Consider the following 144,179-nt stretch of genomic DNA (forward strand, 5'->3'; position numbering starts at 1 on the left):
GCAATATACCTTTCTGATCAACCATCCAGCCTGTCTCAGGCTGTAAATTTGTTTCACTCTGTCTTTTTGTGGTTTCTGCTCTTTTTGAATTTGCTTAGACCCATTTTTTACAGGTATTTGAAGCAATTTGGGGGAGAGCTCAAGCAAGTCACTGCTATTACTCCACCATCTTGGCTCCACCCCCAGTCTATTTTTCAAGGTGTTATTTTCTTCAGCATTTTTGGGGGGAGGTTTCCTTTAGCAAGTTGTTGACTTGCTTTTCGTGATTTTCTTGCATCACTTTCATTTTTCTTCCTAATTTTTCCTCTACTTCTCTTGTTTCTCAAACTCCTTTTTGAGCTCTTCCATGGCCTGGGACTGATTCATATTTTTCTTGGAGGCTTTGGATGTAGGAGCTTTGACTTTGTTGTCTTCTTCTGCTTGTATGTTTTTATCTTCTTTCTCACCAAATAAGATTCTATGGTCTGAGTTTGTTTCTTTTTTTGACACTGTTTGCTCATGTTTCTAGTCAATTACTTGACTATTAAACTTTTTGTTAAGGTAGGGGTCTGCTTCCAGTGTGGAGAATGTACGGTTCTAAACTTCAGGGGTTTTGTGTAGCTGTGTTCAGAGAAACTTTTAGGGACCTATAAATTTTCAGTTCTTTCAAGATCTTATGATCAAAGATGAGGTGTTTACTCCTTTTCTGGCCTGTGTTCAGGTCTGTGAGTGACCATGAGCACTTTTTTCTGCCTTGGAACTGTGAGGAGGATTCCCACTCCACTGCCACCACAAGTTCCTCCAGGCCCAGCACTCCTCCTCTCCCCAGGACTGCCACCTAGGACTGGGACACAGATCTGAGCATGGGCAATGCAAGAGAATCCTGCCTCAGCACCAGCAAAGAGATCCTTGAAATACCTCTCTGATCAGCCACTTAAGCCCCCCCTCCTTTTATGAGCCAAGAGCTCTGGAAGCAGCTGCTGTCCCAGCTCTGTACTGTGACTGTGGATGGATCATGATCCTTTCTCACCCAGGTCCACTGGACCTTTCCTACTGAACTTCTAAGTTGTCTTTGGCATTTTGGGGTTGAGAAATCTGTAAACTGCTACAGCTCCCCTTGATTCAGTCACGTGAGGCCTGCTCCAGGTTTGCTGAGGCCTAGTCTTTGCCTGCAGGGCCCATGCTGAACTGTACTCCTCTTCAAGTCCAGTGTAACAGACCTTTCCAATCAACTATCCAGGTTGCCTTGGTTTGGAAATTTGTTTCTCTCTTGGTTCTGCTGCTCAAGAATTTGTTTAGAGCCATTTTTTTTTACAGGTATTTGGAAGGGTTTGGGGGAGAGGTCAAGTAAGTCAGTGCTTTTCTCCACTATCTTGGCTTCATCCCCAATGAATATTTTTTTTCGTTAATTAGCTTTTGTACTTCCTTTCCATTTGGCCAATTCTACTTTTTGAGGAGTTGATTTCTTCAATGTGCTTTTTTTTTTAATTTGGCCAACTATATTTTTAAGGACTAGTTTTCTACCATAAATTTTTGTCCTTCCTTTTCCAAGCTGTTTACTCTTTCTTGCATACCTCTTATTTCTTTTCCCAATTTTCCTTCTACCTCTCTTATTTGACTTTTAAAATCCTTCTTGAGTTCTCCAAAAAGACTTTTTTGGCTTGACACCAGTTTGCATTCCTCTTTGAGGAATGGACCTTTGAGGTCCTATGAACTTGTGCTTTGATCTTTCCTTTCCTCATAATAAGAATTTATGGTCATTGTCTGTTTCTGCTTTCTGCTTATGGTGTTTATCTATTTCCTGGCTTTTATCGTTGAGCTCTTCTGCTGGAGTGCAGGTGGGTCACTGACCAAAGCTTCTTGTGCTGGGAGCCCAGGATCTGGTCACTGACTTTGTGTGCTGGGTCCTCAGGTTCTGGCACCTGGTGGTAGTAAGGTTCTGGCAGCTTACTGGTTGCTGAACTGGAATCCTAGTGTTGTTGTCTGGCATATGTTGACTTCAAGTGGGGTTTTTCTGCATTTCCCCAGGGCTACACTGAAGCTGTAATGGTCAGGGTGTTGGGGGTCTGGCTGCTGGAGTATGCCAGTTCGCATGGGCTGCTCTGAAGCACAGGGAGGTTTGGCTGCTGGAGGCTGCCTACCTGCTGGTTCACGTAGTGATTTTCCAACCTGGAGTCTACTGGTTCCCCTGGCTGTGCCAAGGCATGCAAGGGTCTGCCTGCTCTACCACCCTGGGGTTCAGGATCTCCTAGTAGGTTTGCTGAGGTGGTTTGCTGCTGGCTTGCTTGGAAATCTCCCATCCTGTACTGCTTCCCTTCCACTAGTGTGAGAGAGACCTTTCACAGTTAACCCCCAAGCCTCCTGAGCTAAAAAACTACTGTGCCTTGTCTTTCTGCTTGCTCTGCTGTTTCAGAATTTTCCCTGGGGTGATATTTTCTGGGTTTTTAGAGTTCAATAACACAGAGAGATAGCAACTTACTGCTTACTCCACCATCTTGTCTCCTAGGAGTGTCATGTGTTGGCACCTATTTTTTATTCATTCACATTCTCTTTACTCATTTACTCACCCCTTTAGAAAGTTTGTCTAAATTATTTCCACATCTTCAGGAAATCTCCTCCATTTTTAGAGAATTGTTGTGATGTATTAGAAAGAGTATTGCTTTTGAATTAAGGATAGATTTTTGTTTTACTCTCATCCCTCAGACTTCCTAGCTGTGCAAGCTACCTTATCTCCACACCCATCCATGTACTGATAAATGTTTAACTAGCTCTTCATGGGGAAAAAAAAGTGACACATACTTGTAAATTTAATCTGCATTGATAATATGTTACATATCACTTTTTAAAGTCTAGGTTATTAACAAAACAATAATTCAAACTCCATTTTGTAGCATTTGCTGATTTCTGGAAATGCTCACTATAAAAATTTAATTCAAAGTCCTTTTGAGTTTAGGCTGGATTCAATAGACCCTTAACTGTGCCTTGGTTTCCTTAAGTGTAATATAGGAATAATAATACGTCTAGTACTGATCTCAAATGAGAAAATGTATATATACAATATAATATATATATATATAATATACATATATATGCACACATTTATATGTATGTATATACATATATACATATATAGTATGTAGAAAAATTTAAGTGCTATCTACATTTCATCTTTTATTATTATTTCATCTTAATTGGTTTAATGATAAGGCATTCCTTGTCAGAATCGTTTTGATAATGAAGATGTGAGAAGAATGCTGGATTTGGAATCAGCAAATAAAATTTGAACTTCCACTCTACTACTTCCTGCCTTTGTGACATTGATCAAATAACTTCTTCCCCTCTGGACTTTAGTTTTCTCATCTTTAAATTAACTTGCACTCAACAACCTCTAAAGTCCTTTTTGCCTCTATAGCAATGGTCCTATGAACTACAATTATGTAAAACAATATTTGCGTCCTTTTTCTCCTTTCATATTTCTGAATGGCATGAAATATTGCAAAGGAATATTATAAGGTGAGGTAAACCAAAAGGGGCACTTTTATCTTATGCACATAGATTATCAAGTATTGAAAAATAGTTCTCCTTCGGAATTCTGTCTTGGAGTATGTCCCAGATTTAATTTCTTGGGAAATTTCTGATGAAAGCAAATTGAATTTGTTGGGAGTAAAGCAAATATGCCAGATGGCCAGGGTTATGATTTAGTTAAAGCATTAGAATATATTGTTGAATAAAGTTAGTGAAGCAATTAGTGTCATGAAAACCTGCCCTTGGGAAATTCTTATTTCCATGATATGAAGTGCAGTAAGGTTTAAAGACAAATAGCTAGTTGGAATTATTTTGTAAAAACCTTATTCCTTTGTATCTTTCAATACACTATACACTATATACATTGATTGCATCTTTGGAAATCTCAGGAAACATTAGTTCATTGCTATTTTCATATTGTCACATTGATAAAATTTTCCCTGGATATTTCTCATTCAAAGCTAATTTCTGCTAAATTTCTTCTATTATTATTAGTAGTAGTTGTTGTCGTTGTCATTGTCATAGAAGACGAAGAAGCAGAAGCAGAAGAAGAAGAAGAAGAAGAAGAAGAAGAAGAAGAAGAAGAAGAAGGAAAAAAGATAAAGTTCAACAGAATACACACACTTTGTGTTTGCATTATTATACTGTGTCTATCAAAGGAAAAATTTCATTAAAAGGTAATTTTTAAACAATTTTATTTCTTCCATCAAATATTCTAAATTATCTGTAAAAATATTATAACAATCTTTATTTTTTATACTTCTCTTCCTCCCTCCAGGTCCTCCTCACTTCTTGAGAAGGCAAGCAATTTGATATCTATTATACATATGAACTCATGCAAAACTTATTTCCATATTAGCCATGGTGCAAAAGAAAGCATAAACATAATAAAATAATAAAAATAAACTTTTTAAAAAGTATGTTTTAATCTGCATTCAGGGTTAATCAGTTCTCTCTTTGGAAGTGGATAACATTTTAATTTTTGGTCATGAGTCCTTTGGAATTGACTTGTATCACTGTTTTGATTAGAGTACTGAAGTCTATCACAGTTGATCATCTTTACAATATCACTTTTGCTGTTTAAATTGTTCTGGTTCTTCTCATTTCACTTTGCATGCATGCATATAAGTCTTTTTTAGGTTACTGAAATCATCCTGCTTCACATTTCTTATAGCATCATAAAATACCATCACAATCATAATCCACAACTTCAGCTATTCACCAATTGATGGGCACCTTCTCAATTTCCAATTCTTTGCCAACAGAAAAGAGCTGCTATAAATATTTTTGTACATATAGATCTCTTTTTTACCTTTTATTTGATCTCTTTCCTCTACAGGCTTAGTACTGGTATTGCTGAGTTAAAGGGTATAACAATGTTATAACTCTTTGGGCATAGTTTCAAATTGTTCTCCAAATTGGTAAGACTAGTTTACAACACTACCAACAGTACATTACTGTCCCAATTTTTCCACATTCCCTGTAGCATTTGTCATTTTCCTTTTGCATCATGTTAGCCAATCTATTAAGTATGACATGGTAATTCAGAGTTATTTTAATTTCTATTTCTCTAATGAGCAGTGATTCAGAGAAGTTTTTCTTGTTACTCTTGTTAGCTTTGATTTCTTCTGAAAACTGCCTGTTGATATTAGTTGACATTTATCAATTGGAGAATAGCTTGCATTTTTATAAATTTGGCTCAGTTTCATATATATTTGAGAACTGAGTCCTTTTCCAGAGAAACTTTGTGTACATTTTTTCCAGTTTCATGTTTTCTTTTTAATTTTTCTGCATTAGTTTTATTTGTTCAAAAGCTTTTTAATTTGATTCTGTTAAAAATTATTTATCTTACATCCCATGATCCTCTCTTTCTCTTGTGTGGTCATAAACTCTTCCCTTATCCATAGATCTGACAGGTGTATTTTCCATAATCCCCTAATTTACTCAGGATATCAACTTTTATTTCCAAATAATTTACTCATTTTGACCTTATTTTCATACATGGTTTGAGACGTTAGTCTCTGCCTACTTTCTGCCAAACTACTTTCCATTTTTTTTGTTTATTTTTCCATCAATTTTTGTCAAATGTTGAGTTCTTACCTTCAAAGTTTAGATGTTTGGGTTTATCAAAGACAAGATTACTGTGATCATTAATTACTGTTTAATGAGTAAGTAATATTTTCCACTGATTCAACACTCTATTTCTTAGCCATTATCAGATTATTTTGATGATTACTGCTTTGTAATATAGTCTGCAATCTGGAACTACCTTCCTTTAGGATGCTTTCCTTTAGGGTGCCTTCCTTTACATTTTTTTCACTGATTCTTTTGATATTCTTGACCTTTTGCTCTTCAAGATGATTTCTGTTATTATTTTTCCTAGTTCTACTTCTTTTGAAGTTTGATTGGTATGGAACAGAATAAGTAAATTAACTAAAGTAGGATTGTCATTTTTATCTATATTGGTTCAGCCTACCCAGGTACAAATAATATTTCTCCAACTGTCTAGATCTGTCTTTATTTTTGTGAAAAGCATTTTGTAAATTTGTTCATATGATCCCTGGGTTTTTCTTGGCAGTATAACTCCCAAGTATTTTATATTGTTTATCATTATTTTAAATGGAGTTTCTTTTTCTCTTGCTCTTCAGTTTATGATGACATTATACAGGAATACTGATGATTTGTGTGGGTTTTTTATATCTTTTTTATTTTATGTCCTTTATTTTGTATATTGCTCTCACCTCTACCATTTTTCCCTCCACTGTAAATTTTGCTGAAGTTGTTAATTGTTTTGAATGAGTTTCTTAGTTGATTCTCTAGGGTTCTCTAATTATACACTCAAATCCACAAAGAGTGATAGTTTTGTTTCCTCATTTTTAATTTTTATTCCTTCAATTTCTTTTTATTATATTATTATTATAGATAGCATTTCTATTATGATAGTTCTACCATCTAAAATGAAGAGCAAACATTAGCTGTAATGGGGAAAAATTTGAAGCTTTTCCTGTTAAGTGTAGTAAAATAACTCCTAATAATTGTCTTAATTACATCTTCATTGATGTTAAATTCACTTTTTTCATTTTCTGATACAGTTAATTTTATTTTCTTCTTTTGGTAAGTCAGATTAGCCAATTGTTTATGTATTTTATAGTTTTTTCATAAAACCAGCTTCTAATTTTTATTATATTGCTTTAATTTTTTTTCTTTCAATTGTATTAATGTCTCATTTGATTTTCAGGATTCCCATTTTGGTGTTTAATTAGGGATTTTTAATTTTCTCTTTATCTAGTTGTTTTTAGTTGCATCCCAATTCATTGATCTTCTCTCTCTCTCCTTTATTGAAGTACAAATTTAGAGATAACATCAGGGTCTTTTCCAATGAGTCTTATTTTCTCATTTTTGCTCAGTTTCCAATTAACTTTTAATCTGTGCTTCCACAGCCCATTATCAGATGTAATTTTTATTGAATTGTGGTCTGAAAAGGATGCATTTAATATTTCTGCTTTTCTGAATTTGGTTATGAGGTTTTTAGAGCCCTAATACATGATAAGTTCTGGTGAAGGTACCAAGTACAGCTTAGAAAAACGTATATTCTTTCTGTTCAGTTTTCTCCAGAGGTCTAGCATACCTAACTTTTCTAAGGTTTTATTCATCTCTTTGACTTCTTTCTTATTTATTTTATAGTTAGATTTTTTTAATCTTTATTTTAGACTTGAATAGTAAAACTTAGATACATAGTAAGAAAAGAAAAAATAAATATTATAAACTAAATATAAAATAAGAAAAAATGTCATGTGCACAGCAGAATGTGAGAGGATTAAAAATATATGGCAATAAATTTCCATTTCGAGAAAGCCTATTTATTAAATACTGCACTTTGTGTTAAAAGCTCTTTTGTCTTTTCTTTGCTTCCTTGTAGGTTTTCTTTCATTGGCTACTGTACACTTTTTACTTCTATCTTTTTCCCCTTCCACCCTCTTCCTCACCCCCTCAGGCTACAATTAAATGTGTATATATTTATATACTGATATAGATATAAATATACACACACATACATCCATATAAAATATATATTTTCTCTTACAGATTCTACTCCTAATCTTTGATTTTATATTTGTGCATATCTCTTATTTCCTATCCTTCTTGATTCCTCTACTTTACTTCTACTGCTACTTCACCCTTTTTTTACTTAACCTACCCCACTCCAAAGATCCCTCTCTTATCCTCCCATTCCTAATTAATCTAAACACCATTTTTTATTCCCCTTTAACCTATTCCCTCACCCTCCCCTCTGAAGAACTCTCTCTTATCTTCTCCCCCTTACTGCCCTTTTAGTGCTTCATTTCTTTTTAAATTTAGAAGACTTTTATACATGCATACATGTATATGTATATGCATGTATATGTATATGCATATATATATGTGTATGTATATACATATATACATATGTACACACACAAAATGTTCTTTCCCCTTGAACCCATTCCCTGTGAAAGTGGGTTCCCAGAACTACCAACCCTTGTCCTCCATGTAATTCCTCTGTGTCAGTTCTTCTTCTCACATCTCACTTGCCTAAGATAATTACTCTTTTTAGCTGTTCCTGAACAGTTTTACTTCTTGAAGTCATATCATGCTTAGGTCATCCTCAATTTTTCTTGTGAACTACCAGTTGCTAATAACAATCTTAGATATACTTTTTTACATTTTACATACATAGAAAGTAAACAGTTTGTCCTTATTGAGTCCCTTATAATTAGTCTTTATATTTCTCTTGGCTCTAGTATGTCAAATCTTCTATTAAGTTCAGTTTTTTTTTTTAACAAAGTCCTGAAAGTCTAACAATTAACTAAATGTCCATTTTTTTATCATTCAGGATTATGGTTAGCTTCACTGAGTATGAGATTTTTGGCCCAGAACCCTATTTCTTTTGCTCTTTGATATATATAGTGTTCTAAGATGTGCAGTCTTTTAGTGTTGCCACTGCTAAGTCTTATGTTATTCTCTCAATGTAAATAAGAAGTTATATATATACATATATATATTTGTTTATTTATACATATGAACTATATATATATATATATATATATATATATATATATATGAATTTTATACAGCAACTTTGGGCAGAAATACTTTTCCTATAAAAAGAAAATAGCAATTGTATCACCAAAGAATTTTAAAACGTTTTGCTGAACACTATGTTCTTATCAACCAACAAGTCCTGTACAAGAGGTTTCCAGACCACTTTCATTTAAAAAGAAAAGAAAAAAATCTTTTGTGAAGTATCTATTATTTGCAAAGTAGGATAGCCCCTGAGGAAGATGCCACAATAAATAATAAATGATACTTACCCTCAAGGAGTTTAAAACCTAGTAGTTCATGTTTTGTTTTCTTTTGTTTTTTAGCATTTCATATTTTTCTAAAAAATAGATGAGATTAAAAACTAAATGTCTAGTGTACCAATAAAATAATTTTAAGATACTGAATATTGCATATTCTTTGACCAAAAATATGACCTAGATAAAGCAACACATACACTATTTGCATATGTGAATCTGATACATGGAATGGTTAAGCATTATAAGCATTTAGAAAACTAACTTGAGAATTGAATTAATGGAACCTTTCTCTTCACCAACAAAACACAATAAAAGAAATGGAGTCCCAATAACTTTTGATATTAAAAATATTCATGACTACTGGGTCTGATTCTAGTTGGTTTTTTTTTGTGGCACCTAGTAGGTCCTTAATAAATATTTGTGATTGATTAATTCCCTTTTCTCTTGTTATTGGGAAAGGAAGATGGGAAACTATTTTAAAATGCCTCACCCAGTGCAACTAGGTGGCACAGTGGATAGAGCACCGGCCCTGGAGTCAGAAGGACGTGAGTTCAAATGTGATCTCAAACACTTGACGCTTACTAGCTGTGTGACCCTGGTGAAGTCACTTAACCCTGATTGCTTCACCAAAAAGCAAAAAATAAAATGCCTCATCCAACATCTGTTATTGATGTTAGTCCAATAAAGTCAACATGCATTTATTTAAGTATTCATTTTGTGCCAGGAACTATGCTAAGCACTAGTAACATAAAACAAGGCAAAAATAGTCCTTGTCTACAAGGATCTCATATTCCAATATGGGAGACAGCATGCAAGTAACTATGCACAAACAATATATACAGGCTAAATTAGAGGTAATCTCAGAGGGCAGGTTCTAGTTTGAAGAAGGATCTGGGAAGGCTTCTTGCAGAAGGTATAATTTTATATAATATTTGAAAGAAGCAAGGGAAGAGAGGAGATAGAGACAAGCTGTTGAAAACATAGTAGAAAAGGAAAAGGAGACAAGAATTACTTTCTCTTCTATTAATAGTTTTCTTTGGTTCACCAAAAAATAAATACAAAGATTTTGTTACATTCTACACCCCAGATAATATACTTAGTAAATATCATTGTGAATACTGGGACAAAATCCAAACTTTTGTCACCTATTAACTAGTTTTACAAGGAAACAAAAATTCAAGGAAGCTAAGGATTAAGGACATCCATAACTAAGGTCATACTCATCTCAAAAGCAGAGAAAAGAAGTTAGTACTTTTAACATGTTTTATTCTCTTTGTCATCTGATTAAGGTCTCGTGGGTTCCGTTTCATTTTTAATATATGAGATTTTGATCTTAGTGAAGTTGAAGAGAGAGGTAAGATAAGGACTCATGTGAAGAAATTACCTCAGATGGTTTTCCTTTGTGAAGCAATAGGATATTCACACTGAGACTGACAGCCTGTCTTTTTTTTTTTTAAGAGGAAAGTGACTAACCTTAAAGTCCCCCTATTGGTCCTCCTGATCCTCCCTTACCCCCTATCATGAGCTCTGTCTGATGGTAGAGGGTGGCACAGGGCAAGACAGGGACAGGGACAGACCAGTTGACTTTTTAAAAGGGGAATCATGGACTCAAACCTTGAAAAGGCTAGTTTCACCATGTTTATCTATATTTGTGTAAGGAGATGAAATACCAAGGATAGGCAGAGGAATGAGAGACAAAAGAACAAAAAAGAAGGAAACATTGGAGGAAGGAAGGAAAAATTATCAAACTCTGGCTATATTTACATTTTCTTTGAAGGACAGGGCTCTATTTACTCCTATAAAATGTTTTTAAAGGTATTTTATAATTTTCTTCTTTATCTTATTTGTTATTTCAAAACAAAGATAACTAATAAATGTACATTTAATTTAAACACACATTTAATTAATTGCACTAGCAGTAATGTATTGGATTTTGAATAAGAAGATGGGTTTGAATCCTGGCTTTGCCATTTAATACCTGTGTGACCTTTGGTGGGCCTCATTCCTGTAGTTCATTACTTCTTCACTTTGCAGTCTGGATCCCAATCACCCCATTCTACAGAAATGGCTTTGTTTAGCATTACCAATGAACTTTATTCCCCTATCATTTCCAATTACAAGAGAGTCTGTATTTGGAATAGGCTGAATTTAGATAGGAAAAAATGCTTCTTTATTTTCACTAACTAGTAACTGAAATTTAACATTTTTTCTTTAATATACATATATACATACATTTACATATATATATATATATTTCTGAGAAACAACTCGTAGACTTAACCAGATTATCAGAAGGGTCCATGAAACCATCAAAAACATGAAGGATCTCTGATATAGTCCAAATCCGTCATTTTACAGATGATGAAACTGAATCATAGTGTGGTTGTGACTTGCCCATAAGAGCTGAGATTAAAATCTAGTTCCTCTGACTGCAGATTAATTGCTCTCATATACTTCACAGAAGATAGAATTACCTCTCTCCTGGATCTGGGGTATAGTCTTTGCTCTACCTCTAATATCTTTACATGAACTAGGACAAACTACTTGACTAATTTGTGAATGAAAATTTAGATGAGTTGACAGTCAACTTTGATGATACAAAGCTGGAAAAATAGCTAATACAATGGATGGCAGAATCAAGATTCAAAATGCCCTTGAAAGGCTAGAATTTATTTTAATACTAAAAAGTTAAAATTTAACATAAATGATTGTCAAGTCCTACATATAGGCTCAATGGTATTAGGCCCTGATAGCAATTCGTGTGACAAAGACCCCCTGAAATTTATCTATGACCCAGGAGTCCATGTACCCTAGGTTGAGACCTGAAGGCTTTAGTTGGCAATGAATTCAATGTATCCAATAGTGTTACATATCTGAAAAGAAAGCTAGTAGAATCTCAGACTACATCTAAAAAGGTGAATCAATAATCTCACCTTTTGCCATGGTGACATCAACTGTAGCATTTGGTTAATCACTGACTTATAACTGCCCAACCATATTTTTTTTTTATATTTTACATTTAGTGGTCACTCCAAAACAGTGATCCTCAGTAAAAGTTTGCTTACCTCCTTTCCTTTCAGTTGCTAAAGGTTACTAAATATCCTTTCTCCCATAGTCCTTGTTCGCCTCAAACCATTGCTACCTAACACATGTGATCTGTTCCTAATCTTACTCCAGAGGCAGTACGAGGTAGAGTCTCAATTTAACCAATATTTTAAAATATTTACTATGTGCAAGATACTGTACTAAATACAAAGATTTCAGATCATATTGTTTTTGTCCTCATGTCCTTGCATTCTTTGGACTAGAGGCAGTCTAGTTTTATCCTTTGGATTTACAGCTAAAGTAACTGGGTCAAGTGGGAAGGCCTTAAACAATTTTCCCAAGGACACACAGATAGTGAATATTAGAGGCAGAATTTAAACCAAATTCCAAGGTTTTTTGATTCTAGGGACTGTGACTTGGCCATTGAATCAAGCTGCTCACTACAGGAATTAATAACATGGATACAGGCGACTGAAAGTATATGGTAATGTAGAGCATTACTGCCCAATGTCTGAGGCAGGATTTGAACCAAGGTCCATATGCACTGTAAGTCTGGTACAGTATCCACAAGGCTTCTTAAACTTTTTACACTTACAGTTCAACCCACAGTTTAAGAAGCTTGGCTACTATATCACTTTACTTCCTAATAAATCATTATAAATAAATCATAATGGAGGACTGTATATTATACCATACTTGAAGAGACAATAAATGACAGAACCAATGGAAAATTGTCCAGAGTTAGGAAGTCTTTAACATCTATCCCTGTCACATAATGGTTTGGTGGCCTTAGCCAAGTTACTTAACCTCTTAGCGCTATAGGTAACTAAACAACTATCAAGAGCAGAACAACGGCTTATCTGCATTGGTAGAAGTTTCCTCACTGGAAGACTGCAACATCACTGAAAACACAGGTCTAGCTAAGAGAAATTATATAGAGAAAACATACCACACAGAGGAAACAACTTGGAATCAAAAGGTTTACGAGGCAATTCTCCAAAATATTAGTTGTGTGAATTTGAGTAAATGATCTGTACTTTCTCGGCATCAAATTTCTCATTTGTAAAGAGTTAGCACAGTGTCAGGACAGCTAGGTAGCAGAGTGGATAAAGTGCAGATCCTGGAGGCAGGAAGACTCATCGTTCTGAATTTAGGTCTGGCCTCAGACACTTAATAACTGTGTGACCCTGGGCAAGTCCCTTAATCCTGTTTCTCAGTTTCCTCATCTATAAAATGAGCTGGAGAAGGAAATGACAAAATGCTACAGTATCTTTGCCACAAAAACCCCAAATGAGGTCACAAGAAGTTGGAAATGACAGAAAATGATTGAACAACAGCACAATGTCTGGATCATAATAAACATTTAGTAAAAATGCTAGTTGATCAACTTATTGAAAAGATTGGACTAACTGACTTTTGAAGTTCATTCATATTCTATCATTCTGAGATTCTATAGGTATATAGATTATGAAGACTTTGTGGCAAGTATCATATGACCATTTCTATATATATTTATCACTACTCTCTGAAACTTTAGCAAGCCTATTTCTATCTGCCATTGCCTTTGACTATCCCCTTAAGGCATATCTCAATGTATGCCAAATGACTACTTGGATTAGTTAACCTTAAAGCGAAAAAAAAAAAAAAAAGGAATAGGTAACGCATCATTTTGGCTCACTCAGAGTTTCTTACCTGAACGCAGCGCATCTTTTTGAATGCTTCCATAGTCATGCCAATCTTTTCTTTTCAAACCATCTGTCCATGTATAGAGCTGTCCATCTCCTAGGCCCAGTGGAAATGTCTGTGGAAAAGTATAACTATTTAGGATATAACAATGAAGAATTTATGATAAATTGTCCATTTGTTGTATTTTTAAAATGCTCAATATTCCATGTTTATTACAATGAAATATTACTATCATTGAAAAGAATAATAATTTATTTTTAATGAATTTGAGTTTTCAAATAGCAACGTTTCCCAACGTCTACCTGATTGTATCTTTGAATTCAATTGTTTCCTACAACCTTTCTAAAGTACAATTTATGTCGTCTGTTAAGGAAAAAAAAAATAAGATTTTACTTTTGAGTTTGTACATTCTTTTGTCGTTGTTGTTGTTCTGTTATTTCAGTCATGTCCAAAACTTCATGACTCCATTTGAGGTTTTCTTGGCAAAGATGCATTCTATTATACATTTTACTGAGGGAATCAAGTGATATAATATGTACACATATAAATAAATACTAAATATGTAGAAAGTAATGGAAAGCATTTTCAAGAAGGTGAGGGCATTATAAATAACTTGGAAATAAGAAAAAGCCTCAGTTAGGAGGTGGCAACTGAGCTATACTTTGAAGGGAGCTTTGAGGAAGAGGTAAGGAGGGAATGCATTGCCAACATCGGGAAACCACTTATGCAAAGGCAAAGAGGTGGAAGATGCACTACTGCATGTGGAGAAGAGCTAGGCCTATTTGACTTCAATGGTGAATGTAAAAAGGAAAATAGTATAAAATAAAACTGGAAGAGAGCTAGATTTTCTTAACCATAAAAATTATTTAAATCTTTTGGGCTTTAGAATGGAAGATTTATTAGTCACTCTCCATATGTCAAGGACTATACTAAGTACTGATTAAACAAATACAAAACAACCACCACCACCACCACAACAACAACAAAAGAAAAAAACAGAAAAAGCAGACTATGTTTGCAAGGCCTTACATTCCAATAGGAGGTGAGAATACATAGAGGGGAATGATAGTGAAGGATGAGGTGAAAGGTATGCTGAATGGAACCATAGAACAATATAATGATGTGTCCTTCCCAATAGCCATGGTTGCATTAAAATACTAATATGATTAGTTCCCAGAGTGAGAGGGGGAAAGCAGGGAGTATGGGAAAAAAAGTGATCAAAATTAAAAAAAAAGAAATTGATTTTCTATATATACTTGTAATGTCTATTCTGTGTACAAGACAATGTTTTCATTGATGATAAGAAAATTAAACATTTTCTTATCCTGGGGGAAACTATAATCACACATTTTAAAGAATAATCAAGGTAAATAAAAATAGAAACACAAATCAAATATTCCCCAAAATCTTCTCCATTCTCCCAATATATTCATTCTGTGGGAACTATCACAGTTTTAATCTTAATGCCTTCCTTTTGAGACTTACCCCCAATTTAGGGTGTATATATCTCATTTGTTTATGAGTGTTTACATGTTGTCTCTCCCATTAAACTGTGGCTTCCTCAAGACTGTTTTTTTTTTTATCTTTCTTTGTATTCCCATCTATTATCACAATGCCTGGCACACACTTAAGAAGGGCTAGTTCATTGACCACTGCTTCATTACAATGTAGAGATGACAATGAATTCTCAAAGTCTATGAAAAGAAATATTTGCTTTCATTTATTCTCACCAGATTTTGAGCTAAGACATGGAGGTAGAATGAGCATCTGTCATCTGAGGTTCAGCCTTTGGAGACACTGAATCCAAGGTTGGCCTGAGTGTGATGAATATTTTGGCCAAAGCCATTCTCTACAACTTCCTGTGAAGTTTTAAAGGTGTTATGATCTGTGACAGTGGTTGTAGGACTAATATAAACTTAGTTTGTTGATTTATTGAAAACATCAAAAAAGGAAGACATACTATTTATTTTTAAATGAAGCAAACATCAAAATAAGAAGTAATTTAGACACTAATAATTTTAAAAGCAGCCCTCTGGTTGGTTTCCTAACTCACTTCACTCCATGTTCTAGTCCATCCTACATTAAGTTGTTGAAGTGATCTTCCTAAAGTATAGGCCTGACCTGACTCTTTATTCAATAAACTCAATTGTATCCCTATTACTTCTGGGATTAAAAATAAAATCATCCCTACCTTTCCAGTCTTCTTATTTCACCTCTATATTCCTCAGTTCAATCAACTATAAAATGGGAACAATAAGAACATCTACCTCCTAAGGGTAGTTGTGAGGATTGAATGAGCTAATATTTGTAAAGCACTTAGCAGAGTTCCCAGCACATGTCAGGTGCTTAATAAATGTTTGTTCCTTTAACTTTAGCATGCAACTTTGTGAGCTTTGAAAAGTTTTGATAGTGGGCCAACAAGGTCCAGTGCTGGAAGTTCTTGCTAGAGACTGTAAAAAGCCAAGCTTTTTAAGGAGTAAAGCCCCAAGTGCTCTTCTTTATTCCACATAGTAGTGGATTGAAGGCAGCCAAGAGTAAATGAATTGTTCATTGGCTATGACATATTCTGAAGTACATTTGATGGCATAGCACAGAATGTATCCTTGAGTATTGGAAAGTAATGTTTGTACTTCACTACCAACTACATCTTTTCAGTAAATTAGATTTGAAGAAGCCAAATGATATTCATTGGTTAAATGAAACTGGAGTGCTAAGTGCTGGTTAGATCATATTGAGTAGGTATTATCTGGCACTGTCTATTGACATAGGAGAGAAAACAGTGGAATGCGGGCTAGATTGTATAATTTTAGAAAGAAAACATTTGCCCTCTGGGAATACCTCTAGAACTTTGAAGGGAAGATGGAACTGGTCTTTCTTTGAGGAAATTCAATTGTTCATTTAAAATGATAGTTAAGATAGAAGCCTAGAGATTATAATAGCTGCATAGAAAAAAAAAACCTAAATCATATACTAATTTATTGGTAGTTAAAAAAAACCAAAGCAATCATCCCTATAAACTACTTATTCTTTAGCATCACAGGGGAAAAATCAAATCTTCCTCAGGGATTAAATGTTGTTTTGCTGCTGAATCCAGACATTTTTGTTTAGCAAAGCTACCACTTAACCTTTACCATAAAATTTCTGGGCTAGGTTGTTTGCAACAGGAAGTCACTATCATACTCCTTACCTGCCATCCTTGTAAAATGTCTATATTTGTAATACACAGAAAACATAAAATCTGTTCATTTGACTAACATTTTTTTCCTCCTCTATGACATTAAAAATTGTATACAGAGTATAGACTTCTAGGAGCCAAGATGGAAGAGTAATCATTAAATTGCTGTAACTCTTCTATATTTACTTCCAAATAGCCATAAAATATCTCCCCAGAATAAATCCTGGAACAGTGGAGCCAGTAGGAAGGTGGAATTCAGTGGTCTTTTAGCCTGGGAGACTTGGAGAATCAGCAATAAAGGTGTGTCTCACTCAGGTAAAAAGGGGAGTGCACTCCAGGACAGGAAGCATCCAACAAGCCCCACCTTGGCAAACCAGTGGGTGATCTTGAGTCTCAGTGTGGTGGAGCAGGCAAATGCCACCAGGATGCCCCATGTGCCTCAGTATAGCCAGGGGAACCAGTAGACTCCAACTTAGAGAACCACCACATACTTAAGCATAGCCAGAGGCAAACAGGTGGTCCAGCAGCATGACCTCCACATACTTCAGCACAGCCCAGGGGAAAACAGGCACCAACCAGTGGCCAGGCAGACCTCCGTGGTCTTCAGTGTAGCACCGTGGAAACCCAGAAAAACACGAGTGGGCCTCAGAACCTGTCAGAAACTAGCACTAGGACCCTAGCTCAGCACCAGGTAAACTGCCAGACACCTCCAGCAGCACCAGCCACCTCCTCAACACAGCCCCAGATATGAGAGTACCCTATGAGCCTCAGGGCAACATCAGTGTAGCACCAGATAAATAGCCAGGGCTTACGGCCACTGACAAAAGAAGCCTAAGACAGAGCCCATTCTATGCTGGGAGCAGAGATCAAATTTACAAGAAAGGAAGAAGGCCCCACAAAAAGATGAGCACAAAGCAACAAAAAAAAATATCTGACCATAGAAAGTTATTATGGTGACAGGAAGACCAAGACACAAACTCAGAAGAGAACAACAATGTCAAAACACCTATGGGTAAAACTGCAAAGGAAAATAAGAAGCTATTTCAAGCCCACAAAGAACTTATGGAACACCTCAAAAAGGAGCTTAAAATCACATAAGAGAGGTAGAATAAAGTTGAGGAATGAAATGAGAGTGATACAAGAGAATTATGAAGAGTCAACAGCTTGAGAAAAGAAAACAACTGCTTAAAAAGTAAAATTGGTCAAATGGAAAAAGAGATACAAAAATCCACTGAAGAAAACAACTCCTTAAAAAGTACAATTAGCCAAATGGAAAAGAAAGTATTAAAAACTAATTGAGGAAAACAACACCTTAAAAGTTAGAATTGGGCAAGTGGAAGCTAATGACTCTATGAGATGATAAGAATCAGTCAAACAAAATCAAAAGAATTGAAAAAAATAGAAAAAAAATGTAAAAAACCTCATGGAAAAAACAACTGACCTGGAAAATAAATCCAGGAGGGACAATATCAGAATCACTGGACTACCTGAAAGCCATCATCAAAAAAAGGACCTGTACGGCATCTTTCAAAAAATTATCAAAGAAAACTGCCCTGATGTCCTGAAACCAAAGGGCAAAATAGGCTTTAAAGAATCCCACCAATCACTTCAGGAAAGAGATCCCAAAATAAAGACTCCAAGGCACATTATAGACAAATTTCAGAAATATTAGGTCAATAAAACAAAACAAAACAAAACACTACAAGTGGCCAGAAAGAAACAATTCAAATATTGAGAATTCACAATCAGGATTACACAGGACTTGGTAGCTGCAACATTAAAGGATCAGAGTTGAGGGAACATCACATTCTGGAAGGCAAAGGAGTTAGAACTATAACCAAGAGTCACTTACACAGCAAAATTAAGCATAACACTTCAAGAGGGAAAATAGTCATTCGATGAAATAGAGGGAATTCAAACTTTCATAAGGAAAAGACCAGATACAAGCCAAAAATTTGACCTCCATAGAGGTCATAGAAAGGTAAAAGGGGAAAAAGAAAACATAAGGGATTCAATGGAGCTAGACTATGACGGTATTTGTAATTCTTTAAAATTGTATCACTAGGGGCAGCTAGGTGGCACAGTGGATAGAGGTTTTGAAGTCAGGCCTTGAAGTCAGGAGGACCTGAGTTCAAATCCAGTCTCAGACACACAACACACAACACTTACTAGCTGTGTGACACTGCACAAGTCACTTAACCCTGACTGCCCAGCAAAAAGCAAAAAAAAAAAATTGTATCATTAATAGTACAGATGGAAGGAATATACATAGACAGAGGGTACAGGTGTAAAGTGAATTGTAGGGAATGACATTAAAAAAAGCAAGGGATGAGAAACAGGAGTGCAATGGGTGCAGAGGGAAGGGAGAGGAGGAATGGGGTCAATTATTGCATATGAAGAGGCTTTAAGGACCTATTACAATGGAGGGGAAAATGGAAGGGTGGGTGATGAGCATCTCTTGAACCTTACTCTCACTTGTATTCTCTCAAAGAGGTAATAATATGTACAATAAGTTGAATATAGAAATATATCTTACCCAACAGGAAAACAGGAAGGAAGGAGATCAAGTAAGAGGGGGCTGACAGAAGGGAGAGTAGATCAGGAGATGTGGTAGACAAGCAAAACACTGGTGAGGAGGGAAAGGATGAAAGGAGAGAGAGGACAAATAGGAGGAAGAAAAAGATGGAGGGAAATATGCAATAATCATAACTGTGAATGTGAAAGTGATGAATTTTCCCATAAAGTAGAAGCATATAGCAGAGTGGATCAAAAATCAGAATCCTACAATACATGATTTACAAGAAACACACTTGAAGACAAGAGACACACACACAGTAAAAGCTAGAGCAGAATCTGTTATGCTTCAGTTGAAGTAAAAAAAAATCAGTGGTAGCAATCCTGATCTCAGACAAAGTAAAAGCAAATACAGATCCAATTGAAAGAGATAATGAAGGAAACTACATCATGCTTAAAGGTATCATAGACAATGAAGCAATATCAATATCAAATATATATGCACCAAGTGGTATACATCCAAATTCTTAGAGGGGAATTTAAATGAGTTACAGGAAGAAACAGACAGCAAAACAATACTTAGTAGGGGACCTCAACTGTCCCCTCTCTAAACTCAATAAATCTATCCAAAACATGAAAAAGAAAGTAAGGAGGTAAATAGAATATTAAAAAAAACTTAGATATGACCGATATTTGGAGAAAACTGAACAGAAGAGAAATAAATATACCTTTTTCTCAGCAGCACATAGCACTTACACAAAAATTGAGCATGTAATAGGGCATTAAAATTTCAAAATCAAATGTAAAAAGGAAGTAATAGTAAATGTTTTCTTTTCAAGTTATAATGCAATAAAAATTACATTCAACAAAGGGCAATGGAAATCTAAATTAAAAATTATTTAGAAACTAAATAATCTAATCCTAAAGAATAAGTGGGTCAAAGAACAAATTATAGAAACAATCAACAATTCCATTATAGAGAATGACAAAAATGAAAAAACATACCAAAATTTACAGGATGCAGCCAAAGCAGTACATAGGGGAAAATTTTATTTTTCTAAATTCTTACATCAACAAAATGGGGGGGGGGGGGGGGAGAACAGATCAATGCATTGGGCATGCAACTAAAAAAAAAGGACTAGAAAAAGAACAAATTAAAAATTACCAATTGGGCACCTAATTGGAAATCCTGAAAAATAAAGGTGAGAGTAATAAGATTGGAAATTTAAAAAAATTAGCTAATAAATAAATCTAGGAACTGATTTTATGGTAAAAAAATGAATGATAAGATAGATAAGCCATTGGTTAATTTAATTTAAAAAAAGAAAGGAGAAAACCAAATATACAATATCAAAAATGAAAAGTGAAATGACTATCAATGAAGAAGAAATTAAAGCAATCATTCAGAAATATTTTGCCCGATTATATGCCAATAAATCTGACAATCTGAGTCAAATGGATGAATATTCACAAAAATATAAATTATCTAGATGAACAGATCAGGAACTAGAATGCTAAACAACCCCATCTTTGAAAAAGAAATTGAACAAGGCTTTAATGAACTCTCTAGTTAAAAAATAATGCAGGGCTAGATGGATTTATGAGTGAATTCTGCCACAACAATTAATTCCAATACTATATAAACTATTTGGACAAATAGGTGAAGGAGTCCTACCAAACTCCTTTTATGATACAAATATAGTGCTGATACCTAAACCAGGAAGAGCTAGAACAGAGAAAGAAAATTGGGTAGCAATTTCCCTAATGAATAGTGATCAAAAAATTTGAACAAAATACTAGCAAGACAATTACAGTAATATATCACAAGGATTATACATTATGACCAGGTGAGATTTATACCAGGAATGCATACTTGGTTCAATATTAGGAAAACTATTAACATAATTAACCATATCAATAACAAAACCAATAGAAATCATAAAATTATCTCAATAGATCCTCAAAAAGCTTTTGAGGTTCTGCTTCCGGGAGCAAAGATGGTGCAATAAAAAAGTAGTCACTCTCACCCTCCTCTATCAACCTCTGAAAACCCAGAAAATATCACCCTAGAAAAAACCCTGGAACAGCTGAACTAGAAGAAAGACGGGGAGCAGCAGTGCAGTAGCCCAGGTAGCTAGAGGGATTAACGGGGAAGGCCCCTCTTACCCTGGGGGAAGGAGAGCAGTATGAAACTGGGAGTTGCCCTGTCAGCTAATGGAAAGACCCACTTTAGCACACCAAGAGGAGATTGTGGTGCCTTGGCATTCTATAGCAAATGGGTCTCCCAGTGAGTCAGCAAAAATAAGGGAAGCAGCACTACAAAGGGCCCCAGGTGGATAAGCACCCTGCAGCATTTGTCTGAAAGGAGCTGAAGAAAGCAACCTAGAGTTGCCTGAAATTTCCAGCCTTGTTGATTCCAGCCCAACACCAGATAAGCTGTCAGAACCCTACAACCTCCAACTGCCAACCAGGAGGAGATCCCAAAGCCTAGGTGGTCGAGCACCGGAACACCAAAAGCTGGACCTCTGAGTGCCTCAGTGAGGGCAGGGAAACTGGTGGAAAGCAGCTCAGAAAACCACCAGGTGACTCGCCATTTTACAGCAAAGAGGTCTCCCAGTGCCTCAACAGAAATAAGGGAGGCAGCACTGCAATGTTCCCCAGGCAGATAAACACCTGGCAGCACCCATCTAAAAGGAGCTGAACAAAGCTAAAGGAAAGGAAAAGCAGGCAACCTAGATTTGCCTGAAAGTCCCAGCCTTGCTGACTCCAGCCCAACACCAGATAAGCTGCCAGAACCCTACAGCCTCTAATTGCCAACATAAGAGGCCCCAGCACACAAAGCCAGTGACCAAGACCTAGACTCCCCACACAAGAAGCTTGGGTCAGTGCCCTCTGCTCCCCAGAAGGAGAGCATAATCTCTTTAAAGGCTAGGGAATAAAGAAACACCATGACTAAAAAGAAATGTATGATAGATTCATATTATGAGAAGAGTGAAGATCAAGACAGAAATTCTGAAGAGGACAACATTGTCATCAAACCCACATCTGGAACCTCAAAAGGGAATATGAACTGGTCTGAAGCCCAAAAAGCCTTCTTAGAAGAGCTCAAGAAGGATTTTAAAAGTCAAATGAGAGAGATAGAGGAGTCCTTAAAAAGTACAATTGGAAAAAAAGTACATTGAAGAAAACAAGTTTCTAAAAAACACAATTGGTCAACTGGAAAAAAAAGTACACTGAAGAAAACAAATCCCTTAAAAATACAATCGACCAACTGGAGAAGAAAGTACAAAATCTAACAGAAGAAAACAATATGTTAAAAATTAGAATTGAACAAATGGAAACTAATGACTCTATGAGAGAACAAGAATCAATCAAATAGAAACAAAAAATATGAAAAAATAGATGAAAATATAAAATACCTCATGGGTAAAACAACTGACCTGGAAAATTGATCCAGCAGAGACAATTTAAAAATTATACTCCTACCTGAAAAGCATAATGAAAAAAAGAGCCTGGACAATATCCTTCAGGAAATTATAAAAGAAAACTACCCTGAAGTCCTAGAATCAGAAGACAAAATAACTATAGAAAGAATCCACCGTTCCCCACCTGAAAGAGATCCCAAATTGAAAACACTGAGGAATATAATAGCTAAATTCCAAAATTAGTAGATTAAAGAGAAATTACTGCAAGCAGCCAGAAAGAAAAAAATTTAAATATCATGGAACCATGGTCAGGATTACACAGTACCATTCCGCCAGTACATTAAAAGATTGTAGGGCGTGGAACATGATATTCCATAAGGCAAATGAGCTTGGAATGCAGCCAAGGATTAACTACCCAGCAAAAATGAGTGTGATTTTTCAGGGAAGGAGATGGATATTCAATGAAATAGGGGACTTCCAAACCTTCCTGATAAAAAAAACCAGAGTTCAACAAAAAATCTGATCTTCAAGTACAAGATTCAAGAGAGACATAAAAAGGTAAATGGGACAGAAAGATACAATATGTTGTTAATAAGGGCAAAATGTTTACATCCCTACAAGGGAAGATGACACTTGCAACTCTTGAGAATTGTATTGTTATTATACCATGTTAAAGGAGTAAAGGGGTGGGATATAAATTGACTTAGATGTAATGATAAAAAAAAATTAATCAAGTGGGTTAAATGGATCCAAGTAAGTGAATTAGTCTGAGATAAGAAAATGTACTGAGAAAGGAGGAGGCAGACAAGGGTAAATTACATTACAGGAAAAGACACAAAAACCTATTAGAGCAGAGGTAAAGAAGGGATGGGGATGAACATTGTTTGAACCTTACTCTCATCAGATTTGGCTCAAGAAGGGAATAACATAATCAGTTAGGAATAGAAATCTAACTTGCACTATAGGCAAGTAGGAGGGAAAGGGGGAAAGAAAAGGGAGGGGGAGTAGAAAGGAGGGAAGAAGTAGTAAGGGTAAAGGGGAAGAAAAGGTAAAGGGATAATAGAAGGGAGGTGGGACTGAAGGAAGCAGTGGTCAAAAGCAAAACACTAGTGGGGGAGGAGAAAGGAGAAAGAAAAGCATAAACAGGGGAGAAAAAAAGGATGGAGAAAAAGACACAGATAGTAATCATAACTGTGAATGTGAATGGGATGAACTCTCCCATAAAACGGAAGCAGATAGCACAATGGATTAAAAACCATAATCCTACAATACGTTGTTTACAAGAAACACATTTGAAAAACTGTGACACGTGCAGGGTAAAGGTAAAAGGCTGGAGCAAAATATATTGTGCTTCAGCTGAAGTAAAAAAAAGCAGGGGTAGCAATCCTGATCTCAGACAAAGCAAAAGCAAAAATAGATCTTATCAAAAGAGATAAGGAAGGAAACTACATCCTGCTAAAAGGCACCATAGACAATGAAGTAATATCACTACTAAACATATATGCACCAAATAGTATAGCATCCAAATTTTTAGATGAGAAGTTCAGAGAGTTACAGGAAGAAATAGACAGCAAAATTATACTAGTGGGGGACCTCAACCTCCCCCTCTCTGAACTAGATAAATCTAACCACAAAATAAACAAGAAAGAAGTTAAGGAGGTGAATAGAATGTTAGAAAAGTTAGGTATGATAGACCTGTGGAGAAAACTGAATGGGGATAGAAAGGAATATATTTTTCTCTGCGGTGCATGGCACATACACAAAAATTGACCATGTACTAGGGCATAAAAACCTCACAATCCAGTGCAGAAAGGCAGAAATATTAAATGCATCCTTTTTAGGTCATGATGCAATACAAATTATATGTAATAAAGGGCCCTGGAAAGATAGACTAAAGAATTGTTGGAAACTAAATAATATAATCCTAAAAAATGATTGGGTCAAACAACGAATCATAGAAACAATCAATAATTTCATTCAAGAGAATGACAATAACGAGACAACATACCAAAACTTATGAGATGCAGCAAAAGCAGTTCTTAGGGAAAGTTTTATATCTCTAAGTGCTTACACAAATAAAATAGAAAAAGAGGAGATCAATGAATTGGGCATACAACTTAAAAAACTAGAAAAAGAACAAATTAAAAATCCTCAATTAAACACCAAATTAGAAATATTGCAAATCAAAGGAAAAATTAATAAAATTAAAATTAAGAAAACTATTGAACTAATAAATAAAACTAAGAGCTGGTTTTATGAAAAACCAGTAAAATAGATAAACCTTTGGTTAATCAAATTTAAAAAAAGAAAGAAGAAAACCAAATTACTAGTATCAAGAATGAAAAGGTGAAACTACCACCAAGGAAGAGGAAATTAAAACAATTAGGAAGTATTTTGCCCCACTATATACCAACAAATTTGACAATCTTAGTGAAATGGATACATATTTACAAAAATATAAATTGCCCAGATTCACAGAAGAGGAAGTAAAATACTTAAATAACCCCATCTCAGAAAAAGAAATTGAATGAGTCATTGATGAACTCCCTAGGAAAAAATCTCCAGGGCCAGATGGATTTACATGCGAATTCTATCAAACATTTAAAGAACAATTAATTCCAATACTATATAGACTATTTGGTAAAATAGGTGAAGAAGGAATCTTACCAAATTCTTTTTATGATACAAATATGGTGATGATACCTAAACCAGGAAGAGTCAAAACAGAGAAAGAAAATTATAGACCAATTTCTCTAATGAATATGGATGCAAAAATTTTAAACAAAATATTAGCATATAGATTACAGCAACTTATCAAAAGAAAGGATACTATGACCAGGTAGGATTTATACCAGGAATGCAGGGCTGGTTCAGTACAAGGAAAACTATCAGCATAATTCATCATATCTACACCAAAACTAACAGAAACCACATGATCATCCCAATAGATGCAGAAAAAGCTTTTGACAAAATACAACACCCATTCCTATTAAAAACACTGGAGAGCATAGGTATGAATGGAGTCTTCCTTAAAATAAAAAATAGCATCTATCTAAAACCTTCAGCAAGCATAATATATAATGGAGACAAGCTAGAAGCATTTCCAATAAGATCGAGGGTGAAATAAAGATTTCCATTATCACCACTGTTATTCAACATTGTACTGGAAACATTAGCTTTAGCAATAAGAGAAGAAAAAGACATTGAAGGCATTAGAATAGGCAAAGAAGAAACAAAGCTATCACTCTTTACAGATGACATGATGTTGTACTTAGAGAATCCCAGAGAATCAAGTAAAAAACTACTTGAAATAATAAACAAGTTTAGGAAAGTTGCAGGCTATAAAAGAAACCCACATAAATCATCAGCATCTCTATATATTACTAACAAAGCCCAACAGCAAGAGATAGAAAGAGAAATTCCATTTAAACTTGCTGTAGACATTATAAAATATTTAGCAGTCTACCTTCTGAAACAAGCCCAGGAACTCTATGAACACAACTACAAAACACTTTTCATACAAATGAAGTCAGATCTAAATAATTGGAAAAACATCAGTTGCTCATGGGTAGGCTGAGCTAATATAATAAAAATGACAATTCTACCTAAGCTAATTTACTTATTAAGTGCCACACCAATCAAACTACCAAAAATTATTTTATAAAGTTAGAAAAAACAACAACAAGATTCATTTGGAATAACAAAAGGTCCAGAATATCAAGAGAACTAATGAAAAGAAATGCAGGGGAAGGTGGTCTAACCATTCCAGATCTTAAATTGTATTATAAAGCAGCAATCATCAAAACTGCTTGGTACTGGCTAAGAAATAGAGTGGTGGATCAGTGGAATAGGTTAAATATGCAAGACACAGTAATCAATGACAATAGTAATATATTATTTGATAAACCCAAAGACCCCAGCTTCTGGGATAAAAACTAACTCTTTGAAAAAAACTGCTGGCAAAACTGGAAAAGAATATGGCAGAAACTAGGCTTAGACCAAAATCTCACACCATATACCAAAATAAACTCTAAATGTGCTCATGATTTAGATATAAAAGCTGATACTATAAGCAAACTGGGAGAGCAAGGAATAGTTTACCTGTCAGATCTATGGAGAACAGAAGAATTCATGACCAAACAGGAGATAGAGAACATTATGAAAAGCAAAATAGATGATTATGATTACATTAAATTGAAAAGTTTTTGCACAAACAAAGCCAATGCAACTAAGATTAGAAGGAAAGTAGAAAGTTGGGGAAGAATTTTTACAACCAGTCTCTCTGATAAGGGTCTCATTTCTAAAATATATAGAGAATTAAGTCAAGTTTATAAGAATACAAGCCATTCCCCATTTGATAAATGGTTAACATCACTAAGGTGAAAATATGTTTAATATGAATATAAATGTATTTGACATCTGATAAATGCCTTTATCAGATTGTGTGCCATCTTGGGGAGGGTGGTGGGGAGGAAGGGGTAGAAAAATTTTCAACTCAAAAGCATATGGAAATGATTATTGATAAATCAAACTAAATTAATAAAAAAATCCAAAGTATGTTCCTATACTCTAGTGTTGTTTTAATAGGAATGGATGCAGATGGTGTGAAGGTATAATTAAAGAACTCTAGAGCATCAACTAAAAAATTTAATTGAAATAATTGACATTAGCAAAGTTGTAGGTTATAAGATAAGCCCATATAAAGCATCAACATTTCTTTATAAGACCAACAGAGCCCAGTAACAAGAGATAGAAAGAGAAATTCCAGTTAAAATAACAGTAAACAATATAGAATTCTTAGGAATTTACCTACCAAGAGAAACCCTGGAACTATATGAACATAATTACAAGACACTTTTGACACAAATAAAGTCAGATCTAAACAATTGGAAAAATATCAATTGCTCAGGGAAGCCGAGGTAATAAAATAAAAATGTCAATTCTGCCTAAACTAATTTATCTATTCAGTGCCATACCAATCAAACTACCAAAAATATTTTATAAAGCTAGAAAAAGCAAAAACAAAATTCATCAGGAAGAAAAAAGGTCAAGAATATCAAGGGAATTCATAGGAAAAAAATACAAAAAGAAGGTGGTCCAACAATGCCAAATATCAAACAATTTAATTGAAGTAATCATCAAAACTACTTAGTACTGGCTAAGAAAGAGAGTGGTGGATCAGGGAAATAGATTACATACACAAGATACAGTAGTCAATGACCATAGTAATCTAGTGTTTGACAAACTTGAAGACCGCAGCTCTTGGGATAAGAACTCACTGTTTGACAAAAACTGCTGGGAAAACTGGAAAACAATAGGACAAAAGCTAGGTATAGACCAACATCTCAAAAAGTATACCAAGATGAGGTCAAAATGGGTACAAGAGTTAAACAGAAAGGGTGACACCATAAGCAAATTAGAAGAGCAAGGAATAGATTTCTGTCAGATCTATGAGGAGGAGAAGAATTAATGAGCAATCAAGAGCTAGAGAGCATTATAAAATGTAAAATAGATAATTTTGATGATATTAAATTAAAAAAAATAGCTTTGTACAAACAAAACCAATGCAACCAAGATTAGAAGGAAAGCTGGGAAATAATTTTTAAAGCAAGTGTCTCTAATAAAGGCCTCATTTATCAAATATATAGAAAACTGAGTCAAATTTATAAGAAAGAAGCCATTTCCCAATTGAAAAATGGTCAAAGGATATGAACAGGCAGTTTTCACATGAAAAAATCAGAGCTATCTATAAGCATATGAAGTGCTCTAAATCACTTTTGATTAGAGAAATGAGAATTAAAACAACTCTGAGGTACCACCTCACATCTATCAGATTGGCAAAAAAAGGATAATGTTAAATATTGAAAAAGATATGGGAAAATTGGAACACTAATGCACTATTGGTGGAGTTGTGAATTGACCCAACCATTCTGGAGAGCAATTTGAAACTATGCCCCAAGGGCAACCTAACAGTGCATACCCTTTTCCCCAGCAATACCACTACTAGGTGTGTATCTCAAAGAAATCATAAAAAAGGGAAAAGGACTCACATGTACAAAAATATTTATAGTGGTTGAGGGAATGCCCAGCAATTGGGGAATGGCTGAACAAACTGTGGTATGTGAATGTAATGGAATGCTACTAAGCAATAAGAAATGATGAACAGGCAGATTTCAGAAAATCCTGGAAAGACCTGTATGAATTCATGCAAAGTGAAATGAACAGAACCAGGAAAACATTGTACACAGTATAAGCAACATTTTGTGATGATCAACTATGAGTGACTCAGCTCTTCTCAGCAACACAATGACCCAAGACAAATACAAAAGACTCAGAAAGGAGAATGCTATATCCATATCCAAATAAAGAACTGATGACTCTGAATGCAGATCAAAGCATATTTTTTCACTTTATTCTTTCTCATGTTTTTTTAATTTATTTTTTTCCACAACTGTGACAAATATGTAAATATTTTTACATGATAGTTTATGTATAAACTATGTCAAACTGCCTACCATTTTCAGAAGAGGAGAAGGAGAGAAAGGGGAGGGAAGGTAGGAAAGAAGGTAGAAAATTTGGAACTCAAAATCTTTTAAAAAATGAATGCTAAAATTTTCTTGACATACAACTGGGGAAAGATAAAATAATATAAAAATAAAAAAAGTATACATACAAACAAAAGTTATTGGTTCTAGCTCTATCTATGAGATTGAGATTATCTGACCTAGTAAACACTACTAATATAAGTTGTTTTAGGCAGAATAAAGGCCATCTCTGTTTTCTGCTTTAATAGAATGCTAATTCAATGTCTCAAAGTGGAATGTAGGTGACTCTGTTTATAGGGTCCTATATCTGAGGATATGTAAGAGAAAGAGAAATCAATCCTTAATCCTAATTAACACCTTCACTTTATACTGTTCATTAACTATTTATTCAGAGTTAAGTATTAATAAATGAAGCTATAGTCCACAACCAGACAGGAATACACAAGTAGCTTTTGTTCTCTCCATCCCTCCAATCACAGCTTTGTACTCAAATAACAATGACAAAAAGAGCTTGGTAAAAATGCTTTCCCAAATATGATATAGTGTTAGTTATGCAATTAGAATGGTAACATAATAACATACTATCTTTCCATGTAGGATACGATATGGTACTATTATTTTCAAAATAATATTCTCCTTTTTAACATCATCATACAGAACTATTAAATTTGGGGTGAATGTAAAGTAAGGAAAGGAACCTCCAATAGCCCTCATTAGTTTTCAGCCTTTGGGAAAAATGTCAGATGATCAAAATCTTACCCCAAAAGTCAAATTTTCTATAGACATATATACCTTTTTTTCTTTTTTAAATTCTCAGGACTCTTTGTGATTCCTAGAGGAAAGATTAAAGAGAACTGAAACATTTATGAAAATGTTTAAATAATGAAAGTTCACTTAGGAAATAAAAAAGAATGCTCATGTTGACCTTCAATTTTTCCTCTGCTCTGGATGTTAGTGGTCCCATAAACTGACAGTTCTCTGAGGCTGTGAGGTCCACCAAAATGACTTATCCTGCCTAACTTTTCTCCTAACCTCCAGTTTTTAATCTACAACTATCTATTGGATATCTCAAAATAGAAGTCCCATAGACACCTTAAACTCAACGTGTTCAAAATAGAATTTATTATTTCCCCCTCCCCAAATTATTTCTCTCTCCATAAGACCCTGATTTTTTCCCCCTCTACTGGAGGGATTTCACACTGTGATTCTAGGATTTCACTATATCAAGCTATCAAAACAAAACAAAACATCCTCTATTACTCTCCAAGCTTGAACTGCATTTCATTAATCCAGAATCAATGAACTTCTTCCAAAGGGGAGAAATATGGGAAAATATAACAATTCTGTAGTGGACAAGAGGAAACTATCTTCTGCTATACTTACCTGGCCTCCCTCCATGGAGAAAAACACAAAAGCAAACCCAATTACATTTTATTGTGCTTATGGTACTTCTAGGTGTCCTTAATGATCCAACAACACAACTGAACAAATTGCTTGGCTTACATCCTGAACTGCAGGTTTGGAACTATGTGAATTCATTGATTCTCAGACACTATCCATATGTGGGAAATGATTGGACCACATTCTGGCTTAGCCATAATTTACAGCCATCTTAAGGTCAATGGAGATTCCTACATGATAGCTTTGACTGAAGTGATCATGAATAACAATCATATTAATAGCTAGTATTTTCTTAAAAACATCTTAAATCCTCAAAGTGATGATGGTAGTACACTTTGCTATGTCAGTATCAGAAAGCCCAGCTATAATCTTCCTTTGTATGATTTATCTTTTTGAATTAAAAAAAGTTTTATAGTGACATCACCAACATTCCAGTGGCACAAGGAATAGTCAGGCAAGTATGTGGCCTTATTGATATTCAAAATTGGATTCACTATCCCACTTACCCCAATGTCTTTTGCAAACCTTTTCATTCTTTCCAAAGTTTCCCATGGCTTCCCCTCCCATGCATTCTCAGCAGACAATATTGCCTAACATTTCACTAAAAAAAAAAACAAAAACAAAAACAAAACCTGAAACCATTTTCAGAGAGATCCTCTTCTATCTTCCTCCTTGGCTCACATCATTCAAGTGTCTTCCTTCACTATCTCCTCTTTTACCTGTCTCACACAAAGAATAAGCTCTTCTCCTTACCAAGGTAAACTCCTCTACATGCACAAGTGATCCCATTCCTTCCCATCCTTTCCAGCAGTTTGCCCCTTCTATAATCCCTACTTTTACTAATCAATTGCTCACTGTATAATGGTTGTTTCCCTACAACCTATCATCCAATCTCTCTCTTCCCTTTTTTGTGGCTAAACTCCTTGAGTAGGTACCTCTACTTCTTTTCTTCTCTCCCTAATTCTCTACAGTCTGGCTTCTAATCTCATCATTCAACCAAAACTATTCTCTTCAAACTTAATAATAATCTCTTACTAGCTAAATCTAATGAACTTTCCTCAATTTTCATCCTTATTCAATTCTCTGTGTCCTTTCAAACTACCAATCATCCTCTTCTTCTTATTCACTTCTATCTAGATTTTATGACACTATTCTCTGTTCATTCTCCTCTTCCTTATCATACTGCTTCTTATCATTCTTTTTGGCTAGATCTTTGTCCAGGTCATGAAGCACTAACTGAGCATGTCCAAAAAAGCTCTTTCCTAGGCATCTTCTCCTTCTATATTATTTATCTTTATGTTCTCATCAGCATCCATGGACTTGGTTATGATTTGTATACAGATAATGCCCAGATCTACTTATCCTGCCTAACTTTTCTCCTAACCTCCAGTTTTTAATCTCCAACTATTTACTGAATATCTCAAAATAGAAGTCCCATAGACACCTTAAACTCAACGTGTTCAAAATAGAATTTATTATTTCCCCCTCCCCAAATTATTTCCCTCTCCATAATTTTTCTTTTATTATTAAGAGCACTACTGTCCTTCCTGTAACCCTGATCCTCAACCAAGGTATCATCTTCAACTCCTCATTCTCTCTCAGTCTCCTCATATGTTCTCCCCTGTTAAACTTCCTTCTCCCCTCTGACAGTATCATCATCCCAGTGCAGATTCATTACTTCAAGCCTGGACTATTGCCATGGTCTTTTCCTTGCCTTAAGTCTCTCCATCCTTAACTCAGCTGTCAAATTATTTTCCCTAAAGCACACATAAAGCATACAAGTCTGATCAACTCAACTAACCCCTGCTTAATTCAATAAACTCTGGGGACTCTCTATCACCTCTATATTCATATATGAATCCTTCTGTTTAACATTCAAGGTCATTCATAAACTGAATCTCTCCTACCTTTCTATATTTCTTATATCTTACTCTCCTCCCCCACTCTTAGGTACTCTGGTTTTCTTGCTGTTCTTCCCACAAGACACTCCATTTCCTGACATTGAACATTTTTTAGCTGTTGTCCCCTGTGCCTGAAATGCATAAAATCTGGTTTTGTATTTAAAACCCTTAAGAACAAGGCCCCATCCTACATTTCTAGTCTTTTTTTTTTTGCCTTTTGTTATTGTTTTTGTTCAGTTGTGTCTTATTTTTTGTGATCCCATTTAGAGTTTTCTTGGGCAAAGATACTGGAGTGGTTAACCATTTCCTTCTCCAGTTCATTTTATAGATGAGAAAACTGAGACAAAAAGGATTAAGTGACTTGCCCAGGGCCACATAGTTAGTAAGTGTCTGTGGCCATATTTGAACTTAGTAAGATGAGTCTTCCTGACTCTATTCACTGGACTGCTCAGTGCCTGAAATGTGTAAAATCTTGTTTAGTATTCAAAGCCCTTAAGAACAAGATCCCATCCCATATTTCTGGTCTTCTTTCATCTTACTCCTTTCTATGTATTCTGTAATCCAGTGACATCAGGCTTCTAATTGTTCCTTCCACAAAACAACACCATCTCCCAACTCCAGGAATGTTCACAGGTTTTCTCCCTTGCCTGAAATGATCTTCTCCCTTATCTCAGTCTCTTAGCCTGGCTACTTTCAAGTCCCAGCTACAATCTCACCTTCTACAAGAAGTCTTTCCCAGCCCTCCTTCTTTAATTTAACTACCTTAACCCCTTTCTATTAATTATCTGTTTTTTTTTCTGCATATATGTTGTCTGTAAAAGTTTGTATGTTGTCTTATCCTTGAGATTATGCGCTCCTTGATAGTAGGAACACTAGTACATTTTGTCCCAGTTGAACATCAAGTCTTGCACCAAAGGAAAAGAGGGGAAAAAGTACTCTGCACATTGTGCAAAGAAGAATGGGGACTTTCTCTGAGTCACTGCTTTACTGAGAAGTGCAAAGGTTCTGAAACCAAAAGGCAAGTGTGAGTCATTATTATTAATCAATAAATATTTGTTAGGTATCTCCTATATGCCAGTCATTGTGAGATGACTATGACAAGGAAACAACCAAAAAAAAAAAGTAGCAGAAATACCCCCTACCCTAGGAGACATACCTTTTGCATAGGAGAGCATGGAGTCTAAATAGGGAGATAAAACACATGTAGAGAGTGAGAGATTCGTTTTAGTAATATGTTGTGACAAATACTGTTATACAAATTGTATACAATTAATCTTTCATAAGTAGGAGGCATAACAGAGGTTGTTTTGCAATGTGGATAGAGTTGGTCCAGAGAAGAAGAGATGGGATCAAGTTCCTTCTCTGACAATATTAGCTGTATGACCAGTAAAGTCACTTAATATCTCAGTCCTCTAGGCAACTCTCTATAAGTTGTGGAGAGGTGCTGAATTATACCAGTAGAGGGAATTTCCTCACCTAGAAGTTCCTTATCTAATAAATTCACAGGTTCAGTACTTATGCCAAAGTATAAATATTTTTTCACATTAGAAAACAACAGATAGTAGAATAAATCACAAATGTTTCCAATGTGGGGTATCAGTGGAAATATGCTGTTTTTACCTCCTGTTTTTCTATTCAGTTATTCCAATTTATGCATAATTTTAACCATACCTTTTATCTGCACCGGGATGATGATACTGTCAGAGGGGAGAAGGAAGGAAGTTTAACAGGGGAGAATGTATGAGGAGACTGAGAGAGAGTGAGGAGTTGAAGATGATACCTTGGTTGAGGATCAGGGTTACAGGAAGGACAGTAGTGCTCTTAACAATAAAAGAAAAATTATGGAGAGGGAAATAATTTGGGGAGGGGGAAGTAATAAATTCTATTTTGAACATGTTGAGTTTAAGGTGTCTATGGGACTTCTATTTTGAGATATTCAATAAATAGTTGGAGATTAAAAACTGGAGGTTAGGAGAAAAGTTAGGCAGGATAAGTAGATCTGGGCATTATTTGCATACAAATCATAACCAAGTCCATGGATGCTGATGAGAACATAAAGATAAATGGTATGTACACAAAATGTACACTTTTGAGTAATTGTGTTATACAATAGCAGTTCTTGATTCTATATGGATAACAGAAATATAAAATCAAAATAATGAAAAACAAATGCAATTCCAAATGATATTTTTTCTAAGTTCTATTTCCTTATAAATATAGAGATCTATAAGTACTTTAGTACATTTAGGTTCTTTTCCTTTTTCTTTGATTTCCTTCAGGTATAGGCCTAGTACTGATACTGCTGAGATAAAGGGGATGAACAGATTTTTAGTTTAGTTTTTTATTAGATCAAATTTATATAGTGGTTTAAGGTTTGCAAAGAGCCTTGAATATACTATTTCATTTGATTCACATTTGATCCTAAAATAAAGAATTTTGTCTAGATGATAAACTCCAAGTTCTCTTCCAGCATTCAACTGCCTTGCTCCTGGAACGACACTCTTAACTAATGATTTCCTTTCTTTATTGTATCTGGCCATCAATTCCCCTAACCTTGCCTCCACCATTTCCTCCCCTTATCATATCTATTAATTCCCCCTCAGTTGTGGGGATATAAAAGCCAGTAGTTTTTAGTTAGTAGCAATAACCATTCCTGGCATTATTACTCAAGAGAGTACAATTCTCAATGCCATTTATTTGTGTTGTTGCTTAATTCAAGAGTTCTTTGCTAGTCAAATCTATGTCTCTAAAAGTAATAGAATGATGTGACATTTCAATGTACTACTGATATTGCTTCTATCTTGAGCACAGAAATGACAATTATTGAGCAGATTGCAAATATTAACAACAAAAAAAGAAAAAGAAAATAAACAGACTGAGACAAGGAAGCATAAAACAACCAGAAGCTTTCAGTAAAGAATGTTCCTGCCACAGGTGCTTTATAGCATCAATATAGAGGTTCTTATGTAGCTGAGAAAACATTGTTTAAAGGGAAAGGCCCATTCACTTTGCTGCTTTTAAACACAAGAAATTCTTCATCAGAAGTGTTATTTGCTTACAGAGTTCCAGAGGGGGGAAAAAAGAAAAACAAAAGTTTCTCTTTCTTAAATAGCCAAAGATAAATTATCAGGGCTTTAACAATCTGAAGATAGAGTACATAAAATTATATATCTAAAATCAGTCTCGGAGTGAGACTCTTGTAGCTAATAAGTTCAAATGCTAGCAGAGACCCTCTCCTCCTCAAGTCCTACCATACTGGCTCCCAGACTTAGCATGGAGTAGGGCTTTAGTCTTACCAGAGCTCAGAGTGGCTGAACTCAAGGCATTAGCCAGCCTTGGCCTTTCCCAATAACTGAGATAACAGGTGTGGGTTACTATACCTGCAAGTGACTACAATATTAAGGCAACCTGAGTAAGCAAGTTATTGTTTTCAAAACCTTATTGTTTCAATTTCATCTACTCACTTTCTAGGACAGTCCAGTACTGGAAAGTCCTCTGAAAAACTACTCTAGAAAAGACCATTAGCATTTTGAATGAGCTAGAAACACAATTGAGCATTCTGAAAATAGCCGGATTTTTTTTAACATGATTTTGTTCTATTTATTGTTCTATCTATTGTTGAATCTTTTCCTGGTGTCTGTTTAGCTCATGGTTTCTGAGTACCATTGTCTAAGCTTCTTTAGTACAATAAATAATAATGTAAATTACAATGCAACAACAAATAACCAGGAAAGATGGCATTAGATACCTGTGTTTAGTTCTAGTTTGCATTTAAATGATGATAGACTTTTCACTTTAATTATTTTTATTTACTTGTCTTGATAGCATTTACAATTCTAATATACCAGAGGGCTTTCTTACAAACCTAACTGGGAAACAGAAATCTGTTTCCTAAAATGAATCTGGTAGAAAAACTTATAATGCAATAAAAATACAACAAAAATTTTTAAGCATAAAGTTGTGACCATTATTTATTATCTCTACATGACACCCTAACCATTAAACTTAATTCTGATTCTTGGATTTTTTGTTTGACAGTTTGGGGGGGGATGCTTCTTATACATGGCCCATTTCAGTTATCAGTTGAATGAGATAAGACTGGTCTCTATGACTGATGTTTCCTTTTTCGTATACTCACTTTTCTCCTTTAAAACCAGGACATGTTAAAAAGAAAAAAAAATCCATGTTTTCAGTTGCTTCTGTCTCTGTTATGTTTCTATTCTTAGAGGAAATTAAACACAATGACCTTGGAAGTCACTTTGGAAGAGGGGCATTCAGAATGCATAATTCCACTAATGAGTCCTGTTAGGTGGCTGAACACTAGTCCCCTTTAGGAGGGGATTAAAGATAATGACAGTTAGTATGTATGCCCACAGCACAGTGCCATTTCTATGCTGGCAGCCAGAAGCAAAGTGCTTCCAGAATGCTTTATATTTCACAGAGAAGCTTAGTAAAGAGGAATAGAGAATTTTTGAGGAATTGGTGTTTATGAGATTAGGAGGCCAACTTTTACATCTCAGATATTATATTCTCCTTTCCTGATTATTCATCCTCATAGATATGATTTTTTGTATACTTTCTTAATATTTTCAAGGTCATAAATTCTTCCTTCTTCATTGGATGTTAGGTTGTAAGATCTTTTTTCCCCTCCTTAATGGGTTTAATCTTATGTGAACACCAGAAAATTCTGAGACTTTGAAGCTGAACAGCACAGTGAGAAAGAGTAGAGATTTGGAGTTGATCATGGATTCAACTCTGTTCTTCCACTTACTGCTTCTGTGACTTTGGACAAGTCACTTAACTTTCCTGTCCTCATCCATAAAATGAGAGCTCAAATTAAACAGTGTGAAAAATCACCTCCAGGTAAAAGGGGGGTGGAGCCAAGATGGCAAAGTAAAAACAGTGACTTGCTTGAGCTCTCCCCCAAACCCCTCTAAATACCCATATAAAATGGCTCTAAACAAATTCCAAAGCAGCAGAACCCACAAAAAGACAGAGTGAAACAAATGCCCAAGACAACCTGGATGGTTGATGAGGAAGGTATATTGCGCCAGGCTGGGAGAGGAGCCCAGTTTGGTGTGGGAGCGCAGGCAAAGCAGGCCTCAGTGAACCTGGAGAAGGCCTCAGAGGACTGAATCACTGGTGGCTGTGGTGGTTTCCAGACTTCTCAACCCATTAACACCAAAGACAACTTAGAAGGTCAGTGGGAAAAGTCTGTGTCTGTGGTGACAGAGAGAAGATCAGTTCCAGTCCCAGTTCCTGAGCTTGGCCCAGGGTGGCAGCTGCTTCTGGAGCTTCTGGCCCACAGACCTAGGGGGAATCGAGCAGCTGACCAGAGGGGGATTCCAGGGATCTCTTCGCTGGTGCAAGATTCTCTTGTTTTGCCTGTTTTTACTTAGATCACAGTTCTGGGTGGTGATCCTGGGACGAGGTGGAGTGCTGGTGGTGGAGCTTGCAGTGGCAGTGAAGAAGAAATCCTCCTCATAGTTCCAAGGCAGAAAAAGGTGTTTGTGGTCCCTCATAGACCACAGCATGGGCCAGAAAAGGAGTAAACACCTTGCCCCTTATCATACCACCTTGGAAGAACTGAAAATTTACAAGTCCCTAGAAGTATCTCTGAAAACAGCTGCACAAAACCCATGAAGCTAGAGACAGTACATTCTCCACACTGGAAGCAGACTCCTACCTTAACAAAGAGTTAAAAACTCAAGTAATTCCTGGGATCATGAATAAACAAAGGTCCAAAAAAAGTCAGACCATAGAATCTTTCTTTGGTAGCAAAGAAGATCATAATATACAAGCAGAAGAAGACAACAAAGTCAAAGCTCCCACTTTCAAAGCCTCCAACAAAAACATGAATCAGTCCCAGGCCTTGGAAGAGCTCAAAAAGGAGTTTGAGAAAGAAGTAAGAGAAGTAGAGGAAAAACTAGGAAGAGAAATGAGAGTGATGCAAAAAAATCATGAAAAACAAGTCAACAGCTTGCTAAAGGAGACCCAAAAAAATACTGAAGAAAATAACACCTTAAAAAATAGCCTAACTCAAATGGCAAAAGCGGTCCAAAAAGCCAATGAGGAGAAGAATACCCTGAAAAGCAAAATTGGCCAAATGGAAAAGGAAGTCCAAAACCTCACTGAAGAAAATACTTCTTTAAAAATTAGAATGGAGCAATTGGAAGCTAGTGACTTTATGAGAAATCAAGACACTGCAAAACTAATCCAAAAGAATGAAAAAATACAAAACAATGTGAAGTACCTCATTGGAAAAACAACTGACCTGGAAAATAGATCCAGGAGAGAGAATTTAAAATTTATTGGACTATCTAAAAGCCATGATCAAAAAAAAAGTCTAAACATCATCTTTCATGAAATTATCAAGGAAAACTGCCCTGATATTTTAGATCCTGAGGGCAAAATAGAAATTGAAAGAATCCTCTGATCACCTCCTGAAAGAGACCCCCAAAGGAAAACTCCTTAGGAATATTGTAGCCAAATTCGAGATTTCCCAGGTCAAAGAAAAAACATTGCAAGCAGTCAGAAAGAACTGTGTTGTAGAACCACAATCAGTATAGCACAAGGTTTAGAAACTTCTGCATTAAAGTGTCAGAGGACTTGGAATATGATATTCTGCAGTGCAAAGGACATATGATTACAACCAAGAATTACCTACCCAGTAAAGCAGATTATAATCCTTCAGGGGAAAAAAATGGATATTCAATAATGTAGAAAAAATTAAAGCATTCTTAAGAACAGATCAGAGCTAAATAGATAATTTGACTTTTAAATATAAAACTCAAGAGAAGCAGGAACAGGTAAACAGGAAAGAGAAATCATAAGGGACTTATCAAAGTTAAACTGTTTACATTGCTAAAAGGAAAGAAGATATTTGTCACTCATAAAACCTTTCTCACTTTTAGGGTATTTTGAAGAAGTATATATAGACAGAGGGTACAGATCTGAGTTAAATATGAAGCAATGATATCTAAAAACAAACTTAAGGGGTGAAAGAGGAATGTACTGGTAGAAAGAGAAAGGGAAAGGTAGAATGGGGTAAATTATCTCACATAAAAGAGACAAGAAAAAGCTTTTACAGTGAAGGGTACCAGTTGGGAGGTGACAGGGAATGACTGAACCTTAGTCTCATCAGAATTGGCTTAAAGAGGGAATAACATACACACTCAATTGGGTATAGAAACCTATCTTACCCTACAGGAAAGTAGGGGGGAAAGGGATAAGAGAAGGAGGGGTAATAGAAGGGAGGGCAGATTTGGGGAGGATGTAATCCAAAGCAAGCACTTTGAAGAAGCACTGGGTGAAAGGAGAGAATAGAATAAATGGGGGAGGTAGGATAGGATGGAGGGAAATAATTAGTCTTTCACAACATGACCATTATGGAAGTGTTTTGCATGACTACACTTGTATAACCTACATCATATTGCTTGCCTGCTCAGTGGGAGTGGGAGCTGGGGAGGGAGGAAGGGAGAGAATTTGAAACTCAAAGTTTTAAAAATGAATATTAAAAATCATTTTTACATGCAACTGTGGAAAAATAAAATAGTAAAGAAAATATGAAAAAGAAAGGATTTTAATCCATTGTCAAGTTATTTTATCTATCTGATTCCTTGTGACATCCTTTTTCTTCTGCTCAGTTGGCATTATATAATGAATGTTGGAGAAGATACCAGTTTTCCCAGATTATATTATAATGTATGTATTCACATAAGTATTCATTAAAGCAAGTATAATCAGTGGATTACATGTCCTTGGAGTGTCGAATAATAGAATATGTTCTTCATATGTAATGCACATTCTTCAAAGATAAGCACATTGAATCGCATAGTAGAGATAGTACTTAGGTTTGTTTTTTTTTTTTTTTAAATTAAGTTGTCATGCTTTTCCTTTGGTTTTGTGTTTATTTTTCTACACAGATGTAGCACTCTGTGGAAAAAAAAAAATTGAAGGAAACAATATTGGATTACCTATCATAGAGTGCCAGAAGCTACCATATTTGCATATGAATAGCCATATTATTTCCAATGGCAGTAGGTACTTTTGTGATGATTTAGGACACAATGGTTCATCCTTACAAATGCTAAGCATTTTCCTGTACCATTTATTTGTTCCTTTCTTTCCCCAATTTACTCTTCACTGGTGCTGACATTTGCATTAGTAGAAATAATTAGCCTGGAACATCAAAAGAGGGCATCATTTGATTTACAGAGAGACATCAAAGTGATTCAAGGTTATCTAATTTTTTATATACATAATTGAAATCAATGTGCATTCATGATCAACTCTTATTACCAAATATAAATTAAACATAATTAAACTGAAGCTTTTTAACAACTTGGGGAAATTTTCAGATTTCAGATGGATTTTATTATGTTTATTGCAATGCATATTAGTGTAACATCAATATAATTGATCACATTTCAAGCAGGCATTCAATTAAGCCCAACAGCATCTAGAGTATATTGAATTGACACATTAGTCTGAATTATTGGTATTTTTCAGAGGCATTAACATTGTGAACAAACAGCTAGTAGTAACTTTCCTTAAATCTTTTTCCTGCCCCTTTTGAATTTAAAGACATTTTATCTCTCTGGATCTCAGTTTCTTCATCTATAATAATGAGTAATGATATCCAAGGCCACTTGATGACTAAGGGCCATTCTAACCTTAGAATTCTATGATTCCATGAAATATGGGAAGACCTAGGGAAAGACATACAAGAAATTAAAGTACTATCATCACCTTGGAAGTAAAGTATATAAACCCAGGAAGTCCTTTATGATTCATGGCAGTTCTTTGGTGGTAACATATAGCTGTTAATAAAAAAAAAAAATACTTCTTTCTCTTCTATTCAGATGAAAGAACTCTGCCCTTTACTGAAAGATGAAGAATAACTTTGTGCAGAGTAATAACATAATGGCAAGAAGTATTGGGTTTGGAGTTAAAGAACCTTGGTGACTTTGGACAAAATTGTGTCTCTGTCCTTGATTCTCGTCCTTGGTCTTCAAAGGACCTTCAAAGGATTCTCCTTGTCCTTTGAAGACCAAGTTCAAGACACTTGAAATTCATTTATGGAAAGAAGGGGGGGAAAGAGGCAAAGACAAAGAGAGAAAGTACTCAAGAGATAAATTGGAGAAGGGAGAGGGATACACAAATGAGGACAGAAACAGAAGGAGAACACATCTTTATGCTGTTATTGCTATTAGGACTTACAAACTTTGTTTCTTGCTTGTTTAAGTCTTCATTGATAAATGCTAATGGAAAACAGATTTAATTTTTGTTTAAGACACTTAACTTTGGTCTTTTCTAAAGTCAAAGATCTAACAATCATACCAGTTTTGTACTAATTTATAGCATCTTGTTCTTAAGGCAAGCCAACAGAACATTGTTGGACCAATACATTTCCATCCTCACTACAGTTCTGAATATGTATACCATCAACAATGCTGCATCAGTACAGACACTGTTGAGTCTATATTAATTTATTGTCATTGAAGTTTGTGGCAATGAAGGATTCATTTTTTCCTCTCCTATCTTACCAGTTTTTGATAAGTATGAATGATATACTTCTCCACTGATAAATAACATGAAAATCTACATGTACATGTGCTAAATGGTCACATGCAAAAAAAAACCTTACTGATGATTGAAAAACTGGTAAATGGGAGGGACCTAACAGTGCAGAACAGCTTATTTAAGGGATTTTTTAATTCAATTAATTTAATGAACTTTTATTGGGCTGAAAAAGAATGACATCAAAACATGATTTAATTAAATGTTGCTTTTTTTCAAATAATTTCTTTAAAATTTCTTAGTTTATTACCTTTATTAAGGTGGATTTACACATAGTACCTTTGTTGAACCTTTGTTTTGAACTGTGTGATTTTTTATAGGCCCTGAATTATTCTTACATTTTGAGCTAGCACCACCAGGACTTTTTTACTTCTTCTCAACCTTTACTTTAGTCACCTTCACAGCTTCACTTTTATTTTGGTCAACTAAATACTGAAATTTTGCAAAGGATTAGACAACCTTCTTAATCCTTTCATGTATTAATTTATGTCTTGTTCATTTTTTTCTCTTATCAACAATCTTTCTTAGTACCTAATTACTTGTACCTAGGATGAAATCCAAATTCCTTTGTTGGCTTTTAAAACCCAGAACAAACTGATTCGGGCTCATCCTTTTAGAGTTTGACTGATCACATACCTTTCTACACCCTATGCTGTTCATTTATCTTCAATCATGTCTGCCTCTTCATGATTCTATTTGGGGTTTTCTTTGAAGAGATACTGGAACGGTTTGTCATTTCCTTCTTCAGCTCACTTTATAGATGAGGAAACTCAGGCAAACAGGGTTAAGTGACTTGTCCAGGGTTACACAGCTAGTAAATATCTGAGGCAAGATTTGAACTCAAGAAGATGAGTCTTTCTGACTCCAAGCATTTTGTTCACTGAACCACTTAGTTGCTCTAATATTACAGTCTAGTTGACCTTCTTGCTGTTCTTTAAACAGAACCTTTCATCTACTACTCCCATGCCATCCCCCATACCTAGAATATTCTTCCACCTGCCAATTTCTCCTCCTATAATGCTTACCTCCCTCCAAAGCTCAGCTCAAGTGCTACTTCCTACTTGGGGCTATTATTCAATCCACCTCTCCAGTATCTCTTCCTTCTGAAATTATTTTGCCATATATTTATATTCTAAGAGAATCTATTTTCTTTTGCAAAATTTCTATTTGATTTCTTAGCAAAAACAAAACAGAATTCCCTATTAATTTCTTGTAAAATGTTTTCCAAAGAAAGAAGTATATTACAGTTAATAATGTTTACGTGACATTGTATCTATAATTATATAGGTACATTGAACTAAGGATGAAAAAAATCTGAAACTTATGTGAATACCTAAATTTTTCAGACAAAAAAGAGATATTTCCTACAAAAATCTTATATTTTTTCCTGTTGTTGGGGTGGGCAGGATACTGCATCATTATTATTAAAAACCTGACATTCATTGATCATATTGACTGATTGTTTACTAACTTTCCCACTTAACTTTGTTAATATAAAGACAATCCATATGTAGACAAATGCTAGTATTATCACCCATAGATATAAGTAGTATATATGTATATGTACATAAACACATTTTATATATATATATACATATATATGTTTATAAATATAAGTATATGTATATACATATAAGTATATATGTCTTTAATTTTTTATCTGATTATCTGTGCGTTATTCCTTCTCAGTAGAATGTAAGCAGCTTGAGGACAAAATTTTTTTCTTTGTATTTTCAGTGCCAAAAATAGTACCTGGAATATAGTAAGTATTTCATAAATCTATTTATTAAATCTAATTTATTAAATAAATTATTTTAATTATTAAATAAATTAAATTATTTAAATTTAATTATTAAGTAAAATAAATAAAATAAATTATAATTTGTTAAATAGATTAAATAAATAAATCTATTTATTAAATCTAATTAAATTAAATTAAATTCTTCATCTCTTATTAGGGTTTCAAAATGCAGATTAATTTATTTCACATACAATTTAAGACAGAGCAATCTGACAGACAAAAGGAGGAGTCAGAAGCAGTCCCATTTAATGGACCATTGAATTAGAGGAAGAGTGCCTGGATGCTTAATACTTTGCAATTGTGGCACAACAAGGGTTCCCATATCTCTTTCCCCCCCTTGAAATGCTTAGTTTTCCTTATGTAGAGAAAATTACCCCAGTATATTTTGGTAGCTTCCCAAATACCTAAGGACATAAAAGTCTCATCCATCTGGTAGATTTCTGAAGACTATTAGAGTCATCATGCCCCTGAATTGATAAGCAGACATGTTTCCATATGGAGATGAGGGTTACCCTGTCCAGTGGTGGCTATCCTTGTTGTATATCCGTGCTATGTTAGGACAAAGTAAACCTTCTTTGATTAAATGTTCAATGGCTTATGATTGTTGTAATATCTAAGTGGCTGGCTGGGTTTAGGCCAACCTCTATAAGTAACTCTGCAAATTTTCTTTTTAATATCAAATCTTCTCTGTACTTTTACAGTTAAGTCAAATGTACTAGTGGAATTAGACTCACCAACATTTTTGTTATTGCTCTTTAGTAATTTTCAGTTGTTTCTGACTTTTTGTGACTCCTTTTTGGGGTTTTCTTGGCAAAGATACTGTAGTGGTTTGCCATTTCCTTCTCCAGCTCATTGTATAGATGAGGAAACTGAGGCAAACAGGTTTAAATGCTTGCTCAGGGTCACATAGCTAGTAAGTGTTTGAGGTTGGATATGAACCAAGATCTTCCTGACTGCAGGCCCAGCACTCTGCTTTTAATTTTAAGTTCCAAGGATATACAGGAGTATTAACTGGATGGCAACAGAACTCTTTCCATTTCTTAATGAAATCCTTTTGTACAGTATTATAAACCGAAACACAACTGGACATTTGGTATGTTAGGTGTTCTGATGAAGAATGTCACCTAAGAGTCTACCATCTGAAGTAAGATGACTGCTGAAGAAAATTGTTTTGTCAATGTTGGGAAATTCTGATTAAGGAAATTCCACCATTAACCAGAAGTTTTTCTCCATAGTTGCATAGCTAGTCTGTTAGAGAATGAACTTGAACTGAGTTTTTTTGGACTCCAAATCTGTACCTCTGTTCATTATATGACACTGACTCTTAATTACCTTATGCAAAATATTTTATTTGGTATTGTAAAAAATTCAATAACCATCCATTTTTCAGTGGCAGGTGAGGAAGATGTCACAAATGGCCTAAAGAGCAATGGGGAAAAGGATTTTCTACATTGACACTTTTTATCTCTTCCATATCTGAACAATCTTCTCCCAACTCCATACCAAGCATTCAAGTTAACTAGACCAGTATGTTTTTTTTTCAATTTTTCCAACATTTTATTTAACGTTTTGAATGTCAAATTCTATCCTTCCCTCTTGTCTTCCCTCCCTGAGGTGGTGAGCAATCAGATATAGGTTATACATACACAGTTATGTAAAGTATTTCCATATTAGTCATTTTGTACAAGAAGCTTGAACAAAGGAAAAAATGAAAGAAAAAGTGAAAAATAGCATGCTTCAGTCTGTATTCAAACATATCAGTTCTTTCTCTGGAAGTGAATAGTATGCTTTGTTAGTCCCTTAGGATTGTCTTAGATCATTGTGTTGCTGAGAATAGTTAAACAGTTCTCACAAAATGCCAAGAAACTACAAAGAGGTTAATCATTTGAATTATAATGATATCCCCTTCCTCTAGAGTAAAGAACTTAGTATGAAAATATGTAATTGGCAACAGTTCATATAATATGAAATATTAGAATAAGTAAACAACTAAATAAATAGTATTTCTAAGTTAGAATTCAAATTATCAATGGGTAATTTAAGATGTATTTTAAATAGAAATAGAAACAGGACCTATGATTTCATTGGAAAAAGGAAACTGCCAGAAGACGAAACTCCTTTTCCAATGAAGGTCTGTATTTTTTCTGCAACCTATAGTCTTAGAAAGTTGCCTAGAGCAGTGGTGTTAAACTTAAATGGAAATAGATGCCACTAAACTGTACATAAGTATCCCTGTTGTTGCATATTAACTTAGAATACCACAAATTAACATTATGTAAATTTTATTTATTTTTATTGATTTTGTTAAACATTTCCCAATCATTAAAATCAAGTTCTGATGGCACTCTGGAGTGTTGTGAAGTACAATGTCACCACAGAGTATTCAATACCTCTAACCTAGAGCACTGAAAAATTAAATGAATTGCCCAGGGTCACAGTATGTCTATGTCAGAGACCAAAGCTGAAAATGAGTCCATCTATAATCCATATGTTGTTAATTTAGAATAATAGTAGCCTTTGTGTGTGTGGTTTGTCTTCTGTTCTCAAAGAGGACAATGACATCAGGAAAATGATACCATGACTTGCAAATGAATACCATTTAAGTGAAGGAAGGCTATGTAAAGTCACCAGCCTCACTTTCTCCTCTGGAGCCATCTGGGTACAGTGGCCAGATATAGATCAGGACAACTGGAGATGGCCCAGGATTCAGTGGAAGACCTTGGCCTTTTTAAGTTAAGGTCTTTCCAAGTTCTCACTTTGACCTAGGCAATGCCCATTTTAGATTTCATGATAACATGAAATATTCTAATTTCCCTGAAATTTGGTTAATGATTATTTTTTTAAAACAAAACATCCAAAGTGTTATTTCATTAGTTTCATATATGTAAATAATAAAAGTGAATTAAGGTATCTGATAGTTTAATAATGAATGAGTATAATTCATTTCAGATTGGACATTTCTTTATAAACAGCTCAGCTCCTATAGATATCTCTACACCTGTGGCCTTTTCTTCTAAGTGTTGAGTTTGTCTTTGAAACCTCATTTTGAGGATATATCCATGATAGTCCCATTCATCTGCAACTAGGAATAACTCTTGATTCTCCTGATTATTTTCCTACTATGCCCCAGGAGCCTTCTCCCACTGAGAAAATTCCATTTCTGCAGAGTTAAGTGTGCCCTGGTCTTGTCCTACTAACAAGTGATCAGAGAAATAGAGACAATTTGTTGAGAGCTTCCCTTTTCTTTCATCCTAAATTCCTGCCCCTCATCTTGACCTCTCTATAATCCCCACTCTCTCATTTGTTTTCACATCTCCTTGTCTAGTAGCTGATTCCCTATTATTTTTAAATATTTACAATTCTTCCTCATCCTTAAAAAACAACATCAACAAAACCTCATTTGAGCCATCCTTCTTCTCTAGGTATAGTTCCATATCTTTCCTCCTTTTTATGGCTAACTTCCATGAGAAGGCCCACTACAATAGATGTTTCCAATTCTTTTCCTCTCATTCTTTCTAAACTCTTAATAATCTTTTTTATGATATCATCATTTAACCAAAATTGCTTTCTCTGAAGTTAATGATCTCCTAGTTGCCAAATCTAATGGTCTTTTCTCAATTTCTTATCATTCTACCTCTTTGTAGTCTTTGAGCTGTTGATCAATCTCTTCTCTCTAAATTTTTTGACATGGTTCTCTCCTGCTTATCCTTCCACCTATTGGATTGCTCCTTATCAGTCTCCTCCAAGTATTTTCATTTTGGTCATGCCTGGTAACCTTAGATATCCCATAGAGCTTTGTCCTGGACTACCTCCTTTTCTATCTCTCTATATTTTACTTGGTGATCTCATCAGCTCCTATGGATTCAAGTATCATAATTATGCAAATGATTATCAGATCTACTTAACCAGATCTAACTTCTCTCCTACCTTCAATCTAGAATCACTAAATACCTCTTGGATATCTCAAATTGGATCTACCATTGATATCTCAGATGACTTTGGATAAGAGAGTGAGATAGATGACTTTGTATAACCTTGCCTCATTTAAATGCACTTGCAAGTCAGGACAAGACCCTCCTGATGTCATTGGTCCTCTTCAAGAACAAAGAACAAACAACAATCTGTGAATAATAGTAGCTGCCCTACTGGAGACCCAACTGGCCAGTCCCAGTCGTACAATGTTCCTTCTTTCCTTTCTTCTTTCATCCATAAAGGAAATCATACCCTTACATGTGGGTGCTCTGCCCAAATTAATATAAATTTTGGGCACTGAAACCTCTCAAGATTATCTTGGGGTCTGAGGGCTAGATTGCTTTTCTCTTCCTTATAAATTTATTTTATCTTTTTTTTTAGGCAATTGGGGTTAAGTGACTTGCCCAGGGTCACACAGCTAGTAAGTATCAAGTGTTTGGTCTGAGGTCAGATTTGAACTCAAGTCCTCCTGACTTCAGGGTTAGTGCTCTACTCACTGTGTCACCTAGCTGCCCCTTCTTTTTTTTAAACTGGGACAATTAATTCTTTTGTCCCATGTAATTTCATTTTTGATTTCTTGAAATAGAGCTCTAGAAATCCAGGCTTTGATGAAGCCCATTGGGATTCAAATGCAGCTACTTGACCATGCCTTAAACCCAAATCCCTCTGGCTCTTGCTAATTGATCAACTATAAGTCCCAGCCCAAGCCTTACTTTGTCATTGTTTGAGATTTGGTGGTTCAGAGTGAATATAAATAGCAATTGTGTTTGTTCTGACAAGAACCTCCAACAATCTTCCCCTCCAGTTTGATTTTTTTTCTTTCAGTAGGCAAACTAAGCCATCTTTTGTCTCATTTCTTACCTAGCCTTAATTACTGAATGGGTGTTGTTTCAAACTGAGACACAGGAAAGACCTTAGCTTAAAAAGGCCAAGGTCTCCCACTGCATCCAGAATCATCTCCAGTGGTCTTGATCTATATGTTACCATTGGACTCAGATGTTTCTGGAGGAGAGAGTGAGGATGGTGACTTTGCACAGCCCTACCTCCCTTAAATCTAATTCACTTGCAAGTCAATACATCACCTTCCTGATGTCATCAGTCCTCTCTGAGAACAAAGGATAAACAACAACAATACGTGTCATATTTTCACTGATAATAATTTATTTCCAAACAATTAATTATAGTCTGTATAGAAGAACCATGGTTATCTAGATATCTTTCAATTATTTCTAAATTTTATTTTAAAATAAAAAAAAACATAATCTCAATGCAATTTATAGAAGTGAACAATTAGAAAATGTAATTCCTCACTTGCACTTACTATTGTGCGAAAGTCAATGTGTGTGAAACTCCATACTTTTTAATATTTTAAACTCATAAATATGTTGCATACTGAGTAAAACAAATTATGGTCCAACTTGTAATAGCTCATAAAGATCCTAATCTTGTAATGTGATAGTAAATGTTTAATAAATAGGCCTGGGGGGGGAATGAAAGTATACCACATACTTTTAAGTTAAATCCACATTATTAACATTTGATCCATAACTTTCTTAAGTATAGACAATCAAGAATATAATGAATCCAGGGCAGCTAGATGGTACAGTGGATAGAGTTTCACCCTTGGAGTCAGGAGGACCTGAGTTCAAATCTGGCTTCAGACCCTTGACACTTACTAGTTGTGTGACCTTGGCAAGTCACTTAACCCTAACTACTTTGCCAAAAAAGAAAAAAAAAAGAATGTAACAAATCAAATCCTGATTTCCCATTTCCAATTCCCAACTGGTAAACTGTTAATTCTGAAAAATTAACAGTTGGTTCTTTTGAGTCAGTGGGAGTTGACTCCAATAAACTTTGTCTTTATGTCTGGTTTTCAAAGTCTATACAGACTGTAACATATTACCTACAACAAATGTCAAGAGCTGAAGTTGTGATCTACACAGATCATCCTAGAAAGAGTCAGAGGCTGAGGAGATCCTAGTATTCTAGCCCTACCACCACCACCTCTGTCACTGTGACTAGTGAACAGACTTTGACTAAGCTATTTAACCTCTATAATTCTTGCCTATATTTGGTATTTTCTAAAAAAAATCATCCAAGGTGACACAACACTAAAACAACTGACTGAGAAAATAAATCAAACTCATTACTTGTTATCTGCAAAATATCTCAACTGTTTTACTGAATCTTTCACTTTTTATTGGTCATGAAAGCACTGATAGACTATAATAGATATTTACAGAAACTGTTTAATATTCTTTGTGGAAAGAAAGCAGTATAGACAATAAAATTTGATGATCAGGAGTATATCTTGAAAACCTTCGGTGCTGGTTACTATATATGCAGTGAACCAGTTTTATATTGGATTTTCTTTAACCCTTTGCAGGATAAAGCCCATCACTACCTATTTATATAACTTCCTAACACCTCCAAGATCAAATATAAAACTCTGATTTTATCCTTTGTTAGCCCTTCATAATCTGTCTCCTTCTAATCTTCCTGGGCTTCCAACACTTCATGTACTATATAGTTCAATCACAAGGCCTTTTTTTTCACTCAAGACATTCAATCTCCAGACTTTAGGAATTTTTATTGGCCATTTTGCATGCCTAGAATTCTCTATCTCTTCATCTGCACCTCCTAGCCTTGCTGGCTTTTTTCAGGTCTTTTTTCAACCCTCCTTAACCCTAATGCCTTCCCTCTGAGATTATCTCTCATTTATTCTGTCTCCATCTTATTTGCACATGGCTGTTTGATGTTATTCCCATTAGACTGTGAGCACCATGGGAGCAAGCAATGTTTTGTTGTTATTGTTGTTTTTTGGTGTACCTAGTATAGTACTTGGCACATAGTAAGGACTTAACAAACATCAGTTATTTTCTGAGACTGGAGTTCTGTACCAAAATCCTCATCCTGTTACATCATAAATACTTTCTTTATAAAGAGTCAGAAAGCACTGAGCATGGTGAGAATTAAATATTTGAGACAAAAAATAATTAATTGTATCTTAGACAAGAAATGATTAATTGCTGCTATTGGAATTGTTTCTGTATAAGATACCTATATGTAGACAGACTACCAAACAGTTAGATTAGAGGTTAAAATCAATGTCATATTAGAAAAAAAATCAGGAGATAATATCTCATGAAGAAATTACAGCAGATAGATCCAGGTAGATCCTAGGACAGCTAAGTGGTACAACTGATGGAGTGTCTGGTCTGAAATCAGGAAGATTCATCTTTCTGAGTTCAAATCTGGCTTTAGACGTTTCCAAGGTATGTTACCTTGGGAATGTCACTTAACCCTGTTTTCCTCAGTTCCTCATCTGTAAAATGAATTGGAGAAGAAAATGGCAAATCACTCCAGTATCTTTGCCAAGAAATTCCAAATGAGGTCACAAGGAGCTGGATGTGACCGAAACAATTGCACAACAGTGACAAGATCCTGATCTGTTTAAGTTATCTGAGGAAATGGAGTCAACTTCCTATGGAAGAAATGTGTAAAAATAAAAACTTTATATCAAACTATTCCATTATTATAAGTTTAATTTATATAAAACAATTACCACATCAAAGAGGCCCCAAAATTCCAGAAATCACTTAAATATTAAACAATTTAGTAAGAGGAGAAACTAATCAGAGGTAAAACAAATTCATTTGCAATGTATCATGAAAAAAAGAAGGTGGAACACTATAAGCAATAGCATTTCGCACAATAGACAAAAGCTACTGAGGGAAAATGATCCTAGTAAAAGTCAATGTCAAACCCACCTTAAGCAAAAGAATTCAATGGGTATTTGTATTCAAAACATGAAAAAGGACAATAACCAGACAAAAATTTTCAATAGACATACTGGAATTTATTAAAAATAAATTCTTATCAGTAACAATAGCAGAACCACCAAATTTGGATTTTTCCACCCCAGTAATCACTGATTTGCATATAAAAGGTTCAAAAGCATCAAGGAAGATGAAACTGGAAAGAGTAGCCATACCTGACTATTCTTATAGAAAGAAAACCATGCTGGAGTCAAAATAATTTTAAATACATGTAGTAGTTCTACTTGTAAAACATTTATTTGGGAGGAATATAAAATAATTGAAAAAAGAATAGATACTAATATTTTAAACTCAAATATTATTGATGACTTTTTAACATCATCCTTTTCATGATATACTGTGCATCGATCCAATATGTCTTTCCTTTTAATAAGGAAAACTGTTATATAAAAGAACCAGTGACTATATCAGAAAATGTGTTTGTCATTCTATACCTACTGCCATGAAATGTGAGAAGTGGAAGCCCCAGTCTCTTCTTTGCCAAGATCTCAGTACAATTATATCTTTCAGCTTCATTTTTGTGGTGTTTTTTTTTTTTTTTTGGTTACTTTAGTTGAGTTTGCAGTTTCCTAGTTCTGCCTACTGCAAACTACTTTGGTTCATATACTTCCCATGTTTTTTTTTTTAATTCTTCTATTCATCATTGCTGTAGGGCCCCAATGTTTCATCATGTTTATATAACAAAATTTGTTCAATGATATTCCAATAAACGAGTACTTACTTTGCTTTCAGGATTTTTTTTTGTTGTGACAAAAAGTGCTTCTATGAATATTTTGTTATATATGAATACTTTCTCTCTTTGACTTCCCTGGGAAACCTACCCATCAGAGTGATCTCCAGATAAGAACAATTTAATAACTTTCCATTTACAATTTCAAATTTTTTTCCAGAATGGTTGGAAATATTCATATGTTCATCAAGTCTGTCAGTTTACTTATCTTTTCACAGTTCCTCCAACATTGACTATTCTTGACATACCATGCTATTAACAAAAAATAAAAGGTAGGGATAGTTAGAAGTCACTAATTAACAAGACAGTCACCTGTTTTCAAATTGTGATTAAAATATTATGAGAATTGTTATTGGCATGCAAAAAAGTTATTCAGAATGAAAACATCTGAAAGGGACAGCTGGATTCCTGCAGATAATTTTTATAGTATACTATTTCTTTACTTTCCCGCAAGTGAAATGTGTAAATAATAATAATCTTATTTTGTTGATTTAAAAAATAATTGACTCTGTAGAAAGACTTCAACTTCAAATTCCCTTCTCAAAGTGTCTCCTTCACATTTTTTAAGTTGTACAAAATTTTATGAAAAATCTTTTATTGCAGAGTATGTTTCTTCATTGATCTGTTAAATTTTGATACCAAATAAGGATGCTCAAAACAAGGAGACCTGTATTCATCTAAAGTGTTTCCTGGTGTTTTGAAATTCTCCTGTACAAGTCAAACAATAGTCACATACCTCCAAATGCTTCTATTTGCATATGACTTTGTATTCTTTGTTTCAAGACCTTGTGCTCAATAAAGCTCCCTCACTGTAGATCATAGGAATTAAAAAAAAAAAAAAGATCTGTTTAATCATCTATGGGCAGGGTGAGGAAAACAAAAGAATTACAGCATTATGTGGCCATTGTCTTGGTCTCTTGGGTTAAACATAGACAACGAACAGGATGCAGAACTGAGGATGAAGATAGATGCATAGCACTTTGAATAACTTTAAGCTATTTGATTCTACAAGCCTCTATCACTTGAACACTAATATTCTCCTTGTGATGCTACATGGATGCTAACTATAGAATGTCATGGCTTTTGGGGAAATTATATGTGACCCAAAAAGCAATATTTATTGGCCTCATTTTCCTCATTTGAAAAATACCGGTAATAATATCCATAGTGCCTATCTCACATCAGAGATTGACATGAGTATTCAATGAAATAATAGATGTAAAAGCAGTTTAGAAAGTAGAATGCTCTGATACAAATGTCAGATTTTGGCATTTGTTTGTGTTTTTACTTTATTTTCTGGACCAAATATGATTACATAGGTAAAGTAAAATGTCACTTAGGCAACTCCCTCTATCAATATAGACCATTCCTGCTGTAATTTAGAGACTGGGAGAGTTACCTGGGGGCACTGAGAGGAATCCTAGAATCAAAGAATTAGATTATTAAAAGGAATCTCAGTAGCCATCTGATCTAATCCATACAAAGCCATCTTCACTATATCATACCTGACACTCTATATATGGTATGTATATGTGTGTGTATGTATATATATACATATATATGCATATATGCACACACACACACATATACATATATCCACACATATATATACATATATACACACACATTTTATATTCACATACATATGAATATATATATTCTATATAATATGAAAAATAAAATATAATTACATCCTACGTAATATATCATATTATATTCAACCAAAACATTTGAACAATCAGAAGATAATATTACTTGACCATTTCGGTCACTATTATCTCTATGCATTCACACATATCCCTCTATGAGAGTAATTGTACTAAGATGCCTAATAAAATCCACAGATCTAAAGGCAATGCTCTCTACTATTTTCCTTATATAGAAACAGTAGCAAATTCATTTCTTAAAAGTTGAATTGAGTATAAATTGGTCGCAATAATTATGTATATAGGGGCATTGTTATTCTGCAGTGCTTGGTGCCACCTTTCTGGATCAACTTCTCAATATAATGGTTTGTTGCTCTTGAGATAATAGTTTGCAAGCATGAACAAGCTGCTGGAAGATTTGTGTCATGATTATAGACTGAATAGCAGCCTTTCCATCTTCAACTCCACACTAAGGAGGAGAGGTATTATTATGATTATCATCATCATCATTAGCATCTTTATCCTAAATTAGGAAAAGGACAAACTACAAAGAATCTAGTGATAGAAGAAAGAATGTGTTGAAACAAAAGTTTGCCTTTACATAATAGAGAATTTGCAACTTAATTTCCTTCCCAGTAACAAAACTAATTTAAAAGGGCAAGTTTACTCAAGTGCAAATAATATAATACTCATGTCTGTGACTAATAGAATGAGTTTTTTTTTCAGATAATAAAGTAGACTACATGTCCATCATGTATTTTAGTTAAAGCTTTGTCCTTCACTCCCCTTTGACTATGAATGCACACTAGACTGCTTAAAGAGCTGATTATTATCATTTTTTTTTCTACATAGAGTAAACCCTCACCTACTCAGAACACAGCTCTCTGGCTCATTAACACTTGGATCTCCCATTGACCCCACCACACATAATAATATCTTGAACAAACTCTTGCACTGTTCTGCCCATGCAAAGAAGGCAATCTCATTCTCTGAGACTAATAAGGATGAGAAAATTGATAAAGCTACAGAGAGTTTTTGAAGCATAGAAGAGGAGAATGGAGGGGGTTAAGACTGAAAAAGCTTTAATGTTTTAAATAAATTGGAGGTTTCAGTGGAGTGAAAAAGTTTGGAAACAATAGCAATGGTTTGGAGTGCCTGAAACTGGCTGTGTGCGATGAATAAAGTAAATAGCCAAGCCAAAAGTGGTGGAACTGCTGAATTCAAAAGAGAGAAAATTAGGCCAGTTTTTTTAATTGTTCCAGCAACCCAGGAATAAAAATGAGAAAGGAGAAAGAAGACACTAAATGTTAGCTAGACAGAAAAAAACTGCAACATGGGTAAAAAAGGTGAAGCAAACAGTGGGTCTCAGGTTTTGACAGAAGTATTGTTAATGGAAGGAACTACAAAAATAGTAAACAATATTGGAGTGTGCCTGGGAAAGACTAAGGTAGAAATGAATGGCAAGGGAAATAAGCGGGAGAATAGAGAAGAAGGGTTCCTAGTTCAAGCAATGATTATTTATAACAAGAATGATGAAAGCAAGAGGTTGGAAGATAATTCAAAAGCTTATAATAGAGATAGTGTATAAATTTATTTACTTAAAGAGATGAAAATTAACCATGTCCAAAGTTCCCGTTAGATTATATCTCTGAGCTTTTTTGCATAGGCGCTAAATGCAAGCCCTACTAGACTGGGAATCAGGAAGATAGAGATGCTTTTAGTGAGGCCATCTATTAAGGATGAAAATTCTCTCCTCTGAGCAAAAGGCATGAGATTAATTGTACAGAGTACACTGAACAAGTAACTTCGTATACACACGTCTTTTTTTTTCTGCCTTGTATCCTCAGAAACCCAATACATAGTAGGTGCTTAATAAATGTGTGTTGACTAATTCACATCATATTGTTCCAGTCAATTTTTCTGGTGTCTCTCTCCCCCCACCTCCATTATTACCCTATTTCATTCTACTTTACAACTATACTAGATAACTAGTTGTCCCCTGGGCTTGTCTAGCTGCCTGCTGCCTACAGGCTGTTACACCTCAGGCCTAGGATACACATATTTTCTCCATTTCCACCCTTTCTTCAAGACTCACCTCAGCTGCCACATCTCCCTTAAAGTGCTAGATCATTGTATGCTCTGCAGTAAGCATCCAAGGCATACTCTTTCTCTGGTACATGCCACAGTGAGCTGCAACATATAATCAATTATTGCAGCAGGATAGTTTTAATTCGCTTATTCATTGTCAACAATAGTCTTCAGGAAGAACAAACTATTGAGCAAAAGAGACCTTGGAAAACTTCACTGAAGTGATTTTCTTTTTGTGGTTTTCATAAGAATTTTTTTTATTTAGTTTTCTCACATAGAAAAATTATTCCTATTTCTGTTTTGCCTAATACAAGAATCAAGGAAGTTAGAAAGGAAACAGGAATTTATTAAATTCCTACTATGTGCCAGGCACTGTGATAAGCACTATACAAATATCTCATTTGATCATCACAACAATCCTGTAAGGTAGGTTCTACTATTATCTCCATTTTATAGCTCAGAAAACTGAAATAGGTAATAGTTAAATGAATTGTCCAGAGTCGCACAGCTAGTATCTGCATCTAGATTTGAACTCAAGTCTTTCTGACTCTAGGCCTTGGATTCTATCCACTATGACACTTAAGGAAGACAAAACATGTTTCACCTTCAACAAAGACTCCAAAACCACTGAAAAGGAAGAGAAAATGGGACATTGGAGGGGTAAGTTTCTTGATAGTGTGATGTTACCAGCTAGACCACATCTTCTGTGTATTAGGGAACAATTTAGCATAACAGATTAAAAAAAAAACTATCATTGAAGCCAAAAAGACCAGAGTTCAAGTCTACCTCTGGTTCATACTGATTGTATGATCTTGGGCAATTCACTTAACCTCTTAGTGCTCAAAATCTAGGCAACTCTCTGAAAGTCTGTTAGTTGTAGAGAAATGCTAATGGATATGAAAAGAGGGAGCTTCCTTTCCTGGGAGTTCTCTAGATCCATGAAAATTACAAGTCCTATCCTTACTCCTATTCCTTAGGAGGAGTAGGGAGTGTGAAATCATTTGATTTATGCTGAAAGATATCAATTAACAAAAGAGAACATTTGAAGCATATTTTTATGTAGAATAAATATGAGTTTTAAAGTAGAAGACAGATCACTTTTCCGTAGAAAATGGGACCAAACTGATATTTAAACTTTAAAAAGCATTTTGAAAGTTTGACTGGCATACTTGTTAAATAAATAACATTAGGTTATTCCATAATTCATGTGTTAATGAAAAACCACAAAATTGTCAAAGACCAAAAGTGATATTCATTTTCTTTACTGAACATGTCATATGTGAACTTCTGGACTCTACAAACTTGTATGGACAAGACAGACAAAGGTCAGTTTCTTCATTTTGAAATATTCACTATAGAGGTTAAAGGGACATGCACAGTTTAACCTTGAACTAACATTTGGATAATAGTTCTCTCGTCCAAAAGCAGAATTTCTTATATGTCAGTTACTTTAAAAATAAGAATCCTAAGGGCTTTTTTTTTAAAAAATTAAGGGTATTTTGAATAATATCACTTCAAATCACAGATTTAAAGCCCAAAGTGTCCTTAATGGTTGTTTAATGGAACACTCTTCTTTAACAGAACAGGAAACTAAGGCCGAGAAAGATTAAGGGATATGTACAATATTAAGCAGGCTGAAAGCTACAGATGCAATATTCAATCCCAAGTCTTCTAAATCTAATCAGAGAAACTGCACTATTTTGTTGTTTTACTTTGGAGCATACTAGAACAATAGAATATCATTCTCTGGGAAGTATGTTTTCTTCATCTACTTTTCTTTCTTTTTTTTTTCCCTACTCCCTACTCACTTTCACCTTCCCATATCAAATCAGATGCCAATCCTGTCATTTCTACTTTTATAGCATCTCTCCTATATATCACTTTCACAACTCTGCCACTGCCACCACTTGGTTGCTGGTCATGATCACCTCATACCTGGACTATTGCTATAGCTAGCAGGTTGGTGTCCCTCCTTAAGTCTCCTTCCATTATAGTACATCCTCCATTCAGTTGTCAAAGTGATCTTCCTAAAGCACAAGTTTGACCATGTCATCTCAGTCCCTGTTCAATAAATTCCAGGGGCTCTCTTTTACCTAAAAAGATAAAATATAAAGTCCTATGTTGGGCTTTTAAAGCTATTCATGTCCTGGCCCCTTCTTCCCTTTCCAGTCCTTTCACTCCCTTCCCTTTCCTCCCAAAAGTACTCTACAATTCAGTGACATTGATCTGGCTATTACTCACTAGACACTCTATCTCTTGATCCTGGGCAACATCGCTTGCTATTTACCATGCCTAGAACTTTCTCCCTCTTCACCCTGCTCCTAATTTCTGTAGCTCCCTTCAAATCTCTGCTAAATTCACACCTTTTGAAAGAAATATTTCCAATATCCCATAATTCCAATGCCTTTCCTTCATTAATAATCTCCAATGTATCTTATATATACCTTGTTTGCATATAGTTGTTGCATATATTATATTATAATTATATTATAATATTATATATATATTATATATAATATATATTATATGTTTTTTGCTTTTCTTTGCATCCCTAGTGCTTAGCTCATGCCTAGCACAGGGGTGGGGAACCTGTGGCCTCAAGGTCACATGTAGGATTTGTTCTGTAAAACTTGGACTCAGTCAAAAGACTGCACCCAAGGACCTAGAAGGCCACTCATAGCTTCAAGGCCACAGATTCCCCACTCCTGGCTTAGCACATAGTAGTTGTTTAATAAATGCATGTTAATTGAATGACTGAATTGACAAAATTTTAAATGTTATTTTTATGCAAAACTAGTACTAGTCTTTTAATTTATTTTAATTTATTATTTTTCTTTTCATATTTATTTTTTCTTTAAAAATTCAGAATGAATCAAAAGAATAAATATTAAGGTAGTAGCACAAAAAGCAAAGGCTAGAAGATAAACAAAATGGAGAATACAGGATGCTTTAGGTAAATTGAAGAGCCTCATTAATCACCTTGTTTCAAAAGAAATAAATCTAGAAAAAACAAAGTAGAACCCTCTCTTTTAATCTAGTTTCTCTTTCTCTAGTAATGCATTTGGCCCTGCATGGGTTATGGATAAGGAGTCCACCATTCACAGCAGATGAGTATTCAGCTAAGTAGAAGGACCTATCCCTACTGAGTCTTTAAAGGATTATAGTCCCCTTCCCTCCATTTTGTGATGTGGTTTTGCTGCAGAAAACTCTATCAAGCCTTTGTAATGATCCTCCCTGTAATGAATCCCTCCCCTTCCCCTATACATGTAGCTAGAAAGTAAAGATAGGCTAAGGATGAATATTTAGAATTTTATGTTATCTGAATTACCTGTCAAATTATAATTTAGCTAATATACTCACTAGATTTTACACATTAAGGACATTATATTTAGAATACTACAAAAACACAGTAAGTTTGCCCATTCCTGCTTAAGAAGTTCCTTGTGCCCCTTTGTACCCAGGCTTCACTCACTTGCATATATATATATATGTACATATATATATATATACATATACACACATATATACACAGACACATACACAAACATATACACATACACACACACAAATTTTACACACATGTATTTATGCATGTATACACATATATACACATATATTACACATATATATATAGATATACATTCCACACACACACATATATATACACATACACACACATATATAATTTCCAATTTCTGTTCCAATCAGGGTTAACTGGTGCCATATTACTTCCTCTCTTTCTCATTTTCCTTATATTCCCCAGAAGCAGTTTCCAGACCCATCTTTTTATATGCCCTCAGATGCCATCTTTTTATATGCCAAACAAACAGATTTAATGATGATTGTTGGAAAGTAGATGCTGTCTACCTGATATTTTCTCATGTTTCACTATCTTTGCCAATGAAGAGCTCTCTTCTTTTAGAGATTTCTTCTTTTTCTCTGTTGTACTCATCTGGTGGAAGTTGGTCTTTGAATTCTCCTATCTTTGTTTTTGTATCATGAATAATCTCTTTTGCAATACTGACAGATTCTACACGTTCTTCTTTTTTTTCCTCTCCTGTATTCTTCTCTGCATTCTTAACCATATTCTCAATCCCATATTTGCTTAACCCACTGGAAGACTGGATCACAATTTGTTTTTAACAGCCTGTATTTTTATCCTTTGCAGAAACATACAATTCCATTAGCATCAATGCCAAATGTGACTTAAATCTATGGAAATCCATGTGGGGCTGGTGAAATTCTAATCAAAGTAAATTGTCCAAAAAGCTTATTGTCTTCAGCCATTTCGTTCTCTCTCTGGCGCATTTTAATTTCTACTTGTATCTGGCATCACCAGCTGTAGAAAACACCTGGTTCTTCTTAGAATAATTGTGTTCCTATTGATTAGTTTGGTGAAGATACCTTCTTATGTCTCAATGCCCAGAGAAAGGGGAGTGACACCCAGAAGTACCACATCAGTGACATCAGCAGCTAACATGCCTCCTGGAATGGCAGCTCAAATAACAACAATCTCATTGGGATGGACAGCTTTACTAGGGGCCCCACCAAAGAGTTTCTGTACTGCCTGCTGAACCTTGGGTGTTTTGCATATACTAACAACTAAGATGACTTCTCCAATATTGTTCTTACTGACTTCAGCATCTTATGTGACCTTCTGACATGGGGCAATAGTCCTGATGAAATCAGTAATGATCCTCTCACACTGAGGTTGAGTTAACTTCATGTTCAAGTGCTTGGGCCCAGATGCATCCATAGTCAAATATGGTAAGTTGATGTCAGTCTGCACAGAAAAAGAAAACTCACAGTTGAACTTCTAAGAGGTCTCCCACAGGCACTGAAGAGCTATATTGTCTCTGGTCAGGTCAAGTCCTGTCTTTCTCTTGAACTCCTTCACAATATGCTAGACCAAGGAAAGCCTGGTCAAAATCTTCACCTCTTAAAAAAGTAACCCCAATGGTAGATTTCACCTCAAATATACCTTTCTGAATTTCCAGGATAGAAATATCAAAAGTTCCACCACCTAAGTCACATACAGCAATGCTTTTGTCTTCAGATTTGTCTACTCAATCTTATCCCTAGAGTTCCAGTGTTGCTGATTCCAGCCCAACAACAGGTAAGCTGCCAGAATCCTACGGCCTCCAACTGCCAGCATTGGAGGCCCCAGCACACAAAGCCAGTGACCAGGCCCTAGGCTCCCAACACAAGAAGCTTGGGTCAGTGGCTTCTGCTCTCCAGAAGGAGAGTCCAATCTCTTTAAAGTCCAGGAAATAAGCAAACACCATGAGCAAAAAGAAACATATGATAGATTCTTATTATGGGAACAGTAAAGATCAAGGCAAAAATTCTGAAAGGACAACATTGTCAACAAACCCACATCTGGAACCTCAAAAGGGAATATGAACTGGTCTGAAGCCCAAAAAGCCTTCTTAGAAGAACTCAAGAAGGATTTTAAAAGTCAAATGATAGAGGTAGAAGGAAAAATGGGAAAAGAAATGAGAGGTATGCAAGAGAGAGTCAATAGCTTGGAAAAGGAAGGACAAAAATTAACTGTAGAAAACAAGCCCTTAAAATACAATTGGACAACTGGAAAAAAAGTGCACTGAAGAAAATAACTCTCTAAAAATACAATTGGTCAACTGGTAAGAAAGTACACTGACAAAAACAAGTCTTTAAAAAATACAATTGGACAAATGGGGAAGGAGGTACAAAATCTAATAGCAGAAAACAATTTGTTACATTATTGCTACATTAACAAACTAAAAATTTATAATAAATTAAGAGTTTATTAATAAATAAACTAAGAAACATTCTATATACTGAGAAATATAAAAGGTCATAGAAAAAATATTAAGAGCTCATGTGATTTGAAATGGAGGTGAACTCTTCATACAGAAAGATCATAGATAGACTCCCTGGGTGCTTACTTGGTATTCCTGAAATATTAGAACACTTAGGGGAAGGTCTGCAACATAACGGATCATCTGTGAAAATATTAAAGGATGATAAAGATAAGAATAGCACAGAATGATAAGACTTATATGAGTTGCAATCATCATCATCAGTGAAGGTAGAGTACCTATGCTAAGGAGATCATAGGTCCTCCATCAGATCACAGCAAACATCTTTCTCATTAGATTATTTTGTCACCTTTCCTAATAGCAAGCCATAAAAGTATGATGAAATGTGACAACATCAATACATTTTGACTTAAATTCAAGTGGGCTTGCATGTTCTGATGTATGCATGTTATTTTTAGTATATATTTGTATATATCCATCATTTCATTGTGGCAAAACACCCCGAAACAGTAGATACTGTAATTTACCTATGATGTTTGGTTTATAGCCTTTATGATTCTCTTCATACTATTTTAAGGGTATATTTGATATTTAGGATTTTTGCAAATACAAATTCCATTCTTTTTTTGTATATGTAAACAAATTTAAATTGCTTATTAGAAATATATGCATATACTTGTGCATAGATAGGTAGATAAACAGACAGATAGACACATACATTTGTAATTTCCTGGTAACTCTTAGATGCCAGAGCCCCTCCCCTTTATATATGAAACACCAAGCAAAAAGTCATAAGCAAAATTAATCTGTTTACTGTATCTATAGCAGGTATTAAGAGTATGGAGGTTAGGAGTTAAAATCAGAAATTCTGACCAGGAATAAACAATGGCATCTTTGCACTTTGTTTTGCCATGAGACCTACTAAGAAATATGGTCAGTTGTGGGACAGATGAACCCCTCGGCTCTGGGAAAGTTTCTCAATTCTAATTAAGGCCATGAAGAACCCTATCTCTAGGATAAGACACACAGTATATCAACTAACGTGTGAATCAGACTTTTCTTGATCCTTCATCTTCTCAGCCAATTATAGTGCTCAAAAGCCCCAAATCTTAGATCAGATAACATTTTGTTTCCCAACCAATCATTGCCCCAGAACAAGGGTCCTTACACTTTTTTTGTTGTTGTTGCTCATCCCTAGTCTCATTCTGATAAAATCCCGTAGGCTTCTTCTCAGAATATTTTAAAATGTGTAAAATAAAATAAAAAAGGAAATTAATCATACTAAAATAAAAGTGTAATTTGTTTCTCATTCAACATCCCAACTCCCCTAAAATCTATCCACAAACACTTAATGGTCGATGGACCACAACTTAAGAGCTCTACCCTGGAATCAAGAGAAATCAAGAAACTGATACAGAAAATTAACATGTTAAGATGAGAATTGCATATAAAATTGTGTAAAAAGGAAAACTGCAAAGACATTCATTTTGTTTTATTTTTTTTCTTTCTGTTCTCCCATTTCCAAAGACCTCTGACATCCCCCATTTTTAGCTCACGAGAAGTGGGGGTCAGCTCTAAAAGAGATAATTCAGTAAATCTTATATAAATCCCCAAGTTTCATTCCCCTCCCCTGAGCCCCAGATTCTCTCTTTCCTTTCCTGTTATGGAAGCATACATTTGGAGAGACATTGATTTGCCAATGAAAGAATTAAAATGAGTAAGAAAACTGATTAATTTCCCATTATATACAAAGAAATATCCCATGTACTCAAAAAATAGCACTGTCATTCATTCAAAAATATTTATTATCTACTATAGAGAAAGCATTGTTTTGATCACTAAAGAAATTGTAAAATTTATGTGTATGTATTTATATTTTATATATTATATATATGTATATATACACACATACACATCATATATACCTCTGTATATGTGTGTGTGTTTGTAGACATGCACATATATTCATTTTTGGTTAAGAATCTTATAAATTAAAATAAGGCTTTAATCAGGCTACTTTACTCAGCTACAGGCCTTGACTCCACTCAGCAGGCAGCTGATGTTCCAATTTATATATCATTAAAAAACCTCTCAATGTATTCTGCTCTTGCCTTTGCATCAGGCAGCAATTTCAATTCTCTAATAGGCTTTCATTTAAAACACCTTAGGCTGTTCAAGAAAGGCAATAAATTAAACAAATTGACAGCTTTACATCCTCATTCCATCTTTTTAAATTTAAAATAGAGTGGCTTTATAAGGAACCTTCTTTCTGTCTCACTTGGAAATGGTGAACTTAGTGATAGTTTTAGATGGGTACATTTGTCAATATTTCTGGGTCTTTAGGTCAATATAAGTTACCTATATTACACTGTTTTATCCTGATGTTCTACAACTTAACATATGTAATAAATTTACATGTTAATTATCATCCTGCTCTAATATTATATTTTATTTATTTTTGTTTTCTTTGTTTTCTTTTACAATTTTAAACATTCACTTTTAGAACATCTGAAAACTAATCAATATTTCTTAATCATTTATCAATTGGGAAATGGCTCTTATTTTTACAAATTTGACTCAGTTCTCCACATGTTTGAGAAATGAGGCTTTTATCAGAGAAACTTGATTCCAATTTTTTTTCACTGTTACTATTGCTAAGTGTATTTCCCTCCATCCTATCCCCTCCATTTATTCTCTTTCTCCCTTTGCCCTGTCCCTCCTCAAAAGTATTTTACTTCTGACTATCTCCTTCCCCAATCTGCTCTTTTTTCTATCACCACCCCCCTTTTCTTATTTCCTTCCCCTCCTACTTTCCTGTAGGTTAAGATAGATTTCTATATCCAATTGAGTATGTATGTCATTCTCTCCTTGAGCCAATTCTGAGGACAGTTAAGTATCACTCACTCCCCTTTAGATCTCACTCTTCCCCTCCACTGCAAAAGCTTTTTCTTGTCTCTTTTAAGAGAAATAATTTACCCCATTCTACCTCTCATCTTCTCTTATTCCCAGTACATTCCTCTTTCACCATTTCATTTTATTTTTTAGATATCATCCCTGTGCCCTCTGTCTATATATTTCTTCTAACTACCTTAAAAATGAAAATGCTCTTATGAGTTACAAATATCATCTTCCCACAAAGGAATGTAAACAGTTTAAAATTATTAAGTCCCTTATGATTTACCTTTCCTATTTACTTTTTTTATGCTTCTCTTGAGTTTTGTATCTAAAAGTCAAATTTTCTATTCAGCCCTGGTCTTTTCATTAAGACTTCTTGAAAGTCATTTTTCTCATTGAATATCCATTTTTTTACCTGAAGGATTATACTCAGCTTTTCTGGGTAGGTGATTCTTGTTTGTAATCTTACCTCCTTTGCCCTCCAGAATACCATATCCCAAACCTTTGGATCCTTTCATGTAGAAGACGCTAAATTTTGTGTTATCCTGACTGTGGTTCCATGATACTTGAATTGTTTCTTTCTGGCTGCTTGCAATATTTTCTACTTGACCTGGGAACTCTGGAATTTGGGTATAATATTTCTGGCAATTTTCATTTTGGAATCATTTTCAGGAAGTAATCAATGGATTCTTTGCATTTCTATTTAACCCTCTAGTTCTAGAATATCAGGGCAGTTTTCCTTGATAATTTCTTGAAAGGTCATATCCAGGCTCTTTTTTTTTATCATGACTTTCAGGTAGTCCAGTAATTTTAAAAATTGTCTTCCTGGACCTATTTTCCAGGTCAGTTGTTTTTTCAGTGAGATATTTCACGTTGTTTTCTGTTTTTATATTCTTTTGGTTTCGTTTTATTGTTTCTTGATTTCTAATAAACTCATTAGCTTCCATTTGCTCCATTCTAATTTTTAAGGAATTATTTTCCTTAGTGAGCTTTTGAACCTCCTTTTCCATTTGGCCAATTTGGCTTTTAAAGGCACTCTTCTCCTCATTGGGTTTTTAGACCTCTTTTACTATTTGGTCTACTCTGTTTTTTTAAAATGTTATTTACTTCAGTATTGTGTGTGTGTGTGTGTATGTGTGTGTGTGTGTGTGTGTGTGTGTGTCCTTTACCAAACTGTTGGCTTATTTTTCATGATATTCTTGCATCATTCTCATTTCTCTTCCCAATTTTTCCTCTACCTCTCTTATTTGCTTTTCAAAATCCTTTTTGAGCTCTTTCCTGGCCCGAGATCAGTTTATATTTTTTCTTGGAGGCTTTTGATGTAACATCTTTGACTTTGCTATCTTCTCCTAAGTGTATGTTTTGACCTTTCTTGTCACTATAGTAATTTTCAGTAGTTGAAGTTTTTCTTTTGTTTGTTCATTTCCCAGCCTATTAATTGATTTTTAACTCTTTATTAAAGTAGGGATCTGGTTCCAGGAGGAAGCATGCACTGTCTGAAACTTCATAGGTTTTTTGCAGCTGTTTTCGGAGATATTTCCAGGGACCTGTAAGTTTTCAGTTCTTCTAAGGTGGTGTGATCCAAGGAGAGGTGTTTACTACTCTGCTGGCCTATATGCTGATCTGTGAGCACCCACAAGCATTCTTTTCTGCCCTAGAACCCTGAGGAGAGTCCCTGCTCCACTGTTGCTGCAAGCTCTGCTATGCTATGCTGGCCCTGGGACTGGCACCCAATACTGTGACCTTAATCTGAGTAATGACAAAACAACAGAGTCCTGCCTCAGTGCTAGAAAAGGACCCCCGGAATCTCCTTCTGACCAGTTGTTTAACCCCTTACCATCTGTGGGCTGAAAGCTTCTGAAGCAGACAATGCCACTGTCATTGCTGATTAAGTGGCTTCCAAGGCCTGCTCCTGATTTGCTGGGGCTGGGGCTGCACTGAACTCTGTTCCACTTTCACTTGAATGTGACAGAACTTTCCTGCAGATCTTCTAAATTGTCTTTGGAGTCTGTGGGCTAAGAAGTCTGGAAACTATCACTTCTGCCAATGATTCAGTCAGCCCAAGGCCTGCTCTGGGTTTGCTGGGGCCTGGTTTGTGCTGGTGTGGCCTGCTGGACTGAGCTTTTCTCTCACCCTGGTGCAACAAATGTTTCCTATTGATCTTCCAAGTTGTATTGGGGTGGAAATTTGTTTCACTCCTTCTTTTTGTGGATTCTGCTGCTCTAGAATTTGTTTAGAGTTTTTTTTTTGGAGGAGTTTCAGGGAGAGCTTAGGCAATTCCATGCTTTTAATCTGCCATCTTGACTCTGACTCTCTAACATTATATCTTATTATGGGTACTCACATGGGCAACACTGATAACAACCCTTGTATTTTTGGGGAGATGCTTTTATAGTCTGGGTAGCTAAAGATAAATATTGTGTGGTTGATAGTCAGTTCATTAGGGACCTTTCTGCATGTCACTAGTCAGGCATCCACTACATTTTTGTACTCATACTTAGGGCATATTCAGTTTGCTTAGCACTATCATAGTAAGCTCATTCATAGATAGACTTCAAGGAGGCAAACTCCCCTACATGGCACAATAAGGAACTAGAATAAGATTTTATTGGGAGTTTGAGTCATTTATTTCATTTAAATATATTAAAGCTTTGTGATTCAATTTTATATTGGATTCATGAAGTAACTTTGACCTTCACTCAAAATTCTCAGTGACTGAAAGTAAAAAAAAAAAATGTACTGAGGTCACACAGATAATAATTTGCAGAATTGGGATTTAAATTCAGGTCTCATGCTTCTGAGTTGAGTACTCATTCATGCTACCAAGTACCATAATATCTCATATTTGGAATTGGACTATTCAATAGAAGCTGGGGTTTGCTCACTCCAGATTGTCTACCTTAGAATAAAATCTTCAAATTCCTTTATATCTGTGGTACATACATTTGGTGTCCAGAAGTAACCCAATTGCATGGTATTGAGTTATGTAACCATACAGATTCACTTCTTAAACTAAGTCAAAGTAAGGACTCAGGTTGGTGGTGAAGTGAGGGTGTCCTCTCAGCTTGTACCTTTCTTGTTCACATGAATACATCCAGATGGTTTATATATTATTCAACTAACCCTGTAGCTAGAACAACTCAGTGTAAGGTTTTATCTATTTTCCTTGAAATCCCAAACCTAACATAACAAAGGAAAGATGTCAGATGCTATGAATTATGAGTGAGTTGATAATGACATTATACATTTGCATGTAAGTTGGAAGGAGAAGACAAAAGAAAGAAAACCTTGATGGCCAGAGAGGGTGCATCAATTAAAATCACATACTTGACCGCTGTAGTCATATAACAATATTTACTGTTAGAATAGTTAGTTAGACACATGCTAGCCATTGGCTTTGAATATACAGAAGTAAAGGGCCTCAAATTTTCTGAGGATGCCAGCCCAGCAGCCATAATGGGCTGCTGCTGAAAAGTTGAAGCTACCTCTTTGTCTTATATACTCCATTTGGTCTTTTATTCTACCTTAACACATCCTCAATTAGGTAAATCAACCAGCCTTGGATATGCCAGGTAACTTTCAATATTTTACTATTTCTATTAGTCACTTAAGATGCTTTTGATTTAATTTTTTTAAGTCAAGCTTCAAATTGAAGGTTGGAATTTTTCTTACAAGAAGTGAAGAAAATTAGTGTTTTTATATATACATACATATATATATACATATACACACATACACACATTATATATCTATACATTATCTATCTATCTATCTATCTATCTATCTATCTATCTATCTACCTATCTATCTATCTATCTGTATCTGTTGTTGATGTGTGTGGAAGGCCCATTCAGTAATTCATTAAATTGTTCAAAGAGAGATAACATTTTTTTAAAAGCAAAATTAGTAATAAAATAAATTCTACTACTTTATCCATAACAAATAGTGTCATACTTACCCATTGAACCTTATAGCATCAGAAGTTAAAGGGACCTGAGGGACAATTTAGGAGTCAACTAAGAATGTTATTTATAAGATAAAAATAGAAGTCATCTATTATTACAGAGAGACAAAAATGAGACTCAGAAAGACAAAATTATTGAATAAGACTAAACAACTTGTTCAAAGTAGAGCTGTTATACTAGAACCCATATCTCCTAAATCCAAAACCAATCTCTTCTGTGATAAACTGCTACTTCATTTCCTCACCCTTTGATATATAGGTATAATAATTATACTTAAATGGATGGATGGAGACCCATCACTGTAGGTACTCATTTCTCTAATAGGAATCACAACCCAACCATATTTTTTCATGCTAGCTTACAATATAGTTCTTAATTTTCAAAGCTCCTTCATGATATCCGTGCAAAATATGAAATGAAAATATTATACCTATCTTCAAAAATGGAAACTGAGGCTCAGTGAGGTGAAGTGACTTGCCCAAGGACACAAAATCAGTCAACGGAGTGATGGGATTTTCACCAGTCTCCTTAGCCTGAGCCCATCACTACCAGTGTCAGCTCATTGTCATATAGAATAGATAGAATATTGGAGTTGGAGTCAGGAAAATCTGAGTTTAGTTCCATGTTCAGATATTTGGTATTTGTGTTACTCTTCGGAAGTCATTTCACCTCTATCTGCCTCAATTTTCTCATCTGTAAAATGAGGATGATAACAAGATTGAGTTATAAGGTTATGGTGGCATAGATACATAAATAGTATTTATTAAGTGATTATTATGTGTTAAGTACAGAAAATACAAACAAAAGTAAAAAGGGAGTTGATGCACCAAAGGAGTTTATATTCTGATATGGGAAATACATAAAGAGGACCTGAAAAACATGGTGAAGGGGATAACGAAGGAAAAGATGGTGAAGTTCTCTGGGCAATTATGGACTGAGCTTGGTTTAAAGTGAGCATGGCTGTTGTAAGTACTTCCTCAAATGGAGGTTCCAGGGTAGAACTCATCAATCTGGGGAACAGGCCAAGAGGTAGAAGTTCTTCTAGTGAAAGAAAACCTCTGTGACAGAGGTGGAAAAGTAGCAACCTGAGACTATATGTACAGCATTATGAAAATTTCAAAGCCATATATTATGATGACCTCTGTTCATTCATTCTTTCACTTCATAATACTTGTACTCAGTTCAGTGCAACTTTCTTTGTAAATAGAGCCCCACATCCCTGGATTTGTGCATGGTTATTCTGTATTATGAATATAAAGATTGCCATATCAAAAAAAAAGTTGTTAACATGAACGATAGAAGCAGGTAGGTGTCATAGATAGAGCACTAGACTAGGAGTCAGAAGATATGAGTTCAAACTGCACCTCAGACATTTACTAGTTAGATGACCATGAACAAATAGTTTAACCTGTCTGCCTTCCTTTCCTCATTTTTACAATAGAGACAATAATAGCACTTCATTCCCAGGTTTTACATTGTAAGGATCAAATAATTTGTAAAACACATGGCAAATGATAAAATACTATACAAGTGGTAGTTATTCTTATTTTTATTATATTGATAGTTTCATTTTTATCTTCAATTTTTAGAAGTCTTCATAGATAAAAACAAATTTACATTGTGTTTCTACATTTAGCGATTTTGATTTGTACGTCTGAAAGTATGCTTTATAAACTCACATAACATCAAAAAAGACACTGCCTGGATTTTAAGAGATGGAGAATCAATGAATGTTAATTATACCATGTACAAAATATGAGGTCAAAAACACAAAATACAAACCCAGTAATAAAGAGGTGATACTGTATTCAAAGACAGGTTATTATTTAGTTTGAGTAAAGATACAAAACAAACGAACAAACAAACTCCAAAGAAATATTGATTTTCTGGTATATCAAGTTAGGTAAGACTCCACCTAGCCAGTCACTAGAATATAGATTAAATACTATCTACCTCATCACAAAGAAAGAAGAAGAAAAAAAGCATTTAGAAAGTGCCTAAATGAAATCCAGTGCTTTTTTTTTTTAAGGCAATTGGGGTTAAGTGACTTACCCAGGGTCGCACAGCTAGTAAGAGTCAAGTGTTTGGTCTGAGGCCAGATTTGAACTCAGGTCCTCCTGACTTCAGGTCCATTGCTCTATCCACTGCGCCACCTAGTTGCCCCACTCCAGTGCTTTTTTAAAGAGAGTAACCAACCATGCAGTTACACAATCATTTTTTAAAAATGATTAATAGAAGATTCACTTGTAGGAAGATACAGTAAAAACAACAACAACAACAAAAACTGTAGTGTCAATTGAAGTGTCAAATTTAGTAACACTGACATAGCATTCTGCTGATGAAGTCTTCTATAGCCTGACATACCAAAAAAAAAAAGTCCTTTTGATTTAGAAGTTAGAAATATACTATTATAAGTGAAATAAAAAGGGTTACAAATAAATAAGAAAAACATAATATGAAGGAAAAATTTATTTCACTTACTTGATAATATGTCACTAACTTAACTAATATTTTTTTTATAAAAAGGAAAGAGAATATCAGCATTGGATCTTTTAAAATATATTTTATTTATTTTGTTAAATATTAAATAAATAATTATTAAATAATTATAAATTATATATAAATTATAAATAAATAATTAAATAAATATTAAATATTAAATAAATACAAAGCATTTTTAACAATATTTTAAAAAAATTTTTGAGTTCCAAATTCTTTGTCTCCCTAAAGGCAATCAATTTGATATCAGTTATACACATGAAGTCATCCAATACCTATTTCCATATTAACTATGTTGCAAAAGAAAACATAGACAATAAAATAAAACAATAATAAAGTAAAAAAAAATAGTTTGTCTCAACCATAGTCAGAGGTCATCAGTTCTCTCTCTGAAATTGGATAGCATTTTTCATAATAGGTCTTTTGGAATTGTTTTTGAACACAATATCTGTCTTGGAATAGTCTTGAGTAGATATAGATAGACAAATAGATAGACAGATAAAGATATAACCTCAGGTTGCCCACGAGTAATTATTTCTCCAGTTCTCCCAGTATACCATCATAACATTTGTAAATAGTTTCAGTTTTGTTTCCTCATTGCCTATTTTTATTCTTTCAATTTCTTTTTTTCTGCCTAATTGCTTTAGCTAACATTTTTAGTTCAATATTAAATAGTAGTGCTAATAATGGACATCTTTCCTTCACCCTTAATATTATTGGGAAGGCTTTAAGTTTATGCCTGTTACAGATAATGTTTTCTCTTAGATTTAGATAGATACTGCTTATCATTTTAAGAAAGTCTCCATTGATTCCTATGATTCCTATCTTTTTTAATATGAATGGGTATTGCATTTTGGCAAAAAATTTTCCCTCATCTTTTAATACAATTATATGATTTTTGTTATTGAGATTGTCAATTTGTGGTGATAGTTTTCCTAAATTGAACCAGCCCTGCCTTCCTGGTATAAATCCTACATAATCATAGTGTATCATCTTTGTTAAATATTTCTATAACCCCTTGCAAATATTTTATTTAAAAAAAAATTGCAACACTATTCATTAAGGGAATTGGTCTATACTTTTCTTTCTCTGTTTTTGTTCTCCCTGGTTTAGGCATTAAAACCATATTTGCGTTGTAAAAGGAGTTTGGTAGAACTCTTTCTCTATTTATTTTTTTCAAATAGTTTAAATAGTATTGGAATTAATTGTTTCTTAAATGTTTGGTAAATTCATGTAGTCTTGGGAATTTTTTTCTTAGGGAGCTCGTTGATACTTTTTTCATTTATTTTTTCTAAGATACAATTTTTTTATGTATTCCATTTCCTCTTCTGTTCATCTGGGCAGTTTACATTTTTTCACAAGTATTCATACATTTCACTTAGATTGTTAGATTTACTGGCATATACTTGGACAAAATGACTGCTAATAATAGCTTTAATTACATTTTCACTCATGATACATTCACCATTTTAATTTCTGGGTAATTTGGTTTTCTTCTGTCTTTTTTAATGAAATTAAGAAATGGTTTACTGATTTTATTTTTTAAAATAAAACCAGCTCCTCATTCTATTTATTAGTTCAATTTTTTTTAACTTTTAGGTTTTTTTTAATACTGTCCTTGATTTTCAGAATTTCTATTCTGTGTTGAATTGGGGATTTTTGAATTTGTTCCTTTTCTTGTATTTTTTTAAAGTCATGATCTGCATGCTCTTTCTCACTTTTATTGTTGTACACATTTAGAGATCTGTTTTCCCCTAAATTCTGCTTTTGCTACATCCCACAAATTTTGTAATGTTGGCTCAGTGTTGTCATTCTCTTTAATGAAACTACTGATTATTTCTATAATTTGTTCTTTAACTCACTCTTTCTTTAGAATTAGGTTATTTAGTTTCAAACTATTTTTAGTCTATGCTTCCACAGCCCTTTATTAAATGTAATTTTTATTGCAATATGGTCTGAAAATGGTGTATTTAATATTTCTGTTTTTCTGCACTTGGTTGTGAGGTTTTAGATTTTAATGCATGGTCAATTTTTGTGAAGGTGTCTTGTACTGCTGAGAAAAAGGTATACTCCTTTCTATTCTCATTCAATTTTCTCTAGAGGTCTATCATATCTAACTTTTCTCAAATTTGTCTTATATATCTTATTTATTTTATAATTCAATTTATCTAGCTTTGAGCAGAATGTTGAGGTTACCAACTAATATAGTTTTACTATTCCCTCCTTTAATTGATTTAACTTTAAAAAAAGAATTGAAATTATTTTCCATTTATTGCATACTGTATATGTTTAGCACTGATATTACTTTATTATCGATGGTTACTTTAGGAAGGTATAGTTTCTCTGGTTATCCATTTTAATTAGGCCTACTTTTGCTTTGTCTGAGATAATGATTGTTACCACTGCCCTTTTTACTTCAGTAAATAATAGTTTCTGCTCTGGCATCTTATTTTAACTGTGTCTCTCTATTTTAAGTATTTTTCTTGTAAATGTATTGTTGGATTCTGGTTTTAATCTATTCTGCTATCTGCTTCTGTTTTGTCAGTGAGTTTCATTCACAGTCATAATTATAGTTACTATTCCTTCCATCCAATTTCCTTCCTTTTATCTTCTCTTTTTTTATTCTGTCCTTCCTCTAAAGTCTACTTTGCTTCTGACCTCTACCTTCTTTTAAATCTGCCCTCCCTTTTATCACCACTCCTCACCCTTTCCTTCCAATTTCCCTATTGGGTAAGATATCTTTCTATTACCAATTGAGTACATATATATATTTTTCTCTTTGATCCAGTTCAGATGTGAATGAGGTTGTAGAGCACCCCACCCTCCCCGTTTTGCCCTCAGCTGCAAAGGTCTTCCTTGTCTGCCTCTTTTATGTGAGATAATTTAAACATTCTTCCTTTCCCTTCCTCCTTATCCCAGGACAGTCCTCTTTCTCACCTATCATCTTTTTTTTTTAACCTGATCCCAAAATAATCAATTTGGGTTCATTATCTCTATGTAAAATTCTTCTCAATGCTCTAAGATAATAAAGATCTTAGAAGTTACATATATTTTCTTCCCATGCAGAAAGGTAAACAGTTGAACATTTTTGAGCTTCTGGTGACTTCTCTGTCATGTTTACCTTTTTATGTTCCTCTTGACCCTTACATCAGAAAGTCAAATTTTTTACTGAGCTCTGTTTTATCAGAAATGCATGAAAGTTCTCTGTTTCAATAGATATCAAAATTTTCTCTTGAATGATTATACTCAGTTTTGCTGTGGAGGTTATTCTTGTTTGAAATCCCAGTTTTTTTCTCTTTCAAAATATCATATTTCAAGCCCTCTTTTCCTTTAATGTGGGACCTGCAAAATTAGATATGATCCTGAAATAGCTCTTCAGTATTTGAATACTTTCTTTCTGTCTGTTTTAACTATTTTCTCTTTGGCCTAGGATCTCTGAAAATTGGCTATAATATTCCTGGGAGTTTTCATTTTTGGATCTTTTTTGAATAATGGACAGTGAATTCTTTCAATTTCTATTTTAATCCTTTGGTTATAGAATATTGGGGCAGTTTTATTTAATACTTTCTTGAAATATGATGTCTTGCTAATACAGAAATGTTTTATATGATTACACACCTGTAACCTATATCAGACTGGTTATTGTCTCAGGGAGTGGAGAGAGGACTAGGGAGAAATAGAATTTGGAACTAAAAACATAAAAAATGTTAAAAATTGTTTTTATGTGTAATTGGGGAAAAATAACATATTATTTAAAAATATCTAAAGTTAAAAAAAAGAAGAAATATGGTGTCTTGGCTCTTTCTTTGATCATGACTTTAAGACAGTCCAATAACTTTTAAATTATCTCTGCTTGATCTATTTTTACTTTAGTTTTTTTTTTTTTCTGGTGAGATATTTCACTTTTTTCCTGTTATTCATTCTTTTGATTTTGTTTTATTCTTGTGTGATTTCTCATGTAGTCAGCTTCCAGTTTCACAATTCTTATTTGTAAAGATTTTTTTTTTTTGGTGAGATTTGTGCTCCTTTTTCCATTTACCCAGGTGTGCTTTTTAAGGAGTTATTTTCATCAGAGAATTTTTATTTCTCTTTTTCTATTTGTCCAATTCTTTTTAAAAATTCTTTTGATTATTTATTTATTTAGTGCTTTATTTTTCCCTGGTCACATGTAAAAACAATTTTTAATGTTCATTTTTAAAACTTTTAGTATCAGGAGGTGGAGCCGAGATGGTAGAGTAAAAACAGGGACTCTACTGAGCTTTCCCCCAAACCCCTACAGATACTGTTAAAAAAAATACCTCTATACAATACACATTAATGCACATACACAAAAATTGACCATGTGCTAGGGCATAAAAACCTCACAATCCAATGCAGAAAGGCAGAAATATTAAATGTATCCTTTTCAGATCATGATACAATAAAAATTATATGTAATAAAGGGCCATGGAAAGATAGACGAAAGGTAATTGGAAACTAAATAATCCAAGCCTAAAAAATGATTGGGTCAAACAACAAATCACAGAAATAATCAATAACTTCATTCAAGAAAATGACAATAATGAGACAACATACCAAAACTTATGGGATGCAGCAAAAGTAGTTATTAGGGAAAGTTTTACATCTCTAAATGCTTACATAAATAAAACAGAAAAAGAGGAGATCAATGAATTAGGCATACAACTAAAAAAAGCTAGAAAAAGAACAAATTTAAAATCCTCAATTATTCACCAAATTAAAAATATTGAAGGAGAAATTAAGAAAATCAAAATTAGAAAACTATTGAACTAATAAATAAAACAAAGAACTGGGAAAAAAAACAATAAAATAGATAAACCTTTGGTTAATTTAATTTTTAAAAAAGAAGGAAACCAAATTACCAGTATTAAAAATGAAAAGGGTGAATCCACCACCAAGGAAGAAGAAATAAAAACAATAATTAGGAACTATTTTGCCTGACTGTATGCCAATAAATTTGATAAACTTAGTGAAATGGATAAATATTTACAAAAATATAAATTGCCTAGATTAATAGAAGAGGAAGTAAAATACTTAAATAATTCCATCTTAGAAAAAGAAATTGAACAAGCCATTGATGAACTCCCTAGGAAAAAATCTCCAGTGTCAGATGGATTTACAAGCAAATTCTATCAAACATTTAAAGAACATTTAATTCCAATATGATATAGACTATTTGGGAAAATAGGTGAAGAAGGAGTCTTACTAAATTCTTTTTATGATGCAAATATGGTACTGATACCTAAACCAGGAAGAGTCAAAACAGAGAAAGAAAATTATAGACCAGTTTCCCTAATGAATAACAGATGCAAAAATTTTAAATAAAATATTAGCAAATAGATTACAGCAACTTATCATAAGAATAGTACACTATGACCAGGTAAGATTTATACCAGGAATGCAGGGCTTATTCAATATTAGGAAAACTATCAGCATAGTTGATAATATCAACAACAAAACTAACAGAAAACACACGATCATATCAATAGATGCAGTAAAAGCTTTTGACAAAATGCAACACCCATTCCTATTAAAAACACTAGAGAGCATAGGAATAAATGGAGTCTTCCTTAAAATAATAAATAGCATTTATCCAAAATCTTCAGCAAGCATCATATGTAATGAAGACAAATTAGAAGCATTTCCAATAAGATCAACAGTGAAACAAGGATATCCATTATCACCACTGTTGTTCAATATCGTACTAAAAACATTAGCTTTTACAATCAGAGAAGAAAAAGAAATTGAAGGTATTAGAATAGGCAAAGAAGAAACAAAGGTATCACTCTTTGCAGATGATATGATGATATACTTAGAGAATCCTAGAGAATCAAGTAAAAAACTACTTGAAATAATAAACAACTTTAGCAAAGTTGCAGGTTATAAAATAAATTCACATAAATAATTGGCATTTCTATATATTACCAACAAAGCCCAACAGCAAAAGATAGAAAGAGAGATTCCATTTAAAGTTACTGTAGACATTATAAAATGTTTAGGAGTCTACCTACTGAAACAAATTCAGGAACTATATGAACACAATTACAAAACACTTTTCACACAAAGTTAGATCTAAATAATTGGAAAAACATAAGTTGCTCATGGATAGGCCAGATAATATAATAAAGAAGATGTGGAACAATTCTACCTAAGCTAATTTACTTAATCAGTGCCATACCAATCAAATTACCAAAATATTATTTTATAGAGTTAGAAAAAATAATAACAATGTTCATTTGGAATAATAAAAGGTCCAGAATACCAAGGAAATTAATGAAAAGAAAGGCAGGGGAAGATGACCTAGCCATTCCAGATCTTAAATTGTATTATAAAGCAACAATCATCAAAACTGCTTGGTACTGGCTAAGAAATAGAGTGGTGGATCAGTGGAATAGGTTAAGTATGAAAGAAACAATAGTCAATGACTATAGTAATCTATTATTTGATAAACCCAAAGACCCCAGTTTCTGGGATAAGAACTCACTCTTTGACAAAAACTGGAAAAGACTATAGCAGAAACTAGACATTGATCAAAATCTTATACCATATACCACAATAATATCAAAATGGGTGCATGATTTAGATATAAAGGCTGATACTGTAAGCAAAATGGGAGAGCAAGGAATAGTTTACCTATCAGATTTATGGAGAACAAAAGAATTCATGACCAAATAGGAGATAGAGAACATTATAAAATGCAAAATGGATAACTTTGATTACATTAAATTAAAAAGTTTTTGCACAAACAAAGCCAATGCAACCAGGATTAGAAGTAGAAAATTGGGAAAGAATTTTTACAGCCAATCTGTCTGATAAGGGCCTCATCTCTATAATGTATAGAAAATTAAGTCAAATCTATAAGAATACAAGTCATTCCCCAATTGATAAATGGTCAAAGAATATGAACAGGTAGTTCTCAGATGAAGAAATTAAAACCATCTATAGTCATATGAAAAAATGATTTACATCACTATTGATTAGAGAAAAGCAAATCAAAACAACTCTAAAGTACCACATCATACCTATCAGAATGACCCACATAACAAAACAGGAAAACGATAAATGTTGGAAAAGATGTGGGAAAATTGGAACACTAATACATTGTTGGTGGAGTTGTGAAATGATCCAACTATTTTGGTTTTTTTTGTCTTGTTTTGTTTTTGCTAGGCAATGGGGCTTAAGTGACTTGCCCAGGGTCACACAGCTAGTGAGTGCTATGTGTCCGAGGCCAGATTTGAAATCAGGTCCTCCTGACTCCAGGGCCAGAGCTCTATCCACTGCACCACCTAGCTGCCCCTATGATCCAAAAATTTTGGAGAGCAATTTGGAACTATGCCCAAAGTGCTATAAAAAAATATCCATACTATTTGATTCAGCAATGGCACTTCTAGGGCTATATCCCAAAAAGATCATACAAATGGAAAAACGACCCTCAGGTACAAAAATATTTATAGCAGCTCTTTTTGAGGTGGCAAAGAATTGGAAATTGAGAGGATATCCATCAATTGGGGAATGGCTGAACAAGTTGTCGTATATGAATGTAATGGAATACTATTGTGCTATAAGAAATGATGAACAGGCAGACTTCAGAAAAACTGAATTAGCAGTGACAGCAGCAGCAGCAGCAACTATAGCTGCTTCCCAAGCTCTCAGCCCACAGAATGTAAGAGGGTGAAACAACTAGTCAGGAGATTACAAGGGTCTTTTTGCTAGCACTGAAGGAAGACTCCATAGCTTTGCCCATAGTCAGATCTAGGTCTCAGTCCTGGGTGGCAGTCCCAGGGCCAGGAGGGGCACTAGCAGACAGAGCTAGTGATCACAGTGGAGGGGGCACCCTCCTCACAGTTCCAGTGCAGAAAAGAGTGCTTGTGGTCACTCACAGACCAATTCACAGGCTAGCAGAGTAGTAAATACCTCTCCTTAGATCATTCCACCTTGGAAGAACTGAAAATTTACAGGTCCCTAGAAGTATCTATGAAAACAGCTGTGCAAAAACCCTGAAGCTGGGGACAGTGCACCTAACCACCCTGACAACAGAGACCTACTTTAACAAAGAGTTAAAAGTCAAGTAGTAGACTGGGAAAATTAGCAAAGAACAGAAAAAAAAAACTCTCACTATAAAAGTTATTATGCTGACAAGGAAGGTCAAAACACACATTCAGAAGAATATATAAAAATCAAAGCTCCTACATCCAAAGCCTCCAAGAAAGATATGAATGGGTCTCAGGCCATGGAAGAGCTCCAAAAGGATTTTAAAAAGCAAGTAAGAGAAGTAGAGGAAAAATTGGTAAGAGAAATGAGAGTGATGCAAGAAAATCATGAGAAAAGGGTCAACAGTTTGGTAAAAGAGACACTAAAAAATAGTGAAGAAAATAAGTGGCCTTAAAAAAAAGGCCAGGTCAAATGGTAAAAGAGGACCAAAAAATTCAATGAAAAGTAAAATGCCTTTATAAGCAGAATTGGCCAAATGGAAAAGGAAGTCCAAAACCTCACTGAGGAAAAGAATTTCTTAAAAATTAGAATGGAGCAAATGGAAGCTAATGAATTTACCAGAAATCAACAAACAAACAAAAAAAAAAACCCAAAAGAATATAAAAAAAGAAGACAATTTAAAACAACTCACTAGAAAAACAACTGACTAGGAAAATAAATCCAGAAAAGATAATTTAAAATTATTGGACTACCCCAAAGCCATGATTAAAAAAAAAAGAGCCTAGACATTATTTTTCAAGAAATTATCAAAGGAAAAGGCCCTGATATTCTCAAACCAAAGGATAAAATAGAAATTGAAAGAATGCACTGATCACCTCCTGAAAGAGATCCCAAAATGAAAACTGCCAAAAATATTATAGTCAAATTCCAGAGTTCCTAGGTCAAGGAGAAAATGTTGCAAGCAGCCAGAAAGAAACAATTCAAGTATCATAGAGACACAGTCAGACTAACACAAGATTTAGCAGCTTCTATATTAAAGGATCTGAGGACTTGGAATATGCAATTCTGGAGGGCAAAGGAGGTAGATTACAACCAAGAATCACCTACCTAGGAAAGCTGAGTATAATCCTTGAGGGGAAAAAAAATGGATATTCAATGAAAGAGAGAATTTTCAAGCATTTTTGATGAAAAGACCAGAGCTGAATAGAAAATTTGACTTTCAATTACAAGACTCAAGAGAAGCATAAAAGGGTAAACAGGTAAAGGAAATCATAAGGGACTTAATAAGTTTAAACTGTTTACATTCCTATATGGGAAGATGATATTTGCAACTCATAAGAGCTTTCTCATTATTAGGGCAGTTAGAAAGAGTGTATACATATATATATATATATATATATATTCACACTTGTGTGAATTGAATATGAAAGGATGATATCTAAAAAAAAATTAATGGGTAAGAGAATAATGTACTGGGAATAAGAGAAGGGGAGAGGTAGAATGGGATAAATCACCTTACATAAAAGAGGTAAGAAAACACTTTCACAGTGAAGGGTTAGAGGGGGGAGGTTAGGGACAGTGAGTGGATCTTATTCTTATCAGAATTGGCTCAGAAAGGGAATAGCATACACTCACATTTGGATATGGAAATCTATCTTTCCCTACAGTAAAGTAGGATGGGAAAGGGATAAGAAAAGGGGTGGGTAATAGAAGGGAGGGAGGATTTGGTGAGGAGGTAGTCAGAAGAAAAACACTTTTGAGGAGGGACAGGGGTGAAAGGAGAGAGAGAACACAATAAATGGGGAGTACTATACTGGAGAGAAATTCAGTTAGCAATAGTAACTGTGAAAAAAATTGAAGCAAATGTCTCCGATAAAAACTTCATTTCTCAAACATAAAGAACTGAGTCAAATTTATAAAACTAAGGGCTATTACCCAATTGATAAATGATCAAAAGATCTAATCATTTTTCAGATGAAGTAATCAAAGCTGGCTATAGCCATATGAAAAATATTCTTTCTCACTATTGATTGGAGAAATACAAATTAAAACAATTCTGAGGTACTACCTCATACTTAATAGATTGTCTAATAGGACAAAAAAGGTAAATGACAAATTTTGGAGGGGATTTGAGAAAACTGAGACATTAATGCATTGTTGGTAAAGTTGTGAACTGATTCAACTGCTCTGTAGAGCAATTTGGAACTATGCCCAAAGGTCTATAAAACCATGCATACATACCCTTTGACCTAGAAATACCAATACTAAGTCTGTATCCCAAAAGAGATTAAAAACAAACAAACAAAAGAAAAAGGAAAAGAACTTATTTGTACAAAAATATTTGTAGCAGCTCTTTTCTGTGGGTAAAGCCCATCGATTGTAGAATGACTGAACCAGTTGTGGTATATGATTATGATGGACTACTGTTGTACTCTAAGAAATGATGAACAGGATGCTATCAGAAAAAACCTGGAAAGCTTTGCATGGGTTGATGCGAAGTGATGCATACTGTATACAAAGTAACAGCAATATTGTGAGATTATCAGCTATGAATTACTTAACTATTCTCAGCAATACAATGGTCCAAGACAAGTCTGAAGGACTTGTGATGAAAAATACTCTCCATCCCAAGAGGAAAAACTGATGGTGTCTGAATACAGATTGAGGTATATGTTTTGTTTTTTTTTTTTTGCTTTCTTTATTTTTCTTGAGTTTTTTTTTGTTTGTGTTTTCTTTCACAACATGATTATTATAGATATGCTTTGCATGATTACATATATATAACCCACATGGAATTGCTTGCATTCTCAATGGGGGTGGGTAGGGGTGGGAGGGTGGAGGGGGAGGAAGGGAGATAATTTGGAACTCCAAGTTTTAAAACTGAATGTTAAAAATTGTTTTCACATTTAACTAGAGAAAATAAAATACTAAATAACTATCATTTAACAATTAAAATAAAAGAAGTCAAGCAGTTCTTAATAGATTCTAAACCATAAGACAACTCTGAAGAACTTTTGATGAAAAATGCTATCCTTCCCCAGAGAAAGAACTGATAGTGTCTGAATACAGATTGAAGCATACTTTTTCTTTGCTTTCCTTTTTTTGCTTGTTTTTTTAATCTGTTTTCTTTCACAACATGATTATTGTGGATGTGTTTTGCGTGGCTACACCTGTGCAACCTGTATCAAGTTGCTTGCCTTCTCAACAGTTTTCCCAAATCCCCTCCAAAATTTGTCATTTACCTTTTCTGTCCTATTAGACAATGTGATAAGTATTATGCACATATTAAAAAAAAGTTTTAAAAAAGCAAGCTTCAATCTGTATTCAGACAGCATTAGTTCTTTCTCTGGGGATGGATAGAATGTTTCATAATAAGTCCTTCAGAATTGTCTTAGTCCAAGTCAAAAGGTATGCTTGGTTTTATAGCCCTTTGGGCACAGTTCCAAATTGTTCTAAAGAATGGTTGAATCAGTTCACAGCTCCACCAACAGTACATTAATGTCTCATTTTTCCCACATCCCCTCCAACATTATTCATATTCCTCTTCTATCCTATTTGCCAATCTACTAAGTATGAGGTAGTACCTCATAATTGTTTTAATTTGCTTTTCTCCAATCGATAGAGCATTTTTTAACATGGCTATAGATAGCTTTAATTACTTCATTTGAAAACTATTCATGTGTTTTGATCACTTATCAATTGGGGAATGGCTCTAACTTTTATAAATGTGGCTCAGTTCTCTATAGGTTTGAGAAATGAGGCCTTTATCAGAGAAAGTTGCTTCAAAATTTTTTTTCACAGTTACTACTGCTAACTGTATTTCCCTCCACCTTATTCTCCCACATTTATTCTGTTCTCTCTCCCCTTTCATCCTGTCCCACCTCAAAAGTGTTGTGTTTCTGGGGGCAGCTAGGTGGTGCAGTGGATCGAGCACAGACCCTGGAGTTGGGAGGACCCGAGTTCAAATCCAGCCTCAGACACATAACACTTACTAGCTGTGTGACTGTGGGCAAGTCACTTAACCCCATTGCCTAGCCAAAAAAAAAAAAAAGTGTTGTTTCTGATTACCTCCACCTAAAATCTGCCCTCCCTTCTATCACCCCCCTTTCTCTTATCCCCTTTACCTCCTACTTTCCTGTAGGATAAGATAGATTTCTTTTCTTTTTTTTATTTTATAAGGTAAATTTCTATACTCAATTGAGTATTTATGTTACTCCTTTTTTGAGTCAATTCTGATGAGAGTAAGGTTCACTCACTCCCCATCTTCTCCCCACCATTCCCATCTGCTGTAAAAGCTTTTTCTGGCTTTTTTATGTGAGATAATTTACTCCATTCTACCTGTCCCTTCCTCTTTCTCCCAGTACATTCCTTTTTCATCAATTAATTTTATTTTTTAGATATCATTCCTTCATATTTAATTCAAACCTGAGTCCTCAGTCTATATATAGACTCCTTCTAACTGCCCTCATTATAAGAAAATTCTTCTGAGTTACAAGTATCATCTTCCCACGTAGGAATGTAAACAGTTTAACCTTATTAAATCCCTTGTGATTTCTCTTTTCTTTTTAATGTGTCTCTTGAGTCTTGTATTTTGAAGTCAAATTTTCTATTTAGCTGTGGTCTTTTCATCAAGAATGCTTGAAAGTCCTCTATTTCATTGAATATCTATATTTCCCACCCTGAAGGATTATACTCAATTTTGCTCAGTAGGTGATTCTTGGTTGAAATCTTAGCTCCTTTGTCCTCTGGAATATCACATTACAAGCCCTTGGATTTATTAATGTAGAAGTTGCTAAATCCTGTGTTAGACTGACTTTGGCTCCACAATATTTGAATTGTTTCTTTCTGGCTGCTTACAATATTTTTTTTTTCTTGACCTGGGAGCTCTTGAATTTGGCTACAATACTCCTGGGAGTTTTCATTTTGGGATGTCTTTCAGGAGGTGATCAATGCATTCTTTCAATTTCTATTTTACCTTCTGGTTCTAGAATATCAGGGCAGTTTTCCTTGATAATTTATTTGTTTTCAGGTAATGCAATAATTTTTAAATTATCTTTCCTTGATCTATTTTCCAAGTCAGTTGTTTCTCCAATGACATATTTCACATTGTCTTTTATTTTTTCATTCTTTTTTTTCTTCTTGATTTCTCATAAAGTCATTAGCTTCCATCTGCTAAATTTTAATTTTGAAGAAATTATTTTCTTTAGTAAGCTTTTGTATCACCATTTTTTTTTGGCTAGGCAATGAGGTTAAGTGACTTGTCCAGAGTCACACAGCTAGTGAATGTTATGTGTCTGAGGCCAAATTTGAACTGAGGTCCTCCTGACTCCAGGGCTGGTGCACTATCCACTGTGCCATCTAGCTGCCTCTCCAATTCTACTTTTTAAGAATGTTTTCTCTTCAGTGAATTTTTGTGCCTCTTTTTCCATTTGGCCAATTCTGCTTTTTAAGGCATTCTTCTTATATGCCTTAAGGCACATATTCCATAGGGTCTATGGAATAAGGAGACATCTATAGTTTTTAAGGTCCCTTTTCTCTCATTTCTCCTAAAAAGTACCTAAAATTATACAATTGGGAATTTTCCATTGAAATATAAAAGCCCCTGGGAGCTGCAACACATTTCACTATTAATCAGAAAATATATCAGCAGTAACTTAACAACCTACATCGATCTAGAAATGGTATAAATATGTATCCAGTGGAAAAATCCATTTAAGTTAAGGAAGAGAAAGACAGAAAAAAGACTTTCTCAAGAATAGAACTTTACCATTTCTGCCCCTGCTCCCCACATTAACGTGAAACACAAGGAATGTAAGACAATTTAAGGAAGTGTAATTCAAATTCTTGAAAAAATAAGATTGTTTCTTTTCCAAACTAACAGTTGGCATACTCTATTTACACTCCTCCCTTCCCTCACCCCTCCACCTTATTCACTTAAAATGACCTTTTTATTTAATTATGGTATTCTTTAATTAATGTACCAATCAAGCTATTTCACTGAATTGGAGACTATGATTAATTAAATCTAATTGTATAAACAGTCAGAATGTGACTTGAATATTAAAGCAGAATGAAAACAACTTTGGTGTAAGCATTTCCTTCTAATCTATACTTCCACCTCTCTTACTTTTGGTTTGGAAACTGAAAGTTACATCTCATTGAGCTGCCAAAACTTCTGGAACTCTTAGAGACTCAGCCTAAACCTTAAAACTCTTTATAAATGTGAGTTATTATTCTTTCTATTACCACTGGGACAGGTTTTTATTTTTGTCACATAAAGAACAATTTCCCAAGTTTACATGTTCAGCATTATGTTAAAAACACTGCTAATATTGTAAGCTATCAACTCCCTCTCTCATTTTCACTTTTTTTTTCCAATCCAGAAGGAACATCTTACTGTTCTTATAGTGCCGTTGAAAGATATTGTTGGCCTGGGTCTGAATCTGGGAATCAGAGAATCATAGTGAATCACAGAATATTCATTCTAAACTTCTATCCAGTGCTGGACAACCCTTTGATGGCTTAAGAACCTCTATTTGAATACCTCTGGTGATGTGGGTAGTCTTCTTCAGATTCATACAGTTCAAATTATTTAGAAGCAATTTCATGTAATAAATCTGAACATTTTGATAGTATTTAGAGTTTTACAAAAAGTCTTTCTCACATGCTCTATTTTATATTTCTGTGCCTTTGAGTCTACTGTTGCACATCTCTATGCATGTGTACTTCCTCACCTCCTCATCTTAGAAACTCATTTTCTTTAAGACTCAGCCCAAGTGCTATCTTCTAACCTACAAAGACAATGCCATCTTCCCAAATTATAGGTATGTGATATCTCTGGTGAGAAAAGGTAAGTTTTTTGGGGTAGGAACAGGTTCACTTTTGGTGATCTACCACATTGCTTAGTACAGAGTAAGTGCTTAAGTAATTGCTTGTTGATCAATTGTTTTCCTTATAATGTGCAGTTAGGTTTTCAGTAGTTAGAGGGCTAGGCCTGGAGTCAGTAAGACCTCAGTTCCAGTCTGGCATTAGAGACTTACTAGGTTTCTGACTCTGGGGCAAGTTATTTAACTTTTTTACCTCAGTTTCCTCATCTGTAAAATGGGGATAATGATAACACTTATCTTTCAAGGTTGTTGTGAGGATCAAATGAGGTAATGATTGTAAAGCACTTAGCGCAGTACCTGGCGCGTAGTAAGTGTTATATAAATGTTAGCTGCTATTATTACAATTGTTATTATTGTGACAAAACAGAGAGGGAGGTGGCACAACTATCATTACCTTCATTTTACATCTGAGAAAACTGAGGCATAGAGAAGTTACATGACTGTCTTGTTACACCACTAACGATTGTGAAAGTCAGGATTGGATTTCAGGTCTTCTTACTTCAAATTTCTTGCTTGGCATATTATATGCATAGAGGAAAATTTCCTCATGTTGAGACAAGCCCTGAGTTGCCAGTTGTATTGTTTTGCTTCCTGGATGGAGGTTAAACAGGTCCCTCCTTCTTTAAGATGGCATCCCTTCAGAAGCCTAAGTCTCAAGTTAGTGACAAGGTCAAGGTATCAGAAGACCACAAGCGAATTATGTAAGCTCTAATTATGGTAACATAGACAAAATTTGTCCACTCATTTCTAAATTCTGTACATTTAAATCCCAAGTGTTTGATTACTGGAACTGAGAGTATATTGGAATGGAAAATACAAAACTTAAATTCTTTTTTTTTTCTCTTTAAGAATTAAATTGATGTGATTTCAGGCACAAAGGCAGAGCTTTATATGTCATTAGACAGAAATGACTTAAGGATGCCAGTAAGAGTGTACAATAAATACAAGGAGAAAATGAAGAATCCATGAATGCAAGCATAACACTTAATCTTTCACCTAGTGTTTATGTAATATTTTCATGTTTCTCACTGAGTATGACATAACTCCCATAGTCCAAGTTAATAGAACATACACAAATGTATACATTCATATATTAATGGGGCTCTCAGAGGAAAGTGATTTCCTTATAGCCTCATTTTATATCTATATCTATATACACATGTATGCAAACACATTTATGTATACACACATTTTATATAAGTGTATGTATATGCATATATGTAAATATATATTTATATGTGTACTGCATATATACATATGCATGTGTGTGCATATACACATATACATATATAATTTCATGATATATTAATGACCTTGTATTGTACAGACACATACCTATTCTGTCTCAGGTGATGGGCACTTGAATTTTGATGTTTTGGAGCCTGAGAGTTAGTCCTAGAATTTATTTGATTCCTTTCTGTTCAAGAGCCATCAGCAGCCCCAACTAATATTTTCAGACTTTTATTTTAACATTGTTGATTTCTCTTAGTAAAGATTTCTTGAAATGTCATTTGGAGTGATTTGTTGAATTTTGTCAAATTGAAGGAAAAGAAAAAAAGACAAAAACTCCCATGTATTTCTTCCATCATTGCATTTTCTTCTAGATATTTTAAAATTGTTCTACAAAAGATGCTCCTTAGAGTGTTCATGTATATCTGTAAATCATATTTTAATTTGTCAATAGATTTATTATTTCATTGTTTTGCATACTCCCTCCAGCAAAGGAGATCCTAATCCCTCCATAAAATCTTAGTAGATGACTTTGTGAGTGGTGAGAAAGAAAGAAAGAAAGAAAGAGAGAAAGAAAGAAAGAAAGAAAGAAGAAAGGAAAGAAGGAAAAAGAAAGGAAAATAAAAGAAATTGAGTTAAATAAAAGGAAAAATATTATTTAGTAGACAATATTTTGATCACTATTGCCCCCAAGCCTGTGTCTGATTGCTTTCCAACTTGGTAAGATGTCTCAGAGCTGGGATCCAGCTGTCAGAGCCTTTGGGAAAACATATCTCCTTGCCACAATGAAACATCAGCAGAGGATATTAGTGGAGGACATAGACAAATATACATTAAATAGAGCATGACTTGCCTGTCTGTCCTAATCCTCTACTCACAGAGTTCCAGACCAGACAGATAGATAAATAAGTAACTAATGATTCTATTTGTGATATTTTTTCATCATAAAATCCTGTGCAATGAAGTATGCCTGTAGGATTGTTCCCATTTTATGTATCATTTTTATAGAGGATACCACCATCCTTCCAAACAGTAAGGTTTACAGTCTTCTCACTCTCCCTCGTTTCACATATGAATCAGCTGCCAAATCTTGTCTGTACCACCTCTGCAACATCTCTGATATCTTTCCTATTCTTTCTACTAACATGACTGCTACTTTTGTTCAAGCCCTTATCACTTCTAGGTTAGGCTGTTGCTATATTGTGCTAAATGGTTTTCTTGACTTGAGTCTCTCCCCATTCCACTTGATTTAACACAGAAATACTAAGTTGATTTTTTAAGTATAATTCTAAATATGTCTCCCTCCTATCCAATAAACTCCACTCACTTCCTATTACCAACAGGGTTCGTCAGGCAATCAGTTAACTAGTACTAATGAATGACTTAATTTGTGCTAGGCACTCTATTAAGCCCTGGGTATATAAGGGAAGGCAAACCAAAACCAAAACCAAATCAAACAAACAAAAAATTATTCCTGCACTCAAAGTCACAGTCTAATAATGGAGGAGATGTCAAGAAAATAACTATATACAAACAAGATATATATTCATATATATGAATGAGCAGTCTTAGGAATAAGGAACTAAAACTAAAGAGGAATTGAAAAGGTAAAATTTTAGCTGAAACTTGAAGGAAACTAAGGAAGCTAAGAGGGAAAAGAGTAGGGAGAAAGTCCTAGGCATGGGGAGAGCCTGAGGAAATGCTCAGGGTCAGAAGATGGCCTGTTCTGTTCAAAGAACAGCAAGGAAGCCAGTATCACAGGGTCACAGGAAACACGGGTGGGAATAAAGGTAAAAAGGGGCCATGGTATAAAGGTTTTCAAAGCCAGAGTATTTCATATTTTATCCTGTATGTAACAGTTCCTGGATTTTATTGATTGGGGGGGCAGAGTGAAATGGTCAAATTAATAATTTCAGAAGATTACTCTGACATCTGACTGGAGATGAACCAGAAGGTTTTTGCAGTAGTCTAGGAGTAAGGTGATGAGAGCCTTCATCAGGGTGATTGCAGTATCAAAGGAGAGAAGGGTACATAGACAAAATAAGACAAAACACGCCTTGGCCACAGATTGGATATGCAGGAAGTGGCAGGGTGAGAGAGAGAGAGAGAGAGAGTGAGGAATCAAAGATGATACATAGGTTATGAACATAGGCGTAGCCTATGTAACTGGAATGATGGTGGTACCCCAAATAGTAATAAAGTAGTTAGGAAGAAAGGAGGATTGGGGGAAAAGATAATGTGGTCTGTTTTAAACTGTCAGAGATATCTTCTATTTAGCATTGAAAGACCTTCATGACTTGGCTCTAATCTACCACAACAATGCTATTATATATCACTCTTCTCATACTCTACAACCCATTCAAAGGGACTTTTTTTTTCCTGTACCTCAAAATTGGCAAACCTTTAAATGAGCTTTCTTCCATGCCTGGAATGCACTCCCCTTCACCTAACCTCTTAAAATCTTTTGTTTCCTTCAAAACTCTACTTCAAGCAACACCTTCTTCATGAAAGCTTTCTGGATCCCTGTAGCTGCTATCTTCCCTGCCCCATACCCATTAATTTTCCTTGATTGTTTGGGGTGTGTGTGTGTGTGTGTGCATGTACACACATATGTGCATATATGTGTATATGTGTATTTGTGTAAATATGTATATATGTGTGTATATATATATATATGTATACATACATACATACAAACACACATGCATAGGGTCTCCCACAATAGAATGTAAGGTCCTTGAGGGTATATCTTCATATCCTCAGTTCCTCTTATAGTGCCTGGAATATTTCAGCTCTTCATAAATGCATGATGATTGATTGATTTAGGTAATTTAAGTGACTTTCTCAACTTTATACCTCTTAATGAGATGAAAGTTGAAACCAGTGAGACTGATTCCAAGTCCAGCACTCTTTCTGCTAGACCAAACTGGATTTGAAAAGCTTTAACTGCTTCTATCAACAAGAAGTTCATAGCATAATTATTCAAAATAAAAGCCTCAGTGAAAATGGTATTTTTAATAACTTAATTTACTGTTGATTCAACAAGCATTTTTTTATTACGTTATTTTTCACTCAGTGTTCTTTTTCTTTGAGGGAAAGGTAGCATTCTTGCATAAAACTTGAATCCAGCTTGTCTGGTCAATTAAGCAGGTCCCAGACATTAACAGCCAGATGGACCAGTTTCTTTACATTAGCCAAGCATTTATTCCTTCCACCAAGGATCGACAAAGTAGTAAACTCATATCTATGCTGGCATTTTTTTCTTAACTGAATGATTTATTTGATTTTAGTATTAGAGGCAATTAGACTCTTCAGAATGTAACTCATGTCTTTACATACTGAGTGGCATAGTAGATTGAGTGCTATATCTGGAGATAGGAAGACTTGTGTTCAAATCCTGCCTCAGATACTTAGAAAAGGTTTCATGACCCTAGGAGAGTTATATAAACTCTCTCAGTCTCAATATCCTCATCTGTAAAATGGCCCTAATAATAGCACCTACCTCAGGAGGTTTTTTGGTGAGAGGCAAATGTCATTAACATGTAAAATACTTTGAAAATGTTAAAGTGATATGTAATGCCAATTATAATTATCATTATTATTATTATTGTGTGTATATGTATGTGTGCGTATATTCTCCTGGAGAATAATAACAAATAAATGAGCTGTTTTATTATAGCTAGAGCCTACAATATGGTAAAAAAAAAAAATAATACTGAGAGTAAGTTAAAAAGGAAAATGTTTAATTAGAAAGGGAAAATAAGAAGCTACTTTAAGGAAAAATAGCAACACATAACAGGCCTGTTTCAGGTAGAGTTTTTGCCAATCAAGGAAATTTTAACATCGAAATTAAGGTGTGAGAAAAGAGAAAATTTAAGTCTTTAGTAAATTATAAAATGTAGTCTTGTGTTCTCCCTACCCATCCCCACCAACATATTTACAAAAATCCAAACAAAAGAAAGCAAAAGCCAAGGTAATGACAAAGGAAATTATTTTGGAAGATATGAAATGATAAATTGAGTAAAGTGAATCCACCTTGGTAACTCTTTTTGAACATATCTTAAAAGACCGGGATTCTAGCAACTGCTTCCACAAGAATTTTGGAAACAAGTCACTGAACTCTACTAAATCTGTATCTTTTCTTCCTCCTCCAAATGATCATTGGCACTAATAATTAAAGATCGATCTATGGAGCTAAAGGAGATCAGATACAAATATCATGTTTATTGAGTTCTATGGCACTTACTGCTTTCCTTAATTGTGCTGTAAAAATGTACTTGATCATATACATATATGTAAACATAGTTTGCTGATGAAATAAATGCTGCACTGCCTATTAACCCAAATACCAAGTCCTCTTGAGGGACTCCCTACTTCTCAAAAGCCCTGTGCTAATGGAACTGGGTTATTGGTCACTGAACAAAGTGATTATAATTAGAGACACACCCATAATGACTATTGTTAAGTCTCTCCCCTCTCCAATTCATCCTCCACACAGCTGCCAAAATGCTAAGTCCTAAACCTCAGATACAGCTATAACAATCAAAAGTCTTAATGACTCACTATTGCCCCTCTTTCTCCACACATATGTATATGTATATACACACACATATTATATATGTATATGTATCTAGATAACCATGGAAATATTTATATATAAAGTACACATATATGTAAATACACACACACATATATACACTATATATATATATGTTTCTAGATAACTATAGAAATATTTCTATATTAAATAAATAATAAGTAGAGGAAAAGAGATAGAGACAGAATATATACAACTAAGATTGATATTTGTTTTCATGCTCTCCATTGTTCTTCCTTTCTCTGCATCTAACACCAACAAAGCACTTCCACTAAAGTTAGTAACAATTTGGATGAAGGAAATTATTTTCTTTGAGGCAGCAGATTTTCCAAACAGTACAAATTGATATTTTGGTATTGTTCATTTACTAAGAAAATAGAATTTGGTATTTCCAAAATTGGTCTTTTAAAATGATCATTTCTTATCATTTCTTTCTTTTCTGGGGGATGGGAATATTTATTTATGAGTATTTTGTGGTTAGCATTAATGTAACATGAGCTTTATATCATGAATGCTCCCAGGAAGCTTAGAAGGAAAAAATAAAATAGCATACACTACAAATACCAAGTACCAGAAGTATTTTTTTTTGTTTTTTCTGTTTTTGTTTTTTGTTTTTCTTAGAATCCCTTTTACCTGAATAGTAACCATGTATTTTGGATAACTTATCTGCTTGATTTATCAGTGGTGCACATATAATTGATATGGGAGATTGATGTTTTTCTTACATTATATATTGAGAAACTGACTCAGAGAAAATGTGGTACATTAAAATAGGAGTTCCCAGGGACTTTATGAGAAGTGCTGGTGCACATGCAAACACATACACACACACACACACATGCACACACACACACACACACATTTTTAAGGCCTATATTTGGATAATTCAATTTTAACATCTTAAATATTACTACATTATATAAAGGTTGGTTTATTCTGCATAGAAAGGATCCCATCTACTAAGTCAATTAACCATCAGGTATTTATTATTAAACAAAAATAAAATATATGGAAAGCATCTCTGTAAAACAAGCTGATGGTTAGTTTTCAAAACTTAGGAAATGGTTCTGCAAGTTTTATGTTACTTTCAGAATACTGCTATATTATTTATTATTTTCCCCAAGGTAAAACGTTCACCAGATTAATCATACGTTCATTTCTCTGTCTTGCTGACTAATATGTTTTACTTGTCCACAAAATATTCACCAGTCCTTCCCATAATTGCTAATATCATGATGTTATTTGTCAAAAACAAGAATTGAAAACTAAGAATTGGTACCCTTAAAATATAACACTATTGTGACTATTTCTCTAGAGGAATGGCCCAATTTCTTTTAGACCCTAGGTCTATAGTGTAACATGTGTAAATGCTATAAATTCATGCTAACTGACATAACTATAACTCTATAACATTCATTTTACTTCTCTACATCTAGATTTGGAGAAAAGGAATTGATGAAAAAAAGATAAGAGACACAATTTGTAACTATATATTTGATCAACTTAAAACAATTGGTTTGCCACAGAGAAATTACATGCTAACATAGCCAAGATCCTGAATTTTATAGTGAAGCAGGTCAATTAAGTTTAGCACTGGAACATAACCTCAATTGCCATGCTGTCTTATAGATTCATGGTGCTGATCACAAGAAATCATGGAAAAGAATGGAAATCGATTCATGCCAGTCTGTCACCAATAGAAGAAAACCAGCTCATAGTTCATGATTCATATACATCAGTAGAACTATCTTTATATATTATCATCAATCATTCATTCATTTAATGAACACTTAATAATAACAAAGCAGTTCTATTCAAAGAACTTGTTTTCCATCACCTAAGGATTCATGTTACTGGCACAAGGAGTGGGACTAATTCATCTATTAATTCCTTATTAGTTCTAAAACTATATAAATCAAGTTGATGATGGTGATAAAATATACAAGCAAAGTATGTTTAGGGGGGTGGAACCAAAATGGTGGAGTGAAAGCAGTGACATACTTGTGCTCTCCCCTAAACCCCCCCAAATACCTGTAAAAATTACTCTAACCAAATTCTAGGGTAGCAGAACCCACAAAAAGACAGAGTGAAACAAATTTCCATCCCAAGGCAACCTGGATGATCTATGGGAAAGGTCTGTTGTGCCAGCACAGTTCAGTGTGGGCCACAACAGCAAAGATGGGGCCCCAGCATCCCAGAGAAGGTCTCAGGGGACTGAATCATGGGCAACAACCCACAAACATCAAAGACAACTTAGAAGGTCAATGTGAAAGGTCTGTCAGACCTGGGTGAGAGAGGAGCACAGTCTAGCCCTGGAGTGGTGGCAGTGGCAGCAGTAGCACTGGAAGCAGTGGCATTGGCAGTGACTATTTTCAGATCTCTCAGCCCATACATGGTAAGGGGACTGAATAACAGATCAGAAGGATATTACAGGGATCTCATTACTGGCATTGAGGCAGGATTCTGTTGTTTTGCCCATCCTTGGACCTGGGTCACAGTCCTGGGTGGCAGTCTTGGAGCAAGGTGGAACACTGGTATAGCAGAGCTTGTGGCAGCAGCGTTGAAGAAACCCTGCTCATAGTTGCAGGGAAGAAAAGAGTGCTTGTGGTCACTCACAGAGCAGAACACAGGCCAGGAAAGGAATAAACACCTCTCCTTAGATCATACCACCATTACAGGTCCCTAGAAGTATCTATGAAGACAGCTGCACCAGATTGAAGCTTGGGACAGTATACCCTTCACCCTGGAAGCACAGTCTACCTTAATAAAGAGTTTAAAAGTCAAGTAATTGGATGGGAAGATGAGCAAGCAGCAGAAAAACTTCAGACTATAGAATCTTTGGTGACAAGGAAGAGCAAAACATACAATCAGAAGACAACAAAGTCAAAGCTGCTATATCCAAAGCATCCAAGAAAAATATGAATTGGCCTCAGGCCATGGAAGAGCTCAAAAAATGATTTTGAACAGCAAGTAAGAGAAGTAGAGGAAAAATTGGGAAGAGAAATGAGAGTGCTGCAAAAAAAATAATGAAAAACAAGTCAACATCTCGTTAAAGGAGACCCCAAAATACTGAAGAAAATAACACTTTAAAAATAGACTAGACCAAATGGCAAAAGAGGTCCAAAAAGTCAATGAGGAGAAAAATGCCTTAAAAACCAGAATTGGCCAAATGGAAAAGAAAGTCCAAAAGCTCACTGAAGAAAATAATTTCTTAAAAATTAGAATGGATGGAAGCTAATGACATTATGAGAAATCAAGAAATTATCAAACAAAAGTAAAAGAATGAAAAAAATAGGAGACACTGTGAAATATTTCATTGGAAAAACAACTGACCTGGAATACAGATCCAGGAGGGATAATTTTAAAATTATTGGACTACCTGAAGGCCATGATAAAAAAAAAGAGCCTAGAAATCATCTTTCAAGAAATTATCAAGGAAAACTGCCCTGATATTCTAGAACCAGAGGGGAAAATAGAAATTGGAAGAGTTTACTGATCATCTCCATCACCTCCTGAAAGAGATTCCAAAAGGAAAACTCTCAGAAACATTATAGCCAAATTCCAGAATTCCCAGGTCAAGGAGAAAATATTGCAAGCAGCCAGAAAAAAACAACTCAAATATTTTGAAAACACAATCAGGATAACACAAGATTTAGCAGTTTCTACATTATGGGATCTGAGGGATTGGAATATGGTATTCCAGAGGTCAAAGGAGCTATGATTAAAACCAAGAATCACTTACCCAGGAAAACTGAGTATAATCAATGAGGGGGGAAATTGACATTCAATGATGCAGAGGAATTTAATGCATTCTTGAGAAGCCAGATCTAAATAGAAAAATTGATTTTCAAATGCAAGACTCAAGAGAAACATGAAAATGCAAACAGGAAAGAGAAATCATAAGGGATTTATTAAAGTCAAACTATTTACATTCCTAAGTGGAAAGATGACATTTGAAACTCATGAGACCTTTATCAGTATTGAGTAGTTAGGAGTATAGATAGACAGAGGTCATAGGATGAGTTGAATATGAAGAGATGACATCTAAAAAAAACTTAAGAGGAGAAAGGAATGTATGGGGAAAAAGAGAAAGGGGGAGGTAGAATGGGGTAAATTATCTCACATAAAAGAGGCAAGAAAAAGTTTTTACAGTGGAGTTGAAGAAAGGGGAGGTAAGAGGGAATAAGTAAACTTTACTCTCATCAGATTTGGCTTAAGGGGGGAATAACATACACACTCAATTGGGTATGGAAATCTATCTTATCCTAGAGGAAAGAAGGGGGGAAGGAGATAAGAGAGAGAGGGGTGATAGAAGGGATGGCAGATTTGAGGAGAAGGTAACCAGAAGCAAAAACTTTTGAGGAGGGATAGGGTCGAAAGAGAGAATAGAATAAACAGAGGGGGGGTGGGATAGGATGGAGTGAAATATAGTTAGTGTTTCATAACATGGATATTATGGAAATGTTTTGTATGACTCCATGTGTATAACCTATATCAAATTGCTTGCCTTCTCAATGAAAGTGGGTAGGGAGGGAGGAGGGGAGAGAATTTGGGACTCAAAGTTTTAAAAACAAATATTTAAAATTGTTTCTACATACAACTTGGAAACAAGATACATAGGCAATGGGATGTAGAAATCTATCTTACCCTAGAGGAGAATAGAAGGGGAAGGGGATAAGTGAAGGGGGTGTGATAGAAGAGTGGACAGATTGGGGAGGTGGCAACTAGAAGGCATGCCATCATAGAGTGGGGGCAGGGGAGGGATAGGGAGAAAATTTGGAACTGAAAATCTTGTGGAAGTGCATTTGAAAACTAAAAATAAATTGAAAAAGTTAAAAGTAAGTTTAGATCAGTAATAAAAAAGAGAAAAATGGACTGATAAAGGTGAAGGATATCTTGTAAATTTTAATAATCAGGGAGACCTGAATATGCATTACAAATGGGAATTAACTAGAGAAAGCAGAGGTCATAAAAAGATTGGGATTCACCTAATTTAAATTACATTGAGACATTTATTTATTTTTCTTTGTTTTACAAAGTTTCTTATTGACAAAACTACATGATAATTAAATCATCAAATCCTAAGACACTCCAAGCGTCTTCACTGGGGGGAGGAGAGCATGTATGAGTGGGAAAGTTCCCCCAATTGCTCCTCTAAAGGCTTCATAACCATCCTGACAGCTGATTTTTAAATGTCTGTGAAAGTTCACCTATAGACTTCCATCTGCTTGTATTGAATGCTACCTCAGGAGAATGGTGTACCTGAGGTGAGTCAAATCTGTCCAGATTGTAGTCAATTTCCTATGAACTTCAGTTTCTCTTTAGTGAATCTGAGGCGGTTTCCAATGTCCAAGAGCATTCTTCCATCTGCTTCTGGTGAAAGTTTGCTATTCACTGTAGTTGGGGCTCAACATGAATTATTTACAAGCAAAATATCATACTGCAGAGGCCTCAATATGTTCAATTAATTTAATGTACCTGAGGAGAAATGCTATTGATATATATCTACCTCTTTGAGAATTCTGATGGGGGGCAGGTAGGTGGCACAGTGGATAGAGCATCGGCCCTGGATTCAGGAGGACCTGAGTTCAAATCTCTCCTCAGACACATAACACTTACTAGCTGTGTGACCCTGGGCAAGTTACTTAACCCCATTGCCTAGACAAAAAAAAAATTAAATTAAAAAAAGTAAAATTCTGATGGAGCCAATTTGGTCATTTAAAATTATTTTCAAAAGTAGAAACCAACTTTTTCAAATATTGAAAAACAGTTTACCTCCACATTATTACATAAAAGCATATGAAATACCATGTATTATAATTAACTATTTTGATGGGTGGTGGAATCTATAATTGTAATAGGCAACTCCCGTTACAGAAACTCCTTTTACCAATGCAAATCAGTAACTCTTCTAAATTGGAGTTGGCTGGAGTACTGAGGGTCAAGTGAACTGCTCATGGTAATAAAACTTATAATAATAATAGAGATAATATCAATATCATGTTTTAAAGTTTGCAAAATGTTTTATGCAGATTATTTCATTTGAGGCTCACAAAACCCTAAAAAGTAGGTGCTATTTTTATCCATGTTTTCCACATGGGGAAACTGAGGTCAAGAAAGATTAAATGACTTGACCAGGGAGATGCAACTAGTAAATGTCAAAAACTTCAGAGGAAAACACCCCAGTATGTTGGATGGAACAACTTACTGGACCTATCTGGCTCCTGGAGGACATGGACAAGTCATAAAGAATGATAGTATGCGGATGAGTTGCAATCTGCTTAAAGAGATATAGTGTTGAGATCTCCAAACCAATGAGGTATCTCATCAGTAACAATCTTGTTAATCTTAATGTTCTAATAGTTTACATTTAAAAGGCACTTTATTTGTGCAGATGACCTTGTAATAACAGGAGAAGCAGGTACCTTGTATAATACCTCACAAAACATCAGAGTTGAAAGAGAAATATGGTTCAACCTGATTTTTTTTTTTACATATTAAGAACTTGAGTCTAGCAGAGGTGATGCCTTGTCAAGTCATATTGACAATTGACAGGTGATATTGTGAAAGCTGTTGAATAAGCATAACAGTAGGACAAAATTCAGATGACATACAGAATTGCATGTATGGGGTTTTATTTATAATAATTGAATCAGGTGCAAAAACAAAACAGCTCACAATAGATTCTTTTAAAAATTATAGAAAGGTTGTAAACCCTCAAGTATATTCTGCAATCCTTTCAAGTATCCCACAAAATAGTAATGGTTTTCTCAGCAGACACTCCCATAGGTCTGAACCCCTCAGAAATTATATATTCTATTGGTTTTATTACATTCCTTTCCTGGTCTGCATCATCTTCAAATTTAATTAGCAGGATCACCTGGAAAGTTCCATGGTAGACCACCATGATGGAGATCAATTCATTCTTTGATCTTCTTTTGGATCCAGTCATTCAGCCAGTTCTAAGTACACCAACACTGTACTATCATCTAGTCAAGTCCTCCATCTTGTCTACAACATATCATAAGGCAGATGGTAAAACAGGATGAAATCCTGGTGAGATTATGCCATTCCTCTGATCTATGAGTCCAGTAACACTTTCAAAAAGGAAATGACATAACTCTGTCATAACTTGTGATTTATAAACCACAGTAGGCTGAAAAAGAGTGGAGCTTCCCTTTCTAAATGTCCAAAATCAGTCTTTAACACAAATTATTGACTGTGAGTCAACAAAGTTTAAGACCTGGGAAAATGGAATTAAACATCTAATGCAAATGCAAGACAAAAAGTAATTGAATGAATATCATAAAGAACAGAAGGTTAAAGAAAGAAGTCTTGGATTAGGATATTGCACAAATATGCACATATTCATCCTGCAGTTTTGAGATTGCAGGCTATTAGTTTCTGTTATCCAATCAGCAGATGGCATTGCTAGTGCAATCCAAGGTCCCTTTCTCTCTGTAAATGCAAGGAATTAAGCTGCAGGGCAAAGTGTCAATAATTTCAAAGCCAATAGTGAACTAATTTATTGGAACTTTTTATGTCTCAGTAAACATTTTTATTTTAATTTCCTTTTGAATTTAAGAAGATCTATTTTTTAACTGAGGAGATCCCAACATATCTGACTTCAGAAAGTCAAAGACTTAGAGCAGGAAGTCAGCTAGTTCAATTCTTTCATTTTGTAAGTGCGGATTCTGAGAGAATAAATGATTTGCCTAAGATCATGCAGGTGGGAAGGAAAGAAACAGGAATTTCTTATACATCAAGCCTTGTGCAAAGCATCAAGAATAAAAATAATTGATCCCTGCCCTCAAGGAGATTACATTGTTTTCCCTTAACATATTTTTTTCCAATTACGTGTAAAATGCTTTTCAACATTCATTTTATAATATTTTTGAGTTCCAATTTTTTTTCTTCTCCCCTTCCCTCCCTCTTTCTCAAGATAACATGCAATCTGATATGGGCTATACATGTACAATCATATTAAACATATTTCCACATTAGTCATGTTGCAGAAGAAGAATCAGAACAAAAGGGAAAAACCACAAAAAAGAAAAAAAAGAGAGAGAGAAAATAGTGTTTCTAGACTCCATAGTTCTTTCTCTGAATCTGGGTAGCATATACCATTTTGAGTCTTTTGGCATTTTCTTAGATCATTGTATTGCTGAGAAGAGATAAATCTAATAAAGTTGGTCATCATACAATGTTGCTGTTACTGTTGTGTACAGTAATCTCCTGGTTCTGCTCATTTCACTCAGCATCAGTTCATGTAAGTCTTTCCAGGTTTTTCTGAAATCTGTCTGCTCATCTTTTCTTATACCATAACAGCATTCCATTACATTCTTATTAACTTGTCCAACCATTCCCCAAATATTGAGCATTCCCTTAATTTCCAAATCTTGGCCACCACAAAAAGAGCTGCTATAAATCTTTTTGTGCATGTGGGTCCTTTTCCCATTTTTATGATCTATTTGGGATACAGACCTAGTAGTGATATTGATGGATCCAAGGGTATGCACAGCTTTATCCTGCTTTGGGCATAGTTCTGAATTGCTCTCAAGAATGTGTGGATCAGTTCACAACTCCACCAACAATGCATTAGTGTTCCAATTTTCCGGCATCTTCTACAACATTTATCATTTTCCTGTTTTCTCATGTTTGCCAATCTGATAGATGTGAGGTTAGTTTGTAGAGTTGTTTTACTTTGCATTTCTCTAATCAATAGTGATTGATTTTTTTTCATTTTTGTATGAAGATAGATAGCTTTAATTTCTTCATCTAAAAACTGCCTATTCATATTCTTTGACCATTTATCAATTGGGGAATGACTTGTACTCTTATAAATTTGACTCAGTTCTCTATATATTTTAGAAATGAGACCTTTATCAGAGACACTGGCTGTAAAAATTATTTCCCAGCTGTCTGCTTCCCTTCTAAACTTAGTTGCATTGCTTGTTTGTGAAAAAACTTTTTTTTTTAATTTAATGTAATAAAATCATACATATTATATTTCATAATGTTATCTATTTCCTGTTTGGTCATAATTTTTTCCTTTCTCCACAAGTCTGACAGGTAAACTATTCCTTGCTGCCCTACTTTACTTATAGTATCACCCTTTATGTCTAAATCATCTACCCATTGTGACCTTATCTTGGTATATGGTATATGATGTTGTTCTATGCCTAGTTTCTGCCATACTGTTTCCCAGTTTTCCCAGCAGTTTTTGTTAAATAGTGAGTTCTTATCCTAGAAACTGGGGTCTTTGGGTTTATCAAAAAATGGATTACTGTAGTCACTGACTACTGTATCTTGTGTATCCAACCTATATCACTGATCCACCACTCTATTTCTTAGCTAGTAGTAAGTACTTTTGATGATTGCTGCTCTATAATACAATTTTAGATATGATACAGTTAGGTCACCTTCCCTTGCATTTCTTTTCATTAATTCCCTTGATATTGCTGACATTTTGTTTTTCCAGATGGATCTTGTTTTTACTTTTTCTAACTCTATAAAATAATTTTTGGTAGTTTGATTGGCATGGCACTGAATAATTAAATTAATTTAGGTAGAATTGTCATTTTTGTCATATTAGCTTGGCTTACCCATGAGCTACTGATATTTTTCCAATTATTTAGATCTGATTCTATCTGTGTGAAAAGTGTTTTGTAATTGTGTTCATATAGTTCCTGGATTTGTCTTGGCAGGTAGACTCCCTAGTATTTTATGTTGTCTACAGTAATTTTTAAATGGAATTTCTTTTTCTATCTCTTCTTGCTGGGGAGATTATATTCTTATGGGGAGGAAAAGGGAGTTTGTTTTTGTTTTATTTTGTTTTGGGGTGTGTGTGTGTGTGTGTGTGTGTGTGTGTGTGTGTGTGCGCGTGTGTGAATGGGACAGGGGAACGTGAAGAAATGAAGTACCATAATTTTTAAGTCCTGAAAGTAAAAAATGGGGCTGGAAGGGATATCAAGACTAGCCAGCATGGGCCTCTTCAAAAAATGAAAGCCACAGGAAGAAATTTTCCAATAAGACAATGGGATGGGCATTGTAAAGGAATATTCCAGGGTGAGAAGGACTCAGGAATAGTTAGATGTCTCAGGACAAGGAGGTCTTAGGTACTGAGGGAATTTCCAAGATAATACACCAGCAGAGGCATGGTTTAGTAATCTGAAAAGTCAGAGCTAGGACCAGGAGAGGAATGAAGTAGAAGAGCTAGAATTTGGCTCCACGTTCTCTGACACGAAAAAAGCATGCCCCTTCATCTCGCCTTCTTAAACCCCCCCCAAATCTTTCAGCTCCCCATTTCGTTCTCAGACTGCAGTACTATTTTCTCTACACCATAGCAGTAGATAAGTTATATGAAATTTCTTTATGTATACAGAGAATAAAGGAATTTCCCAGGGTTACATAGCAAGCAATTGTCAGAAGAGAGAATTGAATCCAGGTCTTCCAGACTCAGGCAATATGCATTCATTAAGCACTTACTATCTGACAGGTACTGTACTAAGAAATTAGGATCTAAAGACAAAAAAAAATCTCTGACCTCAAATAGCTTAAATTCTAATGGGAGAGATAACATGTGTATAAAACATATACATATGTATATGCATACACACACAAACTATATATACATACACACAACATATACATCATAATACACAAACATATTGTACATGTACATACATACATATATACACATACATATTGTACATGTGCATACATACACATATACATGTATACATAGATATATACATATATGCATTTGCTTATATATGCACATATGAATATATGTGTGTACACATGCATACACATATTCATACATATGTACATATATTCATACATATGTACATATATATATATATATATACATACATACATACATATATATGGTTAGACTTGAAAGGGAGTGTGCTAGCAACAGGGGCTTAATAAGAAAAGGCTTTGTGCAGAAGGTGGTACTTGAGCTGAGTCTCAAAGGATCCCAAAGATTCCATGAGGTGGAGGTAGCTGACAGAGTCAATTCCTGTTTGGAGTACAGTCAGAGCAAAGATACAAGACAATAAATGACATTTCATTTGTGCAGACTTACAAATGAGTGAGCATGGCTGGATCACAGAGGGTGAATATGTAAAATATTGTAAAGGTAGGAAGAGGACAGATTGTAAAGAGAATTAAATGACAAATATAGGCACTTAGGTGGGGTAGAGTAGATATAATGATGTGCTCATCATTTTGACAGTTGTGTGGAGGTTGGATTCAAGTAAGAAGAGCCTTGAAACAGGTAAACCAAATGAGAGGCTGTGCTAAGCTCAGCATTTTCTCCACTACACCACTCTGACTCTCACCTGATTTATATACCAGGTAAAACATGCATTCATTTCTTCAGCATTGTTTTTTTTAGTCTCTCAAGAGTGCTACTCATAGTTAGAATGTTTGTTCTGTCTAACAAAGCCATTCCAAGGTAATGTACAATGTTCATAGTTCAGAAAATAAAGGAACCAGAACAACAAATCATAATGTAAAAAAAAAAAAAGATAGAAAATCATGTTTTGAGAGCTGAGAAGTTTGAACACAGAAGAGTCAGGATTTCCTGATTTCTAGTCCATCTGTTGCCAATCAATTGAGGTATTAGAGTTAATCTATTATCAGTGAGTCAACCAGTTAACCTATTAGATGCAAAATAGTTTAAGAATTTTACTTACCACAGGAGACTGCCAGGATTAATTCTCTAATCTTAGTAAAGTGCTTTGAAAATGAAAAAAACATTGCTTAAATGCTTAGTGCCAGATGATAAAAAATAATTCCATACCATTAGGTCAAATATTCTGCAGAATCTCCATTTAAATATTATTTGGCAGCTTCAGTATCCTTTTGGAAAAGTCTTCCTTAAAGGTTGCCAGCCCTGGTAGTGGAATATGGTGCTGTGATGAGTATGCAAGCATACTTTGATGATTGTGGTTAATTCACAAGGTTATTTGCTATTCTCCAGAGCTTTTTGTCAGCATTTGCTATATCTTCATTCAATTGTGGTGAATGTGAGGCCACATGTTTAATAACAGACTGTGAGATTATTAAAGATTAAAAAATATACCATCTAACCAGTGCATCACCTCGCTATTTCAAGTGATTTGCTCAAGCTTGCATAAACAGTAAGTGGCAGTGCTAAAATTTGAAATAGGTCTTCCATCTCTAAATCTAACCCTCCAATCAGATACACTCACTTTGTCCTTGAAAATAAACAACTTAACAATGGTCTTTTAAAAAAATATGTCAACCTCCATTTTCTGAAAAATAATATTCTGTATGCAATTTCAATTCAACAAGCATGAATTAAGTGCCAACTATACACCAGGTCTGTGCTATTTGATTAGAATACAAAGACAAAAAAAAGCAGTACTAGCTCACAAGGCAAAAATAAAAGCAACAGGCTCAGATTCTTATAATCTATACAGTAACTCAATAATGTTCAGGCTTCTTAAGAGTCTGACTAATATGACAGATGTTCTAAAAAATTCTTATCTTTGACTGAAAGAAGACTTGGGTTGAATTCTTTAGGGCAGGACCCACATGTTGTGATTTTGGGGTCCCAGCACCTCTAAAACCCTAAACCTCAACATTTTGGTGGCCTATATGGGGAAATTGCCTAACCCCAAGTTCTTCTCCAGTCAAGACTAGAAGGTATGTAAGCCTCCCCCCTTCTTTCTTGCTCTGTAGTTGGGGTGGCTCCCCAAGCACCTAGGAAGGCTTAGAGGTGCTTTTTAGGCAGACAGTTACGAGACTGTTTCACACTTGGGCCTGATGCTCTCAGGCTCTCAGTCCACTGGTTTGGTTCAAGTAGATGGACTTGGGTGCACCTTCCACAGCATAGAGGACAAGGACAGATATCCAGAAGCATATGCTCAATTCTATCAATTCTCTTGGCACTAGGGAATTGGGAAACTGCGGGTGCTTTTTGGATCCCTGAGGCTTACTTACTCCCTTCCCTCTACACCCCTGAATTGTCCTTCAAGGAGGCTACAGGGAAAAATTTAGAATAGCTAAAAACATCTTAACAGATTCTGGATGTTTTGTGATCAATCGTTAAGGAGTTTTGAAAGTCCTTACAACCCTGGGCACTCCTTTCTCCCAGTTCCTTCTCTTGAGTCAAAAGGGTATGTTAACCCCTCTCATAGGTGAAGAGAGTTTCACCCTTTACCCCTCACTTTTGATTTTGCCCTCCCCCACCTGGGGAAAAGGAGGGGGGAGGGGCAGCAGCTACAGCATGGGCCCAACTGGTAATGGCCTTGGGCTCTAGGCAACCTTTGCCTGGAAGCATCACACAGGTTCAGCACATCCTGCTCAAGGTAAAGAAGCTAGCCTCCGAACTTGGGTAAGCACGTTCTTTTAAAGTTGTAGTTTTAGCTGTTAATAATGAGATGTTGATTCTCTGTGTAATTTAGAAATGTATTTAACAAAACTGAAGTTACCTAATTGGTAATGGGTTTGTTTCAAGTTTCAAATTGGTAAACTTTTTGTATTAGTTGGTATGTCAAACAACTTTTCATAATTTGATTACTGATAAAATAATTCAGCTATTGTTGGTTATTGTTTTAACGTGTAAACTTGCCAAAATGCTTGCTTGGGGTTGTCTTGCTGAGAATTTGCAAGAATATAAAAATAATCTCTAATGATTGGCTTTTTACACCAGGATGTAAATCCTGGAAAAGTTTTTCCTCAGCTGTGATTAGTGAAACTTGCTGTTTGAGATAAAAGCTCATAGGATTTTATTTTGAGTTGTCTGATGGATCATAATAATCCACTGATAACCAATAATTTACCATCTGACAGAAATGTCACAAGAGAGAATTTGATACTGGTAGGAAGTCAGCATTGGGAAAAGCTGAGAGGACAATTTTAGCCTCAGTCTAAGATGGGATCCTTCTGGCTCAGTTTCCCCATTATGTTCCTTTGAAAAAGCATGTTACCCATTTGGTTATTCTTGAGTCTGGCTATGAGGTGGATTTGATACTGTATGGTTGGAAAACTGAATTATCTGAATCCAAACAGACCTAATGTTGTTTTATCCTGTCATATCTGGGCCCTACAGTCTTTTCTGTCATATTTGTGTCTTCCAGACTACAAGCCATTCACCTACAGTTGGTAGCAAGCAATAGGTACCAGCCAATGTCCCCCCATCATTTCCTGGATGCAGCCTGTGCTGGTTCCAGTCAACCTCTTCTTCGGTAACCCCTCAAGGCAGGGACAGGTCTACACCCTTTGCCAGCAGGAAATAGTTTCAGAAGCCAAAACCTTTGCCCCTTACCCCAAAAGAATTTGGGTCCCATTTGAGGGGGGAATTGATGAGGATGGAATCTGGACCCCAAAAAGGAAAAACCCTGGACTTTCCCATATGGCAAAATCTCTGGTGTTCACCTGAGGCTATAGTCCTATCAAATGGCCTTTCACTGTGGCCACACCCAGTCTCCCAATTCTGTTATCCTTAACCTAGCCTAGCCCTCCATTGTCTTACCTCCCTATGGCCTCAGGCCACTTCCCAAACTTGGCCCTATCTTGGCTTCATTTTCCCTTAGCCATGTGGTCCAGGTCCCTGGAGTTCTATTACCTCATAGTCCTCCATAGACTACTTGGCCACTCCTAGATCCCTCCCATAGTCTTTCTGTATATAAGGTTCATCTTGTCTGCATTAAGGTGCTCAAATTCTTAAAATCTAGCCCCTGCTCAGATTCTTATAGTCTAGCCAATAGCTCAATCATGTTCAGGTTCCTTAAGAGTTTGCCCAATATGACAGATGTTCTAATAAACCTTATCTTTGGCTGAAAAAAAAAAAAAAGGAAAAGCAACAGTAGCATAAATAGGTTTGATAATTTAGACACTGTTATTAAAATAGGATATATTATTTAATCAAAAGTGAAAAAGAGCAGGTTTTAATGGACAGAATTTGTGCTGGATCTAAAGTCTAATGACAAAAACTCGTATCTTATATCTATAATTTACTATTTATTGACCTTGTGGAAGTCACTTAGCCCCTCTGTATCTTAGTTTCCTTCTCTGTAAAATAAGGGGTTGGATTAGCTAATCCTCAAGGTCTTTTTCAGACTTAAATGTATTATTCTATAAAATTTAATTTCCTAAGTATTTACTATGTACTTATTACATGCAAGACATCATACACCGGGGCTCCCTATTATTTCTAGGATCAAACATAAACTCCTTTGTTTGGCATTCTTAGGCTCTTCCTACCTTCCTAATCAACTTTACATATCACTCCTCTATATGTACTAGATGGTCCAGTAAGACTGGCTCTCTTGCTATTCCTGGCAATGACCTTTCATCTCATGTCTATATTCCTTTGCCCAGGATGTACCCTACAACTGGCTACATGCAAGGCACTGAGTTGGGTGCTAAGGATAAAGACAAAAAATTAACAGCCCCATGGAGCAGCTAGGTGGCATGGTGGATAGAGAACCAGCCCTGGATTCAGAAGGACCTGAGTTCAAATCTGGCCTGACACATAAAAAACACTTATTAGCTGTGTGACCCTGGGCAAGTCACTTAACACCATTGCCTAGCCAAAAAAATAAATAAAATAAACAACCCTGGCCCAAGTCAAACAGTATGTCAGAGGTAATCAGTCTACTGACACATAGCAAGTGCTTCATAAATATTTATTAATTGATTGACCTATATGTCAATTTCTACATCATTCTTAGCAAGTTATTACTCTATATCTGCTTGACAACCTCTGGTGAAAGAGAACTCAATACCTTCTGAGGCACCCTGATTTTAGATAACACTTAACAGTTTGTTTTTTTCCTTGCATATGGCTTTGTCTTCAAATGCTTTTAAAACTGCCCCCACTCAGCCAACCAAGCCAAGTAGAACAAAGTTAATCCTTGTTCCACATAATATCCCTTTATATATAAATGAAAAGAAAAGTAGCTCATTCCTATCCCCCACCTCTACTAATACCAAGTCTTTTTTTTTTTTAATGGCTAAATTGTCTATTTCTACAGCATACCCCAAGGCTATTCACCTACTTTGTCAACCTTCTCTGCATGCACTCTAAATATTGTACCAAAAATTGAATTGAATACATCAGATTTAGCCTGAAAAGGCAGAATATTTGGAGGATGATCATCTTTGTCATTATCAGTGATATGCCTCTATTATTTAAGCTTAAGCCTGCTTTAGTTTTTCAGGACATTGTATCACCCTGTTTTATGTGAATGAACTTGCAGGGCACTAAAACCCTCAAGCCTTTTTCATACAAACTGTTTTCCAGCCAGAGAAAACACCTTTTCAATCTTGTATTTGTGCAGTTGACTTTTTAAACCCAAGTTAAGGACTTCATATTTATCCCAATTAAATTATATATTATTAGATTTAAGCCAATATTCTAATCTGTTGAAAAATTTTAATACTCAATCTGTCATCTAATATATTAGTTATCTCTTCTAGTACTTTTTAATTAAGATAGGTACTTTTTTTTTTAATGATCATTTCAGAGGTCTCATGATAAACTCCTAACTTTGTGTGTCACATATTGCAATTCCTGGTAGGGAAAGTATTTATAAGGTTTGCTAGAAGTGATAGGATGAGTAAGGGAAAACTTCTATTATAGTTTTCTCATTCATATATATTCACAACATCTCTAACTCCCATGTAATACTTTCTCTAAAATCATTTATGATGTCCCTAAAGAAATGTGAAAAATTCCATGTGCACATTATATGTGCATGTATTTATATATGTTTATTAGAATGAGAAATCAATTATTAGCATATTAGCAAAATAATATGTTTGGATTTCATGAGTTGATTAGTTTAAATACATGAAAATTATAATAAAAACCTCCAACTTTCACAGGATTATGACTATAGGGCATAAGACTAATGGTATTCACTTAATTGCTAAAAGACTTTCCAAGGACCCAGAAATCATTGATTTCTAAGCTCAACATAACAATAAAAAGTTTAAATCTAATTAGAAATTCAGTTTCTCTAGCCAAAACTTATAGCTGAAAATTTTGTTTAATGAAAAGAATGGAAGATAGTTTGAGATTTGGCTTCTCAATTTTTTATCAGCTCTATTCAAAAATAAACCACTTCTTGAGATGGTAACCACCCCCATGTTATTGAAACCATGATTGGGGGCGGGGTGTGGAACAACCAAATTTAAGATTTTATTTATTTATTTTTTTTGGTGGTAGCTGGGCCCATAAAAAGGAAATTCCTTTTATCAAATCAGATCAGCAAATGCTTTGCACTCATAGTCTTAGAAAGTTCCCTTGGTCACTGAGATAAGTAGAGTTAGCCAGAGTCACATGGTCATTATGAGTCACAGGCAAAATGAGTCTAGGGCTTTCAGATGCTGAGGCCTGCTGTCTCTCCACTATACCATGATGTTTTTCTTGAGGTCATCACTCATTCCTATGGAATTTAATTAGTTGTGAAAAGAGTATCTGACTAACAGGCAATCAAAGCATTGGGATTCTCATCCAAGGTTGCTTACAAATTCACTTGGATGGTGGGAGTAAAGTATTTTGGCTCTGTGGGCCTGAATTTTCTCTTCTGTATACTAAAGTCCTTTCCAACTCTGACATTCTGTAAATCAGACCTGTACAACATACTGCCCATGGGTTACTTGCAGCCCGACAAAGGATTTCAGGTGGCCTGCATAAAATGTAGAGGGTGTAAAAGAAAGTAAAGATGTAAGAAGTACTTCGTGCCCCACTTAACCCACCTTCCCCTACTAACTATTCTGCCCATCGTATAACTTGGAGGGTGGGTTGCCACTGAGCACTCTCTCCTCTTTGTCACATGATCTACAGCAACCAACCATCATCAGTCTGTCTTTAGTCTGAGAGGAGCAGGAGTATTAACTTTTCCCTGTGTTTTTGGTCATTACTGGCATTGAACAGGGACAGAGCCAGTGCAGCCACGAGCCAAAGCAGCTAATGCCTGCTATGAGATGAGCGGCAACAATGCAAGGGCTTCTTCCTCTCCCTTGCTGCCAGGCTTCCCTCCAAGTTACATGAGTGGCTGGCACTCTCTCCCAAGTCAGACACTCAGTTCAGTATCCTTTGTGAGCAGTTGTTGTGCAGATTTTTTGGTTCTAACATTAAAGATTTTGTGGTGACCTTGTATAATGGATGATAAGAAATGGAAGATCAAGTCAGAACATAGAGTATTTAGTCTGGAGTACACAACTGGATATTTGTTTCCTTACATGGGAGACAAAATATTGTGCCTTGTTTGCTGAGAAGTAATAGCCATTCTGAAGGAATACAATCCCTCTCATCATTTTGAATCAAAACATCCTGACTTTAGCAAATTGGACACCAATGAAAAACAAATTAAAGCGTCCAAATTGTTGAAAAATCTCAATGGGGGAACAATGAGGTGGCTACTAAGGTTAGTTTTCAGATTTCTTAAGGAATCAATTTCAGACATGATTCTGTAGTATGATAAACTGCTTGCTGACAAGAAGTGTAATATGTCCCATTAACTAAATGTAAACATTAAGAAAACCTGAAAAATGTATTAAAACTTGTATCAGTTAGCAAAGTAATTTTAACATAATGTGATTTCATGATAAATAAAAATATTAAGTAATAAGTGTAATTAATTGATATGAATTGATATTTCCCCTTTTAAATATGGTTTACTTGCAAAATATTTTAATCATTAATTATAGTTTTATTTGAAAAGTGAGCTGCTAAAAACCCATTTGTGGCCCAAAGAAGTTTTAGCCTTTTTTATTTTTGGTCCCTTCCTATTACCAAGTTGTGCAGGTCTGCTGTACAATTTAGCAAGTACTAAATATTTGCTAATAAGTAGATACTTAATAAGTAGATAAATAAGTATCTGCTAAGTACAAAGCCCTTGGGGTGAAAAAATGCATATAATAACCCTTGCTTTTGAGTAGTTTACAATCTAAGGAAGATTCTTATAATTAAAAAAAAAATCTCCAAAATATTTTCTGACTGTCCTTCAGAAGGAAGAGTCTGTCAGGAATGTATTTTAATTACCAACTCAAAATTATGGAAAACCAATTTCATGTTTTTTTTTTGTTTTATGTGAAGGAAAAATAGTGCAAAAATGCTATTTCTGCCTAATTTCTGTTTCACACTTCCATCTCATTTTCTTTTCCTTTCTTTTTCTTTCTTGGTAATTTTTTATAGTTTGTCACTTTAATGTCTCTTCAGCAGTTTCTGCTAGGGAAAAAAAGATTTGTGAGGATTTTGATAATATTTTCTATTTGGAAATTTTCATACCTCACAACCTACTAGGCCTTAATTTCCTCATTTGTATATGACAGTTTTGTTTAAAAAAAATAAATATGTAAGCCCTTTTTTAGCTGTGAATCTATGATCACATGCTCACGTGTATGCAACAACTTTTATTTTAGCCAATAAGAGCAAATAAGGCTCAGAATCACTGACTTGCAGTCCACATGAGAGGTACTCTCATAGAGCTACCCTACAAAAGATGATCACAGCCATTTCCTATAGTGCGACACTTAAGTCTAGTCACAATATCAATTATGGTGTAATCAAAATCCAAAATGTGATGGGCTAATTATAACCATAGTAGTGAATCACAGAAGTTGACTATATATGTAGATTGTATAGTATTCTTGTCAAATATAGATCATTCTCTTAAATATATGACCCCCTAAATATTCATGAATAGTTTAAAAAGTTCATTTGCCTTGAAAATCATATCCACATTAAGTTGAAGCTAACTCTTAATCTTTTGGGCAACTAGAGCACAACATAGACAATTCCAAGAAGTTACAACTCAGTCATTTAACTTGGCTTTGAAATGCCTCATGTGTTTTCATTCTGCATTGGCCCTAATCCCCATTCTAAATATAATTATGCTTTTCTCTATGGATCATGTCAAACTTAATCTGAATTCTGTAAGTTAATGTTGTCTTGGTGATAGTAGAGATAGCTAGAAGTGTCTTAGATGTTAGGGGAAAAGCAAAGAATTATTCATCAGAGAATTAAAATTCAGCATGAATCATCAAGAAATGGATAAATGAGTGCCAACCTTAGATTATTCATATCTGTTTATTAGAGAATCTTCACATGGACAGTACATAAAATCTGTAACTAAAAGAGTAAAGGGATGTGATGTCATGTTTAAGCAACATTTCTCTCTGGAATGATGGAAGTACTCCTCTAGAGAGGATAAAATTGAATCAATTAAGAATTCTGTCAATGATTTTGAAGTAGACAGTGCTCTATTCATTTTATTGGTACAGACAACAGAGCTAACTGTGGAAGGAAGGAAGGAAGATAAAGAAATGTGACCATAATTAATTTGCTCAGTTCTTATTTTTTTTGTTTTGTTTTTTGGTGAGGCAATTGGGGTTAAGTGACTTGCCCAGAGTCACCCAGCTAGTAAGTGTTATGCATCTGAGGCCGGATTTCAACTCAGATCCTTCTTACTCCAAGGCCAATGCTCTACACATTGCACCACCTAGCTGCTCCCTCAGTTCTAATAGAAGATAATTGTAATAAAAGGTAAATGATTATTTCTCTTTTACTAATAATCAAAAATTGAATTAGGACTATGATTTCTCTCCTTCCTATTTGAGTAGCTAACTGGAAAACTTGGATCTGATCAAAAGTAAAGAATTCTAATCATCGGAAAATGATAAATTCTGCTCTATTGTGTTTTAGTTGGATAGGTCTGAATGGAAGTAGATTCCTCCTCCTGTCTAGATTGCCCTAGATTAGAGTGGTTTGGAAAGAAATACATATCTTCATTCAAGACTGACTGATCAGAGTCAGGTCCCCCACATCATTATTAGAATAAGCCCACCATTATAATATTCATTCTTTCATTATTTGTTAACCAGTCAGAGTTGATTTCTACCTTCAAGAACACCCACTTTTCCAAGGGCATATAAGCATTCAGTGAGATCGATTAGGAGTCTTTGGATTATGAGAGATGGCCAAATGACCATCTTTTTTATTAATTACTCACTTGCCACAATTAATAAAATGATTAATTACTCAGAAATTATGTCTCTTCAACTATTTATATGTCACAGTGCTCACTGAGGAATTCCGAAATGGAGAATGCCATCCAATTCAATTGTATTTGACCAACGCCTAAATCATAAGGCTACTTGTAGCAAACAATTTTGTTCCTTTATGTATGCTAGTTGAGAAAGGTTAGGGAAAGAATAAAAGAGAAACAGGTGACCTGGATAAGTGGTTAAGACATAGAGTTGGGCTGTAGCTATGACTGTAGGGAGAATAAAAAGGAACTCAGTTTAAAAAATAGAGAAAAAAATAAAATATGCTTCAATTTGCACTCAGAATTCAGTTGCTTTCTCTGGAGGTAGACAACATTTTTTATAAGTCCTTTAAAATTATGGATCATTGTATGGATCAGAGTAACTAAGTCTTTCTCAATTGATTATCACTAAAATATAATTGTTACTATGTACAATGTTCTTCTAGTTCTACTTACTTCACTTTGCATCAGTTCATAAAATGTTTTCCCGAGTTTTTCTGAAACCAATCTCTTTATTTCTTACAGCACAATAGTCTTTTATCCCAATCATTCACCACAACTTGTCCAGCCTTTCCCCAGCTGATGGGTATCACCTCAGTATCCAATTCTTTGACACAACAACAACAACAACAACAAAACTGCTATAAATATATTTGTACATATATGTATTTCTTTGATCTCTTTGAGGCATAGACCTAGTAGCATCATTGGGTTAAGGGGTATGCAGTTTTATCGCACTGTGTACTTAATCCTAAATTATTCTCCAAAATGGTTAGACAGTTCATAACTCTACCAACAGTACATTAGTGTACTTATTTTTCCATATCTCCTGTCATTGAGAGTTCTGCTTCTGTGAGCCAAGATGGCAGAGTAAGAAGTAAGTCACTCTCACCCTCCCTTATTGACCTCTGAAAGCCCAGAAAATAGCCCCCTAGGAACAACCCTGGAGCAGCTGAGCCAGCAGAAAGATGGGGTGCAACAGTCTTGTAGCCCAAGAATGTTATGGGATTAACAGGAAAGGCTCTGCTCACTCTGGAGGAGGGGGAACAGTACAGGATGGGAGGCATCCCAGGAAGCCAGCAGCAAGCCACACCTCAGAAAACCAGGGGGATATCCTGAGCCCCAGGGTGGTGGAACAGGCAAGCACCAACACCTAGATCCCCCAAGTACCTCAACACAGGCAGTGGAACCTGTAAACACCAGCTTGGAAAACCACCACATGTGCCTGGCATTTTCCAGCAGCACAAGAAACTTAGATCAGTATCCCCTGTGCTTCAGTAAGAGAGTTCAACACTACAAGTCAGGAATTAGGCAAACACCATGAGCATAAAGCAGAGACAGACAATGAGGACAAGTAAGAGCACAGAAGAGGACAAAACTGTTAATACACCCACAAGCAAGATCTCAAAGGGCGATATGAATTGGTTTCAAGACCAAAAAGCCTCCTTGGAAGAGCTCAAGAAGTATTTTAAAAGTCAAGTAAGAGAAGTAGAAGAAAAATTGGGAAAAGAAATGAGTGGTACGCAAGAGAGAGTCAGTAGCTGGGAAAGGACAAAAATTGACTATAGAAAACACGTCTTCCAAAAGTATCACTGGCCAAATGAAAAAGGAGGCACAAACACTCACTGAGGAGAAGAATTCCTTAAAAAGTAAAATTGTTCAAATAGAAAATGAGGCACAAAATCTAATAGAAGAAAACAATTTGTTAAAAATTAGAATTGAGCAAGTAGAAGCTAATGACTCTAGTCAAACAGAAACAAAAGAATGAAAAAATAGAAGAAATAAAATCATAAAATATTTCACTGGTAAAACAACTGACCTGGAAAATAGATCCAGGAGAGACAATTTGAAAATTATTGCTCTATCTGAAAACCATGATGAAAAAAAAAAAAAAGAAGAAGAACCTGGAGAACATCTTTCAGGCAATCATCAAAGATAACTGCCCTGAGCTCCTAGAACCAGAAGGTAAAATAGTCATTGAAAGAATCCACTGGTCACTTCCAGAAAGAAATACCAAATTGAAAATGACAAGAAATATTGTAGTCAAATTCCAGAATGACCAGGTCAAAGAGAAAATACTGTAAGCAGCCAGAAAGAAACAATTTAAATATCATGAAACTACCATCAGGATTATGCAGGACCTTGTGGTTACTATATTAAAAGACCAGAGGTCATGGAATACAACATTCCATAAGGCAAAGGAACTTGGGTTACAACCAAGGATCAACTACCCAGTGAAGTTGAGCATAATCTTTCAGGAGAGGAGATGTACATTCAATAAAATATGGGACTTCCAAACCTTCCTGATGAAAAGACCAAAGCTCAACAGAAAATTTGATCTTCAAATACAAGACTCAAGAGAGACATAAAAAGGTAAACAAGAAAGAAAAAACCCAACATGGTATTAATAAGGACAAACTGTTTACATCCTTACAAGGGAAGACAACACTTGCAACTCTTGAGAACTGTATTGTATTTCGTCATTTAAAAGGAGTATACATAACAGATGGTTTGGGTATAAGTTGACTTTAATGTAATAATAAAAAATCTAATTAAGTGGGGAAAAGGGATTGCACTGGGAGAAGAGGAAAGGATGAGACAGACAAGGGTAAATTATATTACATGAAGAGTATCAAAGACCATGTATTAGGGCATAAAAACTTTATAATACAATGGAAAATGGTAGAAATGTTAACTGGATCCTTTACAAATCATGATGCAATAAAAATTACATGCAATAAAGGGCCATAGAACAATAGACTAAAACTTAATTAGAAGCTAAATAATCTAATCCTAAAGAATGAGTGAGTCAAACAAGAAATCATAGAAATGATAACTTCATCCAAGAGAATGACAATAATGACAGAACTTACCAAAACTTATGGGATGCAGCAAAAACTGTTTTTAGGAGTTTTATATCTTTCAATGCTTACATGAATAAAATAGAGAAATAGGAGATCAATGAATTGGGCATGCAACTAAAAAAGCTGGAAAAAGAACAAATTAAAAATCCCCAATTAAATACCAAATTAGAAATTCTGAAAACCAAAGGAGAGATTAACAAAATAGAAATTATGAAAATTGTTGAACTAATAAATAAAACTAAGAGCTGGTTGTATGAACGTTTGGTTAATTTGATTTGCAAAAAGAAAGAACAAAAGCAAATTACCAGTATCACAAATGAAAAGAGTGAATTCACTGCCAATGAAGAGGAAATCAAAACAATAACTAGGAGTTATTTTGCCCAACAGTATGCCAATAAATTTGACAATCTTAGTGAAATGAGTGAATACTTACAAAATATAATTAACCCAGATTAACAGAAGAGGAAATAAAATGTTTAACACCATTTTAGAAAAAGAAATTGAACAAGTCATTAATGAACTTTCTAAGAAAAATTCTCCAGGGCCAAATGAATTTACAAGTGAATTCTATCAAGCATTTAAGGAACAACTCATTCCAATACTGTGTAAACTATTTGGGAAAATAGGTGAAGGAGTTCTACCAAATTCTTTTTATGACACAAATGCTGATACCTAAACCTGGATGAGCCAAAACAGAGAAAGAAAATTATAGACCAATTTCCTCATGAATATAGATGTAAAAAAAATTTTTTAACCTTTGTTTTTAAAACCTTCGGTTCCAAATTTTCTCCCTTTCTCCCTCCCCATGTACAGTCATTGAGAAGACAAGCAATTTGATACAGGTTTTACATGTGTAATCATGCAAAACACTTCCATAGTAGTCATGCTGTGGAAAACTAACTATATTTCCCTTCATCCTATCCTGCCCCCTATTTATTCTATTCTCTCTTTTGACCCTATCCCTCCTTAGAAGTGTTTGCTTCTGATTACCCCCTCGCAGAATCTGCCCTACCCTCTATCATCCCCCTGCTCTCTTGTCCATTCCCCCACCTATTTTCCTGTAGGGTAAGATAGATTTCCATATACAATTGAGTGTGTATGTTATTACTTCCTTAAGCCAAAGCTGATGAGAATAAGATTCACTCATTCCCTCTCACGTTCCCTCACTTCCCCTGCACTGTAAAATCCTTTACTTGTCTGTTTCATGTGAGATAATTTACCCCATTTTGCCTCCCTCTTTCTCCTTCTCCCAGTATAATCCTCTCCCACCCCTTAATTTTGTTTTTTAGATATCACCCCTTCATCTTCAATAAACCCAGTGTCATTTATCTATCTATCTATCTATCTATCTATCTATCTATCTATCTATCTATCTATCTATATACATACAAACAATTTTTTCCCCTCCAACTACTCAAATACTGACAAAGGTCTCATGAGTTACAAATATCATCTCTTCATAGAGGAATGTAAACAGCTCAACATTAATAAGTCCCTTATGATTTCCCTTTCCTGTTTACCTCTTCATATTTCTATTGAGTCTTGTATTTCTAAGTCAAATTTTCTGTTCAGCTCTGGTCTTTTCATCAAGAATGCTTGAAAGTCCTCTATTTCACTGAATGTCTATTTTTTCCCCTGAAAGATTATACTCAGTTTTGCTGGGTAGGTGATTCTTGGTTTTAATCATAGCTCCTTTGACCTCTGGAATATCATATTCCAAGCCCTGTGGTGCCTTAATGTAGAAGCTGCTAAATCCTGTGTTATCCCGATTGCATTTCCACAATACTTGAATTGTTTCTTTTTGGCTGCTTGCAATATTTTCACCTTGACCTGGGAAATCTAGAATTTGGCTACAGTATTCCTAGGAGTTTTTCTTTGGGGATCTCTTTTAGGAGGAAATTGGTGAATTCTTTCTATTTCTATTTTACCCTCTGGTTCTAAAATATCTAGGCAATTTTCCTTGATAATTTCTTGAAAGATGATGTCTAGGCTCTTTTTTTGATCATGGCTTTCAGATAGTCCAATAATTTTTAAATTACCTCTCCTGGATCTATTTTTCCAGGTCAGTTGTTTTTCCAATATGATATTTCACATTGTTTTCTAATTTTTCATTCTTTTGGTTTGTTTTACAGTATCTTGATTTCTCGTAAAGTCACTAGGTTCCAATTGCTCCATTCTAAGGAAGTATTTTCTTCAGTAAGCTTTTGGACTTCCTTTTCCATTTGGTCAATTTTACTTTTTAAGACATTCTTCTCCTCATTGGCTTTTTGAACCTTTTTTGCCATTTGGATTAGGCTATTTTTAAGGTGTTATTTTCTTCAGTTTTTTGGGGGTCTTCTTTAGCAAACTGTTTACTAGTTTTTCATGATTTTCTTGCATTACTCTCATTTCTCTTCCCAGTTTTTCCTCTACTTCTCTTACTTGCTTCTCAAAATCCTTTTTGAGCTCTTCCATGGTCTGGGACTGATTCATATTTTTCTTGGAGACTTTGGATGTAGGAGCATTGATTTCTTCTGGTTTTATGTTTTGATCTTCTTTGTTACCAAAGAAAGATTCTATAGTCTGACTTTTTTCCACCTTTGTTTGCTCTTGATCCCAGCCAATTACCTGAGTTATAAACTCTTTGTTAAGGTAGGGGTCTGCTTCCAATGTGAAGAATGTATTGTCCCAAGCTTTGGGGGTTTTGTGCAGCTCTTTTCAGAGATACTTCTAGGGACCTGTACGTTTTCAGTTCTCCCAAGATGGTATGATCAAGGGCGAGGTGTTTACTCCTTTCCTGGTCTTTGTTCTGGTCTCTGAGTGACCACAAGAACTCTTTTCTACCTTGAAACTTGGAGGAGGATTCCCTCTCCACTTCCACTACAAGTTCTACCATACCAGCACTCCTCCTCTCCTGAGGATCACCACCCAGAACTAAGACACAGATCCAAGCACAGGCAAAGCAAGAGAATCCTGCCTCAGCACCAGCAAAAGATCCCAACAATCCCACTCTGATCAGTCTTTTGATTCCCCCTCAGTCTATGGGCTGGAAGCTCTAGAAGCAGCCATCACCCCAAGGCTGCAGCCAGGGCTGGGGCTGAGGCCAGGGCTGGGGCTGAGGCTAGGGCTGGGACCACACTTCTCTCTCACCACAGTCACAGACTTTTCCTATTGACCTTCTAAGTTGTCTAAATTTGTAGGTTAAGAAGTCTGGAAACTGCCACAGCTGCCTGTGATTCAGTCCTCTGAGGCCTGCTCCAGGTTCGCTGAGGCCTGTTTTGCCTGTGTGTCCATGCCAAACTGCATTCCTCTCCCAGTCTGGTGTGACAGACCTTTCCAATCAACCACCCAGTTTGTCTTGGGCTGGAAATTTGTTTCACTCTGTCTTTTTGTGGGTTCTGCTTCTCTAGAATTTGTTTAGAGCCATATTTAATAGGTTTTTGGAGGAGTTTGGGGGAGAGCTCGAACAAGTCGCTGCTTTTACTCTGCCATCTTGGCTCAGCCCTCCCTAGATGCACAAATTTTAAATGAAATATTAGCAAAGAGGTTACAGCAACTAATCTCAAGGATAATACATTAAGAATAGGTAGGATTTCTACCAGAAATGCAGGGCTGGTTCAATATTGGGAAAATTATCAGTATAATGGACCACATCAACAACAAACTAACAGAAATCTTATGATCATCTCAATAGATGAAACTTATGATCATCTCAATAGATGCAGAAAAAGCATTTGACAGAATACAGCACCCATTCCTTTTAAAAACACTAGAGAGTATAGGAATAAATGGATTCTTCCTTAAAATGATGGGTAGTATCTATCTAAAACCATCAGCAAACATTGTAAGTAATGTGGACAAGCTAGAAACATTTCCAATAAGATCAAGGGTGAAACAAGGATGTCCATTATCATCCCTGTTATTCAATATTGTACTAGAAATGTTAGCTTTAGCAATAAAAGAAGAAAACACAATTGAAAGAAATAGAATAGGTAACAAAGAAACAAAGCTATTACTTTTTGCAGATGATATAATGGAATACTTAGAGAATCCTAGAGAATCAAATAAAAAAACTACTTGAAAAAATAAACAACTTTAGCAAAGTTGCAGGATATAAAATAAACCCATGTAAATCATTAGCAGTTTTATATATAACTAACAAAGCCCAACAGCAAGAAATAGAAAGAGAAATTCTGTTTCAAGTTTCTGTAGACATTACAAAATATTTCAGATCCTACCTGCCAAAATAAATCCAGGAACTATATGAACACAATTACAAAATACTTTTCACACAATTTAAGTCAGATCTAAATAATTGGAAAAATATCAGGTGCTCATGAGCAGCCTAAGCTAATATAAGAAAAATCACAATTCTCCCTACATTAAATTACTTATTCAGTACCATATCTCCTCTCATTTTCTTTTTCTATACTGTTATACAATCTGTGAAGGTGTGAGGTGGTACCTTAGAGGTATTTTAATTTACATTTCTCTAATTATTAGGGATATGGAACATTTTTCATTTAGCTTTGATTTTTACTTCTGAAAACTGTCTGTTCATTTCCTTTGACATTTATCAATTGTAAGATGGATCTTATTTTTATTAATTTGTTTCAGTTCCCTACATATTTGGGAAATGAAACCTTTACCAGAGATATTTGCTAAAAACAAACAACTTTTCCTAGTTCTCTACTTTCCTTCTAATTTTGGCTGAATTAATGTGGTTTGTGCAAAAACCTTTTTGTTATTTAACCTAATCAAACTTATCTATTTTATCTCCCATGATGCTCTCTCTCATTTCATTGTGAATTCTTCTCTTATATTGATCAGAGTTCCAAAATCTTTCTAAATTGTTTGTCTTTACATTTTTATTATTTTAATCATTCTCTTATTTCTACTTACTTTACCCTGCATCAGTTCATACAAATCTTCTCAGGTTTTTTTGAAACTTTCACCCTCATCATTTCTTATAGCACAATGGTATTCCATTATGTTCCTATAACATATCTTGTTTAGGCAATCTCCAGTTGGTTGGCACCTTTTTAATTTGCATTTCTTTACTGCCACAAATGACCTTCTAAAATACTAAAATTCTAAAATGTGTATAAATCCTTTTTTTCTTTTTTTAATCTCCTATCAATAGCAAGTAATGGCACTGACAAAAAAATGCCTAGTTTAGTAACTTTTTAGGCACAATTCCAAATTGCTATGTAGAAAGGTTGAACCATTTAATAGTTCTACCAACAGTACATTAATGTGCCCATGTTCCTGAAACCTCTCCAATATTTGAGATATTATTTTTTTTCCAATTTGATGGTTATTTTTTTTCAAAAAGCAGGGGAAGGTGGCTTAGCCATTCCACGTCTTAAATTGTATTATAAAGCAGCAATAATCAAAACTGCTTGGTACTGGCTAAGAAATGGAGTGGTTAATCAGTGGAGTAGGTGAAGTATGCAAGACATAGTAGTCAATGATTATACTAATCTATTATTTGATAAACCTAAAGACCCCAGCTTCGGTGATAAGAACTCACTCTGACAAAAACTGCTGGGAAAACTGGAAAAGAGTATGGCAGAAGCAAGGCATAGACCAAAATCTCACACCATATACCAAAATAAAGTCAAAATGGGTTCATGATTTAGATATAAAGACTGACACTGTAAGCAAACTGGAAGAACAAGGAATAGTTTACCTGTCAGATTTATGGAGAACAGAAGAATTAATGACCAAACAAGAGATAGAGAACATTATTAAAAGCAAAATGGATAACTTTGATTATATTAAATTGAAAAGTTTTTGTACAAAAAAAAAAGCCAATGCAACCAAGATTAGAAGGAAGGTAGAAAATTGGGAAAGAATTTTTACAATCAGTCTCTCTGATAAGGGTCTCATTTCTAAAATATATAGAGAATTAAGTCAAATTTATAAGAATCCAAGTCATTCCCCAATTGATAAATGGTCAAAGGATATGAATAGGCAGTTCTCAGATGAAGAAATTAAAGTCATCAATACTCATGTGAAAGAATGCTCTAAATCACTATTGATTAGAGAAATGCAAATCAAAACAACTCTGAGGTACCACATCACACTTATCAGATTGGCCAACATGACAAAACAGGAAAACAATAAATGTTGAAGAAGATGTGGGAAAATTGGAACACCGATGCATTGTTGGTAGAGTTGGAAAATGATCCAACCATTTTGGAAAGCAATTTGGAACTATGCCCAAAGGGCTATAAATATGTGCATACCCTTTGATCCAACAATAACACTTCTAGGACTATATCCCAGAGAGATCATACAAATGGGAAAAAGATCCACATGTACAAAAATATTTATCGCAGCTCTTTTTGTGGTGGCAAAAAAATTGGAAATTGAGAAGATGTCCATCATTTGGGGAATGGCTGAACAAGTTGTGGTATATTAATGTAATGGAATACTATTGTGCTATAAGAAATGATGAACAGGCTGACTTCAGAAAAACCTGGAAAGACTTGTATGTTCTGATGCTGAGTGAAGTGAGCAGAACCAGGAGAATGTTGTACACAGTAACAGCCACGTTGTGTGATGACTAATATTGATAGACTTAACCCTTCTCAGCAACACTTCACAATGGAAAATGCTATCCACATCCAAAGAAAGAACTATGCAGTTTGAATGCAGATTGAAACATACTATTTGCTATATTTTTTTTTTCTTCTGTTGAGCTTTGTTTCCTCTTTCTAGTGGTTCCTCCTGGTGGTTCTAATTCTTACCTACAACATCACTAATGTGAAAATATGTTTAATGGGAATGTATAGCCTTTATCAGATTGTGTGCCATCTTGGGGAGGGAGGTGGGAAGGGAGGAGGAGAAAAATTTAAAACTCAAAAGCTTATGGAAGTGATTGTTGATAATTCAAAATAAATTAATTAAAAATTAAAAAAAATAAAGGTAGGATACCAAGGGAAAAAAACTGACTATTCATATCCTTTGGTATGGTTCTTAATCTTATATATTTAATCAATTTCTCAAGGAAATAGAAATGGAAATTCTCATGTAAATGAGATATTTGCCAAAGAAATTTAATGCAAAAATGTTCTCCAGTTATTTCCTTTTTAATTTTAGTTCCATTGGTTTTGTTTGTGAAAAACCTTTTACAATTACATGCAATCAAATTGTTCATTTTGTTTGCTATACTCTTCCCCTATCCAAATAATAATTGCTTTCGAAGATTCATGCCACATTTCATGGGGCCCTGCTAAGCTATAGAAGGCCATCTCCAGTTGTTCTGTTGTGCATCTGGACACTTGTTCTAGATGGCTCTGGAGAAGAAAGTGAGGCTGGTGACTTTGCACTGCCTTGCCTCAAATGCAATTCACTTGCATGTCATGTCATGACCTTGATGATATCATGGTCCTTTTCAAGAATGAAGGACAAGCAATTACAACTTCTAAGATATACTAAAAGTGTGATAAGGGAGCAGCTAGGTGGCTTTTTGGAGAGAGCACCAGCCCTGAATTCAGACCTGAGTTCAAATCCGGCCTCAGACACTTGACACTTACTAGCTGTGTGACCCTGGGCAAGTGACTTATCCACATTGCATAGCCAAAAAAAAAATGTGATGAGACCTCTGTCCCTCATCCCACTCTCCTTCTAAATTTCAATGTCTCTATCAATTGGCTCCTTCCTTGCTGCCTACAAAAATGCCCATGTCTCTCCTTCAAGGGGTAAAAGCCCTCTCTTGATCCTGACATCTCCACCATTCTCATCCCATATCTCTCAAATGGAATAATAAATTCCTATTAAAACCACCTGTGGAGGGTGTTTTTACTTCCTTTCCTCTCACACTCTTCTACATTGTCTGCAATCTGACTTCTGACCTCATCATTTAACTGAAACTACTCTCTTGAAAGCTAACAATAATTGCTAATCTCTTAATTGACAAATTTGCCTTTCCTTACTGGTCTTGATGTCACCGAAGCCATTAACACTTTTTTTTTTTCCTGGATACTTTCTTTCTCTAGGTTTTAATGACCCTTTACTTTCATGGTTACCAACTGTCCTTTTCTAAGCTCTAACCATCAAAGATCCCCCCTCCAATCTCATCTTCAATTAGTTAACAAATTGATTTTCCTTGTGTCTACCCATCTCACCCCATCCCCCAACAATAAATCCCAGTGGCCCCTATTCCTTCCAGGATCAAATACATACAGAAATACATACAGAATACATACAGAATCAAATACATACAGATCAAATACATACAAATACATACAGAAACATACTATTTGGCCTTTAAGGCTCTTCATAACCTTCCCCATTACTCTTTCCAGTCTTCTTACACTTCATTCTCCTCCACATATTCTATGATCTTATGAGTAGTTATTCCTCACATTTCACTTTTATCTCCTATTTCCCTGCCCTTACACTAGCTGATTCACATGCCTAGATTTCTTTTCCTCATCTCCTATGCCTTATAGTTTGTCTGCCTTTAAGCCTCAGCTCCAAACCCACGATTGACAGTTTTCCAGCGCTATTCTACCTTCTTCAAGAGGCTTTTCTCAGTCCTGCTTAATCTTACTGTCTTTCTTTTGATAGCAGGGACTATTTTTTGGCTTTCTTTTTATCCACACAGTGCCTGGCATGTAATAGGAGCTTAATAAATCCTAGTGACTGAATGACTGACTTTCTACAGCTGCTAGTGCTTTCCTCTCTGAGATAACCTCCCATCTACTCTGTATCTCTTTTGTATATACCTAGTTATTTAAATATTATCTCCCCCCTTAGAATGTGAGCTAGTTGAAGGTAGGGAATTATTTTTGTTCTTTTCTTGTGGCCTCAGTGCTTAGCAAAGTGCCTAGTTTAAAGTAACCACATAGTAAGTGCTTGCTGATTGCTTTAATTATCTATTATAAAAAAAAGAATGAACAAGTGAATACTTAACCTACCTCAACATTTCCAAACAAATAATACATCATGATTTGACCTTCAGCCAGTAGATGGAGAAGTTGATCTAGTCATGGTTTCCTGATGTCATTAAAAGCCCTTTACATTTCAATGGTACAGAACCAAACAACTGCTGATTCATGTAGTTTGATTTATTTTTTTCTAGTTCTGTTCTGTGAAAACTATTCTTATAACTACTCTCTAGCATCACCCGAATGTATAACCTATGACTTTTGTAATCCTACATATCCTTCAAGAACCAGCTCAATGCTCACATTTTCTGGGAAAAATGGATAAGAAAAATAGAAAGAAAAAATGACAAATCACTACTGTGTATCTTAGAGGCCTAACCATGCAATACTTTCATGTTTTGTTTATGAGAACATTTTGGTTTTTTACACTGTATTCTAATTTAAGAAATATCTCTTTTGTTCATGAATTATTACGGAAATCTTCTTAGGGAGAATGGAATGATGATGTCTAAAAGACATTGAATTTTAGAATGGGCATTTCTCAGGAAAGTTAGAGATACATTTGCCAGAAATGCAAAATTAAGTTGTAAAAAAAGGCAACGTGTTTGTGTACATATCACCCAGCCTGGAAATGGAGGTTTGTTCACATTTTTCATCTATCAGATCATGAACTACTCCATACAAACATCCCTTGTAGAGTTTCTTTGGTACTAGAGATGAATAAATTAAAACAAAATCCTATAACAACTAAATTCACACATCCCTTCAACCCAATCCCTTTGATAAAGCCCTATAGCATTCTACCCACACAATTATAGGTCCTCAGCATCTCCTACCTGACCCGTTCCTATCCTTGCCTGCAAGTCTTTCCTTATTCCAATAGACTTTTCACACAACTGCCAGAATAACCCCCTTTATCCATAGATCTTATGTTACTTCTCTCCTCAGAATGTTTTAATGCTGCTTTATTGCTTTCTAAATAAATTGTGTACTCTTTATCCTGATTTTTAAGATGTTATACACTTTGACACTTCTCTGCTCTTCTGCTTATCTCATACAAGTAATCTCTGTATCTGCTAGGGCAGGGATGCTTAACTTTTTTTTTTTGCATCTCCTTTGACAATCTAGGAAAGCTTACAGATCCCTTCTCTGAATGATTTAAAATGCACACAGTGAAATATAGAAAATTATAAAAGAAATTAATTAGGTCAAAACAAACGTGTATTGTTTTTTCTCACTGAATTTTACAGATGTCTTGAAATTTGTGTACCCCAGGTTAAGAACCTTGGCACTAGTGTTTGTCTAAACTATAGTAATTTATATTGTTGGACCAAGACTGTGCTTTCCCACCCCTGTACATTTGTTCTTTCAGTGGGAAAATGTATAACCCATGACTTTTGTATTCTTAAATAACATTCAAGAACCAACTCAATGCTCACATTTTCTGAGAAAATGTCTCTGATTCCTCCAAGATAAACATAATATTTCCTTCTACATTTTACTTTTTATTATATTATTATGTTTTAATTTATACTATAGTTATTTTATATGGCATATTAGTTTATTATCCATTCAAGATGCTAAATTCCTTCTTTAATAGATAAATGGTCAAAATGGATAAGAACAAGAAGTTATGAAAAGAAAAATGGCAAACCATTTACAACTGTATGAAAGAATGTTCCAAATCACTATCAGAGAATCTATAGGAAAAATATTAACCAAAATAATTTTGAGATTTCACATTACATCTAGTAAATTGGAATAGATAAATAAAAGATGAGATATGTCAACTTTTCATGGATCATCAAAAGATGGGAACTCTAATGGAGATTTGAAATAGTCCAAACATTCTGAAAAGTTATTTGGCATTAAACGGGGGAAAACAGTGCTTGAAGTGCCCATACTTATTGGTTTAAGAGATCCCATTTCTAAATATCTACTCTAAGGATGTCAATGATCAAAAAAAGAAGACCTTATATGCATTGAGAGGAGTGTGTTTTATTGAAGCAAAGAACTGTAAAGAAAATAGATCCCCTTTGGTTAATCCTGCTTGCCTCAGTTTCCTTATCTGTGCAATGAGCTGGAGAAGGAAATGAAAAATCACTCCAGTATCTTTGCCAAAATAAACAAACAAACAAAAACCCAAATAAGGTTATGAAGAGTTTGTCGTCACTGAAAAATGAATGAACAAAGAGAAGCATGAGAAGACCTCCATGAATAGATAAAGTAAAGTAAGCAGAAGAAAACTAATATTCAATAACTACAAAAATGTAAATTTAAAGAGTTATTGAAATCATAATGAATAGGCTTGGACCCAAAGAAAAGATAAGGAAACTACTTCTCCTTTTTTTGCAGATGTAAAGCAGTATAAGTTTCTTAACACTGAATATAATGTCAGACTCTTTGGATATGTTGGCTAGTATCACTGAACTCATAATCTCTCCTCTTATCTGTGTTTGTCTCTCTCTAAAGTGGTAAGAAAGTGCTGGGTCTGGAAGTCAGGAAGACCTAGACTCAAATCCTGCCTTAGCCGCCTTACTAGCTGTGTGATGTTAGAAAATCCACTTAACCTCTGTATGCTTCAGTTTCTTCAATTCTTTTTCCAAAAAATTGGGATTACCTACTTCCCAGGATCGTTGTGAGAATCAAATTAGATAATGCTTGTAAAGTGCTTAGCACAGTGTCTGCCAATTAGTAGAGGCATCATAAATGTGCTCTCTCTCTCTCTCTCTCTCTCTCTCTCTCTCTCTCTCTCTCTCTCTCTCACACACACACACACATACACACACACACACACACACACACAAGCGTTGGTTCCTTGGAAGGGTTCATATTATGATAGATTTAGAGTTAAACAGGAACTTAGAGGTCATCAAATCCAACCCCCTCTTTTTACAGGTGAAGCAACCAAGGTACAGAGATTAAGAGACTTGTCAAAGTCACACATCTAGTGTCCAATGTAGTATGGTAATACATGACTTCAAGACTTGAAGTAGAGGAGGAAAATATGTCGTTTGGAAAATTAAAGTGATAGGAAAAATATAAATGCCAATATATTTTTTAAAGATTCTAAGAAATATAACGTCACTCACCCTCTCCCCATATCCAATCTGTTGCTAAGATTTGTTGATTTTATCTTTGTAAAACCTCACTTGTGTCCCCTTCTTTCCTCTGTTCCTGCCCACCACTCTGGAACCCTGCCATCTGGAACATTGCAATAGCTTCCTTGGTTTCCCTGCCTCAAGTCTCTCCCCATTTCAATCCATTTGCTACTCAGCTGCCAAACTGATTTTCCTAAAGCACAAATCTGATTATGTAGCTAACACTGGTTCCCTCTCCCCCCAATTCAGTAAACTCCAGTGGTTCCCTATCACCTCCAGGATCAAATATAACATAATCTGCTTGTCATTCAAAGTCCTTCATACCCTTTTTCCTCCCTAACTTTCATAGGATGGGAGTAGGGATCAAATGAGGTAATGAATGCAACATCCCTTTGTATACCATTAACTGATAAGTAAATATTATTTAATTGTTTATGTGTCAGATGCTATTAATAAAATTTTTGCTATTTTATAAGTGAGTTTTTTTCTAAAAGAGGCAGAGTCTAAATTAATACTAATGACAAATTGCAACAATAACCTTAGAGTAATAAAGTAAGTAATATATGTTTTTGAGGCCTTTTCATGTTGCTGTGGAGCAAACACATCATAACCACTTCATAAACATTACATATACCAACAAAAATACTCTTTGATACCTGCTATCATCCTGCATTGGTGTTTGGGATTAAACGGACCCCTACTGGTGAAATGAAGGTTTCATTTAGAGACAAAAAGAAGATTCAGCAAAAATGTCAACACACAAAATTTAGTCATTTCACAAAACCAACTAAAGCCAAATTATAAAAAAAAAAAAATAACTGCAGAGCTCTATGAAAGGCTCTGGGGAAAAGTTTCAAAGTCTCAGCCTGAATGAATAAGTGTTGCAAATGGAAATTTCAGTCTGTGTTACTTGAATAAAAAGGCAGAATTAATATAAACCTTCAGCAGGTATCACATAGGTTATCCCTAGAAGAATATATACAACCTGAGCAGTGTTTGAATTCTTTTTTTTTAGTTTAACTTATTTTAACCAACTACCTGTTATAAATCTCCACCTGGATATTCCATAGGCATCTCAAGTTCAGTAAGGTAGAAATGGAACTCACTTTCTTTCCTCCTAAACCCATTCCTCTTCCAAACATCCCTCTTTCTATTAAAAGCACCATCATCTTTCCAATCATCTAATTTCACAACTTTAGTGTCTTCTTCAACTCTTCCCTCTCTTTCATTCATCACACCCAACCAGTTGCTAAATCTTTGTGATTCTTCCTTCAAAATCTCTCATCTCTTGAATTTTCCCCTTTTTCTCCACTCACATGGCTATATTTCTATTTCAGTCCCTCATCACCTTTTTTTGTACAACCGAAACAAACTCCTAATTAGCCTTCTTGATCCACTCACTCCCCTCTCTAATCTACTCCACATAGTTGTCAGTCAACAGTCAGTCATCAGTCAATCATCAAGTATTTATTAAGAGCATACTTTACACCAGGCATTGTGCTAAATGTTGAACATATAAAGAAAAACAAAAAAGTTCCTGATCTCCAGGATCTTATATTTTAAAGGTTAAACAACACATTGTTCTTTCTAAAGCATAAACCTGATCACACTATTTCCCTGCCAAGAAATTTCAGATATAAATATTGTCCATGTGGTCTAAAAATTGTATTACATTTCTTTATATAAAATTTGAATTTGAAAGGGGTCTACAGGATCCCATTGGTTCTGGAAAGCTCAACTTCACAATAAAGACAAAAATCTGATCTTTCTGCTAAGACATATCACTAAGAGATCAAAAAGCTAAAACCATTTCACTTATTCCTTATCCCCTTAAACCAGGAGTTCTTAATCTGAGGACTGTGAAATTAAAACAAAATGATTACTATATTTAAATGAAAGTGGCTTATTTTTAAGATTTTGATTAGGTACTCTCTGTCTTCTCTTCTTGCCACATTTTTTCTTCCTTTTTAGGCTAAACATCCATAGTTTTGTTTTTTTTTTTTTCACCAGAGACTTGAATAGAATGGCTTCACATCCTTTGGTTTTGATGGATATTCTTCTTTGGACATATTTGATTTAGTTCTTATTTGTCAAATTCCTCTTCAAATGTAGTACTGAAAACTGAAGACCATAGTCCAGGTGGGGCCTGACCTACCACATCTTGGTCATTATACTTCTATTAAATCATATTAAATTAAATTTTGAAAGAGTTCAGCAGATGGATCATCTCAAGAGAGCCACAATTTTACTTCAGTTTAAACTCAATGTGATCTAGAATTAAAATAACCATCTAGGAAATTAAAATGTGTATCATGGACCATTGACTGTGGATATGGCACAGAGCTGTTATGCAGGGGCTGATGAAGCCTTTAAAGTTTCATAATTAGATTGTCATTGTGACCTGTTGATTGTAATCAAGTGCAATGTGTTAGAGGAAATGGTGACTTTTATGTTTATTAAATCCTTTATCATATCCTATAACACATAGCCTTTTCACCTCTGCAAAATCAGAAATTCTGAATGACTAATAGCAGCTTTTATTTTGGACAGGAATATATATGTAGATAAACATGTAACTTTAATTTTATCTGTGTATATGTGTGTATATATGTTATGTATACATATACATACATATACACATTATATATACATAGACATATATGCATATATACATACATGTATACATATACACATAGCTAGGTGGTGTAGTAGATAGAGCATTGGGCTTGGAGTCGGGAAATTTGAGTTCAAATCTAGCCTCAGACATTTACTAACTGTAAGACCCTGGACAAGTTACTTAACCCCTATTTGTCTCAGTTCTTCATCTATAAAATGGGGACATACTGGTGAAGGAAATAGGAAACCACTCCGGTATCCAAGTAGCCAAGAAATTCTGTCTAAAGGTTCATGTAGAATCAGACATGACTGAATGAATAGCAACAACACACACATATTGAAATATATGTATATGAGCATATTAGTTATATGTAGATATGAAATACACATACAAACACAAACATATATTATATATGCATAGACATCCATACACACAATTTTTTAAAGGTTCAATTGTCACAGGATCTAAACTGCTTGTGTAATTACGGCTTTCCAGAGCTGTGCCAATAATCCAAAATGTGTGTATAGAAATTCTCTATAGAAAAAAGTACTGACCTGATTCCCATGAGAACAAGATGGCAAAATATGCTACTTCAGACCTTAAAATATAATTTTCTTTTCTATGACAAAGAATATTTCAGACTACTGGTATATCCTAGAGTTGGCTGAATGAAGTAGCAATAGAGCAAGGAATATAGTATAGCAAACAATGGTTTATATTTTAAACTATGTATATTTTCTAACCTATTACTTAGATGTTTCTGTCGCATTTAAGGGGTTATGCATTCAAGGTAAAACTAAAAGAGCAATTTTGGTTTTTCCCTGGTTGTTTGACTTTACTGATGAATACTACCATTAAGCACCACAAAAATTTGGTAACACAAAAATAGTAGCTAGATTTTTTCCCATACTTAAAAGACAAAACCAGGGTTATAATATTTAACACATACTCACTAATATTTCAATGATAAGGTATTTCATTTTAAAAGACAATCCACATGATAGGAAAGGTAGTGTTGCATAATGGATAAAGTGATCTCTTAGGAGTTAGGAAGACCCAACTTCAAGTTGCTCTTCTCACTCACATAGGCCATGTGATCATGTATGCCAATCTGCATTGGTGGAGAGTTTTTTCACTGATTGTTCTCTAAACTAATGAACCAGGTCAGCCCCACTTCCCCCAACATCACAATTACCAAAAATAAGTGAAACAAAAGAAAAAATATAATTAGTTCAAAGGATTTACTTTATCACTTAGACTGTTCAATCTAATTTCTATCTCTTTTGTTTATCCAAATCTTACTGTAGGCTGTTTCATCTCTTTATACCTTGAGGCCTTAGTGTCACAGCAAATTCTCAGCTTTCAGTTACAACTAGTGTTAAATGCCACACTGGTATTTACTTGCTCTTTATAAAATGATCTAATATGTCACCCAGATTTCTTAGGCTTACCTGCAAATTCTCTTATGTTCCACAGCTACCAACACCTGCACGACTTGTAGCTCTCAATTCTGCTCTTGCTGCTTCTTGTCTTTTCGTCCAATCATCAAAGCTACATGTACGTGTGGGCAACATGTCATTATGTTTGTTTCTAGACATTTCAAATTCTCTCTCGGACTTCTTGATGGGCAAAGAACTCCATCTGACTCAGAATTTTGCAGCCTGATTTTCTAAAGTATAAAGAACATTTTTGTGACAGAATAAGGCCTGGGTTAAATGGAAGTAAATTCTACAAATTTGTCAGACAATTTTAAAATTTTACTGTCAATTAGAATGTGACATCTTCCTTATAGTTGTATTGCCACACCTTTAGGGATTTTATTTTTATGGAATAAAATGCACCAAGGCAATATTACAGAAGAAGCATCTAAATGGGAGCTTTAAAATATCACTGGTTTCTGTTATAGTAGGCAGGAAAACAGTGAGTATAGAGTAAGTGCTTACTGTGTGCTTGGTACTGTGGTAAGCATGGGGATACATATGTTGTTGTTGTTACCCTCTGTTTTAGAAGAGGACCAATGACATCATGGGGTAATGACTTGAGATGTGCATGGATTAGATTTAAGTGAGGCAGAATTGCACAAAGTTGTCAATCTCACTCTTCAAGAAACATCAAAGTACAGTGGCAAGAAAGAAGTCAAGATGAATGGTGATGGCTCAGGATGCAGTGGATGACCTTGTCATCTTTAACATCTGAACAGTCTCTAAGTACTTCACAGAACCTACTTCAACTTCCTTTGTGGCCATTGGAACAAATTGTTCTCATCTACCCATTCCACTGGGGGAAGTCTTCATATGTTTGGGATAAACATCCCCCTAACTCACTGATGGGTTTGAGGTCTGTCAGTTACCATCAACCTGATTTAGCCCATCTACTGAGATGGTTTTACTAGGGTGTGGTTGCTGCATAGACTACAGCTTCTTGGAGCTACAGGGGAGAGTTGAGTGATAGGTGGAAACCAAATGTGAATGAGCATCCCTGAAAAGAGCTCAGCAAGCACTCATATCAGAGATGCTAGTCCTTCTCAAACATCTCATGTCCCCTAGGGAGTGTGTGTGTGTTTGTACATATGTGTGCATATATACACATATACATACACTCACAAAAAGAGAAATTCTACCCTTAAGGAGATTATATTCTAATAGGAGAAGACAACACACCAAAGAAAGCTTAAATGCAGAACCATGACAGGAATAAAGGTATGGACAGCTGGAGTCATGACACTGGAGTCCAGTAATCCAAAAGCATAGCTGGGAGAAGAATTAAGGGTAGCCAAACTTGGTCCCTTTGCAAAATGGAGACTTCAGTAGGAATTCATCAATGGTGGAAAGAGGGAGGAAAGGGGGAGAAGAGAGAGGAAATGAGAGAGGGAGAGAGAGAGAGAGAGAGAGAGAAGGAGGGAGAGAGAGACAGACAGACAGACAGACTACAGGGATAGTTAGATGCCCTATGGTGAAGAGGCCTGTTACAGAATGAGACTGAAAACTGAGGCACCATGTTATTGAGGTCACAGGATAGGCTAGATTGGGGATATCAAAAATAAATTACAAAGACCAGAGAAATAATATAGTTATAAGCTATATAGCTTAAAATCATAGTAAGACTTTTGGAACAACTTGCATTTCTTTCTTCTTTTCTTCCTATTTTATTTCTTTCTTTTCCCTCTCTTTTTCCTTTCTTTCAGAATAAAACATTCTTAAAGAAAAAAATATTTTGTAAGTGTGACACTCAAAACTGGCCTAAAAATATAATAAATGTGCTATACGTCTCCATTTTACCCATGACAACTTACACAAAAGAAAGTCCATAATAATCACAGGTCCATAGATCAGGATCTGAAAAGGACCTTGGAGACCATCTAATCCAACTTCCATTTTGAAAAATGAGGAAAATGAAGCACAGGAAGGCTGAACAATTTATCTACATTGTTATAAATATTAAGTATCAGAGGCAAGACATGAACCCAGGTTATCTATCTATCTAGAGCCAATGTTCCTTTCATGTACCAAGAGATATCTTGCAGGAAAAATATTTTGAAAAACAAAAATGGGCTGACAATGCAGCAAGAACAAAGAATAACAGATAAAATCAGGACTGCACTATTATCACTCCAATTTAAAAGACCTGGAGGAAAGGCTTTAGCATATACCCTATGGAGAATTAATAAGAGAACACATGTACATGAATTATACTCTCATACCTTTGAAAGGAATACCCACATTGAGGAGATCATTCTCCCATAAAATTATTAAAACATAGGTGATTTTAAAAATATACATCTTTCAAATTTCAAACGGATCTGTGGTCTCATTAATTTTTGACATTTCCTCCAACAAGACAGATCCCAAGTCATCCTTATAATCCCATCCTGGGCAACTCTTGACCGTATCTTCCCATAAGTTCTCAGTGTTCTCCTAATATACTGGATACATTCTTTTACTACTGCCTGACACTGAGAAGTTACCAGTAGAGCAGTCAGGTTGTTCATCTATATCATTCTTCAGTTTTGGCACATGACCAAAAACATCTCCTAGTCCTATTATACATTTGTCTGATGGATTCTTTTACTCATGTTCTTCAAGGTTCTTTATTGAAGTAGGAGGGGGAGGGAATAAGTGATAAGGAGGGAATGATAAAAGGTAGGGCAGATAAAAGAAGAACATGATTAGAAGTAAAACAGACTTTAGAGGGATAGAATGAAAAGAGACAGAGAGAGAAGGAAAAACAGAAGAAATAGGATGGAGAGAAAGGATAAAAAAGAGGATAAACAGAAGGAAATAAGATTGAGGGAAATAGTAATAATAACAGATTTTATGAATACACTCACAATAGCAGAATGGACTAGAAACCAGAATCCAACAACAACTTGTTTACAAGAAAAATACTCAAAATAGAGAAAAACACATGAAGTTAAAATAAGGGGCTGAAGCAGAATCTGTCATGCTTCAGTTGAAATAAAAAAGGCCAGGGTAGCACACGTGATCTCAGAAAAAGCAAAAGCAAAAATAGAACTAATTAAAAGAGATAAACAGGGGAAAATCTTGATTAAAAAAAAGAGCCATAGACAATGAAGTAATATCAATATTAAACATATTTATACCAAATGACATAGCAACCAAATTCATAAAGGAAAGTTAAATTAATTACAGGAAGAAATAGATAGTAAAAGTATACTAGTGAGGAACTTCAACATTCCCCTTTCAAAGCTAGATAAATCTAGCCATAAAATAAATAAGAAGTCAAGGAGAAGAATAGAGTCTTAGAAAAGTTAGATATGTTAGAACTTTAGAGAAAACTAAATGGGAAAAAGAAGAGTGTATGTTTTTCTCAGCTGTACATGGGACCTTCACCAAAACTGACCAAGTGTTAGGAAATAAAAACCTCACAACAAAATGTAGAAAAGAAGAAATATTAAATGTACCCTTTTCAGATTGAATGATATAACCTCTGTGAAGACTTCTCAGGGTGGTGATGAAAAGACTGTCTCAAAACTAGAGATAGGCTCTGAGAGAAGGAACAGGCCATAAGTTTAAATTACCTAAACCTACAGGAATTCAGCCCAATAACTCCCTCCTGATTGCCACTGTCACATCAGCATTAGGTATACTAAATAAGGACATGTATGTTTGGATTGGCTATACCCTGTTTCCTTGTTCTTTGGGAATGGGAAAGACTGTCATGCCTAGAATGTAAGCCCGCCTCTTAGCCAATGGTAGTAAGGGATAGTGGTGGGGTGGGAGTTTCTTGTTTGCGTTAACACATATAACCTTGCTTTGTCCTTTGTGCCTCGCCTCTCTCCTACTGGTAGCGTACTGGAGGAGTAGATGCCCCTTCTCGTGAGATTATAATAAAGAGTAACTTTTTGCTTCCACCTTGAGAAGTCTCTGAATTTAATTGTGTTAGAGTCGCTGTACCACATAAGATCATAATGCAATAAAAAAACTACTTTAATAAAGAGATATGGAAGCATAGATTAAAAGCTAGTTGGAAACTAAATAATTTAATCCTAAAGAATGAGTGGGTCAGAGAACAAATCATAGAAACAATAATTTCATTACCAATGACAATAAGACAACACTACAAAATTTGTAGGATGTAGCCAAAGCAGTACTTAGGGCAAATTTTCTATCTCTAGACATGTAAAACAATAAAAGAGAAAATAAGCATATCAAATAATTTGGCATGTGACTAAAAAACAACCTAGAAAAAGAATGAATTAAAAATCCCCACCTAAACACCAAAATGAAAATCCTAAAAATCAAAGAGGAGATTAATAAAATTGAAAGTTTAAAAGAAAAAAAAAACGTTGAACTAATAAATAAAACAAGGATCTGGTTTTATGGGGGAAAACAATAAAATAGGTAAACCATTGGTTAATTTGATTAAAAAAAAACAAATTATCAGCATCAAAAGTGAAAAGGGTGAATGCATCAAAATGAAATTAAAGCAACTATTAGCAATTATTTTGCTCAATTATGTGCCAGGAAAGCTGACAATCTAAGTGAAATAGATAGATATTTACAAAAATATAAACTGCCTAGATGGACAGAAGAGAAAATATAATACTTAACACTATCTTAGAAAAAGAAATTGAACAAACCATCAATGAGATCCTTAAGAAAAAATCCCCAACACCAGAAAGATTTACAAGTGAATTCTATCAAACATTTAAGGAACAATTAATCCCAATACTATGTAAATTACTTGAAAATAATGGCAGACAATATAAAATACTTGGGTGTCTACCTGCCAAGAAAAATCAGGAGCTATATGAACACAATTACAAAACATTTTTCACAGAAATAAAGACCTATCTAAACAACTGGAAAATACACTCATGGGAAGGCCAAACCAATATAATAAAAATGACAATTCTACCTCAGTTAGTTCTAATTCAATGCCATACAAATTAGGCAGAGAAAAAGTCCTATGATATAAATTGTACAATGCAAATATAGTTTTGACACCTAAACCAGGGAAAGCAAAAACAGAGAAAGAAAAATATAGGTCAATTTCTTTAATGAATATCATTATTACTTTTAAATAAAATACTAGCAATGAGATTATATCAATATATCACAAAGATCCTACAACATGAGCAGACAGAATTTGAAGCAGGAATGCTGAGCTGGTTTAATATTAGGAAAACTATTACCATAATTGACCATATCAATAACAAAACAAAAAAAATCATATAACTATATCAGCAGATGCAGAAAAAAAAAACCTTTGAGAAAATGCAATACCCCTCCCATTAAAAACACTAGAAAGCATAGCAATAAATGGAGACTTTTAAAACTAAGTAGTATCTATATAAAACCAAAAGCAAGCATTATCTATAATGGGAATAAGCTTGAAGCATTCCCAATAAGATCGGGGTGAAACAACGGTGTTCATTATCATCACTACTATTCTATATTGTACTAGAAATGTTAACTATACCAATAAGACAAGAAAAAGAAATTGCAGGAATAAAAAATAGACAACGAAGAAAACTCTTTGTAGATAATTTGATGATATACTTAGAGAACCTTAGAGAATTAACTATAAAATGAGTTCAAATAATTAATAACTTTAGCAGTGTTGCAGGACATAAAATAAACGCACGTAAAGTAGTATGTATATCCTACTAACAAAACCTAGCAACAAGAGCTAGAAGGAAAAACTCCTTTTTAAAATAATGGCAGACAATATAAAATACTTGGGTGTCTACCTGCAAAGAAAAATCAGGAGCTATACGAACACAATTACAAAACATTTTTCACACAAATAAAGACCTATCTAAACAACTGGAAAATACACTCATGGGAAGGCCAAACCAATATAGTAAAAATGACAATTCTATATCAGTTAGTTCTAATTCAATGCCATACAAATTAAACTAGAGTTAGGAAAATAATAACAAAATTCATTTAGAAGAAAAGAAGGTCAAGAATATCAAAGAATCAATGAAAAAAGTGAAGGAAGACAACATTTCATACTATATTACAAAGTGGTAATCATCAAAACAATCTGGTATTAGCTAAGAAATAGAATGGCAAATAAATTGAATTGATTAGGTACTTCATGAACAGTAGTAAAGGACCATAGTAATCTAGTGTTTGTTAAATACTAAAATCCAAGCTTTTGTGATAAGACCTCACCATTTGACAAAAATTGCTGATAAAACTAGAAAGCAGTTTGGCCAAAACTGGTCATAGACCAATATCTCGTGACAGATACCAATATAAGATGGATAAAAGATTTAGACATAAAAGTTGACATCATAAGTAAATTAGGGGAGTATGGGGAAAATATGCCTGTAAGATCTATGGATAAGGGAAGAGTTTATGACCAAATAAAAGATAGAGAGGATCATGAGAAGAAAAACAGATAATTTTAAATATGTGATATTAAATAGCTTTTGCATAAACAAATCTAATGCTGCCAAAATTAGAAGGAAAATAGGAATCTGGGGGAAATTTTTTGTAACAAGTTTCAATGATACAAGTTTCTCAAACACATAGTGAACTGAGATAAATTTCCAAAAAATAAGAGTCATTCCCCAGTTGATAAATGGTCAAATAAAATGAACAGGCAGTTTTCAGAAGAAGAAATCAAAGTTATCAATGGTCACATGACCAAATGTTCTAAATTACTATTGCTAAGAGAAATCAACATTTAAAAATAACATTTTATTTCCTCCAATTACATGTAAAAGCTATTTTTAATGTTCATCTAATTTTTTTTGAGTTCCAAATTCTCTGCCTCCTTCCCTTCTCTCCCTCCTCCCTGAGAAAGTAAGCAAGTGATATAAATTAAACGTGGGCAATTATGTAAAACATATAAGAGAAATGCAAATTGAAACAACTTTGAGGTACTACTTCACACCTATCAGAATGGCTAATATGACAGAAAAGGAAAATGACACATGCTAGAGGGGATGTTGAAAAATTGGGACACTGTTAGTGGAATAATGAACTAGTCCAAACATTCTGGGAAAAAAAAATTGGGAACTATGCCCAAAGGGTTATAAAAGCATGCATAATACCACTACTAGGTCTGTGTTCTAAAAAAAAAAAAAAAGGTAAAATGAACTATATATACAAAAATATTTATAGCAGCTCTTTTTTTGATGACAATACATCACAAATTGAGGGGATGTCCAGCAATTGGAGAATGGATGAACAAGTTGTGGTATATAATTGTGATGGAATTCTATTGTGTTTTAAGAAATGGTTAAGAGTATAGTTTCAAAGAGTATAGTTTCAGGAAACCTGGGAAGACTCATGTGAAACAATGCCAGCTGAAGTGAGTGGAAGGAGGATTACACTGTACATGGTAACAAATTATTAGATAGCTGAACCTCATGTATATTCCACAGAAGTGTTCTATATTTTAATTGATTCTCACATGCAATAATTATAACCTGCACATCCCCTTTTTTCCTCCTACCTTGTCTATTATGATCTACCTTCATACAAAATTGAGTTGTAAGCTTTTAATGAGGTTGCAAAGGGAAGCTTTTGAAAATGTACATAAAATGCCTTTGAAGCACCAACCACCACTTTTTTGCTAGAGATTTGAGGAAATACTGGCTGGGAAGGTCAAATACACTGTCAGATATAGTTGCTGTTTCTGCTGCTTTCACTTAACTATTCAACTTTGTGACAAAGGGAAAATTGATTAAGGAAGGAGTAGTTGTACAGTAAAAAAATGACTGTGATAATGATAATAATAATAATAAATTTATATGACACTATATGCCAGGCACTGTACTGATTACTTTACAATTATTATTTCACTTGATCCTCACAAAAACTCTGGGAGGTAGGTTTTATTATTATCTCCATTTTACAGATAAGGAAACTGAGGCAAAGAGAATTTAAGTGACTTGCTCAGGGTCACACAGATGTTAGTGTCTGAGGCTGGATTTGCAGTTAAATCTATCCTGACTCCAGGCCCAATGCTATATTCCGTGTGCCATTTTGCTGCCTTAAGGCAGCAAGTGCTATGAGGTATGTAGATGAAGCATTAATAATACTTAAACAAAAATATGGACCAATAATTTGTTTAAAGACCTGGTGAAGCAAGAAAAATTGATAAAACATCATAGAGGGAACCTCATGTACAGAAAAAGAGGAAATTGGGAAGCCATTCATGTTGTTAGGCCCTTCATTAGATGATGTGATAAATATTTTATAAGGTAACCAGGAGAGATACAACACGAAGATATGAATCATCCCCCATTTCTAGTCATTCTAGAGGACCTAATATCACATAACCCTTCAATAGACTACAATGGATAGAAACTTGTACATGATGTCTTCCATTACTAGCAAGGACACCCTAACACACTTAGAACTATGTTTAATGATTAACGTGAGAAACACAACAGGCAAAAGCGATTCCAAATTAGCTCTGTAGGCCTAAAATTGCAGTATTGTAAATCATACTCCAATAGCCTGCACCAAAGGAAATTCCCAACATATTTTTGGTCTTATAACCTTGGGAATGTATCACATCTCCCTTTAAATTTCTTACCTTCATACCTCCAACAGTGGTAAAGCATCAATAGCAATACACATCTAGCTAAATTGTCATGGATTTGGGAGAGAAAAAAAAAGTTGACTACAGGTATGATTGATTGCAGTTTTTAAAAAATGAACCACAAAAGCAAAAACAACGACCAAAAATACACATAGAGAAGAATAGGATATGTGGCAAAGCTAAAGAGTATTTACTGAATACAACTTTATGTTCCTCCAAATTGGAAAAGTTGTTGAGCTGAACCTTTTATCTCTTCCTTTATGAAGAAATACAAAGCTAGAAGTTCCTTTTGACTTATATAAGACTCTTTAAATCCTCTGCCCCTCCCTTGTAGGTCAATAGCTTTCAATAGAAAAAAAAAAGTACTGCTTCTGCTGCCTGAAATTTGTTTTGGTACTATAATACTGGTTTCTTGGATTATTTTCTAAACTAATTTTATTATTCTCTCTCTCTCTCTCTCTCTCTCTCCATACACACACACACACACACACACACATATACATTATCTATATATGAAACATTACAATTTGCCATTAAATTCATCCTATTGAGTATGTTTTGGGAAATAGAGGTAAAAAGACAGAGTCCCTGATATAAAAATTGACAATATGTGTATACTTAAAAGATTTTTCTGATATTATTTGCAAGATTCATTTACTACTAAAGTAGCAACTTTGATGCCCTAGAAAAGCATTTTCTATCCATCTGTTCCCCAGAGGATGAGATTTCCATGAGCTCATTTTGCTCGATGTCGCCTGCAGGTAAAACTTGACCTTGTTCATCATTTCTATCCCTGTAACCTGTAGCAGCTGAAAGGTGAGGTAATTCTAAGGTCCTGAAAGACTTCAGGAAAGAAAAGGAAACAAATTTTCTTCACCATTATATTTATGGCTGCCAACATTTGAAATAACACATTATGGATAGGATAACTGTGTTTATTGAATAGCTCATTGGTGGGAGATCTAACCAAATATATCTATAGTATATGTAACCAAAGTATATCTATACTAGATAAATTTGGGGAAAGCAGGAGGAAAAGCGTTATGCTTGCCCTTTAGAAATTGCAATCTAATTTGGTTGACTAAACAAAACAGGGATAAAGTAAAATGAGAAGAATCACAAAGCAACATAAATGACTTATACTGACTGTAGGACTAGTACACATTAAACTCATTATGTATTATTATAAGATAATAATAATTAACACTAGTAATATAATGAGCATGTATGTAAGGTTTCCAAGAGATAGATAAGTGGCTCAGTGGAGAGAGTGCCATGCCTGAAGTCAAAAAGACTCATCTGGCCTCAGAAATTTACTAGCCGTATGAGCCTGGTAAGTCACTTAACCCTGTTTGCCTCAGTTTCCAAATCTGTAAAATGAACTGGAGAAGGAAATGGTAAACCATTGAAGTATCTTTGCCAAGAAAACCCCAAAGGGGGTTACAAAGAGCTGCACATGACTGAAAAAAATACAACTGAACAACAACAAAGTTTTGCAAAGTGTTTTATATAGGTTAGCTCATTTTGATCCAAATAGTAACACTTTGACATAGGTGCTCTTATTATCTCCATTTTACAGAGGAGGAAACTGAGGCCCGGGGAAGTTAAGTTACTTGTCCAGGGTCACATCACTAGAATTTAAGGGAAGATGAAAGCTCAGACCTTCTTGATTCCATGCCCAACTCTCTAACTACTATGCCATATACCTAGAATTGAAAGAGGTCTCAGAAGTGAACTGGTTCAAACCCCCATTTTACAGATGAGGAAACTGAAATCCTAGAAAATCCTGTTTTTCTTTAGCTGACAAATGTAGCAAGTGTCATAGGTAAGATCTGAATCCATATATGACTTCAGAGCCAGACTTTTTTCTACTATACCAAACTATTTCAGAGATATAGATTTCATTTGGTTTATTTATTTATGTCTTTTTTTCCCCATGAATCATTTGTCTGGGCATCTAATTAATGTAAAATTCTCTCAACATATCAATGTGGATTGGCAATTGCTTTTGTATTTAGTGTCTTTGGAAATTGATTTCAGCATTGTGCTGAGGAAAGATAAGATGACAAAACAAACAGAGAATGTGGTTGGAATTAATCTTTAGGAAAATTGGGAAAGAAAACTGGAAAAGATCAAGGGTGAACTTGATTCTTGAAGAATGCAATGGCTACAGATACTATTTGAATATTCTTAGAGGTTTAAATAATTCAATGTCACCTATAAATTAGCTTCATTTTTCATAACAAATTGCAATGAAAACCAAATTATAAAAAAAATATAACTTTTTTTTCTGAATCAGGATTCATTTTAATTTCTGAAAGCACTGATGTTTAATTTTAATTAAACCATTCCACTACAAATAACATTTCTTGTACCACGTTAAATTGTCAATGTTTCATAACTAATCCCTAGTTAAGTTGAAACATCAAAAACAATAAACATCCAATCAAAAAGTAACAGCTGACACTTAACAAAATGCTAGTCACTAGTAAAATACAAAAAAGCTTTCAGAGTTCACAAATGTCATAACAGCAATGAAAGTGATTCAAGTAGAGTGCTATTTTAAAGTTATTCCAACAATAAGCATGGGTGCATGTTTTACTTTATAATTGTTTGCTTTGAATCTTTACTGTGTAAAATCACTAACATTTTATCACTAGGCAATAAATTATGGGGTTGCTGATTAAATTGGCATTTAAATATTAAAACAGGGAAAATAAAAGCAATAATCCCATGAACTGCTTTGTTTTGTCAAAATAAGTCCTTTACAAAGTAATCTTAAATACTTAATTTAAGTGAGTCATCCACTCATCCTCCATTAGTTTTTGCATTTTTAAAACAGTAGTTTTCCTCAAGGGATATCATTGTTTATAAGCCTGAACTTTCATTTTTCTTTTAACATTCTTAGAATGTCTACTCCTGAGCATTTTGATCTTTAAGCCACTACACAATGAAGTTCCCTTTAAAACAAATTAACAGAAGTGATTTAGGGATGGCTAAGATCTCTTTTAAATTCTCTTTTCTACTTTGGTTTATAAAGTAGAGGTAATTTTTATTTGTTATTTAAATATTTATTTGTTATTTGCTTTAGGCCTTAAATAACAGGGCCTAAATTACATTCAAATACATTTTCCTACAAATCCAATGTTTATAATAGTATTTCTTTAAAAAAAAAGAAATTATGTCAAAAAATTCAGGTGTTTATTTAGAAAATGGAAAAGTACATGGGATTAAAAGGCAAAGATTTAAAGAAAATTTTAACCTATAAACTTTCCAAATCCTTTTTCAAGTTACAAGTATTAGTAAGACTGGCATTAACATTGTAATTACACAATTACAGCAGAGCTTACACATGCTTAACATACATAATTACATTTAAAATAAGTTAAATAACTTTAAAAATATATTCTATAATTTAATTGGCCTTTAAATGTTTTCCCTTTAAGAAACATCCTCTGAACTTTGGCTTTTTCTGTCCAAGTGGTTAATTCTGACTATCTCCCCCTTTAATGAGTTACTTTCAAAACTGGGGTTGTTGCAAAATTCAAAGTTTTGTTTTTCTGAAGTGGAATCCAATAACCATTGTATATCTATTATTGTTCAGAGTTAATGGTAGTGGAGGGAAAGGACTGGA

The 144,179-nt window shown here is 34.7% G+C and overlaps 1 protein-coding gene and 1 pseudogene across 1 annotated transcript in view; both read right to left on the bottom strand.

Moving 5' to 3' along the window:
- GALNTL6 (polypeptide N-acetylgalactosaminyltransferase like 6) overlaps nucleotides 1-14,285 on the bottom strand; it is a 959,075-nt gene extending 944,790 nt beyond the window's left edge. The window contains exons 1-2 of the mRNA XM_027837462.1: nucleotides 14,280-14,285; nucleotides 13,581-13,689 (exon numbers count right to left, since the gene is read on the bottom strand). Coding sequence (XP_027693263.1) covers nucleotides 13,581-13,689; nucleotides 14,280-14,285 — 115 coding nt within the window. The remainder of the gene's footprint in view (nucleotides 1-13,580; nucleotides 13,690-14,279) is intronic.
- A 23,490-nt stretch (nucleotides 14,286-37,775) lies between these two features.
- Nucleotides 37,776-114,276, bottom strand: LOC114024460 (annotated as a pseudogene).
- Nucleotides 114,277-144,179: the final 29,903 nt, after the last annotated feature.

The sequence above is a fragment of the Vombatus ursinus genome, unplaced genomic scaffold (assembly GCF_900497805.2).
Source record: "Vombatus ursinus unplaced genomic scaffold, bare-nosed wombat genome assembly UNPS02014821.1, whole genome shotgun sequence".
NCBI lineage: Eukaryota > Metazoa > Chordata > Mammalia > Diprotodontia > Vombatidae > Vombatus > Vombatus ursinus.